The sequence below is a fragment of the Tyto alba genome, unplaced genomic scaffold (assembly GCF_018691265.1).
Source record: "Tyto alba isolate M040663 unplaced genomic scaffold, T.alba_DEE_v4.0 Super-Scaffold_2, whole genome shotgun sequence".
Taxonomy (NCBI): Eukaryota; Metazoa; Chordata; class Aves; order Strigiformes; family Tytonidae; genus Tyto; species Tyto alba.
This window is the reverse complement of record NW_024881282.1, coordinates 74497365-74641543: the sequence shown is the minus strand read 5'-3', so window position 1 is coordinate 74641543 and position 144179 is coordinate 74497365. Positions and strand designations below refer to the sequence as shown.

The 144179-nt window shown below is 39.9% G+C and overlaps 3 protein-coding genes across 14 annotated transcripts in view; 1 reads left to right on the top strand and 2 right to left on the bottom strand.

Moving 5' to 3' along the window:
* The window catches only part of LAMB4 (laminin subunit beta 4), a 53789-nt gene extending 22916 nt beyond the window's left edge, over positions 1-30873 (bottom strand). For 2 of the 9 annotated variants that reach the window (XR_006165351.1, XR_006165352.1), the window contains exons 1-20: positions 30796-30868; positions 29781-29861; positions 27547-27934; positions 26908-26986; positions 19390-19452; positions 17998-18155; positions 14325-14460; positions 11895-11968; positions 11047-11235; positions 10385-10448; positions 9621-9835; positions 8731-8851; positions 7871-8059; positions 6638-6817; positions 5731-5840; positions 5156-5235; positions 4006-4156; positions 2924-3055; positions 2010-2195; positions 706-827 (exon numbers count right to left, since the gene is read on the bottom strand). Coding sequence is in view for 7 of the 9 variants with exons in the window: in XM_042792945.1 (XP_042648879.1) it covers positions 706-827; positions 2010-2195; positions 2924-3055; positions 4006-4156; positions 5156-5235; positions 5731-5840; positions 6638-6817; positions 7871-8059; positions 8731-8851; positions 9621-9835; positions 10385-10448; positions 11047-11235; positions 11895-11968; positions 14325-14460; positions 17998-18155; positions 19390-19423 (2141 nt within the window). In the remaining 2 variants the exon portion in view is untranslated. Of the gene's footprint in view, positions 1-705; positions 828-2009; positions 2196-2923; positions 3056-4005; positions 4157-5155; positions 5236-5730; positions 5841-6637; positions 6818-7870; positions 8060-8730; positions 8852-9620; positions 9836-10384; positions 10449-11046; positions 11236-11894; positions 11969-14324; positions 14461-17997; positions 18156-19389; positions 19453-20073; positions 22326-26907; positions 26987-27546; positions 27935-29780; positions 29862-30795 lie in introns of those variants that run through there. The other 7 variants (XM_042792945.1, XM_042792946.1, XM_042792947.1 and 4 more) reach the window with 7 other exon arrangements.
* A 2948-nt stretch (positions 30874-33821) lies between these two features.
* Positions 33822-58367, top strand: ERGIC2 (ERGIC and golgi 2). Its single transcript, XM_042792492.1, has 14 exons — positions 33822-34020; positions 36369-36514; positions 39423-39531; positions 41604-41650; positions 42621-42691; positions 44208-44248; positions 44954-45055; positions 46539-46634; positions 48387-48442; positions 49435-49533; positions 50757-50854; positions 54410-54572; positions 55457-55536; positions 56320-58367. The coding sequence occupies exons 2-14, from the start codon at positions 36409-36411 to the stop codon at positions 56383-56385; spliced, it is 1134 nt and encodes a 377-aa protein (XP_042648426.1). The 5' UTR covers positions 33822-34020; positions 36369-36408; the 3' UTR covers positions 56386-58367.
* Positions 58368-69802: 11435 nt separating this feature from the next.
* On the bottom strand, positions 69803-138923 carry LRRK2 (leucine rich repeat kinase 2). 4 transcript variants are annotated; one of them, XM_032996283.2, is made up of 51 exons: positions 138600-138923; positions 138427-138512; positions 134100-134206; positions 129727-129815; positions 127650-127784; positions 125838-125972; positions 123038-123169; positions 120062-120181; positions 118765-118889; positions 118130-118209; positions 117343-117449; positions 115540-115669; positions 115020-115144; positions 113211-113344; positions 111431-111575; positions 110986-111125; positions 109494-109622; positions 109237-109407; positions 107277-107532; positions 106861-107049; positions 105147-105268; positions 104275-104344; positions 103590-103810; positions 102827-103077; positions 101416-101564; positions 99493-99586; positions 97413-97599; positions 96839-97020; positions 96092-96321; positions 94996-95123; positions 93523-93741; positions 91132-91333; positions 90418-90506; positions 89372-89559; positions 88294-88448; positions 87122-87268; positions 86777-86968; positions 85974-86120; positions 85551-85651; positions 85189-85379; positions 84351-84511; positions 83384-83554; positions 82687-82787; positions 81843-82037; positions 80630-80823; positions 80263-80335; positions 79251-79435; positions 77708-77860; positions 76742-76950; positions 73532-73606; positions 69803-71600 (listed from the first exon to the last, which is right to left on the bottom strand). In XM_032996283.2, exons 1-51 carry the CDS (start codon positions 138757-138759, stop codon positions 71479-71481), a joined length of 7599 nt encoding a protein of 2532 aa, XP_032852174.2. In that variant the 5' UTR covers positions 138760-138923; the 3' UTR covers positions 69803-71478. The 4 variants fall into 4 exon arrangements, with proteins under 4 accessions (XP_032852174.2, XP_032852175.2, XP_032852176.2 ...); XM_032996284.2 differs by lacking the exons at positions 118765-118889; positions 120062-120181; positions 123038-123169; ... (4 more) ...; positions 138427-138512; positions 138600-138923 and having other exon boundaries at positions 117343-117472; positions 118130-118189; XM_032996285.2 differs by lacking the exons at positions 117343-117449; positions 118130-118209; positions 118765-118889; ... (6 more) ...; positions 138427-138512; positions 138600-138923 and adding an exon at positions 116618-116718.
* Between the last annotated feature and the right edge of the window lie 5256 nt (positions 138924-144179).

The window sequence follows — 144179 nt, the reverse complement described above, 5'->3', positions numbered from 1 at the left end:
TTTAGCAGAAATAAGGCACAGTTATAGCCAGGAGTCAGTAGTACAAGGCAAGTTTAGGGGATGCTGTGAGTGCTCCGTCCCCTCTGTACCTTCATCCTAATGCCTGCAGCCCCAAGCAAGCCCTGCTGCTGCCGGGAGCACACCCAGCCCCACTGCTTGCAGGCTCTGGGAAAGCTGCATGACTTCTGCCTGGGTGATTCACCAAGCAAAATTTAAACCTGGTGAGACTAAACTGAAAATGGCAGGTTTTACTACCTCAAGCAAAGGAGTTTGCAACTCACTGTTCATTTTTTTCCTTTCTTGTTCCTGTTTGATCAAGACTTTGGTCACATCCTTTTGGCTACTCTATTCTTTGCATAGGTCCAGGCTGGAAGGCTGGCTTTGAAAATAGGCCAGGACAGTGACTTTAAATCAATATTTCCATTCTATACTGAAATATCTGCAGCTGGATCTTTGCCAAAGCAACAGCTAACCCCAGCAGGATCTCAGGCTGCTCTCCTGGCTTGGGCAAACCGTTGCCAGGCTGAGGACTGGAGCATCAGGCTCTTCCTTAGAGCCTACACGGTATTGTGGTGGGACAGTGACAGGAAAGGCCACACATGTGTTTCTAATATTCCCATTTTCCCACACATTTGTTTCTCTGCAGTGTTTCAGTAAAAGATTTGTACAGAAAATCTATAGGTGAGAGAGCAGGAATAGCCAGACCTCTTTGTAGCTGGGAGAGGCAATGCATGTGGCTCCTGTGAAAGACCCTTGTTTTTGCAGTGTTGACTTGACAAAATGCCAGCAGGCTGGATGGCAACACTTGCTAGCCAGTCTTCCAAGGACTATAAACAAAGGACAAAAATTACAGTCATTTTTCATATCTGAAAAACCCACTTTCTCTTTGTCACGGTTAAGAAAAGCTATCTGAACGATTGCACACAGCAGTGACAAAACAAATTTCCCCTTTGTTCTTTACAGAACTAAAAAAATAATGTTATTTGTGAAAAATGCATTTTATTTGCAATGGCTAATTGAAGAGCAGAGGCGGAAATGGGACCTCATCTGATGCAAATGGAAACAGCTCCGTTAAAGTCATTGCAGTTGTTTCCTTTCTTAGCACAGTGTTGTCCTGGAGATATCCTTCACTATCTGCCTCCTCTCACATCTAATAAGGAATAACAAACATAAAAGACATTGTAACAAAAGTCTTTAAAATTCAACTGTTTAATCTAATCCTTATTAGGAAAAAGCTACATCAAACCAGCCCACTGCAAAATTGTTCTCACGTTTTAAGACACTGGGAGTTTTGTTTGCCTCACAATGACAGTAAGAGAACAGAATACAATAGACAGAAGGAGGATCTTGAGTGGTGAGATTATCCCAGGGAGCTGCAAAGTGAAAGAGCAAGGCATGTACAAATACTGGTACCAATAAAACACTTGCCTGTGTTTTTGAAGACGTGGGTGCAGACTTGGGTTTAACCAGATTTGGGTTAACATATTTCCCTAGACATGTCTTCATCATTAAGAAATTTTGTCCAGGCAAAAAATAAGATTTTGGCAATTTTCCTGCAATTTTCACACATCTCAGAGCCCAGCTGGAGGAACTGGGAAGCTGGATGTCTGCAAAAGCCCTGGATAAATACCTACTCGGATCACTCCTGCCTGTGCATATTTTCCTGCCTAAAAAATCTTAGCTAGAAATACAGGATGCCCATCTAAAAGAAGCTGCATTTTGCATGTCTCTGATTTATGAACAAAAGTCCAATCCAAGCAAAGGTACCAAAAGAGGAACTCCAGAAGATGAAAACTTGGCTGATGTTTAGAAAACATTTGTAGCACTGATTTTTCATATTTTAGTGGAAAGGATTAAGGGGATCAGTGGAGGGCATGCTACCTGGTTGATAGGGATGAAAAGGCAAAAAATGTTTATTTTAAATGTACAGAGTGGGAAACGTTGCTGCATCCTATTATTGACAAAATAGACCCTGAATCTATCACAACATCACAAGACACCACAGGTACCTCAGGCTCATAACGAATCGTGATATCAAAGTCCATAGCAAAGGGAACGTTGTTGATGGCAAACCTCAGCCCGGCTCCGCTGGGCACGCGGGCGAAGCCGGGTCCTGTCCATGTGACAGCCCGACCGGCGCTGGGCTGCCTGAAAACCACCGCCACAGCAGAGTCCTGCCCAAACTGCATCACACCCTGCAAAGACATATTCACATTTCCAACAATACACAGAGTCAAAGTACAAAAGAACAACAACAACAACAAAAACTCAGAAAAAAAGAAAGGAAATATTTTTGCCATGTTGTTTCCTTATTTCAGCCATCAGCCAGCCTCATTTTGTGAACAAACTCGAGATTGACAGTCAGAGAACTCTCCCAAATGTAGGATGTTTAGAATCACATATAAAGAAAAGTTTCCTAAAGCTTTGCAGTGACATCAAGGAGAGGGACTAGAGTAATCCATCCATCTCTGTATATTTAGCATCTCCAAGCATTCACATCACAAACCTTAAACAGATTAAGCCTGATTTCATACATGGCTGGACTTTTCATTAAAAACTGAATAAATATCAATACTTACAATGACAAAGCTGACAGCATTTAAATGCAGTGGGTACCATGTTAATGTCTTGGTAAACTTGTTGGAAAAAGGAAAATGTTGGAAATGTCTTGCAAGCAAAGCAAACAAGAAAAAGATTCTACCTTTCATGGGGTCTCTTCTCTTCTAAAAAATTAATTCAACCTCATTCTACAGTGCCACTGGACATTATAAAATGTCTGGCCCAACTGCATACCAAAAAAATTGATTTAATTTGTGTCAGGATTGTAACATCTAGGACTGCGCTCAGCACGTTTGCCTTCTGTTGCAAAATAAAATTTTAGTATTTGGTGCAAACTTAAGTAACTATTCAAGTACTAATTTACCTGCTCCAGTCCAGATTTTCTTATACTTCGTTTCCTGCTCCTGTTTAACACAATCTTTCCATTTTCAATCGTGAACTCATAACCTTGCTTCTGGAAGTAGATGTCACACCTTGGAAGAGTGCTTGGTTTAACCTATGAAGTAATGAGAAAGAGGCAGCACTGTCTTAACAATTTTGAAGGGTAGGTAAGCAGCTAAATGAGAAGCCACATTCTTAAAACAAGCTCTATTCTCTGCTGGTGAAATTCTAAACTATGGCCCCACAGCTGCTGGAAACCCTTTTCCCTCACTCCCTTAAAATTAACTTGCACTTCCTCTCATGAGCTAAGTCCCAGACATCTGTTTTCCATTTAATTATTGGACTGTAGGATGATTACTGGTTGTGATTATAGTTAAATATTTGCGGATATGACCTGCAAATAAACATTTTTTTATTATTCCTTCTCTACAGCTCCTGGACAACACATCAGAGAAGAAATGTTAGTAAAAACATAGGCAGTGAAAGGGATTCATTCCAGACTTGTACTCTGCATGGAGAACAACTATCCCCAAATTGAGGGGGGAAAAAAATATATACAAATTAATTTTTTTAAAACCATTACAGATAGATGCCAAATTCTTGAGGAAATTGGGCTAACAATCAGTGCCATTACATAAGGCAGCAGGAATGAGCCCAATGGAGCTGAGAGGAATTTGATTCTTCCCCTGTTGGAGATTCCCAGAAATATCACAGTTCATGATAGCTGTTGGCAACTCAAACACTTTCCTCTAAGTTAAATAATTAAATTAATGTCTCTATTTCATGCTAGACTAGCCTGCACTTGAGGAGCAGCAGGACAGCTTTGCAGGCCACACCATGCAGTAGCAACTGTCCCTTGGTAACAGCCACAGTTATGGGACATAACTTCATGTCCACGAAGAACAAGGATGAACTGAGGATGTTCAAGGGACTTGCTTTGTATCTTCCTGCTAAAGAACCACTCTGGCAGCTCCCCGAGCAAGGGCTCCTCTCCTCAGCCTCGGCTCTGTGCCACCACTGCATGGATCCCCTCTCAGTACAACACCTAAAAAGCCAACTACGTACCAAGGGTGCAGAGCCTGAAAGCGGCTTTGCATGCTCAGCTTCATAAATATAATAATCCAGAGGTAAAAAGAAGTATCCTGGGGCTGGCTCATTACACTGACGGCTCACGATGTTGGGGAGACACTTGCACTGACCATCCTTTGGTGAGCACCTAGGGTAAGAGTTGATACAGGGAGGATGTCAGAGTGCAGCATGGCTGGGTCCTCATGTCACGAGAGCAGCTCAGCTCCATCCTTGTTTCAGCTTTGCTTCATTTCTTCAAGTGTTGGATTGTCTCTCATATTAAACTTCTTCCTACTACCCAACTCCTCTGATTCCTACGCCAGATTTATTCAATGCTACTTTTTCATTGCTTAGGAGACGTGACATGCTTTGTATTTCTCTGACCATTCCATATCTGAAGCACAGATTTGTTTCTTGAGCATCTGCTACTATCTATTCCTGTATTTATTTCTCATATCTGTTTTACTGGATCTATCACTATTCTTAAGCATCTATCACCTGCAATTTTGGAGGGAGGACATGAGATCAGAAGGACCTCTGATTTGATGCAATATGGTAGTTTTCATATACTTACGCTCTTATTCAACACATTGGATGATTACTAGCTTTGTTTTACCTGCTCGCAAGGAGCTGCTCTACAGCATTGCACTATGTGCTCCTACATCAGAGGCCTAACAGCAGTAGTGAAGACCCCCAGCCAGCAGACTTCTGGGGGAGCCCAACTGAAACCAACCTTGGTTCTAAAATTATGTATTTTGAATAGGAGCCAGTATGTCAGAAAAAAATAAGATATTTCTAGCTTTTAAAGTAGGTATAGGAAGCTAAGTTAAAAATATCACCTCTAACTTACTTCTAATTTCTACTAATATTAGGGCCTCTGGTTCTCTCAAGCCATGCAGTTTATATTTTGTATTAAACAAATCTTGGCTCAAGCTGATTCAAAGTTGACTTCAAAGGAAAAAGGTAAATCCCCTTACCACAAATAAATTTCCAAGATCCAAACCTGACTTTACACTGTTTGTGTATGATAAAATGATGTTGTCTATTTTCCCATTTGTACTGAGACTCTATTAACCTAATTAGAAAATCTAACCGAAGAGTTTATAAAAATTAAAACCAAGAAAGAACGTGAAGAACATTAACTTACAAGTTATTCTGGGATCCACCAATATCACAGTCACATGGAGAACAGCCATACAAGCTGTTGCCAAGACCCCAGTATCCTACCTGGGATAAAAAAAAAAAAAAAAAAAGTGGAAGATTTTTTAAGGCAAATATTTAGGTATGTAAAGCACAACAGAACTTATTCCTCTGGATGAACAGTGCTCTGGAGCACCACTGTGCTGCTGCCTGTGCTTGGCCATGGGAGATTGCTTCTCTTACCAGATTGCATGGGCACTCAGCCACTGCAAGAAGAGCCAAATATTTACCCATTTGTGCAATCAAGTTGCTCTGTAAACAGCAAAGATAGCCTGAGGATGTGATTTTGCATTTCCTTTTCTTCTTGGGAGAGCTCCTCCTAGTGCAATTTGATTGCACAAATGTTTGCAAGCAGTAAAAAAGAACCAAATGCGTCAATGCAAAATGGGAACATACAGCTGTAAAATAATTTTGAATTTTGGCTAATTCCTTCCATTTCTGGCAATGAAAAACTGGGAGATGGGAGAGGAGACTTCTAAAACCACATGCAGAAATAATAACAAAAACTGAGTAAGTACATACAACGCATTTTTCACAGCGTTGCCCCGTGGCGAACTGCTGGCAGAGGCACTGTCCCGTGGCGGGATCACAGATGGAGAAGGGCAAACTGCCGGAGGGATCGCAGTTGCAGGCTGCAGGGAGAGAAATGCGCCGTTACCTCTGCAAGCCCCAGCGACGGCAGCAGGACTGGCGTTGGCTTCAGATGTGTATTTCAGATTGTTTAGATTCAGCACGGCACGCAGTTCCCATCCTCCGGACGGGTGCTCTGCAGATGGATGTGCCCTGCACCCCTCAGTCTGCCCTCGGGGAGCGGACCATTTCCTCGGCGGGTACCCTCTCCGGGGGAGCAGGCGTGCTGGCAGGGGTCTGGTGCAGTGGTTTGCAGTGTGCTGACCCACACTGCACGGTCCTTGCATGTTGCTGAGGACCGCACTGCACGTGTAATGTGCTCACAGTCCCACGGTGCGTCTGGGTAGGGGTGGGATGCGCTTTCCAGCGAGCCCCTCTCGGAGGAACGTCTGGCTGGAGGCTCTCATGGCAAGGCAGCAGCTCCTGCCATCTTGATGCTGCACGGCACAACTATCCTAACAGCCCACCTGTGGCTTCTCATTCACTATGCTGATTTTGAGGCCAGAATAATTTTCATGCAATTTAATATCCCTTTTCAATTAAATTGCATATTTAACAATCCTCCTATTAACAACAGCCTAGTCTATTTCAGTGTATTATGCATTCTGCAAGTGATTTTGCATCTTTTCGGTCTCAGATGCTGCACCAGGAACACTAAATTACGTTGACATTAAATAACAGGAGGCAACCGGGTATTTTGTGAGGCAGGTAGTGCATTAGCATGTGCATCTGTGCATTAAGCTGCCTCCAGCTCTTACAAATGCTTTGGAAAGAAGAATGAAATAGGTGGTTTACATACGCCGGCAGCCCAGAGGGTGACTGCTGCTCAGCCCATAGTAGTTTGCCCTGCACTTGTCACAGCGGACACCCTCCACGTTCTCCTTGCAAGGGCACCGGCCCGCGACCGTTCCCAGAGCAGGATCTGTGTGGCTTTCGCACCTGCCGTTGTGCAATGTACCTTCTGGGTCACAGCTGCAGGCTACAGGCGTGGTCAAGGAGACACATAAAAAAGCACATTTAGGTATAAACGTGAAAATGCAATTATAGAGATGGTGGTAGGCAGAAATTCAGGATTAGAGACATTCATCTGTGCTTGGTGTGTTGGATGTTTTACTCTTAATGCACAGCTGCTGTTAAGAAATACTATGAGAATGTTTCCAAGATCTGCTTTTTCTCTGGAGGAGAGTTACAGCCTTCACTTCAGTAGAACTATACCCTTTGCTTTGGGTAGAAATAGGCATCACTCAACCATTCCTTACCCAATCCAGAGTATCTGGGGAGGACCAAGCCCCATACTTTTGGGGATGCTCTCATGAAAGCTGTAGGGCTGCAGGTGTCCCACACATGAGCCACCTCCCCAGGGCTGGTCTGAGTTGGTCATGGCTGAATTATTTACTGGAAGCAATGGATTCAGCATGGGACACTGCCTTCATGATGCATCCTGTTTTTTCCTAAGGCGCTAACCATTTCTCACAGAAGAGTTGACATCTAGCCTACCACTCCCCTGGGTAATCACCCCTTGGATCCTTAAGGACTTTTCATGCCAATCAACTACTACAATTCAATTATACTCAGAGCATGTTTCCCATCCTATGCTAATACTGAATTTAGCTCGTCTTTCAGAAGAATGGCTTTTATGCCTGAAAGACTATTTTTGTTGCATATGGCAGATATCTAGCAAAAATTTTTACTCCTCCCATCATTTCACACCTCTTCTGTAATCCCTGATTATTACAGAAGCAACAGCACTATTGCTATTTATATTGACATTGTTCATGAAAGAAGATAGCCCTGATGGATTCCTAAACTCAGTTTAGCAATGAGTTGGAATATGCAGCTCTTTCTACAATGCTGGTTCAAGGATGCTGTCATGCAGCTACTTTATAAGGCCGTTTGGCTGTTATAGGTTTGGTAATGTTTTTACAACTAAATGAACATTTAAGCATGGGGATGCCATAGGGCTCAGAGCAAAGAGAACCAGAATCACTCTGTTTTGAGTCATTCTTGCAGAAGCTAAAAAAGGAAAGCTTACGGAGGCATGCCTGAGGGTCAGAGATGACTTTGAGTGGATCCTGGTAAAAGAAATGTTTGCACTGGTCACAGTGTTGCCCCATGGTGTTGTCCTGACAGTCCTCACAAACACCACCGCTGACCCTGCCACTGGCCTGGTACATGGCCATGTCAAAATGGCATCTGTCAGAGTGGCCGTTGCAGTTACATCCTGAAATAAAAAAACAAAACAAAACAAAACAAGTGGGGTATTTCACAGCACAACTCCTGTTACTGTGGCCTTGCCACCATTGCTGTGTACCTGTCTACACAGGGTTACTTGTTGCTTGTATGATTTCAGCTCCCTGGCAAGATTATAGCTTCCCAGGCCTTGTGCTTTACAGCTGGGGGGAAACATTGGAGACTTAGGACAGAATTTGGCCCTGCACTTGCAAAAGTACCCATGCAGGTGAGTGTGCCTGATATGCAGTGGGGAACGTTGCTCCACTGAAAAAACCTCTAGTTGAATATCTGTTACAGATCCCAATATATTATGCTTGTATATCCTACATTACTTATTGTGGAAATAAATAATTTAGCCTTGTCTAAATTCTTCTTTCATTCACAAGAAAGACTATGCAAACCAATGACAGATCTTTTTTTCATTAGTTGCTTTTTCCTCTTTACTGTTTTTTTCTCTTTATGAAAAATAAGAGCATGAAACAGCTCTCCTTCTTGTAGGGTCACAAAGCACCAACAGACACAGGAATCCATCTACTTTTCTAGATAAGGCATGGAAAAGTCTCCCTCCCAGAAACCCACCCATCCCACTATGCACTGGGCTGAGATTGTGCTACACCCACCCCCCAGCTATTAAAAAGGAAAATAATATGTTTGAGTTACGTTTGCAAGCATTATCTTGAGTCCCTTCAGCTGGTCTCCAGGGAACATCATTGTAGAAGTCTTTACATCTTTCACAAGACAAACCTTCAGTGTTATGGTGGCAGATACATCTCCCATGGACCTGCAATGTGGTGAGAAGGGAGAGGGAGACGGAGAGATCTGCTTGTATGCCAGCAAGATCAGGAAAATTCAAAGCTCTTTGGCTCCCTCAGCTGACATAATTCTCAGATATTTGAGTAAAAGGACTGGAGAATACCTGCAAACTTTAACCAAATAGTTTGAAAGCTATTGAACAACATTTAGGAAAAAAATGCTTCCAGAGATATCAAAGGAGACTTCAACCTTTTAAATTCTCTTTCTCTCCCTACATGTCTCTATATAGAGATACGTATTTTCTGGGAGAAAAAACTTCTTGTTTCCAGAGGGAAAGAATTTGTAATCATGCTCCTGAATTTTTTAATAATCCATTTTTCATGGGTTAGTTTTGCATTATCAGATATTCTTTGTGTCAATGCCTCCTGCAGAGCCCCCAAGCCCAGCTGCAGTGTGGAATGCACCCAACGAGTGGCCATTCAAGTCTGCACACACCACAGGCTACTTACTGCATTACATTTGCACCATTACAGCTCTGGTATTTTGCTGCTGTTATCAACATGTCTTGTCCTAGTTGCTTTTGAAACACCACACTAGCGCCAACAAAGAGACAGCTTCTGAGCAATCTAGACCAGGGTTTTAAAGGAAGAAGCTGTATTGAAACATTTTACAACTTGGAGTTGCAAATGGCCAATCCAAAGATCACCAGAGATCTTCCTTCCTCTCCCTCCATCTCCTCCTTTCCCCAAAATACCAGGTAGGGACTGCTCTTGTTGGAGCCAGTGTGAATGACGCACCATCCCAGACTGATGGAAGACATCTCCCCGCAGATGCTGCATGGGATCACACCGGCTGGCGTGGCCATTGCAAAAGCAGCTGCCCCGCACAACCATCTCATAGACAGCATAGTAGTACTTCTCGAGGGGATCACTATGTCTTTTTCCAAGCAGAGCATCCCCAAGCGTGTGGAGTTTAGTAAAATTGATCCTTAAGTTGGTCAATGTAATGAGCTCTGGAAGGAAAGAGGAGAAATCAAGAGCCCAAGTTCAGTTGAAAATGAACAGAAAACTTCAGCTTGGATCAGCCATCTAACAATTCCCTTGTACTGAAAAAACTGTAAAAATGATCTGATATTGGCCAAGACCAGTTAATCTGTACAGTGCCAGGGCATGGACCCACTCCTGGCACACGGCTGCATAAATGTTGGCACCGTCCTTGGTACGGCACTGGCTGGAGCCAACCTGTATTTTCCCAGTCACTGCCTTTGTGGGTTCATGTCCACCTCTGGGACTGCTCCCAAAAAGCATTGTGGCTTGGGCCACCTGATCCCAGAAGGAAAGACAGTTTAGCTGCATGGATGAGCTCTGCAGAGCTGTGCCATTTGGCCTCAGCGCTAGGGAACAAGACTGGCCTGTTTATTAATACAGATGACTCCCTAAGATCTTTAGGTACCTAATTTTCAACATCACTGACTTACACCAGCTGAGCTGTTGACCTTTTCAGTGTACAAAACAAGCAACACAAGCAAAGTATCTCTGGAGAAAATCTGTACCGTCCTTACCTTGGATATATGGCACATATGGATTTTCTATGTCAAAACTGGGATCCAAAGCTTTTAAAACAACCTACAAAACAAATTAATACAGCTCTGTAGATCACTGAAGCTATTCTTTTTGGATATAAAGACTGTCACCTGAGATCCATTAGTTACTAATGCCACTTTACTGATTGCATAAAATAAAAGACAAGGCTGTGGCCCTGATTCTGCAATTGCTCTCACCCTTTCAAGCTGGCCTTGCCTGAGTGAGCCAAAATAACCTCTTTGTGGACTGATGTGTTAGGAGGAAGGAAAAGCAATGCCCTAGAGTGGTGTAGAGATGGGATGAGCACCCACCAAAGGGAACAAAGGGCAGGCCCCTGCCTTTTGTGGTAGAGGCTGTTGCGGAGACAAGATCTTTTACAAGGGGGACTTCCATGTGAATTTGGAAATCAGGAAAGAGTACTAGAAGGTCTAGTACAAGTTGTTTTATGAATTCATTTGGATGTAAAACTGAGGGTAAAATACAGTGTTTGTCTTTCCTTCTTGTTTCAGTAAAGTCAATAGCACTTAATGTCTCAGAACGTGTGTAAGTGGATCTGATGGATACAGACAAGAGACCTTCCACTCCAGAAAAATAGCCATGTATAATCTGAACTCATACAAACACAGAGACTTGGCAATACCTCGCCTTCTGTGGAGGGCTCGATGTCTGAATATCTTGAATCACAAATGATGTCTCTCACACTTTTTGCTGGACCAGAAGAGATGTTGGGAAAAGAAGCGGCACAGTCCTGTGCAAAATATCTAAATGCTTTCCAGGTCTGACCAAAGTCGGTGGAGCGCTCAACCAGCATTGCTGCAGGCCGAAATGTCTGCAAGAAATGTTATTTCAAGAATTTCTTAATCAGGCATTGATAAAACATCTCAGGGGTTGTTGCATTGTCATTCCTGTCATTCCATGCCAATGGTTGCCAGTTAATATTCTGTGTAAGCTTGTAGACTCACTACAGGGCTACAGTGCTTGTTACATGATTCTCTGAAAAAGCCAGATTCTTCATTTGAACCCCTCTCTAGCAGAAGGGAAGGGTAACATTCCATATAGATACAAGGTTACTTTCTAAGTAAGGAAGTTTACCATGACAGTGCAGGAATTTTGTAGCAAAAAAGTCTGTGACAATCCAGATCATAATAGTTATGCATGAGAAGGCTGAACTAAATTTGAAAGAGCAACTGCAGTACAGAGATGTCCTAAATTTGTAGAGCTTGCTTTTGCATTTTTTTTTTTTTTTAGCTTTAATTCTCAGATTTATAGAAAATAGGACCAGAAGGCACATGAATAGGAAGCTATTCAGTCTATCCTCCTCCCCTAAGGCAGGATCAACTGTAATTTAACTATACTTGACAGGTGTTTATCTAACCTGTTCTTACAAACCTCTAAAGATGGAGCTTTCACTGCCTCTCTAAGCAATTTATTCCTGTTGTTAAGTAATTAGTGTATAACATTACATAAAAGTTCTGGTAAGAGATGTACCTTAAAAGTCAGGATAAGATGGCTGAACTGGAATAAAGTTTCTAGGTCCAATCTAATGCTGACATGGTCAACGCCTGAAAAAAAGAATGAAAATTAAGTTAAGAGCACAATGTGCACATTGGAGGGGTTGCTGAGACAGCTTTCCCATGAGGAGTTTAAAGATGCCTTTTCCAGCACAGCAGCTAGGCTCTCTAGGGCATTCCCTGTGCACAAACCCGGCAAGTGGCTGGGTCGTTCTCTCGGGGGCAATGCGATTGTGTTGCCTTTCCAGCACTGGCACTGGCAATGCTGCATGTCACTGAGACTGCAGGAGATGGTTAAAGGTTCTGTTGAGATCATTTAGACTGTAAGTGATGGTGATGGTAAGGTTCTGTGTTTATGTCTTCCTGTATCCAGTCAGATTTTTTAAAATCCATCCAAATAGTTTGCTTATTTCTAATAAAAAAAAAAAAAAAAGAAACTCAATAAATATATGGGGTTTTCTTCATGATAAACAGATCTGTTAAACCCTTCTATGCTGCCAGACCTGAAATTTGTCGTAAGTAGAGCTATTGCACCAGGCATCTTCCAAAATTGCAACAAATATGGGAAAAAACCCCCCACAATTAACACATTCTCTGTAGAGAGCTGCAGGAGCTCAGCTCATATCCCCATTGTTCACATCTGCATGCAGCATCCCAGGGCTCCTGCTGACCAGGCTGTGCATGAGACCTCATCCCAGAAGAAAGATGAGGAGAGCAAGAAAAGGTCCCCTCACAGCTGTCTTATAGCTTTATTGGCAGTGGTGTCCAAAACTGGTGACAGTTCCTTGCTAAACTCAATTAAAAAGAAAGGCTTATGTATAAAAATTCTGGACTGAATGAATAAAAGGATAGGTGCCCAAAATTGGGGTGACATATCATCTTAATTTTTCTATGCCTTAATTTCCAACCAGTCAAATATTTTTCACATATTCAGTGTATCAGATAAGACAGAGTAAATGATATTCCTCCTAATATGCTTTCACAGAGAAGCTGTAAGTGTAGTATCTTCATCAGTGATACGAACAGTGGCATTGAGTGCACCCTCAGCAAGTTTGCAGACAACACCAAGCTGAGTGGTGCCGTTGACATGCCTGAGGGACAGGATGCCATTCAGAGGGACCTGGATAAGCTCGAGAAGTGGGCCCATGTAAAACTCATGAGGCTCAACAAGGCCAAATGCAAGGTCCTGCATATGGGTCAGGGCAACCCCTGGTACCAATACAGGTTGGGGGATGAAGGGATTGAGAGCAGTCCTGTGGAGAAGGACTTGGAGGTTCCTGGTGGATGAAAAGTTGGACATAAGCCAGCAATGTGTGCTCACAGCCCAGAGGGCCGACTGTGTCCTGGGCTGCATCAAGAGAAGTGTGACCAGCAGGTTGAAGAAGGTGATTCTCCCCCTCTCATTGGTTCTCATGAGACCCCACCTGCAGTGCTGTGTCCATCTCTGGGGCCCTCAGTATAAGAAAGACATGGACTTGTTTGAGCAGGTCCAGAAGAGGGACATGAAGATGAGCAGAAAAATGGAGCACCTCTCCTATGAGGATAGGCTGGGAGAGTTGGGGTGATTCAGCTCAGAGAAGAAAAGGCTCTGGGGACACCTTATTGCAGCCTTTCAGTACTTGAAGGGGACTTATAAGAAAGATGGGGACAGACTTTTTAGTAGGGCCTGTTACAGTAGGACAAGGGGTAATGGTTTTAAACCAAAAAAGGGAGATTCAGACTAGATATAAGGAATAAACTTTTTATGATGAGGGTGGTGAAACACTGGAACAGGTTGCCCAGAGAGGTGGCAGATGTCCCATCTCTGGAAACACCGGAGAGGTGGAAGATGTCCCTGCTCATTGTAAGGGGGTTGGAACTAGATCACCTTTAAAGGTCCCTTCCAATCCAAACTATTTTATGATTCTATGAGATCAGTGAAGAACTACTACAGAGAAGGTTGTGACAAAATTAACATGTGGCAAAAAGGGTGCTGATAGCCAGGCTTTATTTAATTATTTCCTAAATTATTAGTGCTTTACACTGATTTTTTTTTTTAATGGATATTTATGTTTTACACACTGTCATTAGGTATCTGTAGGCAAATGTACTTTTTGCCACAAATCACATTTCCCTGAAAGGCAGACAACCTGTGAAAAATACACGGCCACAGTATATAACACAGCATTGCTGCAGGTACTCTGGCCAGCTCTTGGGGATACTGTGCTTAAAATTTGTCTGTAAAAAAATAGAATTTCTGAAATCCTATACCGCTACACACAAACAGGCTTAAATCACTCAGTATTACTGAATCAAGAATAGATGCAGTTTTGCTTCATCTCTTCAAGAAGGCAACTTGGTGAATGCCAATTACATACATAAATCTCCCAGTAACATTTTGCAGTAATATTTTCTCATAGAAACTTACCATTTTCTGACTGCCACCACTTCTTTTTCCTATCAGGCTCAAAAGTTGTGATAACATTTTCAATCATGTGACTGTTGTGCTGCGTATAGGGATTATATGGGTATCTGGAATCACAGAGAAAGCACTTCTGTTCAGCCTAGAAAACAAAATGAGCAGAATAAAAGATGAATTTGGTCTCTTCTCTAAAGATCCGGTAGATGTATACATATTTATGCCATTGCAAGACTGGAACCTGTCATGTTGTTTTGGGTGCTTGTGCTTTTAATAACCCAGGCTTTCATATATAAGGGACAAGCCCAAGAAAATGCACAAAGCATGCATCTGGTAAATGTTGGCCTTGGTTTGCCCCAGGTACTCTATCAAAAATACACCTTTTCAGTTGTGGGCAAGGGATCTCAGCAAAAGAAAATAAATAAGTTCATCAAGGTGTTGATCCTGGGTTTAGCTGCCAGAGGGTTTGTTTTGCAAGAGTTTCTCAGGAGAAATTTATTTTTTTAAAGTTGAGCTTTTAGTCATGTCTCATAAGGGCTATAGAAACTTTCAGCCAGAGATGACAACAAGGAGGCAGAGGGGATACAAGGGAGCACTGGATCTTTCAAGATCTGAAGAAGCCTTGAAGAGGAGCATTCACTAAATCATTCATACATTTTTTTCCTCTCTCTTTTGCACATTTTCTAGCAGCTCAGAGACCCAGTCAGGAGCAGCAGACAGATGTTGCAGTACAAATGGAAAGCAAGGCTGGATCCAGGTACAATGTAAGTAGGTGGTCTGGGCTGACACCACCACCCTGACCACTGTCTGTGCCTTTTGTAGGCATAGAGAAACTGGAAAAGTTTAAAAACAATGCAGAGGAGGAAAATCAGGGTGTCAGTAGGATGGAAAGGTCTTGTTTGAAAATGTAACAAAGAGACAAAGGTGGCAATGATTAGCCAATATCTCAATGCCGAATGAAAGGTTTTTGTCTGCAGAAGGGCTTTGAAAGCAAGGACAAGGACCTCCTATTTAAGGTGACAAGAGAGGGATTGAGTGGGAGACATAAGGAGAGGTGACAAGGTTAACATGCGGGGCTGGGAGATGACCCGTGCTGGGCCATGTGGACAAGCCCAAGCAGCATGGGATCGCAGCCCGCAGGGCCACGGGAAAGTGTAGGGCAGCGGCTGCACCGGGGGATGCCCGGGATGAGCAGGGGCAGACGGACTCTACGAGATTTGGGCAGAGCCAGAAGTGGAAGGTGATGCCCAAGCTGTGTGCCCAGCTGGCAGGGAGAAGAGGGCATGACACAGCAGCCCAGAGGGAGCCAAACAAGGAGGCACAGATTCGGTGCCCTTGACTAGGAGGATGGCAGGGGTGCTGCTGAAAACAGAAAGGGGAAATCTGTGGTGGGAACTGGGCTGGAAACAACCCAAAGAGGATGGGTGGAGAGCACCCAGCACACTCAGGATCTATGGAGAAGTATTAGGAACGGTTTGCACATCTTTGTATTATGAAATCACCTGGGAATTATTCACATTTAAACAAAGAAAGAGGTACAGATTTACAGGTATGGTATAATGTGTTTTAAACATTACAACAAATATGTATTATATTCAGTCATTCTGTTCCACACTTGACAAGTCTATGAATGTACAATTCAGAAGATGAGACAGAAATACAAAAAATACTCTGTCACCTCATTTCACAAAGCTCTGGTAAGGAGAGCTCATGTTATTGAAGTATTTGGCAGGACTGAGCACACTCACTCTCTGGTTTATAAGGACACATATGATATGATACTCAGCCAATTTATGTTTAAGGTTGCTCCATAAAAATCTTTTTGTGCCCCAAAGGACAAGCATGTGCATGTCCACATAAGGCACATCTGGAAGATCCCATTTGCCTCTGAAGTGTGCAGCTTTGTCCTCTCCTCAAGACTGACTCCTCTTTCTTTTCCTTTCAAAACATACATAAATAATAAATCCAACCATAGGGCTAAAACACACTTAACCTACATTTAGAAACAAGACACATTAAAGACTGGAAATTATTTGAAGTGCTTCTTTTCAAACACAGAGCAGTTGAACTCTAATTTTTTTTCAATATGATTTTTCAATAAGACATCCCAACCGAGCCCTGGTTCTTGGCAGCTTGCCATGTTAACTAACATACACTTTCACAAGTAAGGTTTGCTCTCATCATGATACCCGACAAAGGTCATCAGCAGGGGAACTGAAGGAGGAAGAACTTTGCTTTGCAAGAAGCAAGGTGAAAAGCTTCCTGGCCTGCCTCCAGCAAAGCATTCAAAATGTGCTGGTGGGAAAGAGAATTGAATTGAGTGGGATTCTGACAATACTGTAGGTGACGCATTCATTTAAGGTGAGCTGGTAGAGCAGAACACGTTGCCAGAGCATAAGCCTCTATCTCCCAAGCTCTGCAAAGCAGTAGAATTTGTAGTTCTCACCCTCTTCAGAAGACAGTCACCAGGGGTCAAGATACATTGAAGCAGCATTAAATCACAAGGATTATTGCAGAACAGCTGTTCCTTTTCATGAGTCTGTATTTACATAATTCAAAGGATAAGTACAGACCAGTGAAAATATTACTTTTTTATTGCTCTTTCATCTCCTCTTAAAAAGCAAAAATAAAAGGCAATCATCCAGCTAAGGGCCAGAAAGACCATGTCTCCGAGATGGTTCTTTGTGCCTGTCTACCAAGCAGCGCCAAGACTCAGGCTATTCCAGAAGAGGAAAGAGATATTTACATTTTGCAGAAAACTGCGGTTGCAATATGTTACTTGGAGGAGTGCTTGGTGCCATCTCAGTATGGCAGAGCTTTACTCTGCAAATGTGTCACATCATTTTGCCAAAGGTCATAAACTGTAATTATTTTCAATTGCTTATAAATTAAGCTGTATTTTATTAACTTCCTCTTCAGCCTAAGCTGGTATTTAGTGAAAATATTTCTATTTGTGACAATTTATTAGCTCAGCAGGGCCAAGTGCTCCAGGGTGTGCGACAGAGGAATTCCCGTTTCTGCCTGGCGCGGTTCCTGCACACCCACTGCTCCTCCACAGCCCCCATTGCTGCAGCCTGGGAGAGGGAGGGATCCCTCTGATAACCCATGTTTTGGATCTGCCTGCCCACCTACATGGCCAAAGACTGGACTACACCATCGGGTTCTCCTTTTGCCAGAGAAAGCTTTCTGCTTTTATCAACGTCGCCCTTATTTCAGATCAAAAGACATGAGAGGACATGGTGTGAATGTCTTAACAGGCTGCCTCGGGATTCAACACTGTGTGGGACATGCCCTCCAGTGAAGGTCCATCAAGGCAGTGCCTACAGCCAGCAGGACTGCACTCCTTCTGCAATCACACACACACACAGACTCTCGTCTTCACCTCTGAGTCATGAGTGGGAAAAGGGCTCACAGAGCAAAGCTCCTTCAGAAATCCCTGTGCTCATTTGCATCTCATGAGTGTTTCTCCCTCTTGAGAAGCTACACATCACTGTGGAGGCTGTTTGCTGCCAAACCCTCCACACATGCTGCAGTAAAGCATACCCTTCCACTGGAATTTTGTCACTCTGATGATTATTCAGACAACCCCAACAGAAACTTCCCAGTCCGGGCAAATTCCTTTTACAGATGAGAATATTGTTAGTAACCAGAGTTCAGCTCTGAAAAGAAAGAGCAAACCAACCTCCAGGTAGCCTATAATGCAGTACTTCTGAGGGCTGTTCATTCCACAGGTTGATGAGGCTGTTAATTGCTTGCTGCGACCCAGGAGGAGGTCCCCAATGGCCGGGTGGCAGGACCCAGTATCACAGTCATCCTGTGCATGCTGGAGTCTTATCAGCACTGAGCACAAAAGAAGATCAGAGAGATTAAATTGTTTTGTGTACCCAGCAATATTCTCCAGACAAAATCAGTTAAATCCCAACATCAGCAGAAAAATAAATTATCCTTTGCTGGTACTCCTTTTGTCCTTACTAATATAACTTGGTAGAATCTTGAAGAGCTTTGGTAATGAACACACCTGCTGCAAAATCATTATAAAAAATATAGGTAGTATATTGCAAATCTATGTGAAAACTTAAATTCTCAGCACATTATTGCGCAGTAAACATGCCAATCTGCTATGAGCAATAATTTATTATGCTTCCTACCCTGGCATACCCATATCCAACACTCCTCTAGGAGAATCACAGGCATTTTAATCGACTCTGTGAGCAGAGCCAGATTTGGATTAATTCTGCGAATTTCTGTTTATTTCCAAGTGATAATGGTGGATCTGGGACCAGGATTGATGTCAGGGGTCTCTCAGATTTTCTGATGATTTGCAGTGAACCTCTTGGTCTGGTCCCAGAACCCCTTGTTCAGACCCCATGGAATGGTCATTAATGATTAAACAGGATAGTTCTAAATTCTCTAATCTTTTTGTTTATTTTGCCTGAAACAACTTTAAATATTTTTCCCATTATGTTAAGACTTTCCTTACAGGGCTTGTCCTTTTAAACAAGTTCTGTCCTGAAACCCTGAACAGGAATGGGTACCTTGGAGGCTTTCTCTGTTCAGCTTTACTTGGCTTAACTTGTTATAAAAACTGCAGTTAAAAAAAAAAAAAACAAACCAAAAACAATTGATACATGAAGATCTCACAGAACACTAGAAACAGTAATGCAATTATAACAGCAAAAATACAGTATTTTACAGCCAGATTGCAGTCTATGTCTCAGGCTATACTTCAGATGATGAGTGACACTTGACTCTTTAGGTATAAAGCCATATGTAAGTTTGATTAGACTGCTCTTCTTTATTTTTGCAGACCCATGCTCATTATTCATTAGCAGATGCTGACTGGCCCTTTCAGGACCGGATTCAGACTCAGTTACAACACATACCTTTTCTTTGTACTTAAATGTTTCATACCAATCATAGCTCCTAGGCAGGAGTGTGGGGACTAAGGACTCACCATCACGTGTGTCCTAATAGCGCACTTAGAAGAAGCACTCTAACAAAATTTTTGAGAGGTAAGTAAATCACATGCTAATATTTCAAAATTGGCCTGAGTAACTGTGACATCTGTACTTACTGAGGTGTAACAGGATGGCCAGCCCCAGCCTCATGCCTCCTTGTGAAACTCAAACTGGTACCGCTGCAAGAGACGAACTGGTGGGTAACTCAGTGCTCTGCCTCACCAAGGCACCCCTTGCATGTAGGCTTACCCAGAGCTACCCTTTAGTAAAGTGACAGAGCCATAATAAAAATATAAAGATTAAAAGGAAATCCTGGCTTTGATTTTGTTCCAGCGGAAATCTCTCATGATGGAAATTTTGGCACTGAAACCGGGATGAAAGCAGAGGGACACGTCACAGGGGCTTTCGGAAAGACTGTGAAAACATATTCACACTTAGTTTAAAATAAAATTAGAATGCTATCAGCAAAAATATTGTAGTATTCAAATACAAGCTATTTAATCCTAACTAGATTCAGCAGGGCTATTTGCAGAGAACTAACTCCTTCTCTGGAGGTTCCTGTTCCTTTTCATTAACTTAAAATAAAGACTGAGGACCTAATGAAATGTCACTGAGAAATACCTGATGTCAGGTGCTATGAATTTTGGCAGAGACAAGATTATAACTGCATCTTAAAGTGCAATGAACCAAAACAGGTAATGTCAGTATGAACGCAGAAGTCTCATACAGGGGAACATCAGCATGAACCCAAGGGAGGTTCATTGTAGCATTTACTTCACATCCTTCCCCATCCTACTCACCTGGAGGAAAGTAAAACTTGCCAACACAAAACCTCTGTTGGAAAAACAGAAGGCAGCCATGGGTATAAATGACAGCCTGGCATCCTGCCACCAAGTAGATCTCCCAAACCTCAGCCTGCCCTCCACCTCTGTGTCTTCCACCTTTTTCTCCATCTGTAGGCACCAGCAGGTCCAGCACGCCCCAATGCAGGTCCAGCTGCTGGGGCATCCCCGCATGAGTGTGCCCAAGGTGCCACTTCCCAGCTCCGTTCTTGTTACTTACCTTCCTACAGCTGTTGCTGTGCTGAATGAGCTAAGATGAAATACCCTCCCCAGAGTAGGGGGAACATAAGCAAAGGCATTCAAAGTATTTCAGAGGTTACAGGCTCCTCGTAGGCTTGGTTCACGCTGCCCTACACAGCACATGACACAACAGCCGTATCTAGATAGCTATTTCAGCAACCACAGGTAGGGAAAGCTATTAAGGGTCACCAACCTTTCATGCTGCTTCAGCTCTTCTCACCCACCACGACCGCAGAGAGCCTGGTGTGTGATGGGGAGATGATGCCAGCGAGCACCCGTGCAGCTGCTCCTGGCTTCCCAGCTACAGAGCGAGCAGGCAGTGGAGCCCATCTCCAAGGCAAAACCGAGCAAACATGTCCCTGCTGTGTTGGACTTCAAATTTTATACTCTATCAGAGTAAGGGACAGACTCAGAGATAACTTAAGCTGTAACAACTGAAACAGCACTGTAGTGAAATATAGGTATCCACGTAAGAGTAATCTTGGTAGGTACATGACCCAGTCCCCACCCTGCCTTACACCGTGATGTTCAATACCGATACTCTTTAAACATGACTCCTTTTAACAGAGCAAAAAGGACCGGAAAATCCCCAACATACTTTAGTTCCACACTTAGCAGGAAAATTAAATACTGAAGAGGTCTTACCTGGGTTTCAGACAGCCAAGTGTTTCAGCTGGAAATGAGCACAACCGACTGAGGGAAGCAAGCAAAGGCATACCTGTGTGCTTCAGCTGGAGAAGACAGCACATCCCCCGAGGCACCGAGGTATAGGTGAGAATAAGACCCAGCCTGCAACCTGCCAAAGGCTTGATTTGTGAACTCTTTCTGCCAGAGCTTCTGGCATCAGCAAATATGTGCAGTGAAAGAAAATTGTGACAGGTTAAGTTCATGGCAGAAAAAGTTCCTGCAGCCGAAAAGAGAAGGCTGGGATTCTTAAAATGCTGGCAAACAACTCTTTAATTGTTGTTTAATTAAGCAATTGTTCAGTTGGTCTGGTTTGCAACCAAATGTCAAAATCTTTACAGCTACTTAACATCAGAAGTCTGGTGGCACTGGTTTATCTGAACATGGGCTAGAAAGGATGACTCCTCACAGTAAGGTGCAAATGGTCTGGACGGGGTGATTTGGGGTTTTGAGGTGACTGTAAACATGCCTACATGAAACCTGGGATCACACCTCTATGGACGTATCAAACCAGCTTCTAACTAGATCAAGCTCTTGATCACTGCTGTGAGCACTACTTTTTTCAATTTAAAGCCAAAGACGACATGACAACTCTGGTCAAATGGTTTGCATTTCAGCACAAGATCTGCCTGTAACTGCCCACAGCAGCAAGCATGGGGCAGGGTGGTGTGCGGGGTACAGCGCAGTCACGGGAAATGCAACGATGGAGCACCTCTGAAATGGTGTTCGCCAGCTCATGCACAGAGGTGAAACCACTGTTTTTTGGTGCCTTTGTTGAAATCTGAGGCACTTGATTCCAATTTTAAGCATGACAGGTTGTCCCGGGTACACATTTTTAGTTGTGATATATTTATTACCAGTTCTCCCCTGAAAGCTTGTAAGGTTTAATTCATTATTGTTTGTAAAGTATCACCACATCATCAGACAGAAGATTTTCTATATGTGCAAAATATGTTTTATAAACTAATCATCGCTTTTCTTTTGGTAGTTCCTATTCTTTCAGAAAAAGAAAAGATACATGTTCTTTAATCCCATTGTAATGCTCAGGACTAAGTGTCCTCTGTCATTACTGTGATTGTTCACTCTAGCAGAAATAATTAATATACTTATATTTTTAAAAATTATTTTCCTCAAGTGCATGTGGAAATCACTTGTGGGAGACTTTTTTTCAGGCTAATTTAATCTGCATTTGGTTTGTATTCATTCATGATTAATTATTGTACAGATGGTTTATATTTAGTGGATTTCAATATTAAGAAATAAAAGACTAAATGATATATTAAGATATTTTTTATGTGCAAGCAGTATATCAAGTAAGCAGTATATCAAGTACTCTCTGAAAGAGTGACATAACTGAAGAAAGTATTATTATTATGATGCTACTAAATTATAGAATGGTTGACACTGATATTAGCATATTTGGTAGGGAATTCAGATTTTGTTTCAGGGAAGTTATGTGAGAAGTAGATATCAAGGAAGATTTATTTGCAGAATATAGCCAGTACTGTGTTTTGATTTATGTAGGACCCCAAACAAAAAGGAGGTTTTAAAATGCTTGAGGCAGGGATTAAGAAACTTCTTTCTTGCTTCTTTAATCTCTCCACTGGTAAAGGATCTGGATTTATAATGCATCATTCGTCTCATGTTGGCTGGAGGGGATATAGCACTGCTGTGTGATTTTTCAAGCCATCACAGGTCCTACAGGTGTCATTTCTTAAGCCCAAGGCATATCCATAATACACACAAAGGACAGGAACTGCTAGCACTTCAGTTTATATTCCCTTCACAGACATCAACCAGCAGTGAGGGCAGAGGGCAGGAGTAGAGGCACCAGCCACGCTTTGGAGCCCGGTCCCGGGACACCGGGCCCATACAGGTATGCATTTCCCTCTGATGGACATTCAGAATAAAAATGTCTCACTGGGTATATGGATTTTTTTCCTCTGTAACGAAAATGTGAAAAACAACAGGAAACAAAATTTCTGCTTTTCTTTAAAGTTTCAATAAGAAATAAAATATTTGAGACTGGAATTGTTCTTGCCATGTGAAAAGCAAGTATTTAATCGAAACAAATCACCTGGGCTTCCTTTAGAGTCAATGCAGAAAGGCTGGGAGCCCTGCAGGGTCCATCCTACCACCTCCTTTAAATACCTACCTTAAAGGGATAAATCACCTTTTGGAGATGGTTAAGGGCAGCCCAGTTCCCTAGCTTAGGACAGATGCCTGGATTTTAAGCAGCTAAACTGTATTGAGATGAAGACTGTCCATAAAGAACCAGCCAAAATCGTAAATGGAATCTAATGCTCCAAAAAGCAAAACCATCTTGCTACATTTCTCTCTCCTCTCTTTTGTTTCTGCTCTCATTTTTTCAGGCGTATGCTCAAAGCATCATTTCTCAAAGACCATGCATTTTCTACAACATAAGGAGAATGTAGGACTGAATAATAAAACCAGAGTGAAGTATAAACTTACAATAAAATAAGAGAAGGGTTTTATCCGACAGATCTGATCAGGAGAGAGCTAAGGACAGCAGAACAATACGCTGCGAAGCTCAGGGGCAAGGGGAGAGGGAGGTCACCCCATCTCCAAGCCTCTTTGCCTTCATGTCCCACCAGCTGTTTGCTCCTCTATATTGTTTTAAAATATCAGTGTGATTTTCAAAGTGCTATTCAAGATATCTGTATTCAAGATATAACGTTTCATGCCATTTCCTAAGGTCCTGACATTTCCAAGCTGGCAGTGCAATGGGCAGATGAGAAGTCCAGCACATACCTTGTTGCAATCTCATGTTAATTTATTCAGAATCAGTGAGTTCATGTAGCACAACTGGACAAGGCTGTTTCTAGGATCCTCCTCACATCAACAAATAAAAGGGCTTGAAATTTTCACTTTTCATCACTTATTGGCCTATTAATCAGAAATAATTATTCTCCCTAAATTCAAAAGAAAAATGGATTACTGTGCATGAAAACACAGCAGAGGTGACTAATATGCAAAAAGAAAAGGAATATGCTCAGAAGAAGACACATGAGGAAAAGGAAGCAAAAGAGCTTTTCCAAATTCCACAACATACTGCAGCTTGGTCTGCAGGGCTGCCTCTGGACCCTCTCTTCTTCCCTCCCAGCTGGACCTCCTGGATGAACCTCAAGCCTGCTTCACCCTTTATCGAGCCTGTGGGTATCGATGAACCCTGTTACCAGCACGCAGCTCTGGCCACCGTATCCAGACACCGTGGGACTACACCCATCGGTGACACACGGCATGGGATCAGAGACATAGTAGTATTGATGCCAGGGATGTGGAGAAAGGCTGAAGAGAGTTCCATCAGCGGAGGGTGGTTAGATCAGCACAGCCATATGGTGAAGCTGCACTCCTAGGAGCCCTGGATGCCCTCCCAAAGGGGCCTGTCCCCCTACCACAGACCCTGTGAATAATCTTTCCCTCCTTGTGGCAGTAACCATGGTTCCTCAGGGCTTAAAATAAGGCTCTGCTTTTTGTTTTGTACATTTTTAGGATAGCTACAGTGAGCTATTAGCTGTATTTCTCTAGGGAAGATTTATTATACCTCAGTAATAAACTGCAAAACCCCATGGAACTGGCATTCCCCTGATGAAGGCTGCCCTCCAGGTGGGAATGCAAAGTGAGATCCAGCCTGGGGAGCCACAAATAACTCTCCCTTCGCGTGCCCCACTCTTTTCCTCCTCTTTTCTTGCACACAGAAATGTTTCCACACTTGTCTGGAGAACCTCTGTTGGCTCTGCTATGGATTTTGAGACACCAACAAAGATTCAGACTGGAGAAGTGCTTCACCCTGGAGTATTTGCTCCTACGGGTTGTTGTCACCCATGTCTGCCTGGGACATTCTGTTGTGTCCCCACTGACCTTCCACAGTGGAACTAAGTGGAAGTTCACCAAGGAAAGCAGATTTACCCTCCCAAGCACATCCTCTGCTTTCATGGCTTTATTCAGCCTCATTAAGCCCACATACAAGTTTCCTCCACAATTATGAGGACAAAAACTGCATTTTGAGGCTTTAACGGAAGTGCTGTAGGCTATATACATGAACTCCACAACTGTAGGAATTAACCGTGCACATTTCTTCTTCTAAAACAGGGTCTCCACTAAAAAGAGAGACTTGTATTGGACTCTCAAGAGTTAAGAGAATCTATATTTATAATAATTACTTTATAAGGAATAATCTAAAGTCTCTGCAAATAAGATAACTGGAAAAGATTTTTTTAAAAGCTAGTATTTGCTTTGCATGTCTCACTATTTTAGCTACATGGAAAGGTTTGCCTCTCAGAGAACTGGTGCTCGTTTCAAGCCATTCAAGGCAAGGTGCTTCACATTCGTCACAAACCCCACTATTTTTAAAGACAATTTGACTAAAGATTTTTTGGGAAAAATATTTGCTCAGTTACTTTTTCAAGAAAACAAGAACTTCAAAGTACACACAACACTGGGGCTAGAAGGTACGGTCCTTCCAACTCTGCCAACAAATTGACCCAGAAAGCGGACTCAAGAAGCACAAAGAGCAGTTGTTGAATTAGATTTACCTATGTGCTTTTAAAGAGTCTATCATACTTTGTTTTAAAATACCAAGCCATATTTTGACAAGCAAATAAAGATCAAAGAAACCCCGTATTAAACTAGGGATTAAAATTCTACAATAGCTCTAAAGTACAATTTGTATGAGGACAATGTACGCAGAGCTAGGATGGTGGCAACAGGTTTTCACATGACAGTCATTGCCGTACAACATAAAATAATGAAACTTCTTAGTGGAAAACCTTTCCCACCACAGTATCTGTTAATAGGGCGTAATGGTGCTCTTATTCATCTCATGGTCTCTTTGCTGTTGAAAGTGCTAAGAAAAGATTGTCTTATTTTTGTTCACCTAAATTTGTGGTAATGTTCTGCTTTAAATCCCTCATATTAGATTTTTCATACCTGTCAGCCTAAATTATCAAGTATTTTTCTCTAGGTTAAAGTAAATTCTTCTGCAAAGATTAAATTGATGTTCAGAAATTACTCTGAGTTCAGAAAATCTCTCTGGCCCCTGAAGAACCTTTGTGACCTACTGGCTTAGAATAGTTTTGTTACCAATGCAGAAACCTTTCATATTGTAGTCTGTCTGGGAACCGAGGTGTATGTTTGGGTTTTTTTTTGAGAGGGGGAATAAACAAAAATCAGAACCCAGGAGACCACAATTTAAAGAACAAAGAGAAAACAGTCAATTCCACAAGCTCCCAAAAAACCCTAGGAAATGGAGAGCACTGGGAGGAGAACCTGACAGACAGAAGGATGACAGCTTCAGTTTGAGGGGAAAAAACAATGGAGAGAAGAACGTGTGCAATGGAGGACAGTGATGAGGCAGCAGCAGCGAGAGCATCCACTGCAGAGCCACCAAAGCCCAGTGGTTAGAGCTCCCCTGGGAGCCACCGGCTCTGGTCCTCTGCTTGGAAGCAGAAGGTGAAATCAGCTCTTCCACCGTCCTGGGGAACATCCAAACTACTGGTCTCTGAAATGAAAGAAGTATGCCCTCATAGTTTCTCCTTATTTTTCACAAGAACAGCAAATTTAAATATTATGTTTTAGATTGACCTGAAATAAAATAATTTTGGTTCATTTAGTTAATTTTGGTTAGTAAAAGTGAGATGGACTGTTCTTTCTCATTACTTTGTTGGCTGAAAGAAATGGTTTCTTCCTCGTACAATTGGAAAACAAAACTAGCAGAAAATCACTAGAAATCTGAAAAGGTACATTTAGACTGAAAGGAATAAAGCTTCAGGAAGCTGCAGAAATAGAAAGGTCTGCATAGTGAAATAACTGGGAAACCTGATGTTTTCCATCTGTAGTCACCAATACCTGTGATACGTGCGGTGTCTGGCTGTGCACCACAACAGCACTCTCACACGGCCCGTCTCCTGTGGTCACTCACAAGGTCCTGGGTTGCAGAAGACAGCAAGTGAAGAGCAGACAGGTGTTAGACAAACCAGAGCTCAGTCACACACACATACACACAGCTACACACACCTTCTTTTGCCTAACTTGGCAATATAAACAGCTAAACTGATGTTTTGGAGATTCTCCATTCTCAGTCCCAGATGAAATTTAATAAAAAGGCTTCTGTGGAGTATTTAAATCTATCAACGTATACACGTTAATTACCTAGAATTATGACAGAATGATGGCTGGCTGACTATCAGATGTTTAATTTTATCCGTGTCCATTCTGTAACATCTGGAATCTGTACAAACACAGGAAGCAGCACGCATAAGTCATGCATACAAGAAATGAGGGGAATGATTAGATTTTGTCACGGACCCTAATGATATAACCAACATAACAGTAGCACAGCAATAACACTGCATGCTGGCAAATTGAGAACTGGTGCACAGTTTTATATAATTTGCCCAGGATCAAGAACATATAAATTCTGCTTTATCTATCTCTCAAGTACTTAATTGTACCAGATGGGAGAAAGCAGAAAAATTAATGTCTCACTTCACTTTCCTGATCTCCTCTTGTCATACAGAAGGGGAGTGTTGTCATCACCAGGCAGGAGCATCTGGGTATGATGAAAACCCAGCCAAGCACAGCAAATGCCAGCAACAAACCTGGAGAGAAGGAAACACTTCTTGCTTTCAAACGCTGTTATTGAACCAGTTGCTTTTTGGCAGAAAGCAGCAGGAAGCAATCTTTCCCTTGCTGACCATCTGTGCAGAGCACCTTTCAACAGCAACTGGTTTGCTCACACACTGCCCATCCTTTCTCACCAGGTAGTTTGTGACCATTACCCTGAGCTCCCTGCAGTGAAGTCAAAGGAGTAGGTGTCTCTGAACACGGAGCCAGATAGCACTTCAGAGTTTGCTGTACCTTGAAGGATAGCAGCCTGCAATGGAAAACAGAGTAGAAAAAGAACAGATTGCTTTGGGCAAGCCAGGGTCAATTTAAAGCTGGGGATTGAGACAGGGGGAAGAGGGAAGAGAAGCGGCTGACCCAGATACCCTGGCAAGTAAAAGTCTTAATGCTTTGAGAAGGTCCACAGGTACTCACAGGGACATAGACTGGGACAAGGAAGATGTGGAGAGAGCTGGGCAGGGTATTAAAGAGATTTTGGAAGTTGTAGCTGGAAGTTGTGGCTTAGTCAGATGGACATGAAAGAAGTGCCATGTGCTAGGAGTTTAGAAAAAAAGTACTGTCATGCAGGAACAGAGGCTGAAAGAAACCAGGGCTATCAACAGGTGCAGCTACAAGGTCTCTCCATTCACTGCATGGGCAGGTCTGTGCAGAAATATACTGTTTTAAGAGTTGGGATGCATTGGACCTACTGGGCACGATGAGGCGCTCCTGTAAGAGTATCCTGACTCCTTTAGATTGCCTTGCAGAAGTGTCCTGAAAATGAACTGAAACCCTGGTGATTGCCAGATTACATTTTGACTAAGTGAAGCTTAATTAACTGTTATTATTTTTGCTAGGTACAGCTCTCACCAATCATATTCAAATTGTTACAGAAAGCAACAGACATGGTAAAATAAAAAAACACAACACCAAAACATGGAGTTAATGTTCTTTATTATTAAAATCAAAACAACAGTCTTATAAAGCAAAACCTTTCTAACAATTTGCCAAGATTTTCTTACAACCTGTTTGGCCCGGCAGAACATCAAGGGAGTAATTCCTAGGAAAACTCTTAAGATTTATTTCTTATAGAGCCCAGACAATCAAAAGTGTATATTTACCCATACAGATTTCACAATAAGTCTGGGAAACTTTGTTCTGTTGATTAAGCATCAATTTACATGCATGCTACTATATTTGTAATACCACAAGGGTCACGACAACTTGAAAAATTTTGATAAAATATTAGTAAGGCTATGTCAAACTTCTTATTTTTTATGAATATCCTAGTGCCAACAGCAGCTTACATATGGCTTATCCAGACCTCTCCCAAACCCTGAAATAGACTTTAGTGTCTCTTATGCAATAAACAATAAGCAATGCCTCTTCCTCTATCAAAGGCAAATCATTCATATCCGTCCACTATGCCACCTAACACCAAATCTTTCCTACCATGCAGGTTTTTAAGACTAGCGATACTTCTCCAGACTAAGCTTTATGCTGAGACACAGCAAACTTGTAGTAGAGGAGTAAAAAATGATGATTATTTGTGATTACAACTTCAAAGAAACTTTGAGAAACCTATTTATTAATGGTTACATCTTTTTTTTCAGGAAAACTGTGTTCCAAAGAATGGAAAACAAAACATTAAAATCAAAGAAATATTGAAGGTCACGATACACATTAGTGTGTCTGTCTTGTGCTAGTTGCTGGCCTTGTGCTGAGTGTTTAGACAATTCAAGAAGCCATTATGCACAAGGATTAGTGTTTGCATGTAACCCGATCAGTTATAAGAATATTTCTGGTTTGTAATCATGATCTAATTACTAAAAATAGCCAAGTGGTGATAGATCAGGATTTATAACTAACCTGACATTTGTAATCTAGACAGGAATTCAGCTCAGTGATTGATGTGCCCTTCCTCCCCACACACACCATACAATCTACCAACAACCTATAGCAAATCTCCACTGAATGGAAGACACAACTTCCAATCAGTTATCTGTCTACACCAAACAATTTAAAATATTGGGAACAGGAAAAAAAAAAAAACAAGATTACACAGTAACCTTTTTAACCACAGCTTTCATAGTACTTCACTTGAGTACAGTACTTACCCCAGCTCCTCTGTGAGTGAAGTATGAGCCTCATGAAGCAGCTGCACAAATTTAATTTCAAATGTTACCTAAATCACAGAACTATCCAAAAGAAGAATTAGGATTATTTTAAACAAGTTTTGTAGTGGTAAATAATTTCAGATTACATATTAAACCAGCAGTGATTCCGCAGAACAGTTATCCTATTTACAGCATGAACTAGCAGTAAATAGGATCATTTCAAATAACTTAAGTGGCATTAATATATTTTTCCTTTCAGTGAACAGGGCTGTTCTGCTCTCTGAGACCCTAAAAATAAACTTCCATTAAGTTAGTTTAAAAAAGGATCTCTCAGAAGACCAGAAGTGGGACTGAGTCGCCGAAACGATGCAGAAAAAGAGAGCAAGGCCTCCTTTCAGCGCCATCGGTTTTATTTAAACCAGTTAGTGCTGCACCTATAAAACAGAAGACTAAGTAAATGCCGACACCGTAACGATAACCACCGGCATCCCTGCACCGCAGTGCAGTCGCCCCTCCTGCTCGTGGAGGGACGGCGACACCCCAGGTTTGGGGCAAGGAAACGCCGCCGCGATGGGCCGAGATGGCGGGTTCCCGCTCCTCGGCTGGCGCCCGCCGCCACGCAGGCCGCGGGCGGCCCGGCAGAAGCCTGTGACTCTATAAACCGGTTTTAAGCATCAGCTAACACGGGGGGACGTATAAACGCCGAAATTCCCCGGTGATCGAACAGCTTAGCCGCCTGAGGGGCGGGAGCCAGACACAGCCGCCCCTGCGGTAAAGCGGCGGCGGCGGCAGCCACGGGCCCCGCTCTCCCAGGCAGAGCGGCGCCGGGGCAGCGGCCGGTTCCGGGCCCGGCAGGCGCGGCCGCCCCTCGCTCCGGTTCCTTCCCACGGGCCGAGGGGCGCTGCCACCGCCTCCTCGCTGCCGGCCCCTCCGGCCCCCCACGGCTGATTTCCTTCCTCTCCACCCCCTTTCCAGCCACTCCCACCCCCTCATCTCCATATTTGCTCTTTTGCACCTGTATTTCCTCCCCCTTCCTCTTCCTAAATGCCACCTCGGTGTCTCCACGTTCCGGTAAAGCGGCTGTTCTCTCCCCACCCCCCCTCCCTTCCTCGCCTCCTCCGCGCTGCTCCCACCCCCTCCCCGCCGCCCCCGCGCTCTCCCGGCCCGGGGGTGGCGGATCGCCGCTCGCTCCCGGTTCCCGGCCCGTTTCTCTCGCCCTTTCTCGCTAACAGTTTCAAAATGCCTTTTCAGCCGTCGTGAACCACCGCTGCGGGCGACTGTAGCAGCAGCAAGTGACGGGGGCTTGGGTTTAGTCTCGAAATGCTTTAGCCAGGTTTTTAATTTTGTGTATGGTGCATATGGCTTCCAGTATGTTAACACTGGTGTGTGTTGAAGTGCAGGTGGGGAATCTGTCCGTGTTTACATTTGCTCTTCTTGTTTGGTCTACCATCTTCTCTGTTACCATCTTTGATATCAGTGTGCTTCATAGCCTGATGTTCCTGGGATTTTATTTTTTTTTTTTTTTCTGTCCTCCTTCATTTGTGGTTTTCTAAACTGTACGGACATGAGACATATTATGTGGTTTTCCCTCTCTGCACACATCAAGGGACTTAATAAATCACCAAAGCTAAGAAGTGCTGGGGTTTTTGGCAAGGTGGTTGTATTTTTCCATAGACGACTGCAGTCAAGTCTCAGGGTGCTTGGGATCTTGTTAAATAAGGTAGTGAAACAAATGTCTGTAAAGTAGCAGCTGTGGGGCAGCCCCCTGGCTCACGTGTGTGGTTCGTAGTTGACAGCTGGATTTCTCTCTCCTTACCTGCTCCCCTTGGCCTCCTAAAGGTAATTTGGCAGGTGCTCATAGGCTGCTACCACTGAGATGTGACCAGGAGAACAGAAAAAAAGCACGCAGGTGCATAAGGAAAGGAGTACAGTTTGAACTGGAATAGTCTGGTATTTGGTAGACACAGAATGATTGCTGTTTATGCTGCTTTAGCACAGTGCAGCTGAATATATAGTGTAAGTATAATGCAAAGTGTTACTGCTATATAATTTTCTCCATTTTTCTTAAATACTGAAAAATATTTACTGCGTTTTCCCTCATAAAATCATATAGAGATATATGTAGTTAAAAATATGACTATAAAGGTGCAAAGCTGCAAGCAGTTTCGTCCCATGCCACTTCTCCTTTATAAGAGGCATCTCAATGTGGTGTTGAGCACTAATACCAAAATTGTTTCTGTCTGTGAGCAGATTGGATTGCTTTAGTTCATAGCCTGTGAGAACATCTGTTGAGCATTTATGATGCACAGCTAATAACCAGATCTATCAGTTGCTCCTTCCAGGCCTCAGTGTTGAGAGCATTTCAAGGGAAAATAGGGCTTAGCCAGCAAAATCCATGGCTGCTGAATTATACCCTACAACCATTGGCATGTCAATATCAGAGCTTCAAGTGCTGTAGCTAAAATTGTCTGCTGTTTCTGAGATGAGGGAACAAATGTACAGATAAACATATTTTCAGCCTGGCTATTTACCTCTTATAGTATAATTCTTCTACCTCCTTTTTCTTTCTGACTCTGATCCAGTTGTTATTATAAATTGCCAAAATGATCAAAACAGGCTGATCAAAATTCAGTGAGAACATCGGTGTGTTGCTTTTTCTTATTTCCTTCCTTGAAACCCACTGTCTGCCTAGCCCTAAAAAGCAAAAAATACTCTTTGAATCCGTTTGTACTACTTCCTCATTTTCAGGTTCCTTTTGTTCTCAAATGCTGTAGACAGTTGTTTTTTCTTCAAATTGTATATACTTTGGCATGCTACTTCAAACTCTTTTGTCATGGATCTACTTTTTCCTCTAAACCATTAAAAAGAGCAAATCAGTGTTAGTGCTGTGAAGCTCATTACTTCCTGTGTTTCTGGGATGTGGGGTTTATTTTTTTGCCTCATCAAGAAAACACTGGAGTTTTCAGTCTCTCTTCTGATCTAGGCATATAAATGTTTCGTATAGTTGTTATTATTTTTTAAATCTTACATGGAGCACTTTTCCTTGAATACTTTTGATGTCATCTAAGATGTTAGTACTTCTCAAAAGATATCTGAGAGCTCCCCTTTTGGCTGTAGGAGGATGTCTAGGTTGGCTCTGCTACTAGTGAATTTGCAGGCACCGTGGCAGTAGCGTAACGTAACCCCGTGATAATTGAGTTTGGAAGTCTGTTTTGGTAGCAGCGCAGTTGTAAAGACTACAGGGGACACCGGCATGGAGAATGAATTACTGCAATTGTAAGGAAAAAAAGCAAGAGATAAATTAACATTGCTGTTACAAAGAGGTGAGGTTCGTGGTGAGAGGCAGCGCCTTTTTATGAGCTCCACCAACACAGGAAAATTATGTGGGACATAAATAAGCCCTCTTACTTTTCTCACTTCAGGTCTGAAGACTGGCTATGTGCTTAAAATCTGGTACGTATATCTATGTAATAGCCTACCGTCTTAAAGCTTTTTCCCCCACAGTTAACCTAAGGGATGATACTGCTTCTTTTCAAACACTGCCTGCTTTTATATCCATAGTGTCTAAAGCAGCGTTACCACTACAGGCCACGTTATCGTGCTTTTCCAGTTTGCTTTGAAGATACCTGACGTATGCTACTTCACACGATCACTCGAGTGACTCGCAGCTTCACCGGTTCTCGCGGGTGCGCGTCCCCGCCCGGAGCCGTGCGCTCCTTCTCTGCGACCCAGCAGCGCCGGCCGGCGGCTCCGGAGCCCCACGCACCCGCGCGATGCTTGTGCGGAGCGGACCTGCGGCCCCACGCAACCCGCTGCGGTTTCGGAGGGCTCGGCACCCGGCTCCGCTCTGCGGCCGGGGCGGGCAGCGAGGGGAGCCGGCTGCCGCTCGGGCGCTCGGCAGCGGCCGCTCCCCCCGAGCCGGCCGGGCGGGGATCACCGCCCGTGGTTTCCGTCCGCGCGTTTTTCCGCTCGCCCCTTCCCGCCCGCCAGCCCGCTGACCGGAGCGGCAGCCGCCGGTGCCCGGGCGGCGCATGCCCGTGGGGTGGCGCGCATGCGCGGGCGGACCGCCGCCGCCGCTCCCGTCGGCCTGTGCCTCCCGCCGGGCGTCGGTGGCGGAGCGAGCCCGCCCCGGGCCGCGCGCGGCCATGCCTAGCGAGGCGGGTGTCGGGCAGCGCGTCGCGGCTCTTCTCCGCTCTCCGGCCTCGCCTGCGGCGCTGGGTAACGGCGACAGAAGCAAGAGGTAGGGGAGGGCGAAGCAGCCGGCGCGGCCTGTCCCGACCCGTCCCGTCCCGTCCCGCGGGTGCTGCCCGGTGCTGGGGCTGCGGGCCTGCCCCCGCCTCAGCGCCGCGGCCCTCACGGGCGTCCGGGCACCGAGCTGGCGGCCGCCTCCCGGCGTGGGCAGCCGGGCGGGGGTCGGCTGGCGCTGGGCGCGACGCCTCCGGGAGGGGATTCGGGCGTGGGTCCACGGCACGAGTGTGGACGTGGGTGTTCGGACGGGCACCGGCGCCCGTAACGGCTTTGCTTCCGAGTTGGCCGAGTGGGTGAGAACGGCCTGAGCCCCTCCGGTGGGTCCGGCTTGTGGGTCACTTCGAGTGGGTGCTCTGGTCGCCAGTGGTGCTTTCACTATGCCTTTTCATTTTTTTTTTAGCTTACATTGATAATTTTCTTTTAATGTGGTTGATTCTTGGGCTCGTAATGCATTCCTCTCTTAGCACTGGATTCCTAATTTTATACTTTGTGTTTCGAAGGTACCTGTGCTGAGATGGGCAGGGAGGAAGAAGCTGGGTGTCTCAGCATGTAACTGTGTATTTGGGATTAAAGAAGCAACAAATTAAGTGCTTCTAGCTAGATTACAAAAAAATCCACATAACCACAGACACAGGATGATTTAGAAACTTTCTTAGTAAAGTGTCCTCCAGTTTTTTAAGTCTGTCTTTATGGTATGCTTCTGCACACGTGATAGAATGAAATGATGCCAAGTTGACTTCAGTGCTGTCTGTGTAGGATAGCAGGCAACCCCGTGCTGTGCTTGTGCTAGCAAATGTTACGGCTTCAGTCATTGTGTCCAAGCAGCTGCTTTGCTATATCTATGCTCCTAAGTTTTCCAACTTTTTCTTAAGCTACTCTGAGTGAAGTGGAGGTGATTCTTTAAAACACAGTTATGTAGTGTACTAAGGACAGGACTTTGCTTCCCTGATTTTGTTGTGGTTTGTTTTGTTTTTGTTTTGTTTTTTTTTTTTTTCCCCCAATGCTGTATAACTGACCTTCTGTTCCATCACCCATCTTCTCTCCTCACTTTAACTATAGTTTATTTGAATCCTCTGCAACACAGTATCTTTTTGTTGGTCCCTGCCGGCTGACTTGACTGAATCTCCCGCCAAATGCAGAGTCTGTATCTTCTCACTGATGTTTGAAGCAAATTTGTGTAGTGAAGAAATGATTGTAGCCATAGACAGTGATTCTTCACATGTGAACTCCCATTTCCAGTAAAGCCTATTCCTTTATTATTGCATAGTACAAAGCCTGCTCAGCACCAGGGAGAAACACACCAGGGAATAGCTCTTGAGTAATTTCACTAGGCCATGCTGGAAGCTTGATGTGCTCTTAAAATGAGGGAGTCGAGTTAACAGATTTTTCTACAAGACTATGGTGAGGAGCGTCTCACATGTTGGCAGCGTGGGTTAGCTTCCCTGCCTTGATGTCTTTAAATAGGAAACAATGTGACGTATTCTCAGACTACAGTAAATGCACGATGGTTTTTGTAGCTTCAGAAATTCTGGGCAAAGTGCAACATTTCCTCAGAAGGAAAACAGCAGTGCCAGCTTGTTAAAACATGCAGCATATTGGCGGGACCGGGTTGTGAGCATATTCCCATGATTTGGAAACAGTTTAAGACAGTATTTCCGGGGCAGGCTGCTTCACTCAGCATCCTGCTGCTTAACATATCACCATCTCCAGGCAGAGCTGAGATCGTGTCATGCACAAAAGGGATTGTGAAGGATGGAACTAGGATTTGATACTTAATTTGCTTTGGGGGGCATTTTTATAGAGGAAAAAACCCACAGATTTTATTATGACCGTAAAATTCTACAGCTGTATAAATGCAAAATGCACTTTTTTTTTAAAAAAAAAGTAGCATAACTATGTGTCCACATTGGCTGAATATAGGAACCCAGAGCAGTTTGACATCCTCCTGAGTTTATGCAGCCTATTAGATATTCCCTGCTAAATCAGTGGCTTCTATGCATTGTCAGGCCTGTTTAGCAAGCTTACTTCAGGACTGAGTTTGGTCTTTTTAATTTAAAATTCAATATGTATAATACCAATAAGAATTTAACTGAGGAAGAAATTAATCATAGTAATTAAACGGTGAATGTGGTGGGCGTGGCTGGAATGTAAGCAGCAGTGTCCAGGCCAATTTTAACAGTTTTCTTGAAGCAAGAGTAACCATCCAGTTGTCTAGCATGTGTTTCTTGAAAATATATTTCTTAAGTTTTAAATGCCTTATTATTGCTTTATAATTGTAGCCAGTCAGTTTGAGTAATATTGCTTGTGTCTTTTAATGACAACATTTTATTCTCAAATCAGAGGGAATATATGAAGGAGGAGGTGGAGGAGTGTGCTGAAGATGAGGCGACTGAATCGGAAGAAGACCTTGAATTTGATGAAAGAATTGGATGCCTTTCCAAAGGTTCCAGAAAGCTATGTGGAGACTTCAGCGAGCGGAGGCACAGGTAGGCCTTATTGAGATGCTGACACGATTCATGTTGGCTGTTAGCTCAGTCTAGCATGCTTTGGGAATAGAAACTTTGATAAGAGGAAGACAGGCATCTGTGTAAATTTGAAACTAGCCAATTTAGCTTTCTTGGTTTATTTTGTGGACTGAAAGAGCTCATCTCCTTCAAGTAAAGACAAAGTATCTTATCCAAATAGATGCATTCATCACTCATCTGACGGGAGATTATTGTGTAAAACTGGTGAGACAAACTAATGTAAAGGTTCACTGTAAAAACTTCCAACCAATCACAACTGGAAGTGCACTGTGCCAAGGCCGTAATAAAATTTCTCATTTGTTGTCTCACTAAGCTCTTTTCTCTGTGTTAGGTTTCTGGGTGACACTGTGTCAGCATGAGCTGAAATGCAGGTGGGATTCAAGGCTGTGCTTTCATAAAAGAGGAAAAACATTCTCCGGAGGTGTGCAAGAGCTGGCTAAGTTAAGCATCAGGATGAAGAGCAGCTTTCTAAAGCTTTTTGTCTTGAAGGTGTAGTTGATTTTAAGAGTAATGAAAGCCCTTTGAAGAACTAAACACTTTACTCCAGGGCATGTGCTTGTACTGTCCTTGTTAGTCACTTGACCTTCTCTTAAAAAGCTGTAGCTGTAAGAAGTACCTTTTCTGTATGTGTCTGACCAACAAATTGTGCCTTTGAGTTGGGTTAGAGGTAGCCTGCTCTGGAAGTAGTGACTTCATCTATTGAACAATTGGAAATGTTTGCAGTTAGATCAGAAACTGCTAGCAGTTAGTTTAAAAAGGAGGACAAAAATGTCTCTCGTGTGATTATGTCTGAAACTCAGTTGAATACAAAGTACAAGAAGCAATTGCAATCTACAGATAAGCCTTTACACCATTTGTAGTGTATAAGTAAATATCAGAAGGATCTGTATTACTTTGCTATGTTTCCTGAATTGCACTGTTAATAATTAAAGGATTATTCTGTATGAAATAATCTCTAAGAGCTGATTAAATAACTCTTGTTAATGTTACTGCCAGTTCCTGAGAAAGTGAGTGAGTTGTTTTTATGTTGTAATTAGCAGAAAAACAAGAAATGCTTAAAAATTCCTTTTTTTGTAGTATGGTACCATCCTTCATGAGAACTTCATATTGATGAACGGTGCCTTAAGGATTTCTCAGTGCCAGAAGTTACTTTAACATTCTTTGGTTTATCCCAGTAATCTTGTAAATGACAATATAGGATTGTCTTGTTTTATGCCATTATAAAATATGAATATAGTATTCCCATTTCATTCAGGATCAAAGTGCCAGGCTTACTTTTTGGCGTGATAGGGATGCAAAACATATTAAGCCTCTCAGACTCCCAGTGCCTTCAGTCCCATTGCAAAAAAAATCCTCATCTCTGAAACAGTCTGAGACTCTAGATCTGGGGCTGGGAGAGCCTTCAGAAAAGAGGATCTGTCTTTTGAAATTCTACAGAACTTTATTTTCCTGTTCAGATCCACAAATACGTTTGCTCAGAATTAACCAGAAAGCAGCTACAACTCTAACTGTTTCTTTGTGGCAGTGGATAGACAGTATGGCTCCAGCTTTCCTGTTGCATAGCTGGGGTTAGTCTGGCCTACGGGGCTTCAAAAGGAAATTGATAGCCAAAATAATTAACTGATCAGTGCATCTGCTTTCACTGTATGCCTTGACATGAAAGTTTTCGTATCTGTATGATCGTTACATAGCTTCAGCTGAAAGCTAGAACTTGTCAGGTTGCTGATCAATGCAACACCCAATGCTGCAGCCAGTGGTTTCTTTTCTGATCACATAGGACAGTGCCTTTATTCCCCTGCTGCCACCTCTGGGCTGTAGACCACAGTGTAGTAAGTTGAAGCCTATCAACGACAGGCTTGTTTTTTTTCTCCCGTTGCCCTTCACAGACTCCATAGTAATACTCCACAGAATGCAAGTGGAAAGCATGTACTGGCAATAAACTGTACAAACCACTACTGTGCTCCATAACTGAAGTTTTTTTCAACTTAACAAAAACCATGATTTAATAAAAGGGGTGTAGCAGGTGCTTCTGTGCATTTGTTACTGTGTTTCTGACTCTGCAGCAGGATGATCTTCCCTTTGCCTTGTACAACTTTGCAAGTGTGGTGAATAAGCTGCTTTGGAGAGAAGTGAGGCACATACACCGTTAAAATACACCAATTAGTTTTGCACCTAAAAATAATTTCAGATCGGTTCTTCACTTGTGCAGCTGTTGGTAGGATGGATAGCTACGTGCTGCTTATTGCCAGAGGGAGAATCGTTTGAAATACAGGGGTGGGAGTCCTGATTGTGCTGCTATACACAAGTAATATGATCAGGGCACTTCATTCTAACTGGACAGTGCATATAATGCATATTATTTCTCTTATCTGCTAGCTTCTTGGCTCTAAAACTAGATATTAAAAAAAAAGTTATAAAATCTTACACTGTCTACAAGTGGAGGCTTGAAGGGACTTCAAGGTTCACCTTCTTCTTTCATGCTTGAATTTAGGATTGAGTTTGCCTAGACCATCCCTGACAGTGATTTGTGGGCACTTTGCTTTATATGTGGAGGAGGATCTAGCCTCTTCTTAAATTTTCCATGCGAGGATTTCACAACCTCCCCATCATTCTAGTATTTGACTGTACTTAATGCAAAAAGTTGTTTCTTAATGCAAAGGTAGGACTTGTTCTTTCCCCCTCCTATGTAAAAGCAAATACTGTAGATATTAAAACATTTTTCTAAGAACAGCTTATGGATTTATAAATCAAAGATACCAGTATTGTGCTGGTAATTCTCAGATTCTGGATTATTAGAATTTTGTTCTGCTTGTGTTTGAGTGATATTTTTCACAATCTAAACTTCTATTTTTTTCTTTTGATCATTCAGTTTCTCTGATAGCATTTACGACAATAGCTTTCCTGACTGTAATGGAGTTCATGGTGTACCGGGACACATGGATGAAATATGAATATGAAGTAGACAAGGATTTTACTAGGTAATTTTTGTTCATTATAATTTCTTTTAAAACTTGAGTTGTCTGCATTTCAGGAAAGAATAGGTCTAAAGTGTTTGTGTGACTTGCAAGCAGTTCATGATTGAAATTAAAAGTGAAATACTAAAGGGACTTGATTTTTCTTGGAATTTTCTTGATTTTCTGGAATCTATGAAGAAGAGAAATTGAGATTTCTTCAATGAATTCGTCAAAACAGTGTAGGTTTGGTGGTGAAAAATTCCCATGAGGAATTATTTGCTAGCAATTGAGAGGACATTGTAATATGTAACTCCACATCAGCTATGTAAACCCACCACATTTGCATGATGCTTACTCTAGTTTATACAGTTAGTAAATTGCCATTATGCTTTGTGCTGCTGGAGGTGAACCTTAAGCACTCAGAACTCTGACTGTGTTATCTAGAGGTTGCTGCTGATCTTGTCTCCAGTTACATACAGCCCCTCAGGATTGGCTGAAAATACATTTGCTGTTGGTGTCATGTGCTTGCCTGGACTGTGTTTGCCTTTCTTCCTGAGGTGGGCAGGCACCCATGAGTCCATGGGAAGTTAATGGAGATTTTGTGCACTGAACACCTTTAAATATCGTGCGTCTGGAACTGAAATAACTTTAAAAGCTGTTTAGTTGCCGTGGTAACAAGATAAAGATACGTCTATTAATTGGATGTCTTGTCTGTCAGAAATACCAAAGGTTTCTGTAATGAGAAAATAAAAAATATGAGAAATTTGTGGGAGATGCATCAAAAACTCAGGTTAGAGTAAATCCATTCAGACAGATGGGAGTTTCACATATAGGTCTTTGCTAAAGTGGCTTATTTCTCTAGTGAAGCTATCACATGGAAAGGGTAGTCTAGTGGTTAAGAGACTGTTATGGAACTTGAGAGATGTCCTGCTGCAGATTTTCCAGTGCGATTGTGGGCTAATCACTCAGCCTGTGGTTCTTGACAATTTAAACCAATGGAGGTTGGTATCACCTTTAACTGCTTTGCTCCTGGCTACTGACCGTGTCTGATCCCAAGTTGAGCCAGTGTTGAATCCTTTGGTTACGTGATTTGTTTGTGATCAGCTAAGTTCCCAGAAGCAGCTCCCTGGAGGTGATAGGACATCTAGTCCTATCTATGGTGATGGGATTTATTCACTGTGTGAATAAATCTATATTACCGTATGACTCTAGTGAAGGGATTTTTTTCATTGTAGTTTAAATGACTTTTGTGAAACTAACATGAAAACCAATTGGAAATACCCAGTATATTGGGGAATGCAGTACAATCAGACTGCTGGTGTGATGGGGCTTTTTGGGGTGTTGGTTTTGCTTGGTTTTGTTTTTTGTTTTTTTCTCCCCCTGATGGGAAGAAGTATGTTTTACCTCCCCTCATTATAGTAATGTTCAGGATAAAGATCTTGACATAAAAGGCATTTTGCTATTATAATATGGGAGCATTTTTGAGAAAAGAGCTTTTTCCAGAAGCAGTGCTAGCAAAACCAGTGATGTTTGACATGGCAGCATTTTCTGGGAACTGGCTTTAGCAACCTCTCAGCCTGATCCTGAATGTCACTGTCCTGAGGAATTCTGATTAGGATTGGAAATACAATGGCCTGTTTTAAGGACAGAACAGGAGGAAAGTGCTCAAATATTTACTCAGTTTCACGTTTGTGACTTTTACATTGTCCTAATCCACTGCATTCTGGGGAATTTATTGCACTGTTGTAGTTGTGTGAAAAAAAAAAAAAAAGTGTAAAATATTGAAAACTCTATGTTCTTAATAAGAGTCTGACAAACTCTGGAGCCAGTAATATTTCCAAAGGATCCGTTAGGAGTTTCATAGTAAAATTCAACAGGGAAATATGATGCTTTTATCTCTTGCGTTACAACTGGTCATCGGTGCTTTAATTAAAAGCCCATCTTGGTTTACCCAAATTTTAAACATCTTAAGTTTCTATTTATTGGTTAAATAAATTTTGTTTTTTTGTCAACAAGTAATCTGAGAATTTTAGTGATATATCTCTTGATACTTGTACTCAATGTTACTTACTAGCTTTTTTTTTTTTTTTTTCCAGTAAGTTAAGAATCAATATTGATATTACAGTTGCCATGAGGTGTCAATGTAAGTATTCATCAGCGAAAGTTTTGAAACACTTTAAAGGCTCTTCAGAGTATGCGTTTGCTTGCAATATAGTTTGGATATTGTTCAAAATATGTAACAGTGAGATTTCTTTTGATTTTGATGGCATGTAGTGATCTTGATGGCACATGACTGTGAAAGAATTGGTAGATGTGAAGAAAAGTATTTGTGCCATCTCATTCGCAACTTGCAGAACTTTGCTTTGTCAGCAAGAAAAGTATCTGTTGTTCCAGTCTCTCTCTAGCTGGAATATTCTAAAAGCTCATTGTGAGACACAGCTCAGCAGCGGGAATTTATCACACCTTTTATTTATTTATGAACTTGGCAAATATTAGCCTCGTCTACTGTTGAACAATACTGGAACCATCAGGTAATTTCATCCTCTTCATGAACATATGGATGCCTTCCCATTTAAAGGCAAGGCTTACTATTATTTTGATGTCATGTAGGTGATGAACCATTATTTGTATGGACTAGTTTTGGTTGTCCTGTATTGAGAAAGAGGGAGAATACTACTTCTACCAGGAATGCAAGCAAATTTTCATTACTCACTTTTTTGGCTAGGTTAAATGTTGCATTTGCATCTTGTATGGTACATCAGTGTATTTTTATTTTATTTTAAATTGAGAAATAAACAAAACATTGTCCTCTGTTTTGACTAGTCTTGGTTTGTATTCAGTGCTTATGAAACAGGAAAAAATATTTATGCATAACAGATCCTAGAAAGCTTGTATGTGTGGCTCATACAACATTTTTGTAGGTGTTATATCAGTGAGAAAATGCTACAAATCTGAAGAGTTTGTTTTTGATCACTGTGCATCAGTTCATGTTGAAGGAACAGTAACTTATACTGAAATTTTACCACTGTACTGTGAAACTTCATTTCAGCTTGAACTTTTTTGTTTGTTTCTGATCATCTGTATGACAATACTTTTCTCTCTGTCTAAAATAGATGTGGGGGCTGATGTTCTGGATTTAGCAGAAACAATGGTCGCCTCTGCAGATGGGCTAATCTATGAACCAGTAAGTTGATTCTTACCTTTTTATTTAAAAAGGAAATTGCTCTTTACTTGGTGCAGAGCACTGCTGGGCTGGTTTGCTTGCACGTGTTTTTTTTTTTCCCCCACAGTTGGGCTGCACAGAACTTCCCCAAGTATTGTCTGATCCTTGAGTGAGGTCTGCAGTGCTTACCCCAGGAATTTGCTAGTGAAATAGGCTAGCATTGGTATTTCTGCATGTTCACTCTCTGCAAATAAGCGGATTTGAATACAGTACTCTCCAGATCACTGTTTCTTAAGAAGTTAGTGATTTCTGCAGCTATTTATTTTGACGTGTGCAAATTCTAGGGATCAATGCTTAACAGTATTTGATATGGAAAGAAAACTATCAGAGCTCTCGTAAAAAGAGAATTGATGTAACTGCTTTTTAACTAGAAGACTACTATGATTCTAAAAGGGGGTAGAAAATCACCATGATATTCTTATAACATGCAGTGGCATTAAGGATTATAAATTGGGTTAGTAGCCTCTTGATTTCTGTATTGTGAACTGAAGGCTCTGGAACTGTGTAAGCTTATGCTCTTAGAGTGGTTTTGCTTGTATAATACAACAAACTTGGAAGTAATTATACAGTATGAAAGCAATTTATCGTTTACAGAAAACCTATTAGAGAGCGCAGTTATTACATTCTCTGATAACTGAACCATATTCCAAATTATAACAGCTTCGTCCAAATTCTTACTTGTGTGTGTGAGCAGGAGGAGATGACTGAATGGAAAGACATGCTTTTAGGAAGGGGAAGGAGCTTGGTTTTCTTTATTTGTTCTTGTAACATTTCCTCTTTTTGTCTGGACAGTTATCTCTGTGGTGCTGCAGCTGCTGCATGCTAGCAGTTGTCCCAGTGATTATAGTCTTAGAAAAAGGAAACTTCTTGTACTTGATCTCTTTTAGCCATAGCTCTGGGCATTAATTGCAATTTAATTTATTGTTAACTGATACTTAGATTTGAATTCGGTGCACAGATGTTACTGGTGATACTCTTGTGCCGATTGAAGTACAGCAGGTCTGGTAGCTTGTCTTAAAGAAGTGCTCCATGTGGGATGACCCTTGAATTAAATCCGCACCTGGACCCTGGTCCTTCAAAGCTTGCTCCTCTGCTTGTTCCATTGCTGTTCGCATTGAAGCCATGCATGTCAGTTATATCACTTAGAATTAAATTGCCACTCACTGCTTCTTCTAGCCCATGTTAGTCAAAGGCTAGAAGGGCAGAGACTGCTGACAGGAGTTTTAGGAAAAGATGTTGAAGTTATAAATTCAAACCAGCGAACAATTCTGTGGGGGAAGGGACAGAAATTCCATACTTGAACACTAAGTATGTATTTAAAGTGCAAAGTGCTTTCGTGAACTCCAGTATGCGGTACCAAATGTGAAGTTGATTATAACTCCCCACCGCTTCTTACACCCCAGTTCTCTTCTAGGTTTCATGGATGGGACTTCAATGCTTGCTGTGTGCTTTATTAGATATGTTATTTTTGTTTCAGGTAGTATTTGATCTCAGCCCACAACAAAAAGAATGGCAAAGGTAAAGCACTGAGATGTATGCCTGTGATTTGTATTATTTGTACTGGAAGTGACTTTGAGGTACACCAGAGTCACATGACAGAAGTATATCTTGAGTCTAACAGCTCCCGCTTGTAATTTGAGAGTTCAAACCTGTGAAAAGATATTAAATTACTTTGCTTTTCTCATTTTTGAGATCTGTGTTATGGAAAAAATTGGCTTTGGACTTATCTGTGGAATTGGGTCATGCAGTTTCAAGCCAAGATGTATAGACTCACTTAACTTGTGCTACCAAGCATTCATTTGGAAACAGAAGTTTTAATTATGGGTTCAAATGTGTAACACAGATAGCTTGATATCTAAATGTCAAAGCTGAACCATAGTAACAAATTGTCATGCTCTTGCGAAAGCAAATGCGTTTGAGTGTTTCATATAACTGAATTGACACACTGTTTATCATTTAAACTGGAATAGCTTGGTTAAGTGTGTGATGGCTATACTGATAGTCTTGTAATAGAACCTGAAGCTTATTTGGGAGTCTGGCTAGTTCAGTATTTTGGTAACACACTACTGTGAACACCAGAGCTTTAAGCTCTGTGTAAAATATTATTCTCAAAGTTTAATGTAACACTTTATTAGCTTCAGTTGCATGTTATAAATCATTAATTGTGAAGTTATTTTTAGTTCTACTGTTCTATGCTTTCATACTTGTCTGTGTAATCTTTAGGATGCTGCAGCTAATTCAGAGTAGGCTGCAGGAAGAGCACTCTCTTCAAGATGTGATATTCAAAAGTGCTTTTAAAAGTGCTTCTACAGCACTGCCACCACGGTAAGAAAAATTGGGATTTTGTGTCATCGTTCCCCATTCCCTCTGCCCTGTTTAATTAGACTTCACATTTTATTGTTGTTGTGATTTTTTTTTTTTTTTTTTTTTTCAGAGGATAAGGTGGTAGGAAAGGAAAACCTTACTGCTTTTTAATGGATTTTAAAATAGTACACTTGATACTTGCTTTGGAGAGCTGTTGTTTTATGAAAACCTCTGGATTTTCCAATATGGAGAAGGTTTCCAGGTTTTGTGTGTGTATTTGTACATATGTATGTATACATAATACAAGCACACACATAAATATACACACACACCTTTTAGTCCATTTTATCTGATGCTTCCTTTTTAATGTGCATTAGGAATGCCAAAGCAATATTAAATGAGTCTTTTTAAAAAAAAAAAATTTAAAGTGTATCTTCCAGCAGCCTTTAAAAATGGTCCTGCTATTAGCTGTCACTTTATGGTTTTAAAAGAATCAACCTTTGAATAAAAATGTGTTTTGTTAGTAAATGCCTTGGTTGAAGATAGCACTGTTAAAATTGTGTGGAGAAACCTTGCTGTTTTCACTTTATTCCAACTACGCACAAAATGCTGAGAGGCTCATGCATAAAAGGCTTGTTCTGCCTGAATCTAGATGTTAAGTGATTTTATTTAATTTTTCCCAGGGGAAAACACTTTCTCCATGAAAGCTGAAATACTTTTCCCCTTACAAACAAACCAACCCCAAACAAGCAAACCATAAATAAAACAAAACAAACACCAGAAATGCTGTATGCACCTTCCATGTTGTAACCTCCCTGTGAGGACCAAATACATCCTTTCTTTCTAAGGCAAGGTGGAAGAGGGCTCAAAAAATCTTTTCTCTCATTAAGTCCTTCTGTACCTTAATGATACTTGTTAATACAGTGCTTGAGCTGGTATTTGTGCTTGAGATGTGTTTAAAAAAATGTTTGTGTGTTTTGTTTTTTTTTTTTTTATCTTCCTCTAAGGAGTAGATTTGGAAATATGTTCTGAATTGTGGACATCCCAGTAAGTGTGGGAAGAGAAAGGTTTCATAAAAAAATAAATGTTGAAAGCTGTTCTTGCTACAGTGTTGTTAATGTGACTAATGTATTTTGTTCTATTCATTGTAGCATTAGAACTTTACCAATAAACCATTTTTGGTAGAAGTAATTGAAAAAAAAAAAGTCCTCAGAGCAGCAAGATATACTTATGGTCTTACGTTCACATGTTCGGATGTTGTAAGTTAGCCTTGTAGACCAGATCTTTGAATACAAGCATGAATGAAAGCTCATTGGCTTCATCAGACTGATCTTTATTAGTTTCCCTCCTTCCCACCATCCCTGCTATAATTCTAGAAGAGTATGATTGGGAAGGGTATATCATAATACTATATCTTAGGAAAAAGAAATCTAACTGTACTGCTGTTACTCTGTTAGACAGTGAATATTCTAAAGTGCTCTTTCTGTTGTTTTTGTTTAAACAGGGAAGATAATTCATTACAGTCTCCAGATGCATGCAGAATTCACGGTCATCTCTATGTCAATAAAGTGGCAGGGAACTTTCACATAACTGTGGGCAAGTATGTTCTGTTCAATTCCTGAAAGTAAAAAAAAAATAAATAATTGATTTCTACATTATATATAGTGCATGTGTGTATATGTGTGTGTACACTTTTATGCTTTTACACTTTTGAGTTAATGGCTGTTTTTTATTAACCTTCCCATACACATGCTTGGTATTATTTTCCATGTGGTACCTTTTATTGCACACTTAAAACCAAATTTCTTTTTAAGTTAATAAAACAATGTAGTGCAGTGCCTTGTTGCATGCAATACAGTGGTTATGAATTCAAGTGTCTTGCAGGATGAAAACTTCTGAAAACGGGTTCTCTGTGAGTGTATGACGTGGACTGCTTGTACTTGCCTCCGTTCTTTGGGCCTGTCCAAACTTCTCCTTTCTGATAGTACATAGTTCACTGACATGGATGAAATGTAGCTAAGTGCCATTTCATTGCTGAGATAATGGAATTACAGAACCACATTTAGGGAGCTAAATGCCGATTCATCTTGATTTGAGGAGAGACTTTCTGATATGCTTCTGCAATGGTATTAGCTTATATACACTGCATACAAATTTCTGCTAACTTTTCTCTGTGCTCTCCAGCTCTGCTGTCCTCACCTACCTTCCTGCCACCTCTGACACCAGAAATCTTGGCATGCTATTTGTATTCTTTAATTCATCCATGTCTAATTCCAGCTGCTGTCTTTGTGTGGATATTTCTCCAAATATCACTTCTGTCTAGTCTTGTACCTCCTCTGTGATTTGCCCCTAGCTATCCAACTTCTTAAGCCCTTTTCAGAGCTGATCATTTCAGCCTTTCACCTCTACTGCCATCACTTCTCTCTTCCTGTCTCCAGTTCTGCAACCCTGAGTAATCTTTTGCTTTGCTTCCTTTTGCTCATCGTTACATTTGTACTTATGTGAAGCTCCTCCTTCTCTTCTTACAGATGTTTTTCTTTTTTTTTTTTTTACAGCCATTTTCACTATCCGCATTTGTACCTTATTGCGTGGTCATTTATTGTAGTCCTATCTTGACTGATCTCATTGTCTTCCTGCACCTTCTGTTTGTCCAAAACTTACATGCATTTGGTAATGATTTAACTTAAGCTAAGTAGGGAAGGTTTCTTGCATTGTTGGCTGGAGTAGTAGGGATGAAGTGTGGCTGAGAGACTGTTACTTTCCAGACAGTTGCATGTTTTTCCCCCCGCTTCTTTGCACTGTCACCACGGTCTGCACTGTACTTTATTTGCAGGTCTACAAACAAATGTCCAGATCTGAAGTTAACGTGCTTAGTCAGGGAGCAAATACAGAATGTAATTAACTTGCTTAGTCATAATACAAGTATGGTAAAGTTTTCATTAGTCACTTGAGCAGTTCTGCAGCTTTTCATGTGGTAGGCCTTGGTGGCTCTTCATGTAGCCGAGTGACTTGATGTGTTTTTGACATCTAAAGATGCAAGGCACTCATTTTGTGTAAGAGGGTTTTTATGAGTCTAATGTTCCTGTACCTTGTCATTCAGGGTGTCTGCACTTGTCAGTAGTAAAAATGCAATACTTTTTAAATATAGATACACACAATTTATATATATAAATTTGTAATATATATAATTATATTTAAACATATGTATGCACCTATTTTATATATATATATAAAGTATTAAGTGAAATTGAGTAGGAGAGGTAATTTTTCTACATAGTCCTGTTTAGGAAAACTGTCTTTTGTGTGGATTCATTAAACAAATTTTTCATAAAACATGTCTTGCTTTCTTTAGGGCAATACCACATCCTCGAGGCCATGCACACTTGGCAGCCCTTGTAAGCCACGAGTGTAAGTTCTATCATTTCTATACGAATGGGTATCATTTTGTTGAGACTGCTGTCTCCTAATTCATATGTTAACATAGGTTGCTGTTGTAAAGATGTTCTAGCTGGGTAATTGCATTATAGAAGAAAGTGAAGAATATTTTTTGCAATGTTATGGCTCAGTACTGACTTCCTTTCATACATTTAACACTATTAATATTATCTTTAGGTTGCTTCTACAGTAATGATAACACAGGAATCTCAGATGTATTTTGTTGTAACACAGACACCATATGAAATTCCTGTATTTTAGTCTAAGCTACTTATTTCCTGCAAAATCTGTTTTTATCAGGTTAAAATTTTCTGACCTTTGTTCTTCTAAACTTAATTTTTAGCTTATGAATCTAGATACTAAATGCATGTTGCTGCTGTACTTCATGTGAGGCAAGGTTGACTTACTGTGACAAACGAACTTGGTGTTGGTTAAACCTCCAGATGTCTGCCTATGAATTTATGTAAACAGAAGTGTATAATACTGTAGAATTTAAATACCTTTGCAAAACCAGTCAATGTAGTAACTTGGTAGTAGTTGCCTTATGCTTCCTCTGTACATTTAATTTATGAAATTTTAGTCTTTTTAATACCATTACATACAGGAACCTGAACTGTAGAATAACTTCAGTATTTGGCCAACTAGAAATTTCCTGTCATGAAATTTTAACTCTATTCAGCTCCAGGGTTGATTCAGATAGAGTTATAATTTGTTTTAGAAGTTCTTTTCTAGAGAAATCAAACTTCTTTGTTAAATATTTTTGATTTTAGCTTTGTTTGAAACATATGTGTAGATGTATTGATATAGTCACAGGCACAAAGCCAATGAAATTCACACCAGTGTTTGAAACATTCTAACTGATGTGTTTTCCAGTGTGAGAAATGGGTGCCTTTTTTTCTCTCTGAGAAGATTATAGAATCTGATAGTTTAAAAATGTTGTTTCATTCCTTTGTACTGTCTTTCAGCGTATAACTTCTCTCATAGAATAGATCATTTGTCATTTGGAGAACTTATTCCAGGAATTATTAATCCTTTGGATGGAACAGAAAAAATAGCATCAGATCGTAAGTGGTTTGTGTTTAAAGAAAATGTCTTATTTTCTATATTTTTTCCAACAATTACATTTAAGATATTATCATGTTTCATGGGTGTTGTGATTTACAAACAACACATCCTGCTAAATTTGTTACCAAGCAATGCACTGTTCAGTTATCTACATGGCATCTTAAACCAACAATTTCTTTTTAGGATCAGTATCGTTGTACTTTGCTGTTTTGCTGAAGTTGATTTGCAGTTTATTCCAGATTTGTGTTATGTTGAAGGGACAGTATGTCTGAACATATTGCAAAGAATTATTCAGCAATATGTTACAGTGGAGATTGATAGATCTGATTGTTGTTTTAACAGGGAAAATGAAGTCTGATTTGGTATAAAAAAAAAAAAAATAGCATCAGGAGCCTTGGATTCTATTTCTGTATTTGGTTTGTCACTTCCACGGTGTATTTTGTGAGGCTACTACAGGAAGGGTTTGTGTATCGTGTTGTTTCCTTGTGTATAAATAAAGGAGTATAGTAACCTACTTTACAGAACTATATGTGCCTCATCCCCCCTACCCACATTCCTAGTGAGAGTGATCCCCAGAACCTCCTAAAGCTGCTTTTGTCTCAAAGTTAGTCAGTCTGTTGGCTCTTCCAGCCAGAATGGTTTTGTGTAGTTAAAACAAATTGCTTCAGTCTATCAGTGTTAGTTCTCTTAGGGAATTGCATGAAGACAGAGCAATCACAAATGCATAAGCATGCTGATTACTCTAGAAGAATTCTCTAGAAGTCTGTCTAATCAAGAGAAAAACCGTAACCAGTTCAGAAGGGCTTCCAGCATCGTACAGAAAATTCAGTGACTAATATCTATTCAAACCACTGTCAAAATGTATGTATCATGCAAAATGTGACTGTGTGAAACTTGTTCAGTTCTAGTGTCCTGGAAAACATTATCTATGCATTTAATTCAAACCTCTGAGTGGCCTGACCTTAATGAATCTTTTCATTACGTGGATAATATGCAAATTTCTCTGAGTACAAATGTGACAGGCGTTGCCCATGTAAACCAGCTTTGTTAACGCAGATGGTGCTGAAGTAGTCTTGGTGGTGCTGGGACTCCTTGAAGAATGTCCCTAGTGTAAATGGCTTAGCTGATTAACTATTTTAAATATTATTTGATTTATTTGTGAATCTCTCAGATGGTCTTTGACTCTGTACTTAATTCAACAGTGAGATTTACTTTCTTCTAGACAACCAGATGTTCCAATATTTTATCACAGTTGTGCCAACCAAACTCCATACGCATAAAATTTCAGCAGAAACTCATCAATTTTCAGTGACAGAAAGGGTAAGTAGAAGTAAGGGAAAACCATGCAGAGAAAAATCTAACAATGTTTGTTCTTAACAAAAGCTCAAATGTGAAAACAGAGACTTAGTTGTACCATGGTTTTGAAAACTACTTTAGCGTGAAGAGACTTTGTAGAATGTTCCAGTGCACTAGATTGTCTGTAAATATATTTTACCATCAGTATTGCATTATATGCTGGATGACTCATGCTAACTTCTTGCATGTGTTGAACTGGACTCTGATGCTAGAATTAATGATTAATATCCAGTCATTTCCATGTCATTGGATGCTAATAATGGTGGTGAAATCCTGTAAGTATTACATCTGTAACCTTGTGTGTAGCTTTACAAATATTTGATCCACCTTTATCTTTTTATCCATGCAGGAAGCAAGCCAAAAAATGCATCTCACTTGAATGTCATGAACTTGGTTGTAGAGTGTTAGAAATGGAAACAAAGTTAGTTTGTATGAAAAACTAATCACACAGAAAGCATCTCTGTCCCTCAGCTGTCTTGTTTAACCACCAACTTTAATTGTTCTCCAGACTGGAGAGCTTCCACTTCTGGGTTTAGAGAGGCTTTTAATTCTGAATCCATAAAGAAGGTAGTTATTGCCACATAGTACGTGGGCACATCATAATGTACTAAGTTTAAAGACTGCTGTAAGTAAGAAAAATGACTTATGTGTAGCAGCTGCATGTCTGAACTCTGTTTTGATCTTTTATTCAAAAGTGAAAGAAAAAAAACCTTTACAAAAAGTTTAGTTAAAAACGACAGATAAAGCAAGAGGTAAAAAGGAAGCCTTGGGCTGAAAGGAAATTCAGAAACTAGGATGACAGTTTGCTGTAATATAGTTTGTGGTGTTCTCCAAGGGAGAAGAACCTTTATTTCCTTACAATTCCATGCTGTGCTTCTGAAAAATAAATAGCTGGGGAAGTAGGATAGAGGTAATGTCTTGGGGTTCAACTTGGGACATGCAGACAGCTGAAGGGAAATGTTTGCTCTGAAACTCATGAAAGCTGGAGTAAAGGCAGGAATGAAGAGGAATTTCATAGTGCAATATACTCCCATATCCTGCTGGTCTAGCAATCTGCTTCATGTTTTCTTTGCACCACCTCTGCAGCAGCAAAGGTACTCCTTAACTTCTGGACATCAGTCAACTGCTTATCTTACTCATTGTATTTTTTATTAAAGGCTTCTCTCCTGCTGTAAAGATGGTTTCTGTCAATTAACCGTGCAGTCAGCTCTTTTTGCAACACAGTCATGGGTTGTTTAGGAGAAAAGCTTGTGATTAGGGGAGGCAACATATTTGCTTGCTCGTTGTCTCAGTAGGTAGCTCTGTTGCCTGTAAAGCTTGTTCGTGTTTATCTTTGGAAACCAAATACCCCTAGCAAATGAGCTGGGGTAGGCTATCAAGAACAGTTAACACTGAAAAACGTAGTGCATTTATTTTATAGGAGTAGGCATATACACAGGCCGGGATAAAGGTGGTCAGCTAGCCATGGCTAAAACCTGAATACAGTAGGGTTTAATTGCCAGTGGTGAACAGGCTGGGAAGCAGAGTTTGAAAGGTGTGGGCAGATTAATCTCCACTATTGTTGATGTTTGAGGCACTGTGTTTATCTGTGTTAAAAAGATTTAATTCTCACAAGGCTTCACTGATATCTGAGGTACCTGATGCAGGGCTAGTTATTTTCAGCAGGTTTTAGCAACCAACCGTTAAATCTTCTGCAGCAGTAGAAGCTAGAAGCAGACCAAAACGGTTTGTGGAAAAAGAATTATGTATCTATTGAGGGTGGAATTTTGGGTGTTCTGTTTAACTTCATATTCTTTTTTCACCGTTTGACCTCAAAAAGACCAATAAGGCTTAGGGAAACAATAGAGGGAAAACAAATATTTTTTTTTGTCCTTTGCCAATGGCAAGATTCTGTTTCAGTCTTCTTCTTATGTCTGATCATCCATCCTCTAATGCTGAATATTGTAATGCTCTTGAAATATAAAAAGCGTTCTGTTTTGTTTTTTTTTTGTTTGTTTGTTTGTTTTGTTTGTTTGTTTTTTAATTGTTGCAAAGTTTCTGTGACCTGGTATCATAACTGATACATCATTTTGGCATCCTTGTTGTTTCAGTTTGGTAGCAAAAGAAGCAATGTGGTTTATGTCAGTGTTAGCTGACGGGAGAAGTTGCCCAGTCTGTATTTTCCAAAGTGGTATTCTGCTTTTGTAGTACTGTATTCTGCATGGTTTTTCTGAGCACAGAGTGTTAAATCGACAGATGAAATGGAGCTGTGATGTATTGCTTTTGTGTTCAGTCTCACTTGTCTGTCTTCTCTACTCTTATTAGCTTAGACATGACTGAGTTTGTCTTCAGTCAGTTATGTTCTTTTCTGCTGTCCTTGTATATTTTCAGCCAGACTTACCTGGCAGTGCATTTATCAACACCTTTCACTAACAATAAAACAATAGCAAACTTTTGAAAGAAACTTAAGACTGTGTTGTGTTTTTTTTTTTCTCCTGAAACCCTTTTTAAAAAGTAGAGATTTAGAGCAGCTGCACTCTTCTCTTTGGGATTTTTTGGTTTAAGAATTTGGGCAAATTAGAAGAAACTGTAGAAGTTCTTGTATTAGGACTAAAGCATCTGATGTGTTTAGAGTAGTCATGGTGAGCTAGTTATTTTGATCAAGGTGTATTTCTTGCTGTGTGACTATTGTGTGAAATGTCCTGACTGACAAAAACTTTGAAAAAAGGCTTGATACTGTTATTTAGTTTTCAGACCCCAGAAGCTTTGAAATTTTGATCTTTTACCTTTTTATTTCATTTTCCCATCAAAGTAATAGATTATGACATATGTCTGAGTATGCACTGAGGGGGGAAAAAAATAGCATTGGTCTAATTTAACTTAAGCTTCTGAATTTCCATTGTGGTGTACTCTAGTTTAGGGTCTTCCCTGGTATTTTTGAGAACCAACAATTAAATCCTTTGTGGCATGTGAATCTGGAGATATGATCCAAGGAAGGAGGAGGATGGAGCCTAATGATTCTTAGATGCAGTATGTAGATTTACATACACCCTCTGGGAAAACTGCCATAGCTAAGGTTGTTCAACAACTTAAATGTCTCCTGAAGGTCTCTTCCTGATTTAAATGATTAATAATAGCACATAAAGTAGGAAGAGTTGGGGCGCTGTATTATACCAGTGCACTCACTTGAGTTCACAGGCCAGAGCAAGACTGTGGTGCTTAACCTCATAGGTACCAAAACTAACCTAGTTATAAACATCCCTATTTAAAGGACCACATCAGCAAATCTTGAGAGGACGGTACCAGAGCCTGATAGTGAACATTGATATGCAGCAAAGAAGACCAGTGACCAGGGAAGCAAATTGTTATTTAATGATGTTTGACTTTTAGAAGGTACTGGCCAAAATTATAATGATATTCCCTGGTCCTCTGTTGATTTCTAACTTTGATTAAGTAGCTCTTTGTCGTCACATTTATTAAGATTGTTTTCCTTGTGACTAATAAGAAGTGACTAACTCGTGTGCTTCTCTCCTCTTTCAGGAAAGAGTAATTAACCATGCAGCTGGCAGCCATGGGGTGTCAGGAATATTCATGAAATATGACATCAGTTCACTTATGGTGACGGTGACAGAAGAACACATGCCTTTTTGGCAGTTCTTAGTGAGGCTCTGTGGCATTATTGGAGGAATTTTTTCAACTACAGGTAACAATCAGTGCTTTCCCTCTTAAGTTCTACCAGAATTTTTTTTTTTTTTGTCATGGTGATTATCTTACAGATAAATTACAGGGGAGTCCTGAACCTCTGTCAGGTTTAAGACAAAGTGCCCGTTTGTGTGCACTGAACCGTGCAACGAAAGCTACTCGTTTTTGGTGCCCCAGTATGCTGTTTCTGGTGCTCTGAGGGCCTGTTGTTTTCTTTTTGGTAACTATAGCATACTTTATTTACTTCTAGAAGAGCAAAGAGATAGAAATATATATATATATATATATGCATATATATATACACACACACACACACACACAGAGTGGCTTCTGATATTTGTGTATTTCCTATAGTTGGGATCTAGTGTTAAATCAGTGCCAAAAGTTGAGAAAAAATTTCCATCTGAAATAATTGGGAGGATTTTTCTTGTGTAACTTGTCAATGTACTGCAAGATTTGCTCCTTCAAAGAAAATAATCTCAGTTGAAAAGACACAATTCACTTACTAGTCAAGACATAGTAGGGTATCTTGATTACAAGTTACTTCTTTTGTTGGCTTTCACTTGAAGAGAGCATAGTAAAGAGACTTTGAACTAAGAGCTTTCTTTCAAAGCAGATATTTCTGTCCTACAGAATGTATTTTCACTCATGAAAGCTGAGCAGAGGGAATTACATTTGCTTGGATAGCTTTGGTTTTGCTTTTATTGATGCATTTCAGAATGTCAGAATTCCCCCCTGCTGTTGGTGTTCTTTTTTTATGTTAATTTCTCAGTGGTTTACGGTACCATATCCTGTTTAAGTATTGTGTAGAGTTTTGTTATAATACTTATGTAAATACTACAGTGTTACTACTTGTGACAATTCAAGTCTTGTTTGACATTTCAGGAATTTTACATGGCTTTGGCAGATTTGTAGCAGAAGTTATTTTTTGCCGTTTCAGACTGCGCTCTTACAAATCTACATCAGTAAGAAAAACTTTCCCTTAATTATTTAATAAGTGGTACAGCTACCTGAGGATGGATGATAAGAACAGCTCTGGGACTTGGTCCCAGAAGAGTTTAAGATGCTTGCAATAAACCCTCTCCTTGACATACATACGAGCAGAGATTCAACAGCTTTTAGAAATATTTGGAAAATCTAACACCTAAGGAAGCCATGTGTTTTGTAAGAAGCCAGATTAATGAAACTGAGTCTCTCAGAGATTCCTCTGCTAGCTTCCCTCCATTGTCCTTACCATTTTTCTTTTATTTTCACATTGCTACAAAAATTACATGTTTTCCCAGGCATCATCAGTTGTCTCACTCTTCCTCTGCTTGGCCTGCTGACTGAAGCAGCAGCACTGTGTGCTGCTGGGGTTCAGTGTTGCTACTGATTAGCCTGCAGGCTGCTGCCAAGCAGTGTGAAAGAACTGAGCAGGCTTTACCTCTCCCTTCATTGGGCATCAATAGGATTGCTCCTCTAGCAACTGCTTGATTTTATTTTACTTTTATTTTTCCCATTTAAGCCTGTAGATAGCCTTTAAGACTTCTGCCTTTCTTTCAACTTTGGTTGCAGTTTGCCACCTGGCAAGGTTATGTGAGTGGGGGGAGAGGAGGGAAGGCAAGCAGATTTGTATAATTTTTGTGGGGGGAGATCAGCCAAAAGGCATACAAGAAATGCCCAAGAATAGAGCAACACGTTTTGGGGCAGGGAGGGGAGATTCTGTTTCTGGACAAGCCATTAATAACACTTTGTTTTTGTTTGACTAGGTCCCACTTCCTGATGGCCACACAAGCAACCACTTACCTCTAATTACAGACAATAGTACGCATTAGCCTCCTGAGAAAACTTTCTTTCTTCCTGCCTGATACAGAAGACATTTTTTATAATAAAGCAAGCATTGTGCAATATGCTGAGACAGTGCTGATATGCAGCAAAATGTGAAGCCTTTACAAAAAAACAAAACAAAAGAACTTGTGTAATTTTTTTGTCTTTCTGAGTGCACGTGGAGTTGTAGGAGGTTGTGAGACCAGGAAGGTGGACCATCTTCTGGAGATTGCAGGAGCGTTGCTGCCAATACAGTATTCATGGTCGAGCTGAATATCTTTGTGACGACTGCCGCTGACCACTGAAGCATCTTAGTGATCTTGGTTCTGTGCTGGGAAGGCTAGCAGCCCCCAATGCAAGTGGGATGTGTGGAAAGGCCGGGCGGCGGGCAAGGAGGGGCCGTGATAGAGCTGAGGTTTCTCTTAGGTGTACAAACTGGTCTTTGGGTTTTCTCATTCTTTTGTAGTGGTGGGGCTGGGGGCTAAGATGCTATTCTTGCAGGTGGGGAGTGATCCTAGAAAATCCTGGAGACGAGGGGGATGAGAGAGAGCTCAGGGAGTAAGTTGGAGCCCAATCCATAATGTTGGTCGTAGCTGCTGCCTTTCTGTAGTCCCCACCATTCCTTAGTGAGAGAAACGTAATGTGTAGCAGAGGAGTTCCTCTGTGTTTTTGCCCAGCTGCTTTGCCAACAGAGAGAAGATCGCTTCTGGTATTGATGTGGAAGTGCCCAAGGACACTGAGAATGGGCTCTCGTGTGCACAGTGTTTTGACTTGGAATAAGAAGACTTTTAAATAAGGCATTTGACTGTAGTTTTGCTAAAAGGGCAACACTCCCTAGCAAAAGATCACGAAATCTTTGTATGCCTCTTTAATGCTTTGATAGAACCTTCATTGTACCCCTGCTGCTAGTAGGTAAGCCATAGTATGTATATCCTGGAGATGGGGAGGAGAAAGCAAGAAGCTGCCTTGCTTTGGTTCGGCTGAGTACTGCAGAAACGTGGAATTCAGGGCAGCTGGGAGGTCTGCTAGCCCAGACAGGGAGCGGTGGAGTTGGTAGTAGTTGACTTCAGGGAAAAATCATTTTGCTGCAGACAGGTGATGAGAAGGGATCTGCAGGATTAATCCTTATTGTTCATGAAGGTTTTTGTAAAATGAAGAGAGCAATATCAGTTTTATATTGTAAATATGCTACTGAGTATGAATGTTATTAATGCAGGTGGTGCTTTGAGAAACTAAACATCCTCTTACTGCTGAACTACTGGGATACACCTGTGGTTAAACAGTTACTCCACCAAGGTAAAAAATTAATAATATGATTCCTTCTCAGCAAAACTGATTCAATAATGTATTAGGAGGTGATGCTGAGCCTGGCCTTACTCACCATGGAATGAATATTATAATTGAGAGGACTAATTATGGAAAAATAAAAATCTGTGGCATTGTCAGATGTTGCTGACTTCTGCTAATGTACTTTGCAGGACGCTTGGATCTTGATGATGAGCACAATATAAATAATATAGCTGATTTGTGATACAAAGCCGAGGGCTTCTTAACTGAGAAATTATATGAACTAGGAAATAAAAAGTGGGAAATGAGGAAGGACGTTTGTTCAGTTCAGCTGTTGAGAAAGACAAATTCAAGCAAGCCAGGTCCTTGGGGTTGACAGCTAGGTTTGAGGTTTTCTCTTGTGTTTCCTTTAACACTGATTAAGACTCCAGCAACTTAAGAAGCTTGTCCTCGGTGAGCAAAAAAAAATCAAAAGCTGTAAATTCGTGGTTTCCATTTCTCTTCAGCATTTACCTCTGAGGTTTCTTCCCTATTTCTGCTCAGAGTGGTTCTGCTTTGAGCTTTGTCCCAACACTTGTTTCTTATCTGCCTGGAACAGACTGTATTGGTGGGAGATACCGATCTTGGTTGACTTTCTGTACCAGAACTTAAATGTTATTTTCTATTCTGACATAAAAGAGCCAAGCGGCTTGGTGTGTCTTAAGTCCTTGTGTGGTGTATTTGTGGTGTCCTATCTAGAACAAAGCTTGTGTGATGGCTGGTGGCTAATGGAAGAAGATTTGGGATTGACTTACAGATGTGAGATGCTGCATTGCAGAGGGAACACAGGGATCAGTCGAACCTGTGTTTCTGTGCTGTTTGCTTTCTCTCCAGAGAGAGTTTGGTTGTTACAGCTAGTACCACTTACCCTTGTAGCACACCTTGTCACGAGCTTAACCAGCATGTGCAGGGGTGTTCCAGAGAAAATAGCAGTTTATTGCAGTTACTTTTTTTGATCGCATTTATTTACATTGTGTAAAAGTGAGTTCAGAATGGAAAAATGAACGGAACGGGTGTCCCAATGGAAACAAACCCTGATGTTGATGTGATGTGTATTTTTTGAAAGGGGGAATAATAGGTAAAAAAATTCTATTTGCTGGGTCAGGAAAGATGGTCAAAATGATGTATTTCTATCTTTGGCTCTCATGTGGTATTGAAGAGAGAGAACACAGGGGGAGAAATTTTTAACCTTCATAAGGTACATTTGTAGCGTGCCATTTGCAGGCTGCTCTGGCTCCCCTGCCCCCCTCGGCTCTCTCTGGGCACAGGATCTTCCCTGCTTCCAGCTGGTTTGGGGTTTGCTCTGCTGGTGCTGTGCTCTCACAGGCTGTAGGTTGTGTTAGCAGGAGCACGGTCACCTTGACTGCCTCCGAGGGAGGCCTGCGGTGCTGTGCCTGGATGTGGGTGTCCCCTGCATCCCTCCAGCTGCACCCCAGTGTTGCAGAAAGCCAGTGCTGGCCCCAGGAGGTGGGGGGGGTGGTGGATGGGAGTGGGTATTTCTCAAGTAACTCAAGGTTTTAAGGCTCAAGAGGACGCACTGACCTGGGTTTTTAATAGAACAGAGCACCTTTGGCCCTGTCGCCTGCAAGCCAGAATCACATAGCCTTGACAAGAAGTGACTGTAAAATCTGAATTAAGATGACTCACTTCACTACTGTGTTTCTGAATGTATTTTGCAGAAGTTTAGTAATTTGAGAAAGAAGAAGGCGAGGATGTAGCCAGCCCTGGCACCTTCAGGAGTTCAGTAAGGGGGCTTGCTTTATGGCAGGGCAGAAGGTGGAACGAGGTGTGTCAGTTGGCAGGGGAGGCCGTGCAGGGCAGGCACCTGTTCTGCGGAGGAGAAGGCAAAAGCGAGCTACCGGTAAAAACTGAGGATGTGGTCAAAACCCACAGCTGTGAAACAGAATTAATGGGGGGGGGGGGAAATTAATTTACTCATTACATCAGCTCATGATCAGTGTAATTTAGAATAATGCTGTCTTCTAGCTGAGTGACATGCTGTGCTCTTGAGTCATCTTGAGCTCTGTGGTGGGTGTAGCTGAACAATGTGATGGGGGAGGCCGTGGAAATTGGGCTGCGATGGATCTTACGGCACGTTGTGGGTACTGTCTATGTGCTGCCTGTCGCTCTGTTTCTTAACACCTTCTCTGGTGTGTGTATTTGTGCCTCTTGCAGGACAGACCACGAGAAGAGAGTGAAGTGGGTGCATGAACGGAAATTTCCCTAGTTCAGGCTTTTTTTCATTGTCTCCCCCTGACTTTTCTAGCAGATGTTCGGGGGCTCTTGGCAGGGAGGTGAGGAAGAAATGCATGTGTGTCCGTAGCAGGAGAGGGGTTGGGTTAACTGATATAGCAGGCTTTCTTTAAAAAAGCAAACCCAGGCTGCTCTTCACTCTTCTGAAATCCTCATCCTCAAAACAGGTAATTTGAAAGAAAATTCAGCTCTTTCCCTCTCAAAAGCTCCCTAATGGGGACCTGTGCTGTGGGTGCAGTGCGTGGACTTTCTCTGCAGCTGCCAGCTCTGCCCTGGGTGCCTGTTTGTGTCCGTGGGGCAGTCCACGGCAGGACAGGGAGGTGTGCTGGTGGAGGCTGTCCTGCCTGGAGCTGGGCAAGGACTCTCCCTCCTCTGCCTTGCCCTGCCCGAGGTCCTCTTGAGCTTTTTGGGGACAGATTTGACAAACTAAGCCCTAAGCAGTCAGCATAGTTGCTTAGGAACGGTCAGAGGCAGATATATATTTGGTATAAATGCAACTGTGATTAACTGTACCAGACAAAACCAAGGTCAGGGAGGCGGCTTTTCCCTCATCATTTTGCTATCTAGTTCTCCATGAGAAGATGGGGTACTAAGGATGTCTGTAAAACATGTTACTGATGCAGTGATAACAAAGCAGGAGGGATGTGATCAAGGTGATCACGTCCCCAGTGGCATTGATGGTACTAAAACTCCCTGCTCTCTGTTTCTTCAGAGGTAACCAAGCACTGCAGCTTTTTTCTGAGAAGATGGGAAATGAGAACAGCTTGTTTGGGGATACTTGCAAAGATCTCCATCTGCTTTTAAAAGGCATCCCAGAAGGCAGGGGTGTGGGAGGATACATCTATACACGTTGCTTACTTGGATCAGTGCTTAGCTGCAAAGTTACTTCTCGTAAAGACCCTTTTTTTCCTACCAACACTCAGTTAATGCAAATCGTGTCTAGTATTTGGCCTTGTGGTGGTCTGTTGTTTGGAGAAAATGCCCTTGCCTGCGTATGCAGTTAGCACGGAGTCATCAATGCTTCCAGAAACCTTAAGGGACTCTGTTTGCTGCCTTCGGTGCGCTGGCAGAGGTTTGGTGGTGTAGGTCCATCCACCTTCTGCCCTTGCATGCCTTGCTAGAGCACTGACGTGTGTTTCGGCCAGTTTAGCTGCAATGATACGAAGTGCTTTATCTTGTCCCGCCACGGCTTAGTGTCCTTTGCAAAGCACTTCTGGTCGCTGCTGGCCCAGGAGCAAGACGGTGTCACCTCTTCCTTGTCTTTGAGAAGAGTCTTCTGAGCACCAGGGTACTCTGAGGTGGTAACACTGGGCTCCTGTTCCGCAGAAAGGCAGCGGCGAGAGGAACGGGGCTCCTCTGGGGGTGAGGAGGTGAGGGAGGGCCTGCCTGGAGGCGCCCCGCTCCTCTTCCTCCTGCCTTTCTGCGTAACTGCCGGGGCAGCGGCGTGAGGCCTTTCTGCTTCAACCGCTCCTCTTCGGAGCCCACTGTCCGCAGTTATTTTATGTCAAGCAGCTGCTGCAGAAGTCACGTGTTGTGGGCTAGTAGGTTCCCTGCTGTAATGGTGTGAAATTGGACATGACCAGAAGAAACTGTGAGTGATTTACTCCCATTGAAAAACCTATTGGATTTCCTTTACCTGGAAGAGAGATAAATTTTTGATTCTTCCCTCCTTCTCAGAATGCTCTGTATAGGGGGACTGTAAAGTAGATTTAAAATGCAAAGTCATTTACCTCTTCCCACCCCACTCCCCAGTAGCCTTTTTTGATTTGTGCTTGTGGATCTTGGTCACTGTAGATGGGCAAGATGCAGACTTTGAGCCATGTTTTTATTAACAGGTTCACTGAGAGCTATGGAGGTTTCTCCCCATCTGACGTGCACGTTCAGTCGATAACAAGTTACACTCAAGTGTACTGATGCCACGTGCAGCGTATTGCTGCCTGTCCCGTCATCCCTGCAGCTGGACCTTTGAATTGCCTAAGCATTTGTTGCGATGTCGCTGTGCGTGAGCTCCGTGACAATTTGGGGGATTTTGGTTTTTGTCCCCTCTGGCAGGCTCCCGCAAGAGCTGCCGATCGTGCAGAGGGAAGTGCAAGAGCATCTCCCGGGCCAGTCGTGGGTCACCCTTTTGACAGCAACGCTCCTGTTGCCCCCTCAGCACTATGTGGGCTGCCCTGAGGGTGGGGTGGTAACGCCGGGTACTTTGTCGGGTGGGAGCTTGTTCACACAAGAACTGTTTGAGTTTTGGGGGGGACTGAGTAAGAGCGTGCAGGACTCATTTATGTTTCATTTCTGTCCAGGGATCTGGAAGCGAGAGTCTCCTCTCGCCCCTCACCTTGCCTCTGCTGAGGTTTGGCTGACAGGGAGACTGCCCTGAGCTCGGCGGTGCCCTGGGGGGCTGGAGCAGAGGCTTTGAGCCAAAGGGGTTTCGGCAAGATTTTCAACTTCTTTCAACTATTTCCACCAGAATTCCCATTCCTGTGTTACATCCCCAGGAAAGCTGCTGGTTTTGTAATCCGCAGTAGCACTGTACCAGTTTCTGGCGTCACTTCAGGAAAACGGAGAGCGCAGCTGTGTCAGCCAGCGTAAGGGCTTATTCTGCAGTGGTGTATCGCGTCGTTCCTGCTCCCATCTCGAGTTTACCCTGGGGACGTGGACAGAGAAATCCAATGGAAAAACTGCAGAAATTGCATGGATTTGACAATAGATGTTTTTATAAAATCCATTGCTACGTAGCTGCAGCAGAGGGCTGTCTTCCACAGAGTCAAATTCAGAAGAATGTCTCCTGCTTAGCGGCTTCCTGGGCAGGAGGGGGTCAAGCTCTGTGGCTCCAGCAGCGCGGGGGTGCTTGGCCGGAGCCCTTTCTGTGGCACGGGGTCCGCGCGGCTGAATCGGGAAGCGCGATGCCGATCTATCCCACCTTCACGGCACGTGACGCTTCTCTTCTGCTGGCCCCTTTCCGAGGTCTTTGGTTAAAAATGCTGCCAAGGACAAAAATGAGTGCGAACCCTGCTGTGTCAGGACTTCACCTAAGGTGTGATGATCTGCTCTGTTACCCGTGCCTGGTCCTGCTGGGGTGGTGCCGGGCAGCGCTGGCCGCGGGCCGGGGCCTCGGAGCTGGGCAAGGCCGGTTGCCCGAGGCCGCGATGGGGAAGCACGGGTTATGGCAGGGCTCTGGCCGGGGCTGGCCCGAAGGACGGGCGTCCTGCGCGCCCTCGGCGTGGGAGAGGGCGCTGAGCGGGGCCGCGTGGCGCTGCCGCTCCCCGCCGCCGCCGCTCTCTCGTGCCCCAGGTTGCGGCTGCTCGAGTCTGATTTATTTGGGCTGCTCGAGTCTGTTCGGGCTGCTCAGTCTTTGGATCTCTCCGGCCCATAAATTCACTGAAGCAGAAAGTGATGCTGGGTGGTTGTATTGCAGCGTGCTTTCTGTGCGGGAACACTGAAGGCACACTGAACATGAGCCTCTGGATGCGAGGATTAAAGCAAAGTATCATTGTGGCTCGTTTGGTTTCTTTTTTTTTTTTTTACTTTGTATATATAAATAGAAATGCTCAGTCTCGGGACTAATGGTTTGAGGTGTGAAAAACAGAAAGCCAGACTGGGTTGAGTTCAGGAGGCCCCTGATGTGGTGTGGGGGGCAAGAGGTGATTGCAAATGGATGCTGGACAGGCTCGGGGCGAGCAGAGCTGCTCCGGGCTGCCGTGCCCGTGCCTCTGCCCGTGCCATCGCAGACCGGAGGTGCCACGGTGTGCTCTTCTGAGCGAGGGCCCTCTGCTCCCCTGCCTCCACCAAACCCGAAAGCTGTTCCCCAGGGAGCCCCGTGGGTGGGCTGGACCCACAGGCAGCCTGCGGCTGCTGCACAGGACCCTCACCGTGGGCAAAAGGGACCGGGGGCTCGCTGTGAGGTGCTGGGCTGTGGGAACGCGCTGTCCCATGGCATGTGGGTCTGCAAGAGCTTCTGCTGGAGCTGGGGAGCTCCCGGCCTCCATCCTGCAGCTTCTCATACAGGGTGGAGAATGAGGGGTCCTCGAGTGAAACTGGGACGCTGGCATTTCGGTCTTTCAGCAGTGATGGGGCAGCTGAGCTACAATGGCAGCTTTGCACTTTGTTCTCCCGAGGTCTTGGAGATGCCTGTGTGGAAGGGGAGCAGTGCCAGCCAAAGCCCCAAGGGCTTTTAAACTAAAAAAAAGTAAAATTAATCTAGGATGAAGCCTTAAATTGGAGAAAAGTGGCTAGGTGAGGTGGCGCAGAACTAAAAATAGGCGGTGATGAGCTTTCCATCTCCAGGCCTGGATTTGGGCGGCCTGGTGGCTTTCTGGCCTCCCCCAGGAAGGATTGTTCCTGCTTCTCTCCACGTCTCGTGGAGCTGCCCGGCCTGGGCATCCTCGTGCTGGGAGCTTGCGGGAGCCGGGCCGCGCTGGCCCCTGGGTAGCTGGCACTGGTTTTATTGGAACTGCAGGCACTGAACAGCGATTCCCACCCCCAGAGCTTCAGCAGTGGGAATTTCAGACTCTTCCAGCAGGACTGATTGCTCTGCACCAGCTACTTCTGAGCCCCTGCAGAGCCCAGGTATTTGCATCCCTTCCTGGGTTTATCGGTAATAGCTGTAAACCCAGGGAATTAAATGGCTTTGTTTTTTATGTGTGTGTTGTTTTGTTTTTTGTTTTTTTTTTTCTCCTTGCAAACTTTCCTATAATTACAAGGTGGGAGCGTGTTTTGCCATGAGATTTCTCAGCTGCAGAGTGCTCAGCACATGCTATTATTTTGGAGGAGAAAAAAAAAAGAGGGGAGGTAAGTTTTGACACATGGTTGATATTTGAAAATTACTGTTGACTGAAACTTAATACCTTGGCTGGTAGTTAGTTATTAAAAGTGAGTATGAACAACAGTGGCCTTTAAACTGAGCGCCTCTGCCGAGCAGGGCCGGGCCTTGGGCTCTCTACCCGTTTGGGGCTGCTGTTGCTCTGCTTCAGCCGGGAGCATGGGCTCTAGCAGGGACTTTTTTTTTAAGGTTTAGAAATCCACTTGTTGAATTTTGAACTTTTTCGGAGTAATAGGAAATTCATGAAGCCTTTCCTTGTGCGCATGCGATTTAACAGCATCCTTTGAGTTTTGCCTAAACTTGACAACGTTAGACTAATGCAGAAGGGTTGTTGCCATAGCAGGCTGTGGAGGCATGGGGAGAGGGGGAGGGAATATTTTCCTTTATGTGGCCAACATCACTGCAGAGGCAGCGGATGGGCTTCTGGTCCCCTGTCAGCAGCACTCCTGAGAGGACTCGCCAGGGTGGAAAAGGTGTTAGCCTCATTGCATGGATGGTTTCTCCAGAGAGGAGGGCTGGGGTGCATGTCAGAGCTCTGGTGGCTTGTCCCAACATCTGAGGTGGCTCCCCTTGGTCCTAGAAAATGAACCACAGGTGCAAATGGAGCACCGTGGGGTCAGCACCCACTTAGTCAAGTCCCAGGGCATTAGCTTGACTCTTCTGCTGTGCCTGCCTGTGGACATAGTTCAGCAGAATACTGAGTTTCAGAGCAGCGGGCTTCAAAATGGCAAAATTAATGTAAGTTTTATGTGGGTATTCCTCAGGAAATGCTTAGGATAATGTAAGAGAATGGCTGGTACATAAAACTGGCTTCCCTGTATGTTTGTGTAAGGTCTCGCCCGAACCCAGCAGGGTTCAGTGGCATCTTCCCTGTTGCTTCCCAGCCCTGATGAGAGGGGTGGGGGCAGCTGTGGGCAGGATGGGTGGTTTCAGAGCATGATGCACCTCCTTGGGAGGAAGGTGCTGGGGGAGGATGGATGTGGCCAGAAGCAGCGGGTTTTGGCTGCCCTGTGTCTTGCCAGCCCCTAGAAACCCTGCTGCAGCAGGGTGGGCAGCAAGGCTCGGTGTCCCTCAGCCCTGCGTGGCCTTTACTGAGGAAAAACTGAACAGGTTTTTCCCCTCTTCGGGCTGCTGCGGACTTGGTCGGCAAGGGAGGGGAGCTGTGCCGGGGGGGTGCTGGGGCTGGCCATGGGGGAGCTGCCGTTGTGTCTGCCAGCAGCTTGGCCACGACAAACCAACCCAGCCTCTGCTCTGCGGGCTGCAGACGTTGCTGCTGCTCTTCCAAGGGCTCACAGCCCTGCGGCTTTTTAAAAAATTATTTTTTTTTGTGTCCTCTGATGGTAACTGCGAAGCTGATGTTTCCGAGCCTCAGCCTTGGCTCAGTTGGTCTAAAGTCCAAATTGGGAGTTGGGGAGTCGGGTGGGTGGTGGTGGGGCATTTGGTTCTTGCTGTCTTGCAGAAAAAAGATGTTTTCAAGGCAACCACGGAGACATCAAGGCAAGACAAAGCAGAACTTGAGCATCAGTGAACTAAAGTTAATGTATTTGCAGCGCAGAGCCACGTGTTTATGTTGCCGCTGTATGAATTCCTCTCTGGAAGGTAAAGGCCTGTCCTGCCATGCCGTGTCCTCGGGGCCAGTGGTCCCCTGCGGGCTGGGCTCTGCGGGGCTGCGGGAGCGTGGAGCAGGGGGGGAGGCGGCGATGCTGGGGATGTGTGATCCTGCCAGCTGAGTCGCTGCACCGCTGTCGCCGTGGGGGGCTGACCCGCGGGGGAGCCCAGGGCCTCTCCTCTCCCTCCGTGACCAGCCGTGGGTCATCCTTCACTTGAAAAGCACGTTGGACGTGAAATACTTTTTCCCTTTTGCGGCCTCGAGACTAGACAGGCCTGAGCAGAGAAGAGGCGGTGCGAAGAGTGAGCCTGGCCTGGGGGGGAGAGCCCGGCCCCGCTGCCAGGAGGCAGCAGCAAGAGGTGGCACGGGAAAAGCACGGCAAAATAAATAAACAGTGCAGAAAAGACAAAGCCCTGGAATTTGCCACAGAAGGAGATTTTAGTTTCTCTTCCCTTTTCTCTCTACTTCAACTTTTCGGGGTCATCGATGCTAATGGCCTGTGGTGGAAGTAAATAATCACTGATGCCAGAGACATGACATTGATTTTTTTTTTTTTTTTTTTTTTTAAAAAAAATCTCTTCTAGCTAATTAGCAACGGCCTTTGTAGGGATTGACTGCAGTGCTTAACAAACCTGACAGTATTTGCCTGCTGCCTTGTCAGGCAGCAAGAAAACAAAGCAATGCAGAAGAAAAGGAAAGAAGAAAAGGCCTTAGCTTGCTTTTACTTTCGTTTTGTTTTTACCAGAATTGTATTAGGGTAGTTTTAAAAAATTACTGACTTCTTAAAATAGATCTATCGGCGTATTGTAATCTTTAATAGCATCTAAAAAATAGTTCCAGTTTACTGCTCAGTCTAAATGAACCATGTAATGCGTAGGTACCAGTCACCATAAAGTCACTGCAAGGAAAAAAAATTGTTTCACAGTTTGATCATTCTTGTAATTCCATTATTTAATCGAACAGGAGCTAGTGTAAACAGTGTGGAGTCTTACTGAGGTGTCTACAGCCACAGGCCCTGCTCTCTTCATACAGTACACACACAGCTCTCAAATACAGCAGAGAACATCCTTGAAGCTGTACACTGGAAATTTCAGTTGCATTTGCTTCTAAATTGTTGCTAAACAAGGTTTCCCTTTGCTAATACAACAATAACACATCTTGTGGGTTGTTCTTTTTTCCTGTTAAAATAATTTAAAATACAGATACGCAATAGTGAGATTCTCAGTTCTCATGTGATTATGCCACTCTGTATTTATAAACTAATTAAATTACCTAACAAAAAAAATACTTTGAAAAGTTAACAAAATGGTACACTGGCCAGCCAATACATGTAATTTTTATTTATGCTTGTTCAAAGGCCGTGAAGAAGGTTTTATGTAAGAGATGGTGCAGGTCGGTACAGTCCTGGGATGAGTTCATAATACAGATGAAGAATTAAGATAGAAAACCAGAACTATGGCACGTTCTGATCAGAAAATTTGGTTCTCTTAAGACAGGCAAGGGTAGTTGTTTTCAAATTTTTTTAATGAAAGACTCGAAGGCCAGAAAATAAACGAGAAATTATTCGTGCACTTTTCTACTTGAAAGACTGACAGAAAAATAGGAATGTTATTGTCTTTCCCTCATTCGCTGAGCCTCATTCTTTTCCCTTACTACTTTCTCATGTCTCTGGTATTTGAAGAGTTCATCATCAAATGGATTATCTGTCTTGCTCGCTCCAGGTACGTGGGTATGGCTGTTAAGGGGCAGCAATGACGAATGCCCATGTTTGGGGACTGATTTACATCCAGGAGGCCTCGTTCTCTCTCCTCCATTACATGTCCCAGATTTGCCCCGAAGTGGTGCACGAAGAAGTAATAGGATAATAAGGGACGCAAGAGGAAGTATAACATTTCAGAGTAAGAGGAATGCCAGGATATAATACAGACAGTACATAAAATCAGGTTGTGTAACTTGTTTACAGTGGGATTAACCAGGAACTGCTTGTAAAAGAAGTGAGTTTAAAATGAATGTATAGGTGAATCTGAATCTTTAATTTGTCAGAGCAAGCAACCAATAAAAAGAATGACTCTCATTAAAGTCAACAGCACAGGATAGGAAAGATACTCTAAAAATAAATCAGTTTCTAATCAAGCATTCATCTCACTTTGTACAGTTTTTCTCCTTGTCTCTAGGTCTAAACCCCAGCATCTTTTAGCTGCACAGTGCTGAGGCACGTGGGGTTAATTATATGTCCTGGCTCAGGTGTTAAATCACAGCCAAACCATACTGTTTGTTTCCCGTAAGCAAACAGGTTCTTTTTTGAAGCAAGGGCCATCCTCCCGTTTTCAGGTGCTGGATGTTATCCCAAGTATACAGGAAGCATCACAGCTGGTAGAGCTTGTGCTCTTACGTGACCCCATCCTACTGGTTTCCAAACAGCTCCACTAAAGCCAGAGGGAACACAGAGTCGTGGATCTTTTCTTTCCCTCTTTCCTTATAGTTTGTCAGTAGAGACGTGTCTGGGAAAAGGTTTCCTTATAGCACAGCTTTAAATGGGTGTTGCACAGAAGTGCTGTTCTTCCCCTTGGTGGCATGTTCCAGCTGGGAGGGGGAGGCCAGGCCCTGAGCGCGTCTAAATCAAACTGCCTGCCAGCTCCTGGCTGAACAATTTGGCAGCCACCTCCTCCCAGAGCTTTCCCCCACTCAGGAAAGAGACAGATGCTGAGGGCTGTCCCCTTGGTTTGCCAGGATGTGCCCTGTCACTCTTCTCTCCAAGAAATGCCACACTTGGCAGCCAGGCAGCTGCGCAGCATGAGCTGAACCGGGCTCAAGAGGGCCAGAGATGAGCTTCTCAAAGGGCAAAGAATAACAAGAGGCACCACTGCAGGATCTTCTCCAAATCTTCTAGTACCAAAAAGTATCTGGGGGGGATGCGGCTGGATCCCTGTGCTCCATACCAACGAGTGCTGTATTGCTGAACAGTCACAGCGGGTTACCGCTGTTACGGAATTTTACCCTCTCACCACTGATAATTCAACAGTGGCTGGTTTAGTCATGTTTGTAACGACCTCCTGTCTTCTGTTGGGTTGCTGGTCTCTCTTTCTTTCTTTGCTATCTATCCCTGTAGTACCTAGCATGCTTTTCCAGAGCCTCTCGGAAGAGATGGCTAACAGCTGTGAGGGCAGAACTGCTGTCACAGTGGTCACCTCCCACCTCTGGGAAAGGCTGCGAGGAACACTAAGTGGAAGACAAACTGGGGAATGGAAAAGGGCTCAAAATGTGCACGGTGAGACAGAGAACAAGTGGGAAGGCAGCTGTGTCAACACAACCCACAGATTTTTCTTGCATCATCCTGGTGTAAGGGATTAAGCTCCCCAAAACCAGTACACAAAAGCTCCTCCTTGGAAATTCAGCAATCAGAAAGTAGACATGTTATTAACAAAGCACAGTTTTAATAAAAAGGTTGAAGCTTACATTTCAAAATGACTTATAAATAAACATAATCACAATACATATGTTCTATTTTTTTAAAAAGTATTAGTTATAAGATAATATATATTTTCTGAGTTATCCCATATAAACAGCAAATAATTCTCAGTATGCAGATTACAAGAATACATCAAACCTGGGGTGCAAATCTGAAGGGAATCCTGAGCACACACTCAAGAAATGGCAGAAAACTGAACAATGATACAGTTGGACACAATAAATGCTGTTGTCCTAGTATGTAATTTCTCCAAAACTGTATAAATAGAACTGAGAACTTTTCGGTTGCTCAACCTTGTTCTGCTCCATAGACTCAGGAATGGCTCTGGATACTCTACTCCTTGAGATTTCAGGAGCGCCCTATAGATTCTTTTGGTACCAAAAAAAGAAAATGACATCTCTCTTCTGGTGGACAGAAATAAGGCACTTAGAGCAGGTCAGTGCAGGCTGTAAGAAGCAGCTTGGACTTCTAGCCAGAGAGCAGCAAAAGGCATCTCCTCAATGAAGATGTGTGGCAACAAATTCTGGGAGTTCTACGCAAGAGGTAGCCAATTCTTACACTCAAGGTTCCCCGGCTTTCTCTCAAAATAACTATATAAATTAAACCAAGAATAAGTGGAAACTTTTCATATTAGAAATGTCAAAGTGAAAGCTCCCTTTTTCTTTTTTTCTTTTTTTTTTCTTTTTTTTTTTTTCCTTAGATTGAGATAAGTAAGCCAGCAAATTGGGCTAGGAACTCACAGCCTGGCTACAGCAGCATGCTTCTTTCTTTGTGGTTCAAGCTGCAGCAGCATTTAGATCAGAGCTTTCACCCTGCGTTTTCTCTCGGCTTGTCAAAGTGAGCTGCACAACAGATAGATGCGAAGGGTAACGTTCATAACGATGTGATTACATCTCCTAGAACAAGGCAGATTGCAATACTGCAAGAGGGGACATCAACTTGCAGAAGCCTGTTGGTGTATTTAAATTCTGAGTTCTGAGCTATTTTATTAAAGTAGCATAACTTTTTTTTTTTCTGATCATAACAAAAATAACACCAATTATTCATAGAAGAAAGACTATTCTGCCTGTTGTTTTCAAGGAGTAATGTAGTCATTACATGTTCCTTTAAACATTGCTATTATATAAAATATGTTTTCTTTCATATACTCAGGGTCATGAGCTCTGACTTATTACTAAAACATGACTCATCAGAGCACACTCACGCACGCAAGCTGCAACAAACACACAGAGGCTTGAATTTTGCTTATTACAGCGTCAACTCAGTAGAGGTAATGAAGTAAATAAGAGTCATCTGTAGTCTCCTGGCGTATTCCCAGTTTAACTGGGATCAAAATGTGGATGAGCAATGTTATACTGAAGTTAAGCCATAGCTGCTGAGAGCAGAACTTCATTAGTAAACAAATGATAACACTTTAGATTCAGAAAGTCTCAATAGTTTTCTGTTCTTTCAAATATTGCAAATAACTTATCCTTCTTTTTTCTTGGTATCCTATGAATACCAACTGCCTCATAGCAATGTTCTTCCTGGTTTTCAGTTAAAGACCTAAGCTAGACGTTGTTGTAAATATTGCACAGTATGTTAGGATGGAAGACTAGAAAAGAGAATGGCACTTGCAGGGTGACTTTTCAGTCCAAAGAAACACTCTTCATTTTTTCTGCTAGTTCCTGTCTCATTTCTATGTGTTTTTTCAGGTTTTGCACTTCATGGGGCAGGTTAATATCCCACACTGACACGCAGGATTGTAATTCTAGAAAAAAAAAAAAAAAGATAAAAAATTGAAAACTGCAACAGAGATGAATCATTAGAAGTGGTTTTGCTTGTCTGCTTATTTTTAAATTACTTGTAATTTGCCTCAATGAAGCACAATGCTTAGGACCTGGAAGACAAGTTCTATGATACCTTATGTGTTGTGTAGTGCAGTTATTGGTTACAAGCTGCTTGCACTTGCACAGTGATTTCGATTCCAGTTCCTAATCTTTGAGTATACCATTTGAGAGCACTTGAAAAAACATTTCTGGTGCCTGTGGGCCATAAGGTACTGACTTGAGCTACAGCTAACACTAGCACTGAGCTCCCTGCATAAAATTTCACCTCTATATTCCTGAGCAGATATACCCTAAATGCTTGTAAGTCTCAAAACCCATTCACTGTAAACTAAAAATGAAAACTGATTTCACAAGGCAGTGAGTATACTAGGAAAAGGTCACTTCTTCAATCTCCCTTCATGCAGACAACACTTTTTCATGGAGAATTCACGTTGCATTTAGTGGAATAAGGAGAATTGAGAACACTTGCATGAGTAGAGGCTCACAAACTAAGGCCCCAAAGTTTCTGGAAGTCTCTGATTCCTCTCTGTATAATTAATGGCACGCTTAAATACAATAAAAAGGATAAAAAGGCAATAGGTGGTCTTATGGTAATCATCAGGGAATATCAGGATATAAACCCCACTGCTGTAAGTTTGATTCTTGTTTTACCCCAAGCAGTCAGCCCATCTACACTTGCCACCCTTAACTTCATATTGTCACGGCCACATTTTTAGGAGTCACTGCAAGTGGGATGAGATAAAGGTGAAGGAGGACATCGGTCAGAGCATCAACTGTAATTGTTCTCAGTCTTCCAAAGGTGGCGATTTTCTGTATTCCTGTTCCAGCACTTCACCGTCCTAATTGTCAGAAAGTTTTTCCTATGTCTGACCTAAATCTCCCTTGCTGTAATAGAAACTGGTTGGTCCTCATCCTACCCACAGGGAACATGCAGAAGTCTTTACTCCCTTCTTCTTCATTTACATATTTGAAGACTATTATCATGTCCTCTCTAAGCTTTATTTATATTAACCAGCTTAACTTCCTGCAATGTTTCCTCACAGGTTGCATTTTCCTCCTCTGGACTCTTCCTAGCAGTCCTGCACATTCAGCAGTGTCCCAGATGGATCTGCTCCTCCAGCAGAGGCCATATCAGCACTCAGCAGAGCCTAAGAATTAGCTAATGTCTTACAGACACCACTTTGAGATTGTTGTGGGAATGGTGTTTGCCTCTTCTGCAGCAAAGTGACACAGTTGGCTCATGTTCAGCCTGCAATCAATTAGAACCCTTTTTCTGCAGCACTGCTGTTTAAGCTGATCATTTCCTCATGTTAGTACAAAGGATCATTCCTAATTAAGTAAAAGGTCTTGCATTTGTCCTTACTGAATTGTATCCTATTTCCTTCCAGACCATTTGTTCTATTTGTCAAGGACATTTTGAATTTTAATCCTGCCCTCCAGTGTACTTGTGGCTTTGTCTTAGCTGAGAATTGTCCGCAAACAGGAAAAGCACAATCACTATTTCTTTATCCACATCGTTCATGATAACATTGAGGATTCCTGGCCTAGCACAGACGCCTCTGTAAATCCATTCGATACATTGCCCAATTAGACAATGACATTTACTCTTCAAATACAGTTTTCCAGCAAATTATGTTAATATATACTTCAAGTAATGGCTTCCTCTGATACACTTTTGGAAGTTACTGTTTGTATGGAGCCCAGAGATGCAAAAGACAAAAAAATAAAATAGTAACAGTGTTTCAATAGAATTGTATCAAATTATGATCACCTCTCCATTCTCAGTGAGTAGTCAAGCATAATAGTGTCTACTCCACTAATAATACAAATTAATAAAACGCAGTTCAGGTACCTTTGTGAAATTTGTTGTCTTCGGTGTCACTTTTATAGCAATATCCCAAAACCACGACCACACTCCTGAGACTCCCTTTTTCAAAGAAATAAAATGTCACATTTTAATTTTAATGGGAATTTTATAATTTAAGGACAGAAAGACTAGATGACATCATGCCACTAAGAGAACAGAAAGCAGAGTTCAATCAACCGGACACGTTATTCAAAATCATTAACCATGAAAAACCCAGACATGAAAACAATATAGTTCACATCTCCATTTAATGTAGGGGTTTATCAGGGTTCAGTGGCATAAGCACTGGATCAGCTGGCCAGCCTGTTGAACAGGCTGAAGAACAAAGCGCCCTATTATATACCACAACCAGCAGCAGGAGAGTCACAGGAAACAGATGTCACAGAGGAGGGATGGGCTGCAAATGAAGTCCCAGTGCACAGCAGAATCAGAAAGTGCCAGTCATCAGTTTGGTTATGAAAAAAACCGAAAGAACCAAATACGATACAAACTGACTAAAAGTGTTCTGAACTAATGACGGCAGGTAGGTGGGAAAGGAGAGTTTACAGGCAAGTGGATCATTGGAAGGTGCCTACTGAATAACACAGAAAAAGGCTAGGGAGCCAGGAGTGGCTGCATCACAGAGGGTTAAGTTGAATGTGCCAGTGTTTCTGTATCAACTTCCCCCTTATTCCCGACAAGACACATTTCTAAGTGTCTTGCAAGGTAGCTGGAAGCTGTCGCATGTTCTCCTGCCACAGCAGCTCCCTGCCCCGCTGGCAGCACAAGGAGGGCTGCAAGCCCTTGGCTGCAGGCTAGCAGAGGAACACGGGCCCCAGCCTACGGACCTGGGTCATGGATCAGGCTGGGGAAGGATCAGCCCTCCGTCGGCAGACACCCCAGCTGCAGCACTGCACCCACACCTCCCCACACCTCCCCATAACGCGGTCTTACACGTTCCCCCGGGGAGAAGATGAGGAGTGGGCCAGTTTCTGGGCTATGCATAGGATGGAGCACGGCTTCCTGCGAAAGCCACAGTGCTGGAGGTTTTGTGTGAGCACACTGCAGTGTGTCCCCCACGACACATTCCTTCTGAATCAGCAAACATTTCTGCAAGGCAGAGAGAGACTTTTCCTGCCCTGCGGAGATCTGCAGCATATGCTCCTTTAGTACTGTGTAAATCTGCTTACGAGGGCAGGTGGGAACCATACACATCCCCCATGCTCAGATTTTTCATCACTTTAACTTTGTCTGCAACCAGTCCTATATACAGAAGTGATTGGAACTTAAGTATAATGTTTCTTATACAGGCTAGGATCATTTACTATATAGAAGTCTAAATCTGCACTTGCAAAATTAAGTACAGATTTACATATAAATCATCCTCTACGGTAAGTTGCATGTCTATTATACATCAGTGTGTTAGGTGAAAGAATTAGAAAAAGACATTATATTTCCATATTCATAAATGAACTATAGATAAAATTGATGTTTCAAAGTCTGGCAATCTCTTTTCCCTGAAATATTTACATCTGATTGACATTCTATATTTTAATCTTAAATGAAACTATTTAATACAAAAATATTTCCCTCTATCTTCTCTCATTTCACACAAGAAATGTGTTACTATTGAAGAACTGCTCAGAAGCCTCAGTGCCATTTTCACTGATTCTGTGCAAATCCCAGTAGAAACAAAGTCCTTGAATTTAGGAAAAAACCCAACCCTTATAAATAATTACTGGGAAAATATCATAAAAAGAAAAAAGTACACATCAAACTGCATGTATCAATCTTACTTGCCATTCTTGAGATTTGTGCAAATGCAGCTAAACTCTTTCTCCTGAAGTATTAAAATTTTCTATACATAAAATTTTTATTAAAAATGTTGAGGTGAATAAAAACGAAGAATATGAGACTCAAGGCTTTTTAAATCACACTGTTATTCTATTCAATATACTTTCCCCGTCAATGACAGTGAGGCAGAAATTTTGTTTTCATAGTAACAATTCTTTACAAAATGCTAAAAATAAAATATCCCTTTATAGTACTAATATCATAGCTATCAGGACTGGAAGGACTGAAAATGCTGTGTTAGTGAATCTGGACTCTATAGCTGACACTCTTAACAGCTGAGGACTGATTAGACTCTACAAACTTGCTATCTCAGGCACAGGCAAGTCAGAAGAAGACGGAGTTTTTTTGACTCATACAACACTGTCAGCACTATGAGCTAACTGTAGCCTGTGGATACTTCCAGTGCTAGAAAGGAAGAAAAACAGTCCCGAAATTAAGTTAATGAAGGTAACGAGAAAATATCCACAGCCTGCAACTATGAAGTGTGCTAGCAGGATTACACTGTGTTTCTGAGTCCACAACAGCTTCAGAGTCTCCTTTTGACAGCAAACACACTTTAAATCACACTGACAAGAGAACTCCAGAGGTTTTTTCCAAACACAGTGGAAGGCGATGGGAATCCACATGTTGTGCCACAGAGTACTTTTTGAAATAATGTGTATTTTGAGCATACTCACCACTGCAGTACAATGAACTCTGGAGTTGGTATGGCCTTTATTACTTTTGGGACAGATGCAGGAAAGCGTACAGGTGAAGGAAGTTAAAACAGCCAAGAAGTACCCCATACTCAGTGACACTCCTCTGGCTGTTTGTAATTACCACTGAAAACCCACAACTACTGTCTGCCTACAGCAGCTCAAAACAACTGGCCCTGGTGACAGGAACAGCACACATGTACAGATCTTCACTTTCCCAGCTTTGCTGTGATCTGCCTGTGACCCAAACCTGACCCTGAATGAGGATGGGAGCAGAAAACCAGGCAATAAGCAACTAAGGAAAAACTATTAAAACCTAACAAGCTGCATAGAGAGAGAAGCCAGAATCGCAAAACTTAAGATGGAGTAAGAACACAGGCAAACACAGACCAAGGTGAAGACTATCAGACAGAAGATGGTGAGAGCTGTGCTGAAGGACATGGTGAAGGAAGGGTGTGTTCATGTGTTGCTCAGTGAGAATCCAGGGAAAAGCTGCTGTTTTATGTGGGCACAGGTGTGACACAGCCTGCTGGTGTTCAGCTAACACTGGAGTGAACAAAACATAGAAAATGCTAATCTGTTCCTGGAACACCATGCCAAACAGGACACAGCAATCCTAAATTGGGCACTGATTTCAAAGTACTTGTCATTTGATGGTTTTACTTACCTAGCTGTGCTGTTATCATGACTCTAACAGAATCACAAAAGTTGTCTATAACTCGTACAGGACGACGTGTTGATAAGTCAAGCAGCAAGATATGTCCTCCACCTGTCCCTATCCACAGTGCAGTATTTTTCTGCAGGCAAATCGTCTTCACTCTTCCAGAATAGGCCAGTTTATGTTTTGATTCCTTATTTAGTTTTTCCACTTTGTCCCTACGAGTATGGAGATAATTTGTATTAAAATCTGGTGGCACACTATTCTATAACTGCTAAAACAATTGTCTCAGTACCAGCCTTCTAAACTACCATTCATGGAGACAAGCTGCAAAAATCTCACACTGATCAGTTGAATGACTTGAAACAAACTGGGATGAAAAATACTGGACTTCTCAGAGCCATCTGTTCTGCTTCAGAAGGCCTTTCAATAGGAGGTAGGTATAGTCCTCTGTTTTCCTCTACTCTGCAGGAGGGTAACATCAGTGCAAAGTGGGAGGAGCACACTAGAGCTGCTCCTAACCTCACCATGAAAATGAATGGGTGTGGCACATTAAGGGAGAGGAACAAGTTAAATGCAAAGGAAAATCACTGTCACTGTTACTAAACTCTGATCTCCTACTGAATCTGTGCACTGGAGAGAGACGACATTCTGATTCAGGGGATGCAGGAAGCAACTGGATGCAAAAGCATTAGTACCTGAAGGACAGCAAAATACTTCTTTTTAACCAGAGTTAAATAAATCTTCTCAACATCATAAAGAAATTGTGAAATATAATAAGGGTCCTAAAAAATTGAAGGTTCTGCATGGGATATTCTGAAGTTCTGGGCCAAAATAGAGGAAAGGAATTTCACATTTGCCCAAAGAACTGGGCAAATCCCTTACCTCCAGCAGGTTAAGGTACTATGCTAGAGAAGGCAATCTGATATTCAGCTTTCTATGCATCGGGCCATCAATCTGAAATAAACCACTTACTTCAGAAAATGTGCACAGTCAATTAGTTCAGAAAGTTTTTCTGTCTTCTTGTCCCAGATTTCTACAAAATGGCTGTTTTTCTTTGCCAAGTAGATGGATTTGTCTGTTGCTATTGAAATAATGTTTGCATCACTATAAGCATTATGACAGAACCTAGAAGAGAGAAGAACTCCAGTTAGATACACAAAAAATATCTAGTAGAAAAAATTGACTATTATGAGTCGGGTTAGCTTCCCTCTAACTCTTCAACTGGGCTAGAATACAACAGACAGGGTTTGCTATAATCTTCCTACAGTTCAACATAAATTCTCACAGTAATGGAGTTATGCTTATGCTACCCTTGGAGGCACATTAATGCCCAAAATCTATTAATAAATCTTTCCCATCTCTCTGCTCAAATCACATATGCTCACATCACAGCAGGGCAAACTCTACCTTTCTCCTGCCACTCATTCAACGTTTGGAGACACTCAATAGTTCTCACAGGGCCCACAAGACCACAGAGGGTCACTCAACACAAAAATGACTCAACCTGAAAAGCACCAGTGAGATTTAGTTCACCCTGCCCTGCTCCTGTTTCACTTCGACAGATTTTTTGACTATTTTCCTCTACATATGAATTTGTTTCTCATGCCAGATCTATGCCTGCATATATCAAAATATTATTGGCCCTGCAAAATAATAATATTATCTTATTTCACTGACTCTTCATCCTGAAGAACAGCTCAAAAACACAGGCCCCTCAGTAGCAGCGGACACTCAGTAGCACTACTGCTTTCCCTAATGTTACTTGATTTTGACAAGTTTATTTTGAAAACTATACAGTTTTGCCTCTACAAAGCTCAAATTACTCCTGTGACATATTTTGTACCTTGCCATTGAACTGCATTTTACTGGACTTTTAGTTTCTTGCTTTATATTAACATATTATTTCCCAAATCAAATTAACTTCCCAGAATAATGATCTCTATCAGTGTAAATTCAAACACCATTTTCCCCGCTCAGGAAAAACTCCCCTTAACTCCAGCGCAGGATTTCCCCATGTGAGAATTACACCAGACACTCCAAAAACTTCAGTTTCTAATTTCTACATAATGAGAATTCAGCAATCATACGTGATTTAACTATATAGGGCAAAGATATGCACACAGATCATACCGACAAACATATAAGGACAAATACTACGATAAGTATGTGTGTATAATTTTAAATAAAGTAAACAGGGCCTGGACAAATCAACTGGGGGAGAAAACCCAATCAGTTGCATTTATTAATTTTCTGACGAGATACTGATGTCATAAATCCTTTATATAGTAACAATGCATATCCCTGGTTTAAAAGCAGCAATGATGACTTTAAACACTACTCACTGATCCGATTTTAATGCACATTGTATTCCATCTCTAACATGGAAGGAAAATAACAGAAACAAGACAATTCAAAGAATGAGCTCTAGAACAAGACGTTACATCAAAGTACTGCCAGAAATCTTCAATGAAAACAACAAAAGACTCAAATAACATCACTTATAAAAAAAGCTTACAGTTGACTTGTCTTTGTTTCAATGAGCTTTTGAACAGAGAAATCGCTAGATAAGGCAATGATCTTTGTTCCACAGCCTCCCCAGATTATATTTTTTTCAGTTAAGTATGAGGATTCATTTAAGCACATCAGTGGTGTACTAGCATCTCCGATAGTTAGTATCTTCAAAGGTGTGGCACCCTTACACTGCAAGAAAAAATACACTCTCCATTACAAACATGGCATATACAGACACTCAGAAATTGTTAAAACAAGGCTACACAGCCTACTGAATTAAATTGACACAGTCAGGTTTTCTGAACCATTACAGTATCTTTCCAGAATGTTAGAGACTGAAAAGCACCATCGTCTCATCACAGATGCCCCACAGAAAACAGCCTGTGTGAGCAGAAACAGGACAGGGCTGGGACTGATACTTTCTGCAGTCCTTGGCACAGTTCAAGAACTGGATGGAAAGGCACATCCACATCTTGGAGACATCCCACACCGGACCATATTCTAGTTCTGCAATGCACTGCAACTCCACAACTGCTCTAAACTGCATATGGTCAGGAGCTAACCCTCAGGAAACAGATGGTATAAAGAGCTCCCAGCATTTCTTTATCTGTTCTTTGAACAGAACTCTGACCTACAGAAAATCTAAACAATATTGTCTTTTTGAAGATATCTATTCTATGACAATTCAGCATGAATGAAAAGGAGCTATAACAGCAAGAAATAAAGGAGATTAAAACTCTCAGAATATTCTTAATAACAACCATTAATCTCACTGTCTAGTCACTTTACCAGGCCTGTCAAAGTCCTAAAATGAGAAATATTTCCCCTCTCAACTCTACTGGTTAAAACAGGTATTGTAAAACATGTGCAGTTCCTCTAATACTGCAGTAGAAAATAATTTTTAGTTTTAGAGAAGCAATTAAAAAATAAGCTGCATGAAATAAAGCTACTACTGGTAGCTGCTTTACATATTACTGATAGTATTTTGTATAACAGACAGCAAAGAACAAGACTACCTTTACTGCTCTGTCTTCAAAAACTGCCAGTCTGCCATCAGCTGTGCCTACCAAGAAGAAATTCTTCTGTTTGCTGAAATAAAATAAAATAATGAATTCGAGAAATGCCTTAATCAGGTAAGAAAAATGTAAATAAGTAGCCTCTGGTATTTCAAGAGATTAATTGAACACTAAAAGCAAATCAATCCCAAAAAGCGGTCAGGAACGTAGTCTCCAGTTACACTGGGTGCAAAATTAAGTGAAAATACAGGCAAAATAAGCAGTTGTCTGAACAAAACTGCATGAGTATACAGAGGCTATTTTCTGAACATCTCTGTTTAGTCATATTTTCAAAATGTAACCCAAAATATTTAAAATTCATTTATACCTTTGCTTTGAAATAGAATTACAGTATAAACAAGTGATGGAATCTGACATTTTCTGTAGACGATGCCTTCTTGTTTCATCTTCTGTGTTAACTGCCCACAGAGAACCAGACTGGGTTCCTGCTACAATCCAGTTTTCTTTCTCCACAGGAAGGGTCACTAAGGCCAAACTTAAAATTTTACTATCTGCAATATCCTGAGTCAGAAAAAAAAAAAAAAAAAAGAAAAACAATCTGGTTATGATTTCAGTAAGGCTAAATGCTAGTAAATTGCTGGTAATAAAAATAGAATACAATCTTCTTGGGCCCTGGACAAACCTAAGGCCTAACTTCCCCATTAAGAAATTTTACTCTGTATTAGCAGAATACATCTCCAACTGCACCATCTATCTTCAAAGTGCTGGAAGGACCCCTCATACAGTACACAGGAAAATATCTAAACTGAAAGCTGAAAAATACATTCTCTCTATTCCAATGAAGGTCTCAAAGCCATCAGAGAATTAAGCAAATGAACTACACTGCAATATACATTCAGTTTAATTGCTAACCATAAAAGCACTAGTTTAATATTTCTTTTTCTCATTTTAGCTTTAGAAAAATAAACCTTATAATTTATACCAAAGCTACCAATTCAAATTTATCATGGTCAACAGATGGCAGATGGAAATATAAGTTCAACAACATTGATGATGAGTCACACTCAGTTCTGACACACATGTTCATCACGGCATCTCAGGCCTGGGTAAAACCTCTTCCCTTTTCTGATGACATGGGACTGAGACGTACAAAAATAAAATTAAAAGAGCCGGAGGGTGACTCAAAGTGGCACAAGGAGGTGGTGGCATTCATGGGAAGAGAGGAATTGTTAAGAGAGTAGCTGGATTGTTAGGGGAGGTAGAGATATAAATGGTTTTATAACTATTACTCCTTGTTCTAGTCTCCATGCTAGAAATAGCTTCCATCTGAGTGGAAGAAAGGAACCCAGTAGTGGAAAGACAGTGTAATGAGAAAGTTCAGGCTGAGTGGCAGGAAGAGAGGAAAAAGTGACTGCTCTTCTGCTTCATTTCATGGATACAATGATGACTCACTTATGAGCAATCTTTGTTCTCTCAAAACTTAGCTTTCTGCAAGTAATGTCCTGCTGTTGAAATGTAATTAACTCTTCTGAAATCTGAGTGCCAAAATAATTAGAATAAATGGCAACTTTCACACATACCTCACAAGTATGTCCATCTGTATTTAGGTTAATAAATGAAAGTTGTGCTTTTTCTGTGTTCCCATTGCCGATCCAGACTCCTGCCTTCTTGCAGCTTTGATTGGCAGCTACCATGCAGTCTGCTGTAGACGTGCTGGGTATTGAAACATACCTCATCAAACAGATAAGCTCTGCAGAATTCAGGATCTCATAAACCTACAAAGAAAGCCACAGCATGTGCATAGTAATAACAATGGCTCGTACAGTGATAAGTAACAAGCAATGGATAACAATGTTTTATGCAGTATCGACAGAGTATCTCAGCAGGTTTGCTCATCTGTATTGCCACTATTAATGAGCAATTTTTGTGCACTGAGCAACTTTACATTGACTCATTTTTCCATTAAAATTTCAGGAAGTCAATGGAGTTAAGGCATGTTTGAAAATTTCATCCATTTCAAAGAGCAATGTGATGTGTAGTAACAGACAGTAGGTTTCAGATCCATGTTGCTGTTCACATGCATGGAAAAGTGTAGGCTATGTGCACAGATACTATATAATAAAGTCCTTTTTGCATATCTCTAATAAAGAATATGAAATAATCTGAATCCTGTTTCGCTACAATTACTTTACAGCAACACAGGGAAAAGCAGCATGCTAGAATAAATGGTTGGTAGATTTGAATGGAACAGTTTATCCTGGATGGCAAGAGCAGGCAACGGCTCATGACTGCTTCAGTTATAGAAAAGAACAGAAGAAACCCTGTGCCTCTTACTAACTTAAATGACCTATTCCTTTTTAGAAAGCCCAACAACTTTATGTTATTATCTATCACAAGAATACAAATAAAGACACTGAGTAATACCTGGGAAGATGTTGGTCGTTCCTGAGGGTTTTCCTTCAAACAATTTTTAATTAAATTTTCAACTTCAGGCCAGGGGGCACACCCATATTCTTTGACAGGATCTAAAATGCAGAATTAGATAACTTCTTAAGCAGGTTTCACCATAGTTCAGAAATGAGAGTTCTGAATAACTTTCTTCTTATTTTAAGAATTCATCTAACTTCTTATAGAGCTGATCTAAGATACAACATATTCTTAGGTAAAATGTTACCATGAACAGCTTGGAATTGCTCATCTGCCATTAAATGTTAGAGCATGAAATTCTAGAGCTAGAGTCCTTTTCATTAAAAGCAGCTGAAGCAGTAATATGTGAGGGTCAAGTCCAGACATAGTATTAGACGGTACCTACAGCAACATCCATTTTAGCTAGGTCTGGGTAAAGTCCAAAGTATACAAAACCTCTATTTCTTTATAAAGTGAACCAGCTAGATCCTTTGAAATTGCAATGAAATGATAACCAACGTGACGTTGAATAGATGCCTGTTTCTCACTGTTTCAAGACCGTATGAAATTAGGAGAAGTTTCTAAAAATTGCTATTATTTAGTCTCCTCCTTTGATCACTGTCAGATACAACATAAAACATGAGAGGTGTTATTTTTGGAGGAGACAAGACAAATGATCCATTTTCATGTTAAAACTTTAAGAAACAAGGCATACCTGGTAACTTTCCTTGTATTGCTAATTCATCAAATTCATTTGGAAACTTCAGGCCTTCCATTATTCTACCTCCTCCTGTTAAAATGTCATAAAGCAGCAAGCCAAATGAATAAACATCAGCTTGCTGATTGTAAATAACATTTCCTCTGGCCACCTCCGGTGCTCGAAATCCTGCAAATAAATCATTCATTAATAGTTATGATTCATACCAAGATGAAGCCATCTTTATCCTTTTAAGAGCAAACACTTATTGATGAAAATGTCACTGGAAGTAAACCAAAAATGGCACACTATTTCTGGGCTGGCAATAGTTTGCATGTGGCAGACCTCCAAAAATATCAGCAATCAGTATAAAGGAAAGGGACAGTACATCAGCTACAGAGCTCCTGCACCATTACACATAAAATAATTCATTTATCATTGAATATTGAAAATGAAGGGCAAATCTGCAGTCTTTACTGAAGGCCTAACATTTCACAGTTGAAGTCACGCCCTAATGCACAATTTCCAAGACCAATTCAAAGTTGTTAAATTGTTCAGTGCTTTAAAATGAATGTCAGTATGTTCTCTCTAAAATCAGGGGACAGTGCAGGTATTTATTGCCTTTAAAAAAAATTAAGACCTACCTATGCATTACTGAAAATTACGAGTAATTTTAGCAGTATAATTTCAATATCACAATAACCATACTAAAACAAGACAGAAAAAAATTATAATGAATACATGCAATTTAATTTGTTCTTTTTAAAAACCTTTAGTATACGCCTTGATTCCTCTAGAAGGGGTTAAAACACGGATAAGAAGAAAGGCCAAGAGGTATAAATCTGGCGTCACAACTTGTCATATCATTAGGACTATATTTCATTATTTTGACTAGAGTATAGACTTGAGTTACTTACAGATCACAAAAAAACATATTAATTAATTTTTGACATAATGCACTGTAAAATAAAGCATTTTTCCATACCTGGTGTGCCTTCTGAGGTTTTTATTCCCATTCGGCAACAATACTGGGCAATGCCATAGTCAGCTATTTTTGCAATAACAGCTGAATTAGGGTACAGGGTAAAGAGCAACACATTGTGAGGTTTTAAATCACGGTAGATGATCATTGCTGAATGCAGGTATCTGTTAATCAAAAAATTATTTATTAAAACCATTCATAATTCAGGGATGCATCTATAGACACAGACTGAATGTATTACTCACACAACAGTAAATTGTGCTTTCAAATGTTAAATATTGAGTTAAAAAAATGTCTAACATCACTAACATGATACCACCTTACTGGATACTGACTTTAGAATTGTTCAGAAATACTACTGACTGGCACATAAACATTGCAATATTTTAATACCAAGTCTTATCTGAAATGTCACTGGCAGTTTGACAACTGAATCTTAGAAGTTTAAGCTTCATTGGTCCCTGCCCTGAGCTCCTTTGCAGGTTTTGTCATTTTACAGTCACACTTCAATAGCTCCTGACAACATTCATGGACTTTCAGAACATTAAAAATGCACTAACTTAATTTCTTTGACATTTTTAATAAGAAATCAATAGCCACAAAAAAATTCCACCCAGAACTCTCGTTACTTCTCTATTTATATGAGCGCCACTTGTTAGCAGAAAAAGACAGGTAACAAAAATTTGTGTTATACATCAGCTAACCAATCCTAAAAATACAAGAATTTGTCTGATCCAGGGAATACTCCGTTTGACATGTAAGAAAACAGAAGCTTTCCATTTGCAGTATATCCTACTTGCAGCTGTATCCTGTTTTACAGTAATGTGGAAGTCACATTTACCTTAAGCCATCAGCTACATGTAGAGCTATCCTGTGCTGAAGTGTTCTCGTTAGACTTGCATTGTCTTGTTGAAGCAAACGATCAAGAGATCCTTTAAGGGCTAATTCCATCACTAGCATCCGGGGACGGATTGCAGCAGCCAGCAGAGACACTAAACTGGGGTGATGGAGGTGACAGAGCACTGCAAGCTCCTGTAAATTGTAAAATCAGATGAAATACTGCAAATAGCATAACCTCTGTAGCTCTGAAATAAACTCAAAAATGTTTTTGGGTGAAGTCCTGCAATTTACTTAAGCTTTTTAAGCTCTTAGCTAGTGCTGGTATTCCAAGAGCACTACAGAAAAAAAGGCAGTATTTCTTACTTGTCTTAGGAGCCGGAGGGACGTATGCTTATTGAAAATCTTTACGGCAACCTCTTCTCCACCATAGGACGCACGGTACACAGATCCAAATCCACCATCACCTTTTCAATGATAACATTGAAATTAAAAACAAAGGGCTATCAACCATTTCTCAAAAAAATAGCTGAAAGGGTCCAACTTTCAAATGTGTGGATCATCTACTGTGTTAAGCTTCATCATCAGTAAACTAAACACATAAAACCCAGTGTTCTAGCATACAAGTTAATGGAAAATTCAAAACTTAATAACCTGAAATTCAGCACACCTTAAAAATACATTTCCACAGGAAAGAAATCTCTAAAATGTCTTCCATATGTTGTAGACCTGGTTTCAGTAGACTTGTTTACATAAGGTCTGTAAAAAACCCCTAAAAATAATGCTTACCCAAGAGAAATTCAGGAGCTTCATCAAATTCCAGGTCGTCATTGTTCAACATAATATTTCTAGGCAAATCAGCCAATATCAGATCAGGAGCAATCTGAGCTATTGGAATGGTATGTCTCGGTTGATCTGGATTTACCAAAAGGTCACCTAAGAAAACCAAATGAGACAATTGAAAAAAAAAAGGGAAGTCATCATTCAAAAGGCACTGAACAATGATCTCCATGAGTGCATATGATCAATGAACCTAAAATTATATTCATACACACAGACACACATAAACATGCATACATAGATGCAACAGAACACTAATGAAGTTTGACATTTAACTTAATGTATCTTACACGTTTAAGTATTTTCAAGGTTCTGTATATGTACCAATCAAATGTGATAGCAACTGTTGCTATGTAACAACACCAAACTAACCGAGAGTTTATTTTGGTCTGTAAAAAGAAAGAATTTTGTTACTATGTAGAATGTTATCCTGAATATTGCCTTTTAAATTACTGTTGTACATGGTCCAACCAAAAGATCTAGTACCAGTTTTACTAATTCTTTTCGTTACTGCCATTTACACATGGCTATACAGAGTAGCTCCAATCTGTCCCATATTCTATACTCATACAGATGGCTCTTACATTAAAAAAAAGAACAAGTTGCTTTTGACTTATATTGTAATTATTTATTACAGGAATTAAACGTTTTTAAATAACATGAAGTACGCAAATGTTATAAAGGGGATGTCATATAATATTTATCTACATACGGATGTACCTCTGTATACCTCAAATGTCATAAATATATACCTTCTTCAGCCTTTTTAAGTAAGTCATCAAGTAGTATTTTTTGGTGTTCTTCACCATCCTGAAAGCTGTACAGAGCCCATTTCTTCAACAGCGTTTCTCCTTCGCCACATACATCTATATCCAGCAAACCTGGAAACCATTCTTCCATAAGAGAATCTATGTGATCCACAACCTGCCCCAAAAGGATGCATCCTTTAAGAAACCAAAAGAAGGAAATTACAGCCTCAATCTGCCATACTTGTAGTTACAAAGCTAAACTCTACATTCCAAAGGCAAAAGCACAACAAACCAAAATGCCAAGCTGCAATCAAATGGGAGCAAAAATCAGGCTCAGGAATAATTAACCTTTTCTGCAAGAAGGTGCTGTAATTTTCAAAAAACTGTCTGGGTTGTTGTCAAACACTGCTGATTCCACTAGACAATAAGCTTCAGGAGACCAATTCAGGTAGATGCCTTGTCTCCAGTACATTCTATTAGGACGAAGAGCTCGCTCTAAAAGATAACAAAATTAGATTAAAAATATGATCTCCAATATGAATGTAATATTTTAAAATATTTGGAATAATTCATAGTATTTTAAATATTTAATTATGATTGTAGGTTTCTGCCTACCCGAATAACAAACAAAACAAAGGCTACAACTTTGCAGACAGAATAGCCCCACGAAAGCTGAATATATGTCAACTGGCGTTCAGTTCTATAAGGTATATCCACAAACTAAATATTTAATCAACTGGTAAGTCATGTAGCAGGTGATGCATGTAAGGATTACACAAATGCTTAGATAGTTTCATGTTCAAACACTGAATAACTTAGGCAACATATGAAAAAAGTCAATGATTTAAATTTTCCCTCTACCACACACTCATGAAATAGCAAGATGAGACTGGAATTCTATGCTCAGGAGGGAATCAAATGGCAGGAGAGCAGGCAGCTAAAAATCATATTCGTAGACCATTAGCAATGCATATTTTTAATACTTTACTTGTCACCAGTATTCATAAATCACACATTAAAAACCCCAAAATGAATGAAATTGTGAAGTTCAGCAGATAGGTCTCATGTCAAAGCACAGAATTATTGGGAAAAAATGAAAGACCCCCCTGCCCTTCTCATCAAAGCAAAGTTTTTAGACTTTCATAAAGGGAGAATCAGTGAACCTGAAGAAAAGCAGTTTGTTTTTCTCTGTGAAATACATCCTTTCCTGTGTTCTTTGTAGAAATGAATGGCAACATTGCATAAATATAAGGATTTGTTCCATCTCTACCATGCTAAGGAGAGAAATAGCATGCTTACAACCTTCACCTTCTTTTTGCACAACACTGTAAAAATCAGTCACTGGCTGTTCCTGGATATTTCTAAGTTACAAAAATGACTACTGTTCTTTTTCCCAAATTTGTGAAGTGGCCAGAAATTAGTTAAAGTAAAACAGTGTTGGGAATTAGAGTCTTAACATGCAGACACTGGCATTCAAAGCAAACATGCTCACTATTGCTTTTGAAGATAAAGATTGGTACCTCTTCCTGACAGCATGTAAGGGGATATTTCAAGCAACCTGTTTATCAGCCTGGACCAAAATCCCATAGGAAAGTATGGCATCTCATAAAGCCTGATGATAATTTCTGAATTTTCACAGTGGGGAAGCTCTATAACAGGTCTGTGATCAGACAAACTGAAAGAATAAAAATATTAGACAGTATTTAATGATGTACTTTATCCAAACTGACTGATGACTTACATTATTTATTACGTCAAATGCATTATTTATTAATGAATGAATGATTTAAATGATCGGGGAGAAGACAGATAGTGTATTTGCTTTTCCTGCTTGCTTGCGCTAAAGTGAAGTTCTGCTGTATTTTAAACCCAGCAGAACCGTGCTAACAATCATTAGCTATCAAATGTAAATGTGAGAAAAACCTGGGACACAGAAGACACGTAAGACATTCAGATAAAATGTTCCTATCCCAGGACTCTGAAGAACATAGAAACTCTAATCAATGCAACCCTGCAACACTCTTTCCATTAAACAACATAAGCATTATTAAACACATTAGGGACATCTGTAACTGAGGCAGAGAAACTGTGTTACTTGCTTCAGATAAAGCAAAAAGTGTACATTCAAATTCATAACACCTTTTTTGTCACCACATTTAATACCTAGACCGTTTGGAGGAGATACTGGCTCTGAGTAACTTGACTGTGGTTCTCACTCCAAGCAGATAGGCTCTTATCTTTTGTATTGCAATAAGTATCTGTAGTACTGGCACATGATGATGTAAAGCTAAATTATCATCTTCCTGCAGTAGTCTCAGAGCATGGTAACTGTAAAGGGCATATTATCCTCATAAAGTAATTTAGCATTTATAGATTCCATTTACCCACAACGCTAATATGATGTAAGCTTTATCTTATACAAGATCAGCTTAATATGTCTCTGAAAGCATCTACTAAAATGTAGTGTACTAAGTATATATATCATGTTTTCATATACCAAATTGCTTTGATGTTCAGTTAAGCTAGTTGGCCTGATGAGAGGTTTTCATTTTGATCGATCTCTATGGCTGCCATTTGTGGGTTTAGCTCTTTGCTTACCTGCTTGGGATTAGTAATTGATCCTCTCCTAATGGCAAAGCAATCTGAAACTTTTCCAGAAGTTTAAAGTATTGTGACATGTAGATCTTAGGAAACTTGCTCTTCTTTAAAAGGAATTTTTCCACATCTGTACGCTTTACAATTCCCTTAGGATATCTGGAAAAGCCTTCCACTTTCACCGTCAGAATCTTTCAAAAAAAGTAAACCAATTTCAGGTGTAGAGTCCTCATTAGATTGCATTTTCCTGACAAACTTTGTTCCCTGAAATATCTGGTAGCTTATTATATAGAGGGAAAAAATGGACTCCATTTCACAGTGAAACCAAACATTTCCATAATGCTAGCCATCAAGAAGACAGTAGTGAAAAATTTAACCTGTCCAAGCCACTTGTGTGCTACCATTCTTCAGTAGCTTTCACTGTGTGTTGTGATCTTCTCGGTCTTTTCTCACTCTTAATCCCACCAGCTTTAAAGGCTCAAACTTACATTTTTGCCATCCCATTTTCTGCACTGAATGAAAGGTAAAGTTTCAGAGGTTAGGAAATAATATATATATAAAATTTTGAGAGTGTTTCTAGATCAACATTTCAGTGATGACTTCACTTAAGCTGTCAGTCTGCTACTCTCCCATCCCCACATGTGAATCCATGTCACTCACTCTCCTCTGCCATCAGTACCAAGCGTACAATGACCCTTCTTCTTCCTCCAGTCTTACTACTTTAATCCAAAGTTCCAACTTTCATCTCAACCTATCACAACATACCGCAGGATTACTTTGCATCCGTGGAGTTTTTCTATTCTACATGTATTCTTGAAGTTTAAATTATATTGGACATTACAGCGTAAGAACATAGAACCACTGAGACAGACAGTTATCTAGAAGGCAAAGGAAACAGAAAGAGCCAGGTAAACCATTCTGGGCCCTTAGAAAATTCTAGATCATGAAACAATAAAGCGATGGTGAAGAAGAATCGCTGATAAGTCAAAGTGGTTTCAGACAGGTGAAGAAGTTCCATGAATGTAGGTACAAAAAGTAATCAGTCTAACCTGTGCCATGATTTTACATAGCCACTTAGGATCTACAAAATACAGATCTCTTAGCTGTAGTGCTGGGTCTTGAAAATGAAGGAGTACACCTGCACAAAGAATGTTGTAATTAGCAACGCATTTTTCAAGCTCCATATTAAGCAAAGTAAACACCCTATTCTGGGCTGTTTTTTCTTACGTGACTTGACATAAGCAATTTGAATAATAAATACAGCAAATGAATTTTTGTCAATATTGCAGGAGAGTAGAATGCAATCATGGTTTGTTCAGCTTTACCTTTATTTTCAGGTGTTTTGTCAGATTTGTAATCTGACTCATTTTTTTGCCAAGCAGCTATGCTCTGTGTGGTTTATTATTTAATCTCATGAAGTCTGTATGGCACTGAGATAAGCTCTTATATATTCATCTAACCGCTACTCCATTCAAGCTATTACAACAATTGCATCTTTCTTCAGAAACTGTGCTGTCTAACCAGCAGGTATAATGTTTCCAGGGAGGGGTGAAAGATAAATTGTTACACTACTGATCCTTTATATCGTAGAATTACTTTATCACATAACAAGCTGGATTATCAAACTAACCTTACCCAACCTTACGTGTTTCAGCTCAACACTCTGTGGCAACCTTGTGTGAGATTAAAAAATGCGTACGGGTCTGTCTGCTGCAGATTTGCAACAAAGTACTAACGAACATACATTGAAGAGAATATTTTACCTGATTCATTCAGAAAGTGAATCGCGTGAGGGAGTTCATTTTCATCCAATTGCAACTGGCTTTTTTGTACCAGTTCCAGTAAGCGTTTCTGATCAATCACAGGAAATTCAATTGGGACATTTTTGCGTTCCAGCAATATTCTCTTCTCTAGCTCCAGGTAGCTGTCAGGAATTAGCTGACCAACCACTGGCTGATCTCTGATCTGTGTAATTAGGAATAATAACCTTAAACGTATTAATTTATTCATGTGAAATGCATACAATAAAACTGAGATGTAAAGTGGGTATGTCCACTCAACAGTAGCAGCAAGAAGGAACAAGAGCACTCATTTATTGACTAAGATGGCTGCTGAAAGGTAGATATAACTAATTCTTCTTTCAGAATTTTATTATAAATGTCTTTCTATAAATTAATACTCAAAGAAGAAAGTATTTCCATATTACATGTACATAAAAAATTAAAAATTTTATCTCGGAAGATGTAATTTCAAGGAGAAACTTTGATTCGAAGTAAAAGGAAAATATTCACTGTATGAACAGATAATGACATACATTTCAGGTTAACACAAGACAACAGGCAAAGGAATAAAAAAAAAAGATACCTATTGTAATCTCTAATATCTCTAGACATGTCTTTAGATAAACTGAGGGGAAAAGGGTAGTAGCTCAATTAAAAGTCTCCAATACTGATAGTCAGTGGACAAAAGAAGAGGAAGAAATAAATTTAGCCAGATTAGTGACACTTGAGGGAAACAGAGTCTGGTGCTTTGCCCCTGTTTCCTGAGCCTGAGTTCCTTTCTGGAGACATCCTTTGACCTTTGGTATTAGCTAGCATCTGACCAGGTTTTTCATTCTTCATGGGTGCTGAGCTAGTAATTTTTTTTGGGAAATGGGAAACAATTTTCCCAACATTTCCAAACAGGTTTCTTAGTTTGTAATCTTCCTCTCAAAGAAGTTAAACACCAATGCACTGTGGCATTTTTATGTGTCAAAAATGTAATTAGTACCTTGTGTAATTTCAAAGACTCAGAGCACTTGGTGACAATGCTGAATACTTAACTCACATTGTCTGACTTCTAAGCAGGTAACTTGGAACACTCCTTTCACAAAGTGTCTACATTATTTATGGAAACTAAAACTTTCTCATTTCATTTGAGCTACCTTACATTTATATAAAAATTTAAGTGTCAGTTTAAGTCATAGCCACAAGAGACATGGACATTACAGGAATGACTTTCAGGTACCTAAGAGTGAAATGTTTTCAAAAAACAGAACTTCTCCTGAGTGTTGAAGAAGTATGGTGAGACATAGGGCTACATATACTTTTACAACCTCCAGCTCTATTCATCCCTACTGGATGTATGAGAAGTGGAATTAATCCATTCCCCTGGAATAGGTCACCTCATTGCCACTTAGCACTGGTGAGCTACTCCTTGAACTGTGGAATGATGTTAGGCAGATTACAGCTGTGGCTAAGATGGCAGTTTCTGAGAGAGAAACAAGAGGTGTGCGCACTCTTTCCCTCATTTGTAACACCACCAGCATAAACACAGCATTTGCTCTATAAAATCTTCCGAGCAGTAATTCAGAGGAAATTGGGGCTCTGCTAGGATTTATGAAGTTTTGCCACTGACTTCAGTGGCACAGGACACCACCTTTTCTCTTTAACATGTTATTACACTATACATGATTGATATTGTATAAGCGAAAAGACAAAAATATGTATATCCTTTTTGATACAGATTCGATCCTATCTTTCTGTAAGCTCCATGCCTGGGCTAGTCTCTTCATACTTGTCATTCACACTTAGAGCTTCATGCTGTAGCTAAGGAGATAGCAGGGAATGAGTAGTAGGGATGACTTTGGAGACAAGAGAACTACAAGTGCAGATTCTCTGATTTAGGAGGCTCATTCAGTCAAGGGGTCTTTGTTTCCTGCTTTAACTCACTTTCCTCTTTCTAGGAATTGTTTCACACTATGTAAAATTAAATCAGTAAATGGAGAATTCACCTGCTTTCAGAAATCACAAAATCTTATTTCCTGGTCCCCTGAAATCTTGCAATACTTATTACTGCAATTGCATGTTACCATCCAACAAAAAACAGTTTTTGATCAGATTTCTTCATAAGAAAAAAATGGCTTATTTTTCATTAGATGTTTTATTTATGGACCTAGTCCTTGAAAACATAACTTAGCTGAGATTTTTACTAAGTTGATTTTTTTGGTAGAAAATTAAATGAAAACAAACCTAGTGATTTTCCTTCATTATTTTGCAGTGTGTAACATTTCATAGAAGACAATGTGAGCTTGCTATCACAATAAAAGTTAGTTAATGTTCAAAAATGTATTTACTTAACTAAAAGTAGGATGTTTTTAACAGTACGTAGCCTACCTTGAAGTGAAGACTCTCTTTTATTATGATTTTACGAAGTCTAATAATGGAATCAGATTCTTCTGTAGCATTCACAAAGTGATAATCTTGGATTGCTGGGAAGCCTCGCTTATTCAATAGCTCTCTAGTAATTTTACTCATGCAGGCCTTACGTTGCATTTCATCGGAAACATCTAAATGAGTGCCAACAAGAATGACGGGAGATGTTGAAGCTCGAGCCTGTCAGTGAGATCCATATAGTCAATTAACTCAGTAGCGAACGTTGATGTTATTGTTTTATATCCACATCAAACGTGAACAACTTAGTCAAAACAATCAATACAGTGAAAAAAGTAACTCGTTCTCCCTCTTTAAATAGACCTCTTTTAAATAAGTTTGAAATCTGAATTACTATTTCTTGTCTTTATTCGGAGTAAGTTTAAACTGCAATCCCATATAATAGCCTTGACTGGATATGGCAGTAAAAATGCATCAGCCTATAAATATGAAACACACTTTCTAACAGACAGAGAGCAGTCTATTTCAAAATAGAAATACTAACAAATTTGCTTTTTCTAAAAGGAAACAGCGTATATCTGGATTTCATGCTTTGCAGATTAATAACACTGTCAGTAAAATAGAGGGACAACTATTACTTTTCATTAAAAACACCAGCAAAATGGAAAAGCAAAGGGTACTCTGCTAGTTGTCATTGGAACAGTGCAGCAATGAAACGCCAGCAAGGACTGCATAGCAAAGGAGAAAACATCTGAAATGGTCTTCATCATCACTAAACTGAGTGCAACCCTCTGTCCTGTATGACTGCTCAAGGTGAAAAGAGGGAAAAAGACAAGTTTAACAAACAGGATCAGTATACAAAATCTTTATGTAATTGCATTGCCAGCCATGGCTAACCATCATACAAAAAGAAAAGATGAGTAATGCTCACCATGGGGTGATTCCATCAAATGAAAATAAGACACTTGAAGTAAAAGAAAAATATATAGGCAAATTCTCAGACCAATTTCCCTACTATAGTCCTGGAATCATTCCTATTAACAGTAGCATGCTAAGCATACACTTAACAGCATGATTTCAAACATGTATGATTTCAAACAGTCAATTTTCAATTAGCCAGATTCTGATTTCCCCAGAATTTACAATGGCGTAAAAGAAAAAGCAGTTTTAACTCATCATCCCTTTAATACTACCCCTTTCTTATTTTTATCAGTCAATTCAAAATATTGCCAGAGCATACAAACTATTATTTTGTACATCACTCTGTACCATTTTAAGGACAAAATAATGCTGATCATGTCTTTGTAGGTCTACAACTATCTTCATAGCCAATATATGACATATTTCAGCTCCTACTTCATCTTACAATTTCTCCTCTTTCCTCCTCTTCTATCTGAAAATATTTGTGGTTATTTTGCTGTTCACCAACAGCTCCCTGGAAAGTGGAATTCCATTCTGTACATATCTCTGGCTTACCTTGATGTTAAAAAGCCATGGCTTCATAGCATCCACCTCTGCTTGTCCTTTGCTGAGATCATAAACAGCAAGATACAAAGCTCTTTGGGTCATAAAATGAGGGTGGGTACTGTAGAACTCTTCTTGTCCTATAAAAAATTTCACTGTTTAGTACTTCCCTCTTTGAACATCTTCAGATCACAAAAAGGCAGCAGAACATTTACTCTCAGGTCACTAACGAGCGAATGAAATTAATGCTTACAGAAAATTATCTAAGTTGACAAGAAACCTGTGATAACTATGATTTTTAGGTAGGTGCTCTGTGGCAGCTCACTGACTGAAGTGTAGAGCTGAAATACGTAAGCTAGTTTTAAATCAAGAAGTGTAAGATTTAACAACTGGATAAACATGGTTGCCGCAAAGACAACTTTTATAATCCCAATACTGAATTTCTCCCTCCTTCCTTCCCTCCCTTCATCCTATCCTTTCAGCAACTTCAAAATAAGACTCTTAACACAACTGAAGCAGGATGTTCAGCTTGAATGCTGCTTTTCTGGGTTTATCCACTGTGATATAGACTGTATTTAAATGATCACGGACCAATGTTTAAAAATAACTTTTCCACAGACTAAAATACCCCTGAATTTTAAGAGTGCTTCTGGAGTCACCCAAACTGAGAAAATTTTCCAAAAGCCCAAAGTTCAAAGACTCCTCCTAAAGTGCTCTGTTTTCTGTCACCTTATGAAACAGTGACACTGTAGAACCCAGAGACCCAGACTATAAAAGGGAGAAACTGAGTTGAGTGGAAGATGATTCTTCTGGTGATTACAAGCAGTTTCTTACTATTCTGAAATTACAATTATAAAGTGCTATGGTTGAAATGAATGGTCAGACCACACTTGGTGATGAGACATTCCTGAGGCTTTATATTAAATTTGAGGGATTGGCTGCCAAGGTACAGAATTTACTAATTTATAAGTGGTCACTTGACTTTCGGTCTAAGTTTGCATGATTCTACTGTCCACTATTCGAAATTTCACAGGCTGACTCCAAGAATAAGTAATGCATTAATGTGTTAGAAAAGACAACAGTAAAGGACAATAAGTTCCTGACGTACCTCCAAAATCCCACACATTTAATATAAGCTCTTTCTTCATTTTGCCTTTCCCTTGAATGATCCAGTCTTTTACATCAATGCCTACTGTAGCTTTTGGAGAGCCCAATTCTGTTCGTTTGCATTTCATTAGTTGTTGTAGCAGGGTGGTTTTCCCACTGCCAGTGTTTCCAACAATCATGAGCTTCATTCTGTTATAAGGTACAGCCTTCTTCAGTCGTTGCTGAAGAAACCTGGCATAAAAAAGTTTGCAGAATTCACAAAAGTGTATAATAAAGAAAAATACCAATAGAACTCAAGACCAAAATCTAAACCCATGCCATTTTCTTCAAATTCTCAGTATCTGTTTGGTATCGATTACTGTGATTTTAACAGTCTATTCTAATTTCTTATTTGAAAGTGGAAGTTTAATTGAGAATGTGTCTTTTTTGTTTTGTATTTACCCAAAAATGTGCTCTGTGCAATGCATTTGGGAACACAAGAAACTTATTAAAAAGAATTGGCAAGCACCATTTATTGCATAGTTTATAGAAGCATCAAATTCAAAATTAATTCTATTATAGTCTCAATCACTATAATCTATTTTATGTCTGTATGTTGGTATGATATGATACCTTCCATAGAGTAGCATGATGGATTTCATACAACAAACTAGCATGTCTTTTCAAAATGATATGTTGTTTCCTTAATGCTTACTGCATATCCCAAGAAAGCAAAACAAGAATATTCAAGAACAACAGGGCAACAAACCTGATAATGTCTCTGGCTTTGCATCCCACATGTTTGAAGTCTAAATTAAGATGGAGTCCTTCCAAAGGAAGATCCCAGATTTTGGACAGTCTTCCCATTTCATCCGGAAAGAATCTCAAATTGGGATTATGACTCACATCCAGAGAAGTCAAGTTCTCTAAGAAGCCAATCTGAGGAGGAATCTAAATAAAAGAACATTTAATGGGCAATTAAACATTTAAAAAAAAAAAAAAAGTATGAGCACAAATATATTAAATACCTAACAAAACTAGGTATTATTTTTACTTCTGTAGTGTAACTTTTTTTAATAAACAGGCCTAATATCCCACACTAATAGACAAAGGACATCATAATTAAAATATTATACAAACTGACTATATGACACATTCCAGACAGAAAAGCTTAATAGAATATGGTGATTTTTCATTCACAGGAAGTACTATTTGCAATGACATATCATTTTACCAATAGAATTTACAATATGAGAGGTGACATGAAAATCAAATGAGCACTGAGAAATTGCATTCAATTGAAAAGTGATTTCATTTTCTTTAGGTAGAATCTTATACTTTACCTCCTTTAACTTGTTGTGGGACAGGTGTAGCTTTTCTAGCCTAGACCATGCACATGCCTTTTCACTCAAGTCCAAGACATCTATTTCATTATGATTAAATAACAGCTCCCTTAAGTTTATTGATTTCCAGTGCATTGGTCCAGGCAGGCTTATGATCTTGTTTTGGCTTAAATCAACTGATCGCAAACTAAAAACATGAAGATAAAAAAGAGAGAAGCTAGCAAATGAAAAAAGTAAAACTGGGATTAACTGGAACTGTATTATTTAAAAAAAAATAAACAAATGGATTAGATATCAGAACAGACAGTTTTCTGAGAGGAATGTAGATAGAAGATACAGAATTACTACTATGAGCAAAAGTAATTATGATGATATTATAAGTAGGTCTTCATTACCTCAGAAAAAAAGATAAGAAAACACGTATGATTGATCCAGTATAATATTCTTTCAAGGTATTTGGCTGTGAATGAAATTCCCTGGTCATGAAAATAAACATCCACACTGTACTGTGTGTATATGTGTCAGACAGTAAATTAAAGAGTCACTTTAAGTAAGCGTACACATTGTGATAACAGTCCACTTCCTCCTTTATTCTATGATTTGCAGAGATGCATGGCTCTGTTCAGATTAGTGGAAGACACAGATAAACATGATTCACGCACCTGTAGTGCAAATATTCAGTAATTCAACTGTACACAGTATACTTAATATACATTTATACCCAGGTAACAGAGAATAGAGTTTAGCTCAGGATTGCCATTACAGGTGAGTGAAGGACCATGGAGTATACTGTCACAGGCAGTGTCTAACTTAGTAGAATAAATGTATTTTAAAAGTTAATTGCAATCTAACATAACACTAATAGTAATCTTCATCTGCTTTTTTATAAATTTCAAATTTCAAAAAAGCAATGGGGAACTTCCTGGTATTATCAACTTTCTATAACCCAAGATTCCACTTATAAACTATGGAGCCTCACTAGGTGATCTGAACTGCTCTCTTTCTTGTTCCTAACTTAGGAGACTAACATCAGAGGGCATGAATACCTCACTCTTTTATCAGAATGCTTCTATGAACATATGTTTGTAAATACATGTATGTGCATATATTACATAGTTCAACTGCATGTGTATTTAAGAACTACATAAACAAGAACATTTAATTTCCGTAAGTCATCTGTTGGACAAATATGCTGTTTATGTTACTGTGGAACATGAAGCATGCAAAACTTCCATGCAACTCCTTATTGATTTGTCTGGGCTGCACCTTTGATTTACACTATTGATTTGTCTAAACTGAACTTTTTTCAACACATCCTTTAAATTTGCTGCTGTGAATATAAAAGCATACTGAAACAGTGTAATATCATGTTAATAATGACATGCTCTACATAAATTTGATTAATCTAAGTTCACAAATCCATGGATCTGCCCTCCCCATGGTGCCATCAGCACTCACATCTACCCACATCTATCAGATAACTGATCTGATCATCCCCTTCCAAGCACTCCTTCCACAGTCTGATTCTAGTGACCTGTCAAGGTCAGTCACTTCTATAAAAAAAAGCAGAAGTCTGATTTTCACATGAGTAATGCTCTGAAGGTATAGCAAAATAAATGTCACGTGCATCTTTATCTCAATTCCATCTAGAGGAAGTGTCATTCTTTGAGAATAAATATCTTGTGATATTTGGGAAGTGAAAAACTAATCTCAGTAGCCTTGTGCAAAAGTCTGCAGAACTTCTTGAAGAGGAAAAATTGCCAGTATCTCTTTACTGTTGGTTTCAAGAAAATAATAAATTCATTCTGGTCTTCTCAGCAAGAATTGTCTGCTTCAGCAGTGAAGCAACACATTTTCAATAACGATGATTTGAATCTGAGGAACAGAATTTCTCAAAATAATGAAGAAAATGTGACTGACTTGTCTTCATTTAAAAGCTACTAAATTTTGGATTTAACCTGTTAGGGAGGATTTCCTGAAATCAGTAAAACATGCAGAGTTTTCTGTTTAAAGGTCTTGCCATCAGATTTTCTTCATCAAGAACTCAACATTAACGTCAATATATAAAATAATAACTTACTGTGGTAGAAGAAGAATTGCTTCTGGAACATTAATAAACCGATTTTGGGATAATTTTAAGCTTGTTATGCTGGATGACAAGTCAGGTATTATTTCTAGAGCAGAAAAAGAGGTTAATCCTGTTACTTTTCAGAACCATTTAAATTATTCTTAAGACTGGAATTTTCTAAAATCAAAGACAGACTAAAAGGTCAGTCTATCATCTTCTATGCATAGGTCTTTGTACAAGTTACCAAAGGCAGAATCTGAATCTTTTTTTAAAAGGTTATTTAAAACTAAACTCCCCAAATGAAAGAAGTTTAGAACAGAGTTCATGTATTGTTTTTTTGCCACATTATATACTATTATACTTCATCTCATATTGGCATTAAACACTGAAATAATCTTACTACACTATATTGTACTGCCAGTATACATAGCATTCCCATAATTCACTCAGCGAGTCATGGGTCTTATGCATATAAAAATTACTTTAATGGTTCAGCTGTCTCTAACGTAGGTATAAGAGCTACCTTCTGAAATACTGTGGCAATAAGGTTTTATATCTTGAAGACAGAAATGGATTCTGAAAGTAACTTGTGAACTCTTGCAGTATCATTAAAATCACATTTATGTAATTTGTATTTTTCATAGGTAAATTAATTTTAACACATTTTCATAAAATATGCTAAGCCACTGTAACACACTCTGGACTCAATTCAATTGTTTAAACACTGAGTTCTAGTGAAGGTGATCTGCCCTGTGGTACCTGAGCTATCTGCACATGGCTTGGAGATATAACATAGGAGCTGTGGAAGACCTGCTTTTTCTGAACCAGAAGCTGTAAGGCAAGTGGGATACTTTGGGGCATCTCAAATGACACCTGCGTTCAGGCAAGTGAATCAAACATTCTATCTTATTCAGAAGACAACACTGGATATAGTGTGGTAATACTCAGAATCATAGAATTGTTTAGGTTGGAAAAGACCTTTAAGACCTTAAGACCTTTAAGTTCAACCGTAAACCTAAGACTGCCAAGTCCACCACTAAACCATGTCCCTGAGTGCCACATCTACATGTCTTTTAAATGCTTCCAGGGATGGTGACTCAACCACTTCCCTGGGCAGCCTGCTCCAATGCTTGACAACCCTTTCAAGTGAAGAAATTTTTCCTAATATCCAATCTAAACCTCCCCTGGTGCAACTTGAGGCCATTTCCTCTTGTTCTATTGCTTGTTACTTGGGACACCAACACCCACATTGCTACAACCTCATTTCAGGTAGTTGTAGAGAGTGGTAAGGTCTCCCCTCAGCCTCCTTTTCTCCAGGCTAAAGAACCCCAGTTTCCTCAGCCACTCCTCATAAGACTTGTGTTCTAGACCCTTCACCAGTTTCGTGGCTCTTCCTTGGACACGCTCCAGCACCTCAATGTCTTTGTTGCAGTGAGGGGCCCAAAACTGAACACAGTATTTGAGGTGCAACCTCACCACTGCCGAGTACAGAGGGATAATCACTTCCCCAGTCCTGCTGGCCACACTATTTCGGATACAAGCCAGGATGCTTGTATGATATGTATTTCAGTACAGTATTAAACCTGTATTAGTACTAGATTTGCAAGCTAATTTTGAGCTGTTTCCTCTGCCTTGAACCTTCCCCAACAGTATGTACAATTTCAAGTACACTCAACCATTTTTACAGCATCCATTACAAATGTAAAATCCAGATGAGTCACAGTGAGTCAGATCAAATGTCCATCAAGCCCCACTAGAAGTATACTGTTTCCAACAGTAATCAAAAGCTGATGCTTAGGCAACTGTGTAAACAGGGACAAGCAGATGTGGTATTCTTCTCTTCTATCCTTCCAAGACTCAAAATTCTGGTGGCTGAGGAATTTTGTGACTCAGGATCCACCTTCTAGAAACAATTCCACCTTCACAGATACTTACCAAGAGCATTCATCCTGGCATTGAACTGCTCCAGTTTTGTACAGCCCATGAAGACATTATCGGCAAGGGATGAAATACTGTTCTTACTAATGTTTAAAATTTTCAGTTCTTTCAAGCACATGGGTGAACATAAGCACGAAATTTTGTTTCTATGATAACAAGGAGACAAAAGAAATCCATGTTTTATTCAGAAACTACTAGCTGAAAAGTGAAAGTAAAGAGTATTGATCTGACAATGGTAAACTGAAAACAAGACTTCTATCTATATAAAGACTGACCAGTCAGCAATAACACTGGTACATGTGGCAACATGGAATAACATGATTGATATTAAGATCGTTTTAATTAATTTGGAGAGCAAATGTCAGAATGTACTACAAGGTTTCATTTCCTGATTATGTACTGCAGCTCAATCCCACAGAAAGAGGACTGTTGCATTTGTGAGTAGTTCTGTTTACTAAAGATATATGTTTGCAGGATTATAATCACAGAATGACTATAAATCTAAAAAAAAAAAAAAAAAAAGGAATTCCATATAGAGGATATAGGGATATAATTCAGGATGAGTATATAATATTACAAACAATGTATTCTGGGAAGAAAAACACCAGAAAGAGACAAAGATCCTGAAAATACAGAGATAAAAGAGCCACACAGCACTGTTTTGCAAGGGTAACATTGCTAATAAAGTGCAAAATAAAGCTAATGAAGAAATGCAACAGGATTTTGAATTTAAAACATTGCTTTTGCAAATTTGATTCACATATTTAATAGTGCTTGCTTTAGTTACATGTGTTGTTATCTTTATTCTGTGTGAACTTCTGTGTAAAAAATATCACCATCTTATTTAAAACAAATTAGGGGAGATGAATGAGACTGTATCTGCAATTTACAGAGCTATCAATAATAGCATTCTTAAGAATTCCATATAGATATGAATCATCTCACTCACTAACAAATATGATAAAAAATGCTGGTAAACAAAATTACGTATTTTCTCTGCTTCTGTCATTTAAACCATATTCTTATCACTAAATGCAATTCCAACCAGGACAACGAAGTACTGTGGAAACTACTGTGCATACGGAAAACCTGGTTGAATATGTTAGACAGCACAGACAGTCTTGTGGACGAATAGTATGGCAGCAGAGAAACACTGAACTACAACATTTTTAGTATGTTACTGAAACTGTGATGCTGTTGAATTCTATGAAGTCCCAGAGATATTCTCATGTACTTTTTAATACACCACTGAAAATTGTAGCAATTCACAAATCTGGAAGATAATGCCAGTGTTTCACTGCTGAGTAAACAATCCTTTCCGTGCTACAACAGTCATCATTCTGGATGACAAATATATTATTTTCTGTTATGTTTGTTATGTTACAGTCCATTTACTAATGCTACTCACCCTTCTAGCAATAGCTGTTCCAGATTTTCAGCAACATTTGCAAGGAATTCGGGGGTGCACACCAGCTGATTGTATGAAAGATTAAGTTGCTTTAGAGTTGGACATCTGAGGTATGGATCCAGAGCAAAGGAAGGCCCAATGTCATTTCGAGAGATATCAAGATTTGCAATACAATTCATTTTCAGTAAATAAATTGGAAAAGAAGTAAATCGATTACTGTGCAAATCCAAGTAAGTCAAGCATTTCAAGTTCTGAAAGAAAAGGATAATTTGCTTTTAAAAATGTAAATGAAAATATGAATGTATAGGTTTTAAAGTGAGTTGTATTTTATACAATTTATTAATTTACTTATATTTCTCTCACTCGGAAAAATAGCAGAAAATAGCAATCATACTAATGTAACTCATAATAGTTCTATTACAGAATAAAATATAAAGCATCCTTCAAAATTAATTAGCTCAGTTTCATAAAATTTAACAGATATGAACTGCCTGCAGTTCATGGTTCCATTTATGTTATTATGTTGCTCAATATAACGTGTCCTGAAGCAGTTCTCTGCAGTAAATGACTTAAAACAGTTCCATAAAATACTTTTATTTCTAGCTGAATATAAATCCACTGAATGAAAATTGAGTGAATGTATGAAGCATGCAAAAATATACATCCATATTCATGAGTAGTATTGTTATGGGTACACTGTTAGAGACAAACAATTTCTTGTAACTAATCTCAACTTTTATCATATAAAATTATGCAGAATTACTTCACACAGTTGTTCTGGAATGTTTGTAAGAGCATTTTGGTGGAGCTCCAGTTTCTCAAGATGTTCCAGATGACTAGTTAAGCAGCTGTTCTGGCTGATGGCATCAATGTTCTCCAGCTCATTTGATGAAAGATCTAGTGATTTAATATACTCTTTCTCTGACATCAGTGAAGAAAGACTGTCTGATGGCCTTAAATATGGTGAAAATTTTGAGATGCCTTCTGTTAAAACAAAAACATGGGAAAAATAGCATGATTTAATTTATAATGTAATTAAACTTAAGATGAATCAACTTGGGATCTAAAGATGCAGAAGACAGTGAATGTTTGGACTTTGGTTGAGATCCAAATCCATGAAGACTTTGATTAAGAGACATCAATTTTTAAGACAGTAGGGAAGAGATGGACACTTATGCACTGTACAACAGAAGTAGCTTTTGAAAGCTAAGAAGGGCACTCATGAAATTTCACTGCGTGCTTAATTTTTCATATATTATTTGTGAAGGCTGGGAAAAAAAACAAATCCCTATATATGCATTATTTGTACTCCACTGTAGTATTTCCAAAATGTACCCTCCTCTTTGTAAACAAATACATAATCTGACTAAAATCTTTGCATGCTATGGTTGTGAAAGCATTAAGGGTGAAAAATCTGTTAGATATGTTAAACTGTATAGTTTACTTACTGGGGGATTCATCCGAAGGCAAGAATTTTCTTCTTTGTTTCATTAATGGTTCATAATCTAAGCCAGGTCCCTGGAAAATCCCAGAAGAGAACAAAAACCAGTTATGGACATATGCAGATATCTGAATTGATCTGAATTCAGTAAGTTTCTTTTTATTGTGGTTTCTTTTTATCAGAATTTCCAAGGGGAACACAAAGAAACTGTACATTTCAACTAAAAATAACAGTAGGTCACATCTTTGTAAAACTTACTGATCCATCTAATATGAAAGAACAGTAGATTTAAAGTGCAGTGGAAGTGCATTTTTTGGCAACCTAAAATGAGTTTCACTAGGGTGGGGTGATAGCACAGAGCAGGATATTACAAAAAATAATTTTCTCTAGGGAAGCCAGTATTTCCAGTTTCCCTTTACAGTCAATGGAAAGAGGAAAGCTCCCTTCAGAGGAACCTGACTTTGATTCCACCAATTCATCCTCTTATGTTGTCTCTTGGAATCGGTCTCTCTTCATTGACTGAAGTAGCACTCTGAAGATTAGCTTCACTAAGAGGTAGTTAAGTCTTTGTGAATAGGGCCACAGCTTCTGTATCTGCATTTGAACATGAGACTGGAAATCTGAGCAATTCACAAGAACATGTACTTTTTACTGGTCATAGATTTTTGCTGAAAATTAACCCTGAATCACCAAACTCTCATCTGTATAGTGATCTGCACAGTAACTGCACAGCAATAGAAGGAAATATGAAATGGCAACAGTGAGACAACAGTCCATATGGTTACATGATCCTTCCTAACACTTAATTATTAACAACTTTACAGTAGGCAACACAGACGGATTTATAAGAAGCCCGGAATGAATAAGGATCTGACTTACCACAGAGTAGGAATGTCGTGGCAAAGTAGGAGAACCTCTTTGAAATGCCATTTCCCTACAATATAAGTCTGCAACTGCAATGGAATTGGACTTCTTTTTTGTAAAAAGTGAACCTTCACTTCCTAGTACAAAATAGTAACAGGAGGGCAAATAAGTAAGAAAATGTATTTAAAGATGAGGCTCAGAATTCAACTGTAATATAGATGCTGACATACAAGGGAGAGGTACATTTCAAAAGAATCAATACTGGCAGGATCTCACTGGTTATTTGTGTGTGCAATAGGCCAAGTTACCAACATGTTTTAGAGTACATGGGTCATACTAACCTAACATGTTCCAAGTATGGCTTGCAGCTTGTTACCTGTACCAGGGATGGGCTCGAAGGGGAAAACCAGAATTGCACATTCATCAAGTTCTTGTGCAACTGGTGGAAAACACCAGAATACTTAATTATTGACACTGGGCCAGAGTGAAAAGTACCTGACGAAAGTCAATTATCTTGGACCCTATAAACGGCGACTCCAAGCAAGACCCTTTGAGCTCTTCTGGATTGCAGCAGACCTCTGACCAGCATCTCCCCTGAGCTGGGTCCCCTCTCAGGTACCAAAAACCTTAAGGTATTGCCTGCTGTTAAAGCTGATGGGAAGCCAGGGCGAAGTCAACCTGCTCGAGTCTCAATTATCACCCGTCGAGGAATGCTGATGCATTGTATTTACTCTAAACTCGAGAAGAGGAAAATTTTAACTTTGAGCTAGCTTCTCTTTCACCCACTCTCTCCCTCTGCTTACTGATGTGTTTGGGTATACACAGTTATTTTCACAAGTGTGAGTACATACTTATCCCACTGGATCCAAATACTTTTTTCCGTGTGTGTTTGTACGCCTTGTGTTTGTGAATGCACGTGTGTATACGTATTGATTTAAGGTACCATATAGTAAGTTAGTGTGAATTTTGTCATCTCTGAATCTGTAGTTAAGTCCCTATTTTAATTATAATGTATTTTACTGAATTATTTTGTAAATCTTTAAATTCGTTAATGATTAAGTGCTGCTAGTCAATAAATCTTGATTTGCTGCTAAATCATTACTGTGTTAATACTCTCATCCGTGACACATGGTTATCAAGAACAACATGGGACTGAGCATAGACTTGTCATTTACACTTTCTGATCAATGAGATAACTTTGGGAAAGGGCTCGTTTCACCTACTTTATTTGATAACAAAATAGTCCTCTATAGCAGACTTAGTTTTGTGCACTTTATTTACAGGCAACCCAGGGAATAGCGATTTCTAGATCACAACACAGTTGACTTTGTGATGAGACAAACTGTGATCCTGATGCACCTGCTTTTTGCTATAGACTATAAAGGCAGCATACAAGAAAAGCTCAGGAACAGACATCAAAACAATATCTAAATTTGTTTGGCTGAATCCTGCACTTTCTCTCTACAAGAAACAGAATGCATGGAGAACTGATTTTAAATTGATACCTGAATAAAATGCATTAAGGTCCTAATTTTGTAGACAAAGCACATATTTACTCATCATAAACTATTTTCCTATGTCACCACAAACAAAATTTTAGATAAAAGTATTTTTTTCATGGAAAGCGTTTTATCTCAAATACAAATAAACAACTGATTTATAGCTATGGTCTAGCCCTGGTACACTAAATTGGGATTACAAAAAGAAAAAAGAAAAGAAAAACAATTACCTTCACTATCAATATCATCACTCAAAGGAAAAACACTGTCCACTAATGGGTCAGAAATGAAATTCCAATCATAGTTTTTATCTGCTCCATCTTCAGAGAAGTTTAGATCAGAGGAGGCTCTTGATCTATCCTCTGAAATATTCTTCATCTGGAATTTAAGCACCATTCTTGCCAGTGCAGAACCTGCATCTGTATGTATAAGAAACCAAAAAGATAGTGTATTGTCCAAGAAATCCAAATATCTTAAAATAAAAACCCAGAAATAACTTGATTTCTTTTCGAAGTTTGGCAGTCTTTGTACAGCCAGCTGAATGCTATGAAGATATCCTCAACTTAAGGTCTTGATCTAAAACACTTACATAGTACCATCAAGAGACATTAACACATTTCATATAGCAAATTCTACATATACTCACTTTGTTTTCTTAATGGAGTAAGTTTTTCTGGGAACAAAGGAATAAGCCAGGAAGGTTCTAGTCTCCCAATACCAAATCCTCCAAGACATATACTGCTGTTGGCAACATCAAGACTAAGCTTCTTTAAGAGCAAGCTGATGATTTGGCTATCTCCTCTCTTTATACTGATGGTTAAAGCACTCCGAACATCCTGCTCTCGTGCACCATTGGCTAATAGCAATTCCACCAATTTAGGATTATTTCCTTTCTCACAAACCTAACAGAGAAAAGCCATTAAAAAAAAATTTATACAAGGCACTCAAACAACAGCTCAGACTGCATCAAGAGACTTGTCTCAAATTCAGAATCACTGTGTTTTTAGGATCATGTCTCCTTTCCAATTACACAATTCCCTACCCCTCACAGCATAAACCTGCCTAAGGCATGTGAGTACCAACTCCCATTTTCCTGAAGTCTTTGCCCAAAATAAAACAAATACCTGACCTCTGCAATTGTAATTTCTGCCGTGAGTGCACACAATTTCCAGGCAAAAATTAATGGTAATTTATGTAGTTTGGTTATTGCGTGCAGTCTAGGGCAAGTTCATTTATCTATCTATTCAGTGGAAAAAAGATACCGAGGGGTTATTTTGCCATGTCATGTGGATATCAGATGAACACACAACAATGCTGAGACTCATCAAGCCTCGCCTAGTGCGAGACAGTTAGGGTCCAGTGGCTTCCGTCAACTTTACTCCTTCCAATCTCTCAGTCTGCTTTGCTACACAGAGCAGTGGTGATTGTGAATATTACAAATATTTTTTAGAAACATTTCCAGTTACTTCAATATTTCCACTGTGGTTCACTAACACTGATTTGCCTACCTCAGACTCCACGGATGGATGGTCGGTTCCAGACCCAGCTGTGCTTTATCACCCAGCCAGCTCTGCCAGCTGAAGTGAACACTTCCTCATTCACTTCAGGCAGTACTGGTGGGGTTCTCTCAAACCGTTTAAAACTTCAACAATGAAGCAAAATTAAGAAGTGCTCATAAATGTTTCTCAAAAAAATTTTTAAAGGCAGTCACGTTTAGCAAGGAGCACTTATAAGCAAGTGGGAGCAGCCTCTCTGTTGGCATGGCTGAATCCAGATGGAATGTTTGCCTATGGCCTTATTTAAGACACCAAGATATTTCAAATAGTTGATGCTCTGGATGTAGCCACTGTCAGGATAAAGCTCTTTGCAGCTAGTGTGACTGCAGGAATTCCAAGATGCTAGCTGTGTTGATAAAAAGTCAGAACTCTAATCAGAACCATTAAATCAGCACAAAAAATGGTGACTATATTCATCTAAGTACAACACAAAGTAAAATAAATCCATTCCAGGGCAGGCGATTTAGGCAGTCTTCTTTACAGGTCTAGAACAGTGGGACTAAGCACACTGAAACCTATCTACGCACAGTGCTGCCTGCTGGTCCCTCTGCACTTCAGCCTCACCGACCTTGGAAAGAGCTGAATTTGGAGTATCAGTTCATGGACCGTGCTCTAATGAGCATGATGCCACGTGTGCCTGATTAGTTCAGGAAAAATGACTGGGAGTTTGCAAAGTTTGAGCTTAAGTCTTCTTCCTCAAAAATACTCCAAAGCTAAGGCTAAATCAGTACTTGATTGAACCCAGGTTAGCATGTGAACAGGGTAAACAATCAGAAAGTATGGACTTTAAAGCGAACTTGCATCGGAACTGAACTGGCAGTGTGGGCACATTCCAGGTGATAGTGACCCTATGAGCTTCAAAAAAGTGAAGAGTGTTTCAGTGAACATTAGACTGAGCCTGAAGTCACCGTGAGTAGCAATGGTTAAGACCACTCAGTTCACAGTTAGATTGCACTGAGTACTGCTGCTGTGTTCTGCCAAATATATGTTTACATTAAAAGAGAAAGGAATCCAAAAGCATGATTTTAGAGCAATAAAACCATGTATTACCTGATAGATCAAAGAGTTTGTCTTTGTCTTCTTATTGATATCAGCTCCCAGTAGAAGTAAACATTCAGCCATAATACTATTGTACTCAATACATGCTTTTTCCAGCATCATATTTTTTAAATCATCATTTTCAGCTATTTTAGCAAAACATTTACAACACAGGCTTTGAAACTGAATTGGAAGACAAACAATCAAAGTTAGGACAAAAAAAGCACCAAAAGTTTTCAGCTGTGGAGCTGTCAAAAGGGAGAAGATACCTGTCGATCTCGCTGGTCAGTGAAACACATAGACATCTGGTAGAAAATGACTGTGTCGAAAGATTCATGTACCAGCAGCTTTGCAAAACAAGGTGACAAACCAAGAATTGACAAGATTGCATGAAATCCCTAGGAACACAATGACAAGATTGAAACAAATATAGTGTTAAAAAGGATCATTTTAAAACAGGCCATGCAACAAAATCAGATTTCAGCCAAAAGATACGTGCTTTAACTTCTTTCACCTTGCTTTCAAACATGCAATAATTCACAAATTACAGAAGATCAGGAGAAAAGGCAGAAACACCTGGTGTCTCTGTGTTTATATAGCTGTAGTTTCATGCTTGTTTAGGTGACGCAATTAAACAGATATTAACTGACACTTTGAAAACCAAATTATGCACCATAATATCTGACAACATCCTGCCTGGCAGTGACAAATGTACTTGTGATTTCCTGAAAATGTACAGAGGAAACAATCTCCTTCTAAGGATGTGGGATAAACATGAATCCCCTGTCCCAATGTGTTGCCCTGTAATCCTTGAATTTGAAAAAAATACATAGGTTATATGAAAAATTTAACAAGTGTATCTAAAAACTAAAAAGAAATACAACATTATCCAAGCATTCTGCAAGTAAAGTTGACCTAGAAGGGTGAACTGGGTAAATTATGGACTCTTTGTCCAAACCTAATTAAGACTAAATCACTTTAAGTAACTTCCTTATTCCACTACTTTATTTTGATTTCTCTCTACGTTGGTTGCTAAGCTAAACTTGGAAAGGTTGAGGGAAAAACAGCAGTAAAGAAGGGAGGCTGTACTTGTGGTATTTTCATATTGATCCGAAACAGAAGTACAGAGACTCTCACGGGAAGCTGATCTCACAGGCAAGCTCCATTCCAGTAGAAAAAAGAAACTGGCAACGAACAGGAAGGCTTCTGAGGCAGAGGAAACAGAACTTTCACAGGAGGAGGACTGAACATGTGTTTGCAGACAGAGTAAGAACTCTTCTTCCACATTCAGAAGTAGATCCAAAGTCTGACACAGTATTCCAGTAATATCCTTCTTAAATACAGCATTCCTACATAAAGCTTACTGCTAGTGACAGGGCTCGCAACTAAGTTATTTTCTATTATGTTTCAAAGAAGGGCCATCAATACTATAATGACAGTTACTTGATTAAATGCTTATATATTGACTAAATGATGGACCATGACTGAGAAATTTGTTCTAGTTTGCAGATCTCAGAAGTCTTAGACAAACACCTAAATCTACACTTACATATTCTGGATTGAATATATGCATCCAAGAAAACCATCTCTACAGCAAACATTTTAGTTTAATTATAAAGGCTTATATTAGTCCAGTAATTGCAATAAAATCAAAGTGAAGTAATTAAAATAAAGAATTATACTTCAAATATAACTACATTAAAATATTTTTTTAAGGTTTTGCCTTTCACTTTCATCTTTGTACACAGAAGTAACACATACATGCATCTGGATTTCAGTGACCTCTTTAAATCGTCGCAGAGTAGAAACCAGAACTGTTGACAGGACATGCATAGTTGCAATACACAAACTCCTTCTTGTAATCAAAGAGCATAGAAGACTCAAACCCAAACACTGTATGTCTAGAAAAAAACCAGAAAGATTAATAATGTTGATTATTCAGACATTCTGAGTGTAATAAACCCATGACCTAAGTGGTGTTATATTACTACGATTTCAGAAAGTTATTTGCAGAAGATATTACAGGGCCAGGCATAACTACCAAGTGGATGAACCTGAGGACTCTGCAGTACTGCTGTCTTTTCTTGCCATGTAACTTACACCACATCCAGTATTACAGAGTGTAATAGATAGGTTACAGCTTCTGTGGTTAATCAGCCCCTCCCACTACATCATTCACATTGTACTAACAAAATAGCTTCCCTACCTTGTTCGTCTGGATACATCTGTAGGGTGTGAAGTACAGTGTCAGTAGCTCCTTGCTGGGTTAAAATTTCTAGCGCACCAATGCACTCAGCTACAGAAGCAAGTAGTTTTAATCCACACTTCTGAAGGCTAGGATTTCCAATGAACTAATGGAGAAATGAATATAAAATCAGATCCAAGTTTGTTCTGCTTACAATGGCAACAGAAGTCTGTGTGTTCTTAAAGCTGTTTTTTAAGAACAAGTAATTGTTGCTATTGAAGTATGTGAAATTACAGCTGATGTAACAATAAATAACAATATTCACAATTTCAAAAAGGTTTTCTTTTCAACCATCAGTTTCAGCTGTTCATAACTGCCCCAGATTTTCATCTTTGATTCTGAAAATATTCCTTAGCTAGCTGTCTAATGGAGAGTGGGATTTTTTTTTGCTCATAGGTTCAGTACAACCATTCACGAGTTTATACTATTTGCTAGGACAAGAAGAGTGAGAAAATGTACTTCCTATGCGGTTAAAAAGGAACAAAAATGTGATTATTTGAGAACCAGCACAACTGATAAACATGCTGTCAACTGAAAAAAAACATGAAAATAAAGAGCAACATACCTACTACCACAGCCCATCAAGATTTTAAAAAATTTATGATTAGTTATAAAGCAATTCAAGAGGTTGGTTGTGATTATTTTTCCCAATTTTCCCCCACTTCTAGATGGATGAAACCTAGGTGAGGCCTAGATCTGAAAGTGTGCATAGTTGTCATAGTGACTTGCAAATCTGCAAAACTATTCAGTGGAGTCATGCCCATCTTCCTCCTCATTCCTTCTCTAGTTTTTTATTAAAATATGTTAATTTCTGGCCTTTCTGGTTGATATTGTAGTACCCCAAAACACAAACCAGCTGGGTCAGAAAATGCAATCAGGATGGTCACAAAGCACTGGAGACTACAATACATTCTGAGGTAAAAATTATTTTGCCTTCCTTGTTAACTCCTATATCCTATATCTTCAGGTCAAGAAATGTCCTTTAGACACTCTAGGACTCTTTTGCCAATACATTATGAAAGTCAGAGCAAATAATAAGTGTAAGAGATATAAATTCCTGACTGAAGTTGTTTGGCAAGTCTAAAGTTGTTGAAAGACTTCTAAAAAATTGTGAATTGCTACACTTTGGTTGTGGTTGTGTGAACCTTGCAAACGTCGTAGAAGTAGGATTCTTCTGAAGGCCATGAAGTTAAACTTTTCCTATCACTAGGATTTAAGGTTAATTTGCTGTGCAAAGTGCCCAGTGTTTCCTTTGTTTAGACTGGGTCTGCTTCAGCCTTTCACTGTTGAGCTTCCCCTTCAAGGCACTGTGATCATTCTGTTTTCCAGTGGCTGGAAAAAGTTACAGAATTGAACAGTGAAAAGTATGGAGACAGGAGTATATATCCATGAAAGCCATATTAAAGAACCACTCAGTTCTATGTGTAATCGAGGTGTAGGTATGAGGACACTTTTCATGTATAAACTAAGCCATTAAAGAAATCTCAAATAAACTGTATACTTGAAAAAAAAATAACCTTGTTTTGATGAATATCCTTTAGAGTTACTGCATAAAGGATCATCTAATACACTCCAGAACAGAAAGTAAGAAGAAACCCCAAACAATAAATGAAACTCAGGAGTTAAGATTAATTCTATCAAATCAATAGGAAAATCAACGTGTAACTAAAACTTACTAATGATTCATCATCACAAGTGTAAAATAGAGACAAAATCCATCAGAATAAAGCTTTAACTATACCCTGTTCAAAGCATTAAGCACCAACGAATGAGTTCCCTCCAACAGACACTGGCTTTTAATGACTTTTACTGTAAGTGCAAAAGCAGCATCTCCCACATCTCTGGAAGAACCATTCTGGTGTTCATTCTTTGTATCTGCAACAACGGAAAACAACCTACCTCAGAAGAACAGATTCAATATTCTCCCCAGTATTAACCCAATGTTATTAATGCAATATAACAATCAAATTGAACACACAGGTGACTCAGAGGGCGTACTTCATATCTTATGACATTTTCAGAACTCTGTACTTTGAGAGACTGGAGTCCCTCCAGACTTACATTGTAGTGTGAGCACATTGTTTGAAATGATGATTTCACCATATGTTTGCTCACTACTTCCTGTGAAAATGCAAAATCATGCCAAAGAATTTTGCCTAAGGTACACTGCAATTTATTACTGTTTTGAGCTATGGGTTTTCTTGGTGTTCCTGATACTTCAGAATGCCTCCTCCTTCTGGAAAGGAGACACTACAGAGAAGGTGTAAACTAGTTGCCCTTTCTCACTTGGCAGCACATCATAGGCCAAATTTTACCCACAGATAACGTTACATGAAAGGTGAGTACAAATAAAAGAACAGAGAAATGCCTTTCAGATTTACCTTTCTTGTAGCTATTTGCACTTGCAGTCAAGTGGCACTACAGAAAGTACCCAGAAATCCTTTAAAAGTCACTTCACCATTCATATTTGTTCCGATAACTATTTTCCCCATGAATTACCTTTTATTCTCTAATTAATCTGCAAGTTTCAACACCCAGTTGGCACTCTCTTTGTTTGATTACATTTTAGAAGTGCATCACTTCCAGGATACTGGCAAAAAAAGCACCTTGCCTACATGTTAGAATACATATATCAAGTCTTAATCCTGCTGTTTATTGAAAAAAAACCCGGAAGTATTAGGATTATAATTCAAAGAATAGAAGGAAACTGAAAACCTGCAATCAGTCTGCATATTAGCTAAGTTACCAGTTTCAGAGTTATTGGTTTTATAAATGTTCAAGTTAAACTGCTGAGAGATACTTGCAAAAAATTGTTCTAAAAAAAAATCAGTACCCCACATCTGTACTCTCATACTTAATATGAGAGGAAAAAACCAGGATATATAGCAGTAAACTGATCAGAAGAGCTAAAACTTTCCCCCAATTCTATTAAAGGTATAGAAGTAACAAAGAACTTATTTTTCCCATTGTAGATCGTCTTTAAAGAGTTTTGGGGTTTTTTGGGGGGAAAGGAATTTCTCAGCTAGTCAGTTTGGCTTCTGCTTTTCTGTAGAAAATAGTATATAATAGTATATTTCATATCTTTAAATCACTGTCTTTATTTTTTGGTGTCAGAGGTCCAATTTTTATGTTCCTTCCAAGAGATACTATTAAAATAATTGCATTTTGTGGTACAACAATGTTGATGTCATGATCACTGTTTGCTCTCACTTAAAGTGTATCTATGATGAAAATACACAATCAAAGCGATAGCTCCACATTCATCCCCTGAATTCCTTAGCAGTAATGGAGCTAACTCTTCACTGACAAAATCAAGAGGAAATTAGCAATGGTAATTTTTGTTACCTTCAATACCTCAAAAGTTTTCTTCCATCTTGTATGTTCTTAAAGAGTTACAGCCGCTCTCTGCTATGTACAGAACTCTAGTAAATTTTTTTAAGTCACATTGAAGGCTGTGTCATTAGATAAGAAAGACTAAAACCCAGCTATCTAATTATATTCTCTGATTTGGTGTATGATGCCACATCAATTATATTTGTGGATGACTTACCAGGTATCATAAAGTGTAAAAGGACTCGAAGTGCTTCCAGTTGTACAGAGAGTGATCTTTCATGTTCTCTCATAGCTTTTACAACTTCTGATACAGCTACTGTCATTATATCCAGATGAGGGAAACTGAAAATAGTTTATAAAATAAATAAAAAGAATGCATTTCTAAATTGTACATGTATTTGCTTCCTTAATTTAAACTGTGATAACTCTTTAGAACACTGTAAATCTGGTTTGAGCTATAAAATATAAAACTATGGCACTCCTCTTCATCATAGCAAATACATCATTTTATATTTATATTGTATATATTATTATATATTATATTATTTGCAGCCCCCTACACATATCCACCTGGGCATCTGACTGCAGGGCTTACAAACTTCAGTGTCTTGAACAGGGCTGTCAACCTGTGGTCAATTTTAACATCAATGAAACAGTCAATAATTTAAAGGCAAACACAGCACTGAATCTCACAAACCTTCACTTTGGAAGTGGCCATGTATTTCTAAGCATATTACCTTCCTTCGAAAACATGATTCAGAATTCTGCAGGCACTTTCAGCCACTTCAGGAGAATGTGGATGTTTCCTCATTATATCCAAAACATTCATATGTATGCCTTTAGCCAAAAGTGTCTTCCTAATATTTACTACAACACAAAACAGCAGGCATCCTGTAAGCAAATCTCTCTCTCTTTAAATATAACTTTCCAAAACAGCAGAACTGCTAACTTCTTTTCCCCCTTTTTCCAATTTTTTTTCCTCACCAAACTTACATGTTAGAGAAATATAAATTAGAATGGGAAGCAATTTGAGCTGAAGATGACTTCTGTTTGCATAGCTTAATCAAAAGCATTATAATTCCTGAATGCCTAGTAAGTTTAAATACATCTGCTATTTTAACTTATATAAAGTTAACTTAAGGGAAGAAGAATGTACAGCTTTACTTTTATTTTCAAAAATGTTTATTCTTAAACAATTTTTCCTCTTAATTGCACTTTGTGATCATGTAGGAAATCTAGAATTTAAAACTTTCAAAAAACCTTCTAACTTCCAAAATAAGGCTTCAAAAATTATACTTATTCACTCAATTTACTTTGCTGACTCATTTTTAAAAAATTCAAATATCCAGGCACATGTTGTACCTATAGCTGTTACCAATACTGCTTAGAACATTACAAAAATATTGTACATTATCACGGTAACTACCACCGATTCTTGTCATTCCCAGTTTAGCACATTTATTTCAAATGGTTAATTCAAGCAATATTGCATTGTGCTAGAGGGTTTTACTAGGCTTCTTTATGTCTGTCATTTCTGGTGTAAGCACATTCACTTAGGGTGAAAAAAAGAATACAAAAAGACAAAATAAAAATTTCCCTGAGATTTCCAAAGGGAATCCGAGGCCCGCTTGTCAGTAACACATGATGAAAGTACCTGTTATAATATATGATAACAGTATGCATACATTTATGTAGCTATTTCTCGCTACAGATACATATTTATCTCATAAATAACTAACTACAAAACCTTTTCATTGTTAGGTTTTATGTACTTAGATAGCTTAGTAACCTAGTGATAAAACAATGCTTTCTCACCTAGAGAATGGTAATTAATTGCTAGTCTCTTTCTTCCTATCTAGCCAGTGGTTTTCAATGTGCAGTCTACAAACCACTTGAGGTCCATAACCATTTCAAAGGGTTCTGGGAAAGGTATCTAATAAAAGCAGGCCAACTGTGAGTAGGCTTAAATACTCTACCCAGGGGTCCACATGTCCACTGAAAAATTTTGAGGGGGTCTGTAAATTGAAAAAAGTTAGGAAACCATGTTAGGGTCACAATCAGGACTAAAGCAATCTTGAAAACTGTTACGCTCATGTTTAACTTTCTACACATGATTTGATTCACTGAGGTCAACAGGGCTGCTCAAATCCCCTGTGTTAAGCAAGAAAATTGTATTTGTTGGGCTGTAATCCTTAATCACATGATTTTAATCAAATGCTGCTCTTGATGAAATTCAAACATGTGATAAATATGTAAACAAGTATACAAAGAGAACACACTCTTTTCACATCTCCTGCTCCAAAAAATAGCAATTGCAACACATAAACTGGCAAAGAGCTCTTTACCTTCACATACTCTCTTTGATATTAGCCAACAATAGCTTTTTCAAAGCAAGGCATAAACTTCCTACTAAACACAACTGTGTAATGCTCTAATTACAGAGAATATTGTATTCATACAACAGCACACTAAATAGTCTTCAATATTACAGCAATAACTTTCTGCTGAATTAGAAACTAAAGATAATTAAATTCCCTTACCATTTTGTTGTGACAAAATTGCCAAGGTACTAGCAGCTGCCTGAAACACTTCTTTTGAAGAGGAGTGCATCAGCATGGAGAGCATCACTGCTCTGTCTATTGGGAACCTTTCACAAAGAGAAACAAATCACTGCACATTGACCATATTACAGCAGTTATTTCATATCTGTAGTTCAGTTTTCTAGAAGGTATTAAGTGACATAATAAAATTTTCAGATGATTGTACTTGACTTATGTTTCCAGAACAACTGCTGACAGAAAGCCCTTTGCAAATTGCATATTAGCCTACTCTGAATCTCACTGAATTCACTTAGAACAATGCATTCCAAGTGACTTGTCGTCCAGAAAGGGGTACAAAACAGGCTTGCTAAAATTTGAAACATTAAAGCTTTAAGCAACTCCAAGAAATAAAGTAAAATGAAAGTCTGTGTCTTATCCATGCCTAGATTCTCCCTGATGAAGCAGTACCTTGTCTACTATGCCCTTTCTTTAATCCTCCCTATCCTTGTTGCAACTGAAGAAATTCCTTGTGAACTGTAAAAATTAGCTCTATTAGACTGTGTTCTGAGACTTTGTTAAAACACTAGCAATTTTGCCTGAGTCAAGGTTAGTACACTTTTCAAGAAAGAAAGCTTCCCAAGTGTTGTTGATCACCATGCATTTCATTGTATATTAGAAAACAAGTAAGAAAAATAAGAACAATTGAAACATGAGACCCCAAATGACCCAATAGTAGGCTTTCATTTTTTTAATTTTTAAAAATACAGTTCAAGATATTAACACTGACTGATTATCTCCATCTCCAATCTTCTCATGAAGGCTGCGTTGATACAGAAACAGATTTTTCAAAGCCCAGCATGCAGCCCCCTAGACAAAATCAAAAGGAGACAAAATGATTAAGAAATTATGCTTTCAGAGTATCAAAAATATATGAAAAAATCCAAATAGTTTGACTATTTTTCAGTCCATGACAAAGGTACAAGGTGCTTTATGTAGATATACAAGATGTGGACTGTCACATTCTTTATAGATGGGATAAGCCTGAGTTACAAACATGTGGCCACATTCTCATTACTTGATTTGCATTTTGATACCCATTTTACACCATTATTAACTCTTCTGTTGATGGCCCTGTGTTTTGCTGCTGAATACAGAGGAGCTACGTAAACAACAACTTTTGAACGGCTGAAGCTTTAGGTAATGTCTCATCTTAACTACCTACATTTGATGCAAAGGAGTAACTGACACCAGTTGAGGTGAACAAAGATAAAAAAGTCAAGAAAAGTAAGATTTATTCTAAATCTAATGCAGTCCTTAAGGCCTTGTTTGCCTGAGGGTATATGGGAAAAAATTATGTCACTGAACATTTTATTTAATGCATAATGCAGTCTTTCCATACCCCCATCATCTAGAAATTCTCACCAGCACATCTGTGTTTTTTCGGTGCAGTTCCAATGCTCTGTAACATGCTTCCAACCAGCATAATTTTTCTTCCTCCTCCTCTTCTTTTCTTTCTTCTAAGTCTCGGTTTAAGAATATTGTCTCGGCTTGAAATACAAAATATTTACAATAAAATTCTTATTGTAAAAACAAAACACTTATGTCTTAACCTTCCTCTAGTCATGGAGGTGCTGACATTGTTTATGTGTGAAAATCAGTGGGAGGATTAGCCTCTTCAGGGAAGGGAGAAGTCTTTTGACATAAATTTTATGAGAGATTTTAAAAACGCCTTTAAGGTTATAAAGGGGCTAAAAAACTTAATTATAGTGTAGTAAATTAGGTACATAGTTACAGATCAGTCAATACTCAGGCTCTGAGAAGACCTGTACGTATTTTCTGTTGTTGTGTATTTACATAAGAATACCACAGCCATAAAACGTAACTGTGATTCATTTGCATGTAACCACTTATCACAGAGCCATCCACACTCTGAAGCCATGCCATTTAAAAACAAAATGCAAACTGCAGTTGCTTAGAAAGAAATACCTGGTCCAAGAAAGTGCAATAGAATTTAAAAGAAAACATTTTACACCGGTGATTTTTCAACATTTAAGGAAAAAAAATAGGTATCAACACTGACCATAATATCTGAGGCTTACTGGAGTGTGTACTGATTTCTAATCTTTGCTATCTTGGGGACTTTTAAACGGAATTTCTACTTACTTTTGTATGGAACAATTACTCAAAGACAAAGAGGAACAGATTCTTAGCTCTTTGCCGCTATCTAGCTAACTTCCGTTTCAAAATAATACCTGGAGCGTACTCAAGAAAAAGTTTAAATCTTTTAATTGATTTCAGAACTCCAGCACAAGCACTGATTTGGTGTTGCTATCAACTGCCCCAATAATGAGTACTGTCATACCTGGCAAACACAGTACCAAATTGGTGGTGTTATCTCTAGAGATTTTATGTTAAGTAGGGATTACCCAGTATTTGCCTATGAACAAACAGGTTGCTTTGTTAAGATCTGTCAACATAATTTATCAGCTCTGAACAGTGTGAAGATGTTGGGCATATGATTTGAACACAGCCATGTCACAGTAAAACAAACTGCAAACATATAGGAAATCTAGCTCTGTCAAAGCTACCCTGCCTGAGGCTTTCATGTTAAAGAAATTGAGTTTTAAATGATTACAGGAAATTACCAGTATAAAAAAATTAACAAACGGACAGATAAATTAAGTAATTTATTTATATACTTAGGGAGAGATTTACTCACTTAGAAGAGCTAAACAACTGAGAGCTGCAGCTTGTAACTTTGCATTTTCAGGATAAGTTTTAACAGCCTTCACAATGACTTCTGGAACCTTGTGTAATACAAGGATATTGAAAAAATTTCCTGAAAATACATATGATATTAAATGAATATAAACACGTATCTAGAGCTCTACATATATTTAGCATAAATTTCTCAGCACACAATGCATAAACTGTGTAGCAAACGTTGAATTTCTTATTACAGAGCTTGACACAACAGCATTTTATTTGTGGAAAGAAGACATCAAGGATAAAAAAAGTTGGGGTCTAGGTTCTTCGCGCTTTTTTTTACAAAAGACTAAAGCTTAATGCAAAATTAACTGCACATTGTCATCAGAATAAGAAAAATACAGTCACTGTATCACTTGCAGACTTCCTGCCAGGAAGCAAATGCAGTTCTTTCTGGTCTTGAATTCCTGCAATGATTTGATTTATCCTATCAAGCAAGTGGTTTAACCCTGGTTGTCTCCCTGCTTTTGCCCTCCTCATTAAATAGATCAAGGTCAGTATTATAAATACAGAATACGTACATTCTGGAATAGTAGAAAGAACTACCTTTTAATGCTAAACATATCTAAAGCATAACTTTTATTATAGGCTGTACAATATTTTATATTGGAGGTTGAAAATAAGGAATTCTGCAACAAGCAAGCAAATGAAAATAACTTCCCTGTTTATTGTAAAAACAAGTATCATGCATAAAATAATACAGCAAAACTCTGTAAAATACAGTTTGATAGTTATGGTTTCTATTTTGATATTCAATTTTGGTCTTGATTAGTAAAAATGAGAATCACACTAGCAATGTGAAAGGCCAGATTATAATCTATATCAATGTTTCTCAAATCCTTCAGATGATGTACGAAACTAAGAAGTCTTCCATATTTGAGCATCAAAAATATAATTACATACAGAAGAAAAGCTAACCTCATTTCTTTCTCTCAGTTCTGTCCCTGAGTCCTGTAGGTGTTGACTACCTTCAGTGTCTAGTTTTTTCACCAGAAGATAAGTACCTCTCCCAATGTTTTACGATTCAGTTAAATTAGACCAAATTAACAGAATGTTTAAGAACAGACTTTAAGGTATGTCCTTTACAGATTCATCACTCTAAAATCCCGGCCTTAACATCTACTACAGGTGCAACGGGAAGCAGTATTTCTCTTCTTATCCTGCAGTAGTGTGGTCACGTTGTACCAGCATTGCTGTTTCTGCCATATTTTAATAGAAATAGTATGTTCATGTAAATACATTACCTTGCAAAATTAGTAATCTTAGGCTATGTGATGAGGAATTATGTTGGACTTGTGGCGGGCCAAACAGGTATCAGTCAGTTAAAATTCTGGTGACAGTCAAATCTAGGGTAGTCATTACCAGATTAGTAAGAATACATGACAGTGATTTTGGAAGCTAGTAGATGCTGACTTTACCATTTCACTGACAATTAACATGGATTTAGGAAGACAGTGTCCATCAGAATAATCTGGTAAACCACACTGGCTATATGGAAATCTTCCAGACTATTTCCAGGAGCACCCAGCAATTTCACATCTGTTTCCCTAACTGCGTGATGCTGTGGACACCTCTTCCCATAACCCTCCTGAAGTGGCTCCTTATTAAGATAAAGGGCAACTGTTATGTTGAAAGAAGAAATGGATCTTGTGGTTGCTTTACTGCCACTACTGGTCAGCATACACACATGACAAACACGTGACTGAAACCAGGCTAGTTGCACTTAGGGCAAGATCAAGGCACGGCAACAGAGTTGCTGTGTCCCCGCAAGTGCTTGGTTTCCTTACCTATCTTCACTTAGCTTTGCACAGGAAACCATTCAAGGGTAACACCTCTTCCCAAAAAAATGTAAATAGCACCTCAGTGGCCACCACATGGCCACTTGAAATTTTTATTTTGCTTTCTGAAGGCGAACTGGAAGTTGTTCTGGGTTGCACTCAAGTTTGAGCCGTATTTTCTACAATATCTGCATGAAGAAGCGAAAACAGATGGTGAAAGGATGGGACTGACTTGTTTAAGGAGAGTCATGAACTGGTACTAACATCTGCAGTAGCTTCAGGCCACCACCTGCAAGAATTTGGAAATCTAACTCATGAGAAAGACTTTGCCTGAGTCCCTGATGAAGAACCGGCCATGGAGTCTGGCAGCAACTCACCATCTTTCTGTATGCAGCAGGGGGAAAAATATATTTATTTTCATTTGAACTTCCTATTATGTGGTCCTTGGCAACTGCTCAGATCAGCTATTTATAGTTGCAAGAGAGAGCACAGAGCTCCTGAGAGGCCTAACAACTCCCTTTTTGACATTGCCATAATTTCTCTTGATGTGACACTAGCCCATGTAAGCCCAGACAACCAAAGTACTTTTCCCCACACTAAGGGAAGTCCAGGAACCAGTGGTTCTTTCACTGCTGCAGCATAGGGGGCCCCAAGACAGGCCCCATGGATGGGCAGGAATGAAACATAGGTCTCTGAAGGTAAATGCATTCCAAGGAGGAAAAACACAGTCTTGGAGAATACCTCACAGGTAATTCAGTAGCACAATTTTTTTCTCACCATTCAGCAATGTCACTTCAAAAAAAAAATCTGAAAGGAATGTTCTTCCTTTCTACAGTAACTTTATATAGAATGTAATCTATTGATCTCCCATTCTCACCCTATGCTTCTCCCACACTTATGTCTCAACCTTTTCCCCTGCTCTAGTCTTTTATGGCGGCTTCTGTCAATGTTACTAATGTTTAACACAAAAGCATAGGTATGAGTAGCCAGTGTTACCTCAGTATGTTTATAGCATTAGAGACATGCAACTATATACCACCCTGAAGATTATCTGGAATAGTAGTTCTCTTGATGCTTGTAACACTTGCTGTCAGTTAACTCCAACTCTTTCAGTCAGATTAAGTCAACCATAAACAACTTTGTGGACTTACCCAATGTGAGCTTATGCAACAAACAGCAACTCACTTCCTGAACTGTTTCACTATTGGGGAAACTTTTCATCATTTCCACTATAACATTGTAGCAGCGAACGTTTCCAGACATGAGCACTTCAACATTGCTGGCTAAAGAAAGAAACAGAAACAAAGATTTCTTCTTAAGAAAAAAACGTCATGTTTACTGCATTCTAATTTAGACTTTATTTAAATATATTTATTTAAAAAACTGGGCCTATGTTTCAGTTTTTGCATTACAACTTGAGAGAAAGGTGGCATTTTTTCTTCTTGGTATAGCCATAGAAGACATTAATGACCACCAACACCTGGAAATAATTCATTAAGCTCAGAGTTCATATTTCTGGATTCGGTCCGTTCTGTCTCAGGCCATGTAACAGAAACCTCCTCACAAACTATTCTTATGTAACATTTTTCTTAAAGCTGAACAAATTGTTTTATAAATATTAACTCAATCTTATAATTGGTGCTTATAACATGAGTGAGATCAGGTAAACATTGTACAGTATTTCAGTAATATTCCCAAGGGCATACAATTGAGAAAAAATTTAGACATGTTTTTTTCTAATAGATGTCATTTATTTGATTTAATCATATTTTTCTAAGTTTTCCTTCTTTTTTTTTTTTTTTAGGGGACAATTTAGCAAGTTATTCTTTTCATTTAGATTAGTTCTATCATACTCCTATTGTGCGCTGAGGGTACAGAAATATTCATCTAATGCATCTGCAGTATTTTAAAATTCATTGCAAATTCTGTATTTCACAGGACCATGGCCAGACAGCTTCTGAGTATCTCCAAGGTTGGAGATTCCACAGCCCCTCTGAGAAACCTGTGCCAGTGCTTGGTCACCCTCACCTAATTTACTGCTTATTACACAGGCCAGATAGAGAAACCAACAGGACATTCACATGAGCCAGTAAAAAGAGAGAATGCATCATTTCCTACTGAGGACAGAGTGATCCCACATGTAGTAATTTAAGGCAAACCAGCATCATGGTACTTAAAACACAGTGTATGAAAGCATCCTTGTAGCATGTCCGTACAAGGTAAGAGACAGATTATGAACCAAAAAATCCTTGACAAAATTGTGGCCCTAGTGAATGAAAGGAAGTCCTGTCACTGACTCCAAGGAAGTCAGCATTACTCTGCTAAGGTCTATAAACTTTCTTAATCATTCTTTCAACAGCTTGGCTTTCCTGTATACGATGTAATAGGAATATTCACAGACGTATTATTAAAGATAATTAGACTTTTTAAAGCAGCAGGAAATCTTCAAAATAATATATCTCAGAATATTAAATGATACTCTGTAAATTGAAAAAGCAAGCTCTGAGTGGGAAGCATTTCTGAAGCATTCTATTTGATAGTGAAGAAAGGTACCTTTCAGAATGCTTTAATTTTACTACTGGGTAAACTAGAGTGGATACTTACAGTGAATGATTTCCTACATGTTGGTCTTGAAGGAATACATTTTCTTGCATATATTGTGGGGTGTCACAGACCAAGACTATAAATGCTGGCAAAAGTAGCCTAGCATTGCACATTCATGTGCAAGCTATTTCTGCTTCTCTGACTATTTTAAATCTTTTTTGTCAGAAATGAGTGTTAACCCCAAAATAAATACCTGCTTTAGAGCAGGTCATTGTCACACCCTTCTCTTGTTTTGCTTTGTACAAGTATTTACTATTTTAAAAAAGCACTTAAGATCTGGCATCTTCTTCCTTAGAAAATGGCAGTAACTTCTGGGCTAGGGTAAAATAAAATTATTTCTGGCTCAAGGAATACTTAACTTTTTAAACACAAACTGGAACAGCAAGAAATTTGAGAAAGAGAAACTACATAGCTTGGAGTCTGATGAAATGTGGGACATTCCAGTCTAGTTCTTTTTTTGTGACATACATAGAGCCAGCACACTTATAGAGCCAAAGAGGATGTATGAGCAATGCTTTGTGAGGAATCACATCTGCAAGAGTACATTATGTACCTCATGGAAGACATGGAGAGCAGGACCCTGCTCTGTGCTTGCCAAAATTGTGACCATCAGCAGGAAGCTGACAAGAACTGTCTCTGTGTCAACAAGATCAAATTGCTGTCAATAAACTGACACCAATCATCAAGCACATTTCTCAGGACCTGATTTTGCCCACAACAGGGGCTGCAGTTATCAGAAGGCAAGACACAATGAAGACATTTTCTTCCAGTCTTATCACACAACACCTGAGGACACTGTAAGACTCTAACGTGTGCAGTGCTACCAATGCTTCTCATTGCAGCCACTGATGAATGATCAGAGGGGGGTGTCTGAGCCCAGATACCTTTTCTCAGCCCTGGCCATTGGATTTGTGTGGGTTATTTTTCCCCTGTGGAACAGCCTCTGCCAAGAGTGTTCTTTACTTGCTACCCAAACTCACTGCAGATTTATTTAGTCAATAATATATCTTATTTTTCAAGCACTAAAAAAAGACAGGGCAGGGTCTTGAACTTTGATCTCTTCATCCATGATGAGCATCTTCGTTACCACTTATTCCAAGCAGAAGAAAGTCTCTTTCTGTTCTTTATGAGATATTTCAGCTTTATCAGAATGGCTGAATATGAAAATTTCCCATGAAAAATTACATCAGTATTTCCAAAAGAAATCAGAGAAGTGATTTGTCTGGCAACTTCCAGTCAGTTCTCACTGTTTTTTTACAATTACTGAAAGATTACCACAAACTGAGGTGAGCTGAGGCACACTCCAGGAGATGAGGAATTGAAAATAACTTTCAGTAATGTACTTACATGGACCAGCTAAGGAATGTAATGAATAAAGTGCAGGAAGAATCACCTCTTCTTTATCTGGAAACTCTTTAAATACTTTCAGTATGATCATATGATCTTTGCTTTCAACAAATTCAGTCAGCTGTTCTTCTGGAACTAAATTGAAAAGCAAGAGAGATACATTATATTTGGAGGAAATAATTCATATCCTGGTACAACATGAGAAAAGATAATTGTTTTTATCAAGTTTCCTTATATTTATTTTCTATGTTTCACAGAAATAAGGTACTCTCCACACACATCATCCTCCACAGTTATGACTCCTTTTACTATAAACTGAGCTACTTTATAAAGATCTTTTCCTAGCCTACACTTTATGTAACTGAGTTCTGACTTTTAAATGCCTCCCTGTGAACCAGTATTTGAAAAAAGTCTTTCAGTCTTTTTTACATAATGAACTTAAGATATTCCTCATCAAGACAGTATATAAGTGAAGGAAAGGCTAAGCATACAGTGAAAACAATTTGATAGAATGCCATTTTGCATACTCCATGATTTTATTTCATTTCTCAACTTTTTTTTTGATAATGGAGTTCTTTCCATGAAGACTACAGCCTTGCTTTAATAATATCTTACCTTCACTGTAATAATGGCTTAAGGTTTTTCCATCCCTGCCCCTTGCCATTTGTGCTGATATACCTGCATGGCCATGCAATGAACCAGAGAAGGAAACTGATCCAGGTTGAGAAATAATTACACATTTTCAATTTTAAAAGCAGAATAAATTTCTGAATCTGGTTCAAGCTAAGGCTAGGCAAACATTCACATTACAATAACTGAAGACAAGATGGCTCAAAGGCAGGAAAAAATAGCTAGGGGCAGCCTATGAATTTGTTACATTAGCACTGACATCAAGAAGAAGGTATGCAGGTCTGTACCTGGAGCAGTCTGTAGATCTGTAAAAATCAGGCACTTATAAAAAGCATGCACAGAAAATCTAAGAAGCTCAGACTTTTGCGGAGACTGAAGAGAAAACACAGCAAGACAAAAGTATTTAGGGAGAGTGGGAGAGGGGAAGGAACACAGAAGATAATTCCAGGCACTCATGTGTGGGAGGAAGACATAGAAAAAGCAGTATAAAATGGTGCTAGAAAGAAAAAAATCTGAAGAATTGGAGACTGTCTTTGAAGCAAAGGAGTACAGTGGACATGGCAGGAATGCTAGTATTTCTCAACATTTATTTTGAAGCAAGAAACTAAATGCAAAGCAAAGTTGCTACAACAGTGGGACTTCTAGCCATTACCCATGCAGTTCCTGAAATTTTTGCAGAAATTTAATAAATGGTGACTTCGTTTCTCAGAAGAAACACAGGAATATCATACAGATACATACTCACCTCTCAGCATTGTAAGGATCAAAAGCAGAATCACATATTTTTCTTAAGTGCAAACATTTTGCTTTATTTTAGAATTGTTCCTACGTTACTAAAATTTGCCAATCTTTAAATAAACAATTCTGGGTTTTGAGAATTAAAATCAAATGTCACTACTCTGTTTCAGTGTTACTAACATTGAATACAATCTTTTCAGTCAACTCTAAAGTCAGAAATGAAGAGAAAAGTTGATTTTTTGAAAATTTCATATTCTTTGCTCAAATTTAGAAAAATATGATATTGTTTGGAAAACCTGTTTTGTGATAATGCATTCAAAGAACAGCCAATACAGAAAACAAAATTTGGAATGCAAGAATTCATTCACTGCAGTTAAATGAACACCTGCAGTCCCCTCCCAACTTATACATTTTCTAACCTAATAAACTGCAAGACATAAATACCTTTCTCAAAAAGTTTGTGTAATGCTTTACATCCATGTTGCTGTACATCTTCATTTTTAGGGAAGGTGTGCATGGCATTAAATACCAAAGAAAACACATCCACCTCTTCCTCCAAGAGCAGGAAAGCAATCACATCTGAATAGCAGAAGAGATTACACGTTGCACTGATCAGTTCTTAACATTTTTACTGAAGCAATGTACTTAACCATTAAAATCCAAAATTCTTTAACATTGTCTTTAGAATTTACTCTGATAGTTCAAACCCAGGGTTTTGTATAACACATAAGGATGATCTCTCTGAAGGTAATATTTAAAAATAAAACTGAAATGTTCTAAAACATTACTGTCAACAAGACAGTTTCCTCTATCCACTCTTGCTCCCACCTTGCACTGCTTTGGTAATTGTCTGATCCCTCAATGAGCCAGTTCAACTCACTAAACTGGTAGAAAATTAACCCATCAAAAACTCCCTTTTTGCAGTCACAGCAAGCTGAAAAGTCTCACTTAGAAGTAAGGTAGGTGGAAGAAAGAGGGCAGGACTACATTGCCTGAGGAAAACAAGAGGGGATTTGAAATGCACCTGTCAGCTACAGTGAATCATGAAAACAGACCATCTGTATCAGGAAACCCTACTCTCACTCTCAGCCATTTGTTCAGCCTGAAACTGAACTAAAAAGCCAATCTCACTGTTGCTCCTATGACGTTAAAAAATGCTGAAAAAAAATATTACTCTCTCTGTAGCATGTGTAGGCAAAAAAGATTCATATTCATGACAATTTTTCAAGCTTACAGCAATAAGAATAGAATTCTTAATGCCCATTCCAGTGTTTCAGCTGCAGATTTTTTTTTTAATTTTATTTAAGAGAAGATCTTTCTATATGGCATTCACACTGGCTTGTCAGCTCCAGCTATAGTGCAATTCAAGTTTACAGACATATAGAAACAAAGAATAGCATGAGATTTTTCTGACAAGGTATAATTTCAAATATTTTTCTGAAGTAAGATAGCTGAAATGAGAGTTTAATTTTGGTTAGTGAACTGCTGAGAAGAGTCAGGAATAAGCTGTTACTAAATGTATAGTCAACAGTTTAGGACCCTTTATGATACCCCACAACTAAAAGAAAGAAGCTGCTGGTTACAGTTACCCACTAATAGCCAGATTTTGCTATTGTTATTACTAATCACACAGTGTAATGCCTTATAACGAGACCTGTATTACCCAACTTCAGCAGATAAAAAGTTAGGCATCCAGTCTAAGCTAGTCCTCCAGACCTCTCTACAATCAAAAGGGAGAGGAAAACTGGTTCAAGAGGGAGAGGAAAACAGGTTCAAGATGTAACTGGTCTTATAAAATAGACAAATGAATAGCATGAACCATCCTCTTAAAGTGCCTGTCTCACTCTACTGCCTACAGCAGAAGCTTGGACTTTAGCTTTAACTACTTAAAGTCAAGTCTAATCCTTAGTTTGTAAACAAGGCTGATTCCAAAACCTGTTAAAATCGATGGAAACATTCCTATTCTATTAATAATTTGTGCTAATATCGTATGTTAGCTCGGATAAAACTAGCAGAATCTCTCCCTTAGGGTCTCTTTTTAATTTCAACAGAAGATCAAGTACCTCAGCATCATGTGAAAAGTCATCAATACCTGGTAAGATTAGGTCTCTGCAGAGCAGAATAACAGAAATGTCAGATGATTTACTGTTTTCAAAAGTACTTACCAGTACTAAAAGAAGCAAGTCAGTATGTCACCAAATTTATACTTCGGTAAGAAGAAATAAGCTCTTACTTATTCTACTTAACTACTTAGCAGCAAGTATTTGTGTCTATACTAATAATAAATTGGCAAAATTAACCGGCCATGTTAGTCACAGCCCCATAATTTGGAGAATCCTTTCTACCTGGGTAAAAAAGGTGCAAAACAGTACTCTTATTGTTTTGTATACAAGTACAAATGACAAGTGACTTTATGGAGTAAACCAGAGAAAAGTAAGGCCCAACATGTACAGTCACACACTATATCACAGTTCTGTGTTTTAAACACTTAGACAAAGTAGGAAAGTAAAGTACACAGTACCTGACATGAGGAGTAGATTTAATGCTTTCAGTCCTATTACTGAGAGATTTACATTTCCTTTGTGGACTGTAAGCATTTTAAGAATCTGCCTAAAAATTAAAAAAAAAAAAAAAAGGTAAAAAGACTTACGGCTAAAGAAATATCAACATATACAAAATTTTATCAAACATTTACTTTATATCAATTGTACTTTATTTTAAAATTAATTAATTATATATATTAATTCCACAGGGGATAAACTTCATTTGGGTTGGAGCAACTCTACAGAAAGCAGGGTTGTGGAGTGCAGCAGACCGTGGACAATATGGCACTGTTCTGTTTGTTGCAAGCTAACTTATAGTGAACGATCAAGGGTTTGCTGGAAGAGAAGCAGCAGTTTCACAGCTAAAGAACTTGAAGAGCATCTTGAAGAACTCTACCCTATCTAAATTTTCACCATTCAGCACTTAAGTGATGCTGGATGAATCATGAAAAAGAAACATTTCGTAGACTGCCAATTGTATAGCTCTCACTTTCTGAGTGGCCCAACTTGAGAACCAAGGATATTAAGCTCTCAAATGCTGCATTAGAGTCAACCAGAGTTGAATATTTAAACAGAGAGCCAAACAATGATAAGTATTCTGAAAACCCCAGGGCATGTATCAAACCAGGTTCTCAAAAATCAATTGATAATTTGAACATATTTTGCTCAAATTATCATCTGTAAAACAGTGACCACAAACCCATAACACCTCAGTAAATAAAATTTTAAAAGCTCTATACAATACTGATGAGCACTAAGAAAAGATGAGAAGAAAATAAATAGGCTAGTTTTCACATAAGGAAGGTATCACTAATGTACAGTAAATAAGGCAGTGGGCTGAACACTGAATGATGCTGATGACAGAAAACAAATAAGCATTGATTCTGCACTGAATGAAGCATATCTCAAAAGGGAGAAAACCCCCCAGATCGTATAAATGAAAACTAAATAAGAATGGATAGGCTCACACACACACAAAAAAAAAAAAAAAAACAAAAAAACCCAAAATGCAAGAAAACTTCATTTTTTCGTTTTCATGATTTTGGAGAGCTTTGCAATCTTAATAATATTCAAATGTGAGTCTTTGTATATTTAATATCTAATAAAAATGGATTGTGCAGTAGTTTGCCATACCTTAACAGATATTCTTGGCCTGTCTTGAAAAACGAAGAGCAGCACTTTTCATACAAATTTAATTCCCCAGCTCTAGCAATTATATTGTTTGTGTTACCAAAGTCTAACTTTATAAACTAGAATGAATGTATCACTGGTTTATTTCTTTTCCCTTCATAGTATGATGTTGCTAGTTTCATCTTCCTCTGTTGTAGCACTACTTTTTGCAGCTATGCTGACCAAAGTACACATAAGAGGCAAAGTCTGATGGGAGATATAATATCCTTTAACTTTTGCAAGATAGGAAATTCTAACAGTATCAGTCCAATAAAAGATATACTGTCTGTTCATATAAACCATGTTTTGCTTACATCCTTACGCTCTCATGAACACAAAACCGAGACTGAAATCTAGGGTTAGTCAGAATACTGCACGGGATTATTTTAAGAATGGAAAATAAAATCCAGTTAAACCCAGGAGTTTTTTTCTTAAACTAAGAAGAGATACCTCACTGAAACTTCTGTATGCACACTTTGGACTTACAAGTCTACAGATAAAGATAGATGGTGGCATTTGGGTTTTCATTCCTGAGGCAAATTTTTGTCCCAGCACACAGCCCACATGTATGGGCTAAGTAGTAGGGTAATGAATCAAGGAAAACAAAGAGTCACTACAACCCTTTACTCTGCTTTATGCTTGTGATTAAAGTGTTTGAGTCTCTAAGCATTTCTAATGTACTTTATTGTGTGGTTGCACGTGTGTGTGCACATGCATACATAGGTAGAAACTGTACATGGGGGGAAGATTCCTTCACCTCTTTGCTCCATAAGAGACTGTGACTTTGACTTCCTTACTCCTTACACCCTTCACAGATGGAAAACCCCAATGAGTTATCAAATGCTCTGAAGCTATTACACATCTCTCCCTTGTCTACCAGTGACTTATGATTTCTGCTGTGGGGAAGGAAATCTGCTGTGGGAAAAGGGCATTTTAAAGAGGGTGATTTGTTTCAGGCAAGTGCTAATGTACAAAGGTATTAGCTGGCTTAGTATACTGTAGGGTACAATGACCACACATTAAAGCATGTCTAATGCAAGGAGAAAATTCCCTGCATCTACCATTTCATTTCAAGTATAATCAAGGGTGAGGGCATAAAATATTCTAAAGCTCATCTACTGTATAAGAGCTTAACGTAAGAGATTACAAAACATCTCATGAAGTCTCTTTGAGCTTGTAGAAAGCATGGAAATACATTAAAGGAATTTCCTTCCTTTCTCCTCACAGTGACAGCAACTATTTAATTATTTATAACACTGTCGAGAACACCTAAATCAATACTAAACTACCATTTGTAAACACGACTGTAATGTGGTCAAGTTAGCTCGTGGCTGAAAGACAAGAAACAAATGCTTTTTCTAGCTTAAGATTTCTTTTCTCCTAAAATAGTTACACACACAAAAGTGAAATTCTCTTGCAAAAAAAGAATGACCTTTTCTTCTCTACCATAACTGTTTCCTGCCTTGCTGCAAACAGCATGTAGTCAATATGGTGCTGATGCACTGCAGTACTGGTCCAATCCACCTACAAGAAACCTGAGATATAATTTAGCTGGCTTGCTCTGCCTTTGGCACTGACAGAATGTCTGAGCCCACTCCTCCACAGCAAGGAAAACTGTCAAGATGTCAGACAGTGATACACAGTTGGCTAAAATACTGGTAGTAGGAAGGAATCATGTACAGTAATGCTATCATCAGATCTTTAGTGAAGTTTGAGTTTGAAAAGGATGCTCTGTTCAACAGCACACACAGTGTAGGCTCTGAGGAGGCTATGGGAAAGACCATCCCCAAAAGAGTAAATTTTCTGGGACCCAAGCATGAACAGCAATATCTCTAGCTCTCAGAATAACAATGTCAATTAACAAGCCTTCAAGCTGCTAAAGAAATCGTAACTAGCTTCTACAGCTTCAGTTCAGTTATTTCTTTCTCATGAAAAGCAATCAAAGTAACTTTTGCTTTCTAACAAAAATTGTCAACACTTCTCTCAAAGGAGTTCATTCCCCTACTGACCATGTACACTAGCCCCTGTAAACCAACCAACAAAACAACCAACCAACCAAAACCCCACAAAACCAAACTGCATCTTCATGCAAATGATGTTACAATAGCAACCTTTCTAAGGAAAGGGTATAGTGAAGACTGTAAAGGCAGTGGCAGATTCATAGGGGAGTTCTAAGACTGTAGCTTCTTGCAGTCAGTATCAGCCCTGACTGGGGCAATCTGTCCAAGTGAGAGAACACCAAACCAAGCCCTTCTTCCCCATTTGTATCATGTCTATATCTATAGTTAGCATTTGTGCTTTGGAACAACTATAGAGCTAACCTATGTGGGTTTTCATCCCATCTAACCACAGCCATCCAGAAACCAGTTGCTTAGGCTCCCTCAATGGTTAATGGACAGAGATAAGCAAGTCCAAACCACACTTTGCTCCAGGATAACTTACTAAAAAGATAGAACGAACCATCCTCTCTGAAGGTAATTGTGTCCACTGACTTCACAAGTAGTTGAGATGACCAGTTTAAATACTTAATTTTTAGACAATAAGAATAGGCGTGACAAACCCCTGTCTTCTTGACTAACGCTACTTTAGGCTGGTGGATATAATTCCTCATATTTGGAGAGAACACACACACAACCATCCAGGTAATAAATACTGCATCTGTCTATTAAAATGGAAAACCTCGATAACGACAGAATCCCAGCATCGCTGAGACTGCCAGGGACCTCTGGAGGTCTCCTATGCCAACTCCCCTGCTCAAAGCAGAGTCAGCTAAAGCTGACTGCTCAGCGCCATGTCCAGTCTGGTTCTGAATATCTCTAAGGCTTGAGACTTCACAACCTCTCTGGGCAACTTGTTCCAGTGTTTGATTAACCTCCCAACAAAAAGAAATAGAGAACCAGTTGCTTGGGTTTTTAAAAAATATTTATGTGGAATTTCCTATATTTCAATTTGTGCCCACTGCTTCTCATCCTGTCACTGGGCACCACTGAGAACAGCCTGGCTCAGTCGCCTTTAATTTCTCCCTCAGGTATTTATACACACAGATAAGATCCCTGCTTGCATTAGTCTTCAAGCATTTAGAAGCTGATGTAGTAACATTATAAAAATACATTTCATTGCATATATATGCTGCAATGATAACCAAGCATTCCAGAAGACTCTTTGCATACAAAATACTTACTGGTGAACACCCAGTACTTCCCAGTCCTTCCCAACATCCTTAGGAGCTATGTTCTGTAGAGTACTTGGACAAATTTCTATTAATTTACAAAGAAGTGACCAACCCATCTGTAAAACAAAAATGCAGCTATTTTAGAACACATTGTTTGGAACTTCAATGTCATCTTCTAATATTATTGGCTTTTGGAAGACAGATTTTCTGAAAAGTTATCTAGCTAAATTGATAAAGGAAAATTAATTAACACGAGACAAGACAAAAGGTGGAGGTAAAACAGATACAATAATGATTCTGAATGCATTGCTTGTAGGAACACATTACTCAGTGTGCTTCAGCATTGCTTGAGGACAAAGAACACACAGTTAAAAGAGATGCTGACAGAGAGAAAAACATGATGTGATCCACACTATATCATCACGGGCCAAGGAAGACCACTGCACTAATACAGGTAGTCCAGCTTTACAGAAGAATGGGTGTTTCCATAAGAATTTGCCATTTAATTGCAAATTATAAAGAGAAAGGATATGGTTTTAAATGTGTCCAATGTTTTAAATTAATTTAAATTTGTATTAATTTAATTCTTTGACTTTTAAACATCTCTAAATAATGCCAAACTCAAAAAATGTTCCTCTTTGCTCTTCCGTATTGGAGAATTCTGCTGTGTTACGAATACCTGCAGGCTGATATGATTGGGCTTTAGTGAGGATGCAGTAAGCAAAAACTGTACAAAGGATAAACTCATGAGCAAGAAAATCCTGCTGTATTGAAAGAGAGGAAGCAAACTGAGAAATGTCAAAGGTCAAAATGAAGCACATTTTATAAAAAGGAATTAAAACAAGACATAAAAGTTTCCTTGGCCATATAAATAGAAAGAAACAAAAATGTGGAAGTAGGCCTGTGTGCTTTAAGAATAGGGTCAAGACAGAAGATATTCTAAGAATGGCTCAAAAACTATATGCGTAACTGGATCAGTTTTCAGCAGAAGAGTTATGTAAAGCAAAGGGGTCAAGACAGGACAGCCAACAACAGGAATGTAAATGGCTACCTCCAAAGAGTTTAACAGCAAAGTTCATGGAAAGTGCATGATCTCTAACCCTGCATTTACAAGACCAGAGACATTAAATTGCAAGTCTGGTAGTGTAGACACCTATAGGAACAGCAAAGAATTGAATCCAGACAACTTTCATGACAGCTTTGGTAAGTATGAAAAGTGATGTAGCTCCCCAGAAACTGGAATTCTGCTTTTATCTTTCACATACTTGGTTACATGGGCCATGTTCACACTACCTGCAGTAGATTTGTTTCTGTTTCAGTTTAGATTTGCAGAGCCAAATGTTTTAAACCAATTACAACCTCAATGTCTGCAGATTGAGCTTCACCATGAGCCAACGTCCATGCCCTTCTCTTGCCTGGATAGCAAGCTGGCTTGCTCTACGTGCGACTGCAAACCAATTACTATGGACATTCAGGAAGATTAAGATTAGGCTGGTCTGTGCAACTGAGTCCTGACTAAACATAGGTGCAAAGAATAGTCTTAGCAACAACCAGTCCTCCCCAAATGAGGATATGTAATTACCTAAGTTTCCATATTCCAAGCAAAACACAATTTAGCAGTGACAGTCAATGTGCACAAATTTCAAATCTGCATGGCAAAGACATTGTAGAGCTGACAGTTAGTTCTTACACTGTGTATTGCTTAGAAAAGATTTTATTTTATATCCCATTTCATGCCATCCTAACTGTTCTTGTAAAATTTAGAATCTAATGAAGAATAGCTTAGTGGCTTTAGAAAATTCCTTTTTGTAATAGAACTGTTTCTGATGAAAATTATATTTCCATTAAACATTTTTATGTGGATTGTTGTGATTCCAAATACTGACAAACATTTATAAGAACTGTGGATCCAGAGAAGACCAGTGGATACATCTGATCTGCTGACACGTGGTATAATTTACAATATCTAAATCACAATCTGAGATAACAGAGAGCTTATTATCTGTTTAATAATTATGTAAGAAGGTAAGGGTCTTACAAATAACAGAAATCCTCCAGGTTACAGGGAAAGAAAAAAAAAAAAGAAGTAAATAAAGGTGTTCTTGTAAACACTTAAACAGGTCCCTATACACAGAAACAGTTGGTGGCAGCACTGAAACTCCGTTATTTTTATATCAGACCCTTTTCATTTCTAGCATGCAATGAATTTATATTACATTAGGTCACACCTTCTACGTGCGACAATAAAGCTCTGCTGACTGCTCTTCAGTCACATGTAAACATATTTTGCTCTAGAGCTTCTAAGCTGCTCCAATCATTGTCAGAGTAACTGCAGAAAGAAACTACCATATTTAATTAAAGATGCCTATTTTACTTTAAGGCACTATTGACATTCCAGCCTAGTACCCTTCTGCTTCTAAATAAGCTTGCAGGGTTTATGCCTGTAGGATGATTTACACTGGTACTTGCAATATTGATCTATTAAGCAAATTTACTCTGTACAAGTCAGTGGAACAGCAGCACGACATGATGCTTTGTGACCAGTTAAGGAGGGGAGAGAAAGATAATCCTCACTTTGGTTATGTCTCTTACTGTGTTTATTTTCTTATGTGAGTCAATTTTATTACAATGCCAAAAGAAAAAGAAGTTGGTTAATCCATTTATTCAATGAAAATTCATTAGCAGTGTAAAGAGATCACACTGAAATCAGGACTACATTACTTCACCACTTCCATAAAGTGAGAATTGTGTATTCACAAATACTGTAAACAAATAACAGTGAATGAAGCAAGAAGACAGAGGTCTACTAACATATTGTGGATGTTTGTAAATATGATAACTGAATGTGAAGGAAGTGCTGCCTATGACATTTTATGAGGAACAGGATTTGAGCTTTGCACTGGCCATGAATTTCACACTTTAACACAACATAGTAATGCAACAGGAGTTCCAAAAATTCTAAAATTAAACAGTGTACAACTGCAAATGTAGGCAGACAGAAGATTAAAATTCATTTTAAAATTCTATACTAAATCAGAGTGAGGCATTTTAACACGCTTAAATGAAACTTAAACAATCACCATCTTCCTTATGCACTTCTAAGAGTCTTGTGCTATCATTTCAGACCTGCTTCAGTTTGCGGTTGGACTTCCTATTTTTTACTTGCTAGTCTAAACTTCTGGGCAGTGGTTTTGTAAATTGTTATACACATACTATGCTTTATCCTGAACATAATTGCTGATTCATTCTTCTGCATTTCTCATTGACCTGACAACTGTATAGTAAAATAAGTTAAAACTTCAGACTGAACAAATATTTAGTCTTCAAAGGAAACCTGAGATCACTGTTCTTCCAGATTAATCACTGCACAAGTACAATTTCATATTTTAATCTGAATTTAATGCTTTTGATCTCTAGCTAAAGTCTACTAGGCAAAAAAAAACCCAAACAACTTAACATATACTATTATTTAAGAGACATTTGCAATATAGTTTATGTTTTGCCTTCTAGTTTAATTTAAAAAAGTAAAAGATGCCAAAAATATTGTAACCATACAAATGGTCTTGAAAAAAAAAAATAAAATCAAGTGAGTTACAGAGAAATCTGGAGTTTATAAACATGCTTTAAGCATAACAGTCAGAAATTTAATATATGCCTGCCAGGAAGGAGCAGTTTCATATGACAAGTCTGGCAGCTGTACCACAAGTACAACATCAAATTGTGCAAGTGCCACACCTAACCTAAGTGGGCCAATGTTAAGCTACAGGAGCAGCCAAGCAGAACTTTAAATTGCAGAACCTACTCTTAGCTAAAGTATTCCACCCCACTCCCCACATCCCTTAAAAAAACGGGCTAGTACAACTCTCTTTCTAGGATAGGGCTACATATGTATGAATTCGTATTATAAAATTCTGTTTTTCAGAAGTTTGTCTAACCATGGCATAATATAGTACTGACACTTTGAAAATATATTAGCTGACATTATTGTTAGGTAACTTAAAAGCCTATGTCATACAGTATTCACATCGCTTAATTTTTATTTTCTACTTTGTCTCCTTATGCTGTTTAAATAGAGATGGAACGAGTGGTATCTGCAAAAAGCCGGAACGCTTATCCCTTTAAATGCAAGCGGATACACCGCCCTTTTACAGGTCAACAGCACTTCCTAACGTGGCCCAAAAGAGAGCGAGCCAAAAAAAAACAATCAAGCCGAGCAGGAACTTTTATTCCGGGGAAGGGAACTGCGGCGCTCGCCTTATCCCGAGGAGCGAAGCCGGAGCGGCGGGAACGCGGCCCCGGCCCCCGCCCTCACCGGCCCCTCCTGCTCCGCCCTCACCTGCTGCACGCCCGCCGCTCCCGGGTACAGGTCCACCACCAGCAGCAAGGGCACATGGACGTTCTTGCCGCTGAAGAGCCGGGGAGCTGTGGGGGGTCAGAGACAAGCCGTGTTAGCGACCGGCGGCGGGCGGGGAAGGGCTGGGCAGGGCGGCCGGGCCGCCCGCGCCTTACCGCTCTGCCGGGCCGCCAGCTCCAGCAGGTCGCTCAGGGTCTGCACCAGTGTCTCCAGCCGCTTCCTCTCCTGGACGTTTTGGAGCCGGACGACCAGCTTCCTCAGGGCTTGTTCGTCCCTCGCCGCCGCCTGCCCTTCCTCAGGGCCGGCGCTGGCCATGGCCGACCCACTGCCCTCCGCGGCGGGCGCCTCACTCCATCGGCCGGCCACCGCGGCCGGCGGGGCAGAGGGATGGGCGGCGCGGGCCCGTCCCGCCGCCGCGCTGCGCTGCGCTGCCACAACCGCCCGCCGCGCCGCCCGGCGTCACCCGGCCGCTTCCAGCCGCCCGCTGCGCTGCCCCGGCCCCGCCGCGCTGCCGCTGCCCCGGCCCCGGCCCCGGCCCCTCCCGCCGCGCCGCTGCGGGGACGCGGCCGCGGCGAGTGGCCAGCCCCCGCGGGCGGGCCCCGCTATTGCCCCTAGGGGGCGCCCCCGTCACTGGCGCAAGGGTCTAGCGGAGAGGCCAGGCGCGCTGGCCGCTTGCCCCTTTCCGATGATTGACAACACAGCTGCCCAATAGAGTCGCAGAACTGGAGCCTCGGTTCCGCCTCGCCGTGCTTTCTGCGATATAAAAGGGCCAGACCAGTAGAGCGGGCTGTGGTAGTGGGGTAGCTGGGCCCTGGGGGTCTAATCAGCTTTCTCTTTTGGGCGTTCTTCAGGAAGAAAACATAGGTATATAGTGCTCTGCTGGGTATATATAGTGCAAAAAAAAAAGCTGTAGCCGATGTATGTTGCCAGCGAGCAGCTCCCTGAGGCGGGAAGGTGCCTCCTTGCCTCAGGTGGTGTTTGGGGTTGTGCCAGCCCGTCCCCGTGTGGTGGGTCTGTGGGGGCCGGGGGAGCAGGGCCTGGGCTCCTCAGGCTGCTGCGTGGCAGCTGAGGTGAAGCTGTGGCTCACCTCGCCTGAGGCAGACGTGTGCTCTCTGCTCCTGAGCGCTTCGACCTTGGGGATTCAGGTCTGTGAGTTTGTTTAACCTTTGTTGTACTTAGAAGTCAACTTCCCTTCCAAGCCTTGGATTGCTGTTTGGAGATAAGGTTTTCTTGCTGTGTGGATGCATTACTTCATTTGTGGTTGATGCAATCTTCCTGAGGTCTGGCAGTATTGCTGGTAGCTCTGTTGCCCTTCTAAGACAGTGATGTGTGGGTAAGAGATTAGCAATCACTTTTAAAAATAATTCTTGATTAGAAAGGTACTATCAGTAGAATATGTTGCATAAAGAACTTGCATATACTTTTCAAATACAGATTACTAATGAAGGGAATAAACTCTTTACTTGAACTAGACTTTTGTTAGACAAATATGTTTTGGAGGATAATGGTAGGATTATGGATTTAGTTGAAGCTTTTGCTTAGATTGTAATGTTTGGTTGATAGAGATGCATAATGTTCATTAAGTAGCTGACTTACAGGTCACTAATTTATTTCTCAAACTTTAAGAAACAGTGTTTAGTAATGCCTACAAAGCCACATGGTTCTGGATAAACTGATCGGTTGGTGTATTGGTCTTAGAGCTTGTATGTTGCACTTGTCTTCATTAAGTGTTTCTTAGGTTTTTTTGCACAAAGAAACGATGGTTTTGGCATCCCAATTATAGTCTGTTAACTAGGACTGCACTTCTTAAATGGTGAGCTAGTTTCTTCCTCTCTGAAGCACTGAAAAACAAGTATGAAAGTGAGATGGCTTAATATCTATAGTGACTCATAGCTTGAGATATAATGCATTCCACACATCTGGATTAAAGCAAAAAATATTATAATTAAATTGATTAGTTTCACTTGAAATATATTTATTTCTGCAGAAGCAGTAATTCAAGCCCAAAGAAAAACTTATTTTCTAGATTTAAAGCCTCATCGCTGGCATCTTGAAGTACTGACAAGATTCTTTTACCTTGAAAATAGCATGAATGCAAATATAGTCTTTCAGCTTATATCAGTAATCAGGTTTCTTCAGTACCTGCAAAGCTGTAGCCATTACCAGACTTCAGCAAAAGATTTTTTTTTTTTTTTTAAGGTCAGTCTTCATAGTTTAAATAGTTGGGAAATGCCAATTGTAAGTTACATATGGTAATATTGATAAAGTCATATTAATACAACTTTCAAATCTTGATCTTAAAGTGAATTTATGGCTGTTTTGTACACTTAGCAGAGCAGCTGTACTGCTGCTCTGGACTTCCTTGCATTGTGGCTTATATAAGAATACACCTGTACAAGTTATGTATTAGAGTTTCAGTGAATATAAGTGGAAAATTATGGATTCCTTTAAGGAAGATTGGGGACCAGGACTTTTTCCTGAAATAGGTTGAGTTTTCTAACTGTGTGCTAGATGCAGACCACTTCAGATTATGTATATGGTGGTTTCTGTTTTGCTGCTTTTAGAGCCTTTTCTGTGTTCATTCTTTTCTGGTTAACTTTGTCCCAACCGTCAGCTGTTGAGCAAACTTAAGGCCAAGGTATTAGATAAATGGAAAGAGAAAGCAATGATTAGAGCGAAAATGCAGTCTTGATTTATAATTTATAAGTGTTTCTTTTCTGAATTAAGTAAAGGTGGCCTGTCCACCTGGTCCAATCAAGGATTATTTGCCAATTCCTGTAACTGATGTCCTTGTTGCTGAAATGTGCATTACGATTTTGAGTCCCTTATCCTAACATACTATCAGATCTCTCTGGTCAACATCCTCCATCTGTTCCCAGGGGCTTAGCTCAGCCGATTTTGTCATGAGACTGGTTAACTTTACCCCACTAGTGGGGGATGGTGGAAAACTTTATTAACAACTTTACAATATGATTACATGTATACAACTATTTACAGATGGAGATTGCATCAAACACAAAAATGGTGCACAATCCTCTTGAGGACTTTGGAATCACCAACTCTGTACCACAGTCTTTCCCTCTCTGCATACTGGCATCTCCCCCATCTCAGATCCACTGCGTGGCCACGGTGGTTCCAGTCTGAAGCTGCACGTTGACACGGACTGATGACCATTGTGACTGCCATTGCCTTGCACCTTCCCTGATGGGCATATGATGGACCATCTTAACAGATCTGTCATCATTGTGACCACAGGTGATGGTTCTTACCCACGTGTCCTGACTGGGCAATGTCAGCCACAAAATGGTCAGACCATGCTCTCTGGTGTAGGCACTCCCACTCCTCAGGCGCCTACAGATCCCAACATCGTAATGCATCACTTACAGGAACATTAATGAGATGGTACAGTTAACACAGGACTATACTTGACTACCTTCAAATACACCAGAGGTGACAAGTCAGACAGTCCCACCCTCCAGAACTGTCAGACTGTGCCCAACTTAGCCTGTGGACAAGGCCTTGGGCAATTGACAGGTGATACCAATGCCATTATTTTATATCACCTGGAGAGTACTATTAAGTGGTTGGTGAAGTCGCTTGATAGGGAGGAAGTAACCATAATTCCCACTGGGGCAAAGGCTAGGTTAGTTACCCTGAAGGGCATCCAGCAGGACCGTGTGGAGGTATGGCACTCGGCAGCTGAGCCCAGTTAGTAACTATGATCCTGTCTTGAGAGTCATAGTTATTCCTGCCTAGTCTGAAGACTTTTCAGTTTCTTAAGAAATTTCAACTGCAATTTCTTCAGCATATCCTAGTTAGGCATCAAGGGGTTTCATTACCACCCTACCTCACTTGCTGATCCTTAAATTCCAGATGACTTTCACTTCTAAGTACTTGTGTTCTCTTGACCTTTCCTTTTCATGTTTTTTTATGAAATCTGCCAGACTTCTGTAGCAGCTGGTTTGGTTTTGAGGCTGGGTGCTTTGAGTGTAAAGGAGTTATTTCCCCTTTTTGTTTTTAATGAGATTGGTAACTACCTATCAAGTTTGGACTGCTCTGTATTTGTTCTCTTAGACTCAGGTGAGACTACTAATACTCATTAAGTAACACATAATCTCTGGTATGTGACCATATAGACAGCTATAAAGATATAACACGAGATACTAACATAGCAGAGATGAATCAATTGTTCTGTCTGGTAATGTATGAGAACAGATGTCTAGCTCCAGCTTTTACATTACTGTATCACAACTGGAAAATGGCATGACATCAGAGATCCCTGGAGTTGTGACATACTTGTTCAAATGAACTGGGTCCTTACTGCTTGGTGGTGGCATTATCAATGAGATTCCTACTGGTTTAGGCTACCCTGCACTTTCTTTTCTGCCGTACCTTACAAACAACTTGAAATAACATGGAGCTATATAGAATATTAAACTATCCTGGTTTGGGTTGGAATAGTTAATGTTTCTTCTTAGTATCTAGAATAGTGCTATGTTTTGGATTTGGTATGAGAATAATGCTGATAATACACTGATATTTTCAATTGTTGCTGAGACTTCAAGGACTCTCCAACTCCCCATGTCCTGCCCCTGTGTAGGTGCATAAGAAGCTGGGAGGGAGCACAGCCAGAGTACCAGACCCAAATTGGCAAATGAAATATTCCATATCGTGTAATGTCATGCTCAGTAGATAAAGGAGGGGTGGCTGGGAAGGAGGGGGTTCTTTCTTGCTTCCAGGACTGTGACTGTGGGATCTTGGTATTTTGGCATTGCTGGCCGGGTATCAGTCAGTGGGTGGTGAGCACTTGCATTGTGCATTGCCCATTTATACTTTCTGTTATTATTTTATTACCATTATTAAACCATATTTATCTCAACCCACAAGTCCCCTCCAATTCCCTCCTGCATTCCCACGCCAGGGAGGGTGAGCAAGTGGCAGTGTGGTGTTTGGCTGCAGACTGGGTTCAAACCATGACATAAACATAACTTGAAGACTGAGATTTGGCTTGTAGAGAGAATATAGAAGAATGTGAATGTTTGGGTTTTGCCTTGATCATTGTAATTTTAACTCTCATATGCTAGGAAGTCTTTGACATTAGTCACCTAATTTCAGTGAAAAAATAGCAGCCTGATCACACTGAGTGTTTTTCTTGTACAGAACATGAAATGAGGCTACCATTGAACACATTTTGTTAAAGATGGGTCTTAGTGTTCAGAACATCGTTAGCACACACTCTCTTATTGTAATGGCTGTATGAATATTGGTGTCTGACCACATGTACTTGGTACAATCACTTCTGCATTATGCTTGGTTTCATCACCTGTGTATGTAACAGGCTTTTCGCAGCATTATGCAATATAGACACTGAGCAGTCAAATCTGTATTTACTACTTCAAGACTCCTCAGTTATTTTTTTTTGCTAGTAAGTAGTACCAAGATGATATCTTACCTGTTGTTTTTCACATGGCTGACAGATGTCCCTGTGGAAGGCACAAGAGACAGTGAAAGCAAATTATACAAATGCATGAGTTTAGATGGCACTATAAACAAAAAACCATGATCAGAGTTGTATTATGTTTGCATGGCAAGCTTTTGGTAGCAGGCGGGGCTACAAGGGTGGATTCTGTGAGAAGCTGCTAGAAGCTTCTACCATGTCCAATAGAGCCAATGCCAGCCTGCTCCAAGATGGACCCACTGCTGGCCAAGACTGAGCCCATCAGTGATGGTGGTAG

Bases quoted from the DNA above. Each gene is read 5' to 3' on its own strand.
- ERGIC2 (XM_042792492.1), top strand. From the start codon at position 36,409: ATGAGGCGACTGAATCGGAAGAAGACCTTGAATTTGATGAAAGAATTG. The intron at 44,249-44,953 runs GTAAAGCACTGA...TGTAATCTTTAG, and splicing joins CAACAAAAAGAATGGCAAAG to GATGCTGCAGCTAATTCAGA. The intron at 49,534-50,756 runs GTAAGTGGTTTG...ACTTTCTTCTAG, and splicing joins AGAAAAAATAGCATCAGATC to ACAACCAGATGTTCCAATAT.
- LRRK2 (XM_032996283.2), bottom strand. From the start codon at position 138,759: ATGGCCAGCGCCGGCCCTGAGGAAGGGCAGGCGGCGGCGAGGGACGAA. The intron at 127,785-129,726 runs GTACTGTGTACT...TCTGCTATTCAG, and splicing joins AAATCTACTCCTCATGTCAG to ATGTGATTGCTTTCCTGCTC. The intron at 101,565-102,826 runs GTGAGTAGCATT...TTGTTATCATAG, and splicing joins GAACAGCTATTGCTAGAAGG to AAACAAAATTTCGTGCTTAT.